Genomic DNA, 121,244 nt, shown 5'->3' on the forward strand with positions numbered 1-121,244 from the left:
AGTATATATATATATATATATATATATATATATATATATATATGTTTTCTGAGGTTCTCATGGGTATTTATATGTAGATCTTTGGTTGTTCGGGTTTTCTCCCACGTAAGATTTGAAGTATCTAGGCAACGTTTCGATGAAGTCTCATTCATCATCTTCAGGCTTCTGTCTCCAGCTCTGTGCTTCTCAGAGTAATGGAGATTGCAGCTGCTTCCTCCTTTTAACTGCCAGTGGGGGTGGAACTTGATTGGGTGGGGGCTTGGCTGTGTTCTGATTGGGTGGGGGGGTGTTCTCATTGGTAGGGGGTTTGGCTGTGTTCTGATTGGTTGGGGGGTTAGCCGTGTTCTGATTGGTTGGAGGCGTGTTCTGTTCAGGAGGGCTTGGTTGTGCTCAGGTTAGTTTTAGTTGCTGGGGGATTTGAGCTGGAGAGTTGTGATCTTGCTGTTTGGCTTCTAGTTCGTGGTCCTGCTGCATCTTCATAGTGGGTGCCGAAACCGAACACTTCAACAGCAAAACCGAACACTTCAACAGCAGAATAATCAGAGAAGCCATAGAGATAGAAAAACGCCCACACAGCATGAACAAACGAGATGACACCTCCCGCCTTCCAGCCATTTGGAAACCCGCCCTCATGAACAGACGAGTACCTAACATGAAGAAGGACACTGGACCCACACCCATGAGAGCCACACAAGATGCCACCACCACACTTCCATGTAGAAAACAGACTCCCACCCATTCAGAAAATGAGAAACGACCATGGACCAAAAGCTGCACTGCAGCTGCATCACTACCCACTTCAAACCCCTCTGAGCCATACATGAAGCAAACCAACACCCACTATGAAGATGCAGCAGGACCACGAACTAGAAGCCAAACAGCAAGATCACAACTCTCCAGCTCAAATCCCCCAGCAACTAAAACTAACCTGAGCACAACCAAGCCCCCTCCTGAACAGAACATGCCTCCAACCAATCAGAACACGGCTAACCCCCCAACCAATCAGAACACAGCCAAACCCCCTACCAATGAGAACACCCCCCCACCCAATCAGAACACAGCCAAGCCCCCACCCAATCAAGTTCCACCCCACTGGCAGTTAAAAGGAGGAAGCAGCTGCAATCTCCATTACTCTGAGAAGCACAGAGCTGGAGACAGAAGCCTGAAGATGATGAATGAGACTTCATCGAAACGTTGCCTAGATACTTCAAATCTTACGCGGGAGAAAACCGAACAACCAAAGATCTATATATATATATATATATATATATATATATATATATATATATATATATATACTTGCTATAGTTTTTGTGTGCCGTCCCCTCATTCCTGTGTGTGTGTGTGTATATATATATATATATATATATATATATATATATATATATATATATATAAAAATGACATGCCCCCACCCATCAGAAAGAAAATGACAAGCACTTGCTTTGCTAGCATGGCTGCACTACATACAGAAGCAGAATTCAAATCAATTCAGTTTGAGGCTGTGATATAGGCTGTGATATAGGTCTCCCAGGCAAAAATTCAAGCAGATGAAGGGGTTGAAATATGGAAATGGATTTAAACCAGCTTCATTTCCAAGCAATTTATGCACAGAAGCTTGGCAGCTTAAATTTGCAATACAGGAAAATAATAATAGAACAGAACAGAACAGAATAGAATAGAATAGAATAGAATAGAATAGAATAGAATAGAATAGAATAGAATAGAATAGAATAGAATAGAATAGAATAGAATAGCTTTATTGGCCAAGTGTGATTGAACACACAAGGAATTTGTCTTGATGCCAATACTCTCAGTATACATAAAATAAAAGATACAAAAATCCAGAGACATCCCAAAGGTGTTTTATTTCAAAAGACAAAGGGAATATCTTGTTTTGCTTGAAGACGTTTCGCTTCTCATCCATGAAGCTTCTTCAGATATGACTGAATGGTAGACAATGGAAGGTTTTATATTCCTGTCAGTCATGTGGCCGTTAGCCTTCTTTCTGACAGTCATTGAGGCCACTTGGAGGCTTATCTGAACCCTCAGGGTCACCTGAATCCTATAGTCTGCTTTTTTTTCCTGGAAATCCATTCAGACTCCCATATGTAGAGCAGAAGTTTGGTTCTCCAAAACACAGTAATATAGGAGGTCATCAATAGTCTAGGTCAGTGGTTGCCAACCAGTGGGCCGTGGCCCACTGGTGGTCCATGAGAAAATTTTCACAGAAGGTCCGCAGAGAAATGTCACCACCAGCGTACACCCCCCCAAAGCAATTAATCCAGGCTGTTCAGGGACACAAGGCAACACCACCCACAGGCCCCCAGAAACCCTCCCCATCCACTCACTCCTTATCTGGCAAACTTGCCTGCTAAATTGCTATTTTTCCTCCCCGCCCCAACCATCATCTGTTCTGCTGCGCCGGGATATTTAGATTAGCTAGGAAGCAGGAAATGGTTGGATTTCTTGCTTTCTAGCTAATTTTTAGATCTTCGGCTCTGCTTTTAAGCAGAGCCGAACCTTCCTTAGGACTGAAGCTTCTATTATTCAGTGCAGACTCAGGTAGCCAATGGCAGATATACGAATCTGTCTGATGGCAGATAGATGAATCTGAGTGAATCTGTGATTCTGTGAGCAACTCAATCTGCCTGCCTGCTTTGCCTGATTTTGGGTAAAAATTGCTCTTTTTTAAATAAAAAATTCAATATTTACATAAATATTTATAATATTTACATAGAAGCCATGCCCAGCCAGTCACATGACCACCAAGCCATATCCAATTAGGCCACGCCCACATAATCAGTTGTTAAGAAATTTGAATCCCACCTCTACCTCTGTGTGTGCATGTGTGTATGTGAGAGGGGGGCGGGAGAGTAAGCCACCATCAGCAAGCCACCATCAATCAAAATTCATATTAGTGGTCCCTGGGATTTAAAATTATGAGTTTGGTGGTCCCTTAGTTCCAAAAGGTTGGCGACCTCTGTTCTAGGTCATAGGACAACCATGACGTGGACAACTAAGAATCTCCATACACAAAACCCAGAGAGTTTTTACATTTATGGTTAGTGCTTTCTCTAGGCCAGAGTTTTCCAACCGTAGCAACTTTAAGACACATGGACTTCAACTCCCAGAATTCCCCAGGCCCAGCTATGCTGGAAGTTGAAGTCCTCATGTCTTAAAGTCACCAAAGTTGGGAAACCCTGCTCTAGGCAGAATATCATAGTAGGCCTTTTGACATTACCACGGATAAGACTATGAGGCGAATTAAATTTGATTTTAATTTACCTGTGCATCTAACTAGAATTAAGCAGACTTAATATATTCTCCAGTTAAACATTTAATGATTTTCTCCCCCTGCTTTTTCTTCCCAATTGAGTAATTACTTTTCAGAGTCTATATTGGCAGCCACTAAGGCTTTCAAGGGCCACAAACAGCTAGGGATTTCAAGTTGTACATCTTGTGTTAAGAAGCTCCCATCTTTGCCCCCATCTTTTTTAGTGCCTGAGGTCTGGAAAAGGAGGCTGCTGTGTGTAAAGGTGGTGAAAGCTGTCCTGGTTGATGATAACACCCAGGTGAGAAACTATATCTTGGCAGTTCTAAAATCTGATGTGTGTCAATAGCAATTTTCTGGTGAAAAACTTCGTAATTACTAGTAGCCTTGTGGAATTCTCAAGTTTCTTCTTTTTGTTATGTATTCAGAATGACAGTGTTTCATATATATAATGAGATGAAATTAAATAGAATTGAAATCAGAATAACAGAGTTGGAAGGGACCTTGTAGGTCATCTAGTCCAACCCCCCGCCCAAGCAGGAGACCCTATATGCATGAATGCACAGTGGTGCTCTTCCGGGTGACCTCATGCATGCTGGGGAAAATGGCCCTGCATGCCACTTCCGGCACGCATGGCATAGGCTCGCCAACACGGCCCTATACCCTCTGAAAAATGTTTTTGTGGAGATATAATGTTTGAAAATAATCTGCCAGTTGGCCTGGGGACATAGGGGGGTGGCTGCTGGATTGATGGCGGGCTCTACCTCCCCACCCGCCACCCCATTGCTCTCTGCTCTCCATCTGCCCATCTTTTTGTTAGCCTAGTGATGTACTCCCGTAATTTTCCTTGTCACTGTTTGTTGTATTGTTCCATTATTTTACTTCTGTTTTGTTTATCCTCTTTTCAGTTCTTTCTTTTTATTTTTTTTCTAAGCTATCTAGAATAGCCCCATGGTGATATAGGTGGCAAATAAATTTAACAAATAAATGAATAAATAAATAAAATAATGTTGTCAGTTTAAAAATAATATAATTAGGCATCACAATGTGCCTAGAGAATGTTATAATGATTAAAGGATGGCATAAAATCACTGATTAAACAATACAGAAAGAGAAAAGCTATTGAACAGGCTGCCCATTATGATTTTTGAATATTTATTTAAAATATTAATAAATATTCAATATTTATTAATATTATGCATATTGATGTGTCTTACGTTACAATTCATTTTCATAGATTTTTTCTCTTTTTAAACATAGAACATGTGCATTAAACATCTCTAGCACACTTTAATGCCTTTAAATATAGGTATAAGAGTGAGGACAGGGCTGCATGTTTTCTACCCTGACAAGGTAGCATTTTTCTTCTTCTCAATGCCATCTCCTATCCCCAACTCTCTGGCTGTTAGGTCTGTCTTGCAACGCTCCAGACTATTAGAAAACTGCTGTCTGTCAGTTATTTGGAGAAAATTGAAGGATGGCCTCTGAATTATATTACCCTGCAGCTGTCCAAGTGTGCCCATCAGCTGGTAAGATTAATCTGAAATTTCAACAGTGGAGCCAGTGCATGTTGAGGGTGGGAGTACAATGGATGAGCCCAGTGACTCCCCACTTATTTTGTGGGCAGGATGTTCTCTCTCTCTCTTAACAGGAGCAGATATTATTTTTCAGGTTGCTGTTTTTCAAAACAAGAGAAAACTCTCAGCCCTGAAGAATATGCAGCAGCAATAAGATTGGGGTGGGTGGGTGTTGGACCAAGAAAAGAATAAGACATGAACTTGCACTCGTGTACATAGATGTTTATTTTATTTATTTCAATTTATTTCTTCTGTGGCTTCTGGATGTGCATCATATGGGTTTCTTTTCCTTCAATCTTTCCTTACCCAAACTTAGAATTTGAAACAGAGATTTACAAACAGGATTGCTGCCGCCACATAACATGCTATGACCTGTCACAAACTCACTTGTATGACAGCTTGACGTAACATCCATGTTCAGATGTTAAGGCAAAGGCTACCTTCCTACAACCTTTGTCCTTTCTAACCAATTCCATTTAGCTTAATCTAACACGGAAGACCCTAAACTTCTCAGCTCATTGACCCCCTTCACGAAGTTTCAGATTGTTCATCAATCCCCAAATATTGATTATATAAAAAGTAATGAATACTGCTTTAACTAATAATACTATGAATAATAATAAGCAAAGCTAGTGCCAATAGTAGTAGGTGCCTTGGGCTCAGTCCCAAAACTACTGGAGCACCACAAGAATACCATTGTCATTGACAAAATTACCATCAGTCAATTGCAAAAGGCAGCTTTACTCAGAACAACTTACAACCTGTGACAGTACCTCTAATACCATCAAGTATCTGCCTATCCCAGATCCTTGGGAAGGATTCCATGCTTGGATAAAAATGCCAAATCCATGTTAAACATCTGGCTGAATGTACAACATACCATAATAATAGAAGTAACTCCAGGCTGTTCCGGCTGGCAGCTGACCGTTCAAACCTGTGTAGCACTGTCTCATCATTAGCCACACTTTTTTCAGGACTACAGACTGACATGGAGCTCTACAGAAACCCCCAAAGATTAGTTGACCCAAATCAGCCATCTACTGATCCCCAGACATTTATTAACCCCCTGGGTTAGTCCTTTTGACCTTTGGGGGTTGATACTGACCACTTTGGGGAACCCTGACCTAGCAGGAGGTATAAACCCTGGGTATGGCTGGGTATCCCATTTTTTCTTTTTCTTTCAGGCACATCCAACTTGGAATCTCCCTTTGGGAGGCTTAAAGGAAAAGGCCATGGAGAGAGTCAGTTTGGATCTTCTTCATTTCGCTGTAACTTCTGGAAGAGGTGCAAGTCAGGTCAGAAGCCCATTAATTTAATTTCTTTGCAATCATTTGTTTTAGCTTTTGCTTCATTCATGTCATGATGGTGGTGTGTACATAAATTCATAAATTCATTCATATAAATTCATATAAATGGTCTTTATTTGCCTTGATATTTTGTTCCTTCCTTTTGTATTACCATATAAATTGAGACATCTTGTGGAGGAACCTGAAACATTTTTTTTTAACTACTGGTTCTGTGAGCGTGGCTTGGTGGGCACGGCAGGGGAAGAATACTGTAAAATCTCCAGTCAGAGGTGGGATTTGCTGGTTCTCTGAACTACTCAAAGTTTCCGCTACCGGTTCTCCAGAACTAGTCAGAACCTGTTGAACACCACCTCTGCAGGGTGGGGTGGGGGGAATTGGCACAGTGGGAAAGATCAAATGGGATGCAATGATAAACTTCACGTAAAAATCTGGATTTAATGCTCTTAGTACAAGGAGAAGGAAATCTTCTGAGAGTAATATGTGCAGATTAACTTCAGAAAACTTAAGCCAGCCATGCTTCCTTCAGATCAGATTTTTCTCAATCTTGACAACTTTAAGATCAGTGGACTTCAACTCCTAGAATTCCCCAGCCAACCAAAGTCTGACCTGATGGCATCACTGCTAAATGGCTTTAAGCCTTAAGAGGAAAGTCAGGAAGGAAGAGACGTATTGAGTGATTCTTTTAACCTAATACAGCATATTTTATTTTAGCAGGTTAAACATTTTATTTATTAGGAAAAAAGCATCTTTACAGTAGGTAAAATAAATATCTGCGAGCATGTTTGAGGTGCATTTATCTTTTTATTGAATAAGTCATTTATATGCTATGAGAATGGATGGACGGTCAGACAGAGATACTATACATATATAGAGATTTGATAGTGCTAGAGAAGAAGCAGATTGTAAGTGTTTAACTATTTTTTCCCTTTTGGTAGGAATTATGGAAAAAGTTGCTCAACTATCTAATGCAGCCACATTACGCCAGTTTAGCTATACCTCTGTGCCAAGCCTTGCGGCTCCTAGCTGAACACCGACTGAAGTGGGTTGTTCCAACACAGGCTACATTGGAGCCAGGTGGGTACCAGCAGGTCTAACACTCAGCTGGGCTCCTTCATTCCTCATAGGGGGAGATGGTAGAAACAACCAAGCTCAGGCATCTGCAGTTTTCTAAGAGATTCAGGAAAGTCTTGCAGATCTCCCTGGCTGTGAAGCAATTAGCCACCTATAAATGTCTCAGACTAATCATATTATGATCTGATGCTGTCCATTGGCCTGTCCAATTGTCAGTTGATGTCTAAATAAAAGTAGATAAATTCCCACAGGTCTAATGACCTAGGAAATAAGTTTCTATCACTTTATGATTTACTGAAGTTGTGTACTTATTTACTGAAGTTGTGTACTTTACTGAAGTTGTGTACTTCTCTGCCTCGTTCACATTTCTCCCTCTTTTTTTCTCTCCACCTCCCAGTTGATTCACCAACTCCCCAAGGACTGATGGCTCGCCTTATAGTAAGTGATGTAACTGCAGGGCCCAGGTTTACCTCTCCTGCAACTTCACATGCCTTGTTGTAGGAATTTTGTCTCCGTTGATGCAACATCAATCAGTTCCCCAGGTCTCTGTTCTTCCTAAAATAGTCCAATGACAGATAAGATCTACTCAGAGGATGAATTTTCATAACACATTTAACCAACAATGGCCACAAAGGCCAGGCCTAGACTATACTGACAAAAGCCATTTCTATTTATTTTCCAATATATAATCTATATAGATATTTGAAGGTGCATGGAGGATGAACCTTCAAAAGCTGGCAATCTGCTGGACTCCAGCTGGTCCAGCAAGTTGGCCAAACCATCCAATTACTGGATTCTTCTCTATAGTCACGTTAGCTGTGACTGTGAGAGAGACCAGACATCTACCTTCTTCAACCTGTTTCTTTTCTTTTCTTTTTTGTGGGGGCAGAGGGGTTGTGGACATGGGATTATTAACCCCATGGAAAACCAATGTGTCTTCCAAGAGATTGATGTTCCTATCGGTAAGTGAAAATACAACCTAAATGCATTTGTCCCTTACAAGTTTCTTAACCATTAGACCAAACTGGCTTTCATTTGCTGTCCTGAAAGTACTTGCATTATAATATGTGAAGAAAGCAATATTATCAGTTTCTTTGTTGAAGTGTCGCTGTGGGGCAGTGTTTTTAACATCCACATTTATGTCCACGTACTTTCCAACTTCTCAAGGACAGAAAGACAATACATTCCCGTGGCTATAGAAGAGCCTATTGGTAGTTGGGTAAGTCCCATACTAGATGGATGGTAATGAACTCAGCAAGGAGGTTGGGAGACAGAATCTGTGAGGGAAATCCCTCAATTATACCTAGTTTGAAAGCAGAAGATAGTGGGTTACATTTTGACTTAGTTGAAAGCTCCAATTGCTTTTCAAAGTATGAAAGTATGCTTTTCAAATATGATTAGAGCAGCATTGGGAAAGGTTTTGAAAAATTGGATATAAATTCTTGTTCCCTTTGTTGTCCTAATTTGCAGGCTCTTGCAGTTTGCCCTTTAGAAGGAGGTGGCCAAGGAACTGCAGCACTCCTCCTGCTAGGTGCTTTGCGCCCAGAACTCTACAAGGGTGTGGGTGCACACTGGTGGGTCGAAGTGCCCCTCCTGGCCCATTACCTGGAAGGTGAGATGAATGAAACTAAAGAGATCTTGTCATCTGCAGTTTTCTGTATCCTTCTAACATACAGTATTTAATTAATGTGTGGAGAATTTTAACCAGACAATGGGACTGCATACCATGTTCTAAATCTAAGCCATACCCTTCCTAACTTGCAAATATTCAGTTGGGAAATTTGAAGGAGAAATTTATTTAGTTTGCTTTGAACATGTGCATAGCTGCCCATATGATCCAGGACCCTACAAAAACAGAGTCCTAGATTGTATAAAAAACATTCATGCAAACATTAGTACTGTATACAGTTCTCTATCCAGTTGAAAATCATTCCTGTATTTAGGCAAATATTGCACCTGACCAAAGTATATACAGGTAGTCCTCGATTCACGACCACAATTGAGCCAAAATTTATTATTCTAAGCGAGACATTTGTTAAGTGAATTTTGGCCCATTTCATTACCTTTCTTGCTGTGAGGTGGGGGCTATGAAAAGACCACCACAAAGTTCGATGATCCATAGAAAACAAGATTTATTACGCGTTTGCAAAGGCGGGTTCCCTCAGGCGTTGAAGGAACCCCAGGCAGAATTCAAACTGTCCTTTTATACCCTACCTGTCCTCCCCCTCATAAGAGGGCTTGGCTCACATTCTAACCTATCACAAAACAACACAAAACAGAAGCATAATCCCTTATATGGCAATCCAGCAATTATGCAGCATCTGGCACGTATACACCCCAACTATCTAGGCGCCCCTTGTCTGGTAAAGGCAGCTACCCGACTTCTAACACGTACACATTCTTGCCAATACACATTCTTGTCAATACCCCCCTTTGTTCTTCCCACATCCTGTTTATCTCTCTTGTGCTCAAACTGGGCATTTCCTTATCTGGTAGAATTTCTGAGTTTGAGACATTTTGTTACATGACTCCTCATGTCTTTTGTACTGCTCACATTGCCATAGTTGGTAAGTTAATCCCTGCAGTTGTTAAGTTGGTTAAATGAATCTGGCTTCCCCATTGATTTTGCTTGCCAGGAGGTTGCAAAAGCTGATCACATGATCCCAGGACATTGCAACTGTCATAAATATGAACCAGTTGTCAAGTATCCAAATTTTGATCATGTGACCATGGGGATGCAACAATGATCATAACTGTGAAAAATGGTCATAAGTTGCTTTTTCCAGTACCGTTGTAACTTTGAACTGTCACTAAATGAAATATAGTAATATGAGCACTGCTTCTCCACATGTTCATAAAAATTCCATTTAAATCAAACATAGTTTGCACAGTACAACATAGTAATCTCAGAATATATGTCCTGGCTTCTTATATCGCAAATGTGGCAGTAAGAAGAATTGTATAAGAAAGTTTTAGTCATGATGTGTAGCTTTGTTAAGGCGGAATGGGTTGTCTAAGTCTGAATTTCCAACTACCACAAATAAAACAATTGACAATTAACCTTGGTTCTAAATTTTAATATAGTAGGTACTAAATAAGTGCTTCTCAACCTTAGCCGTTTTAAGATGTGTGGACTTTGAGTTCTAGAATATCCCAGCCAACAAAGTCACATATTAAAATGTCTAAGGTTGAAAAACACTGTGCTAAACAAGAATGGCGATTACTTCAGGTTCAGATAATTCAATTAGCCACAGTTAACCCTAACTGGCTAAAGCAATATATGGGTTGGAAAGTAAGATTCCAACACTTGTTCTGTGCCATCAATTATAAACACTGGATGTCAGACATAATCATAGGTACTGGTATTTATGGCAGCTGTAAATCTTTCCACAATGCAGGAATATGACAGCTCAAGACAAAAAAGTTTATTTCTGAAGCCAAGGTTCCATGCCAACAAGCCCAATATTGAGAAATCAAAATGATTTTGTTCTTTTACCTGCCCAAATATCCTTAGAGATGTCAGGGGGGAAAAACCAGTGTTAGGCTCATCCAACCACCAAATCAAGGATTTACCTAACACCAACATGTTTGGAATTCATGGAAGTGATGGCTTTTTAATGTGTAGTTGATATGGTTCATTTCAGTAGTTTAGATAGGTATCCATCTGGTACCCATCTTTTTATGGACATTTTTCTCATTTCCAAAGGGCTTTAAAAAGAACCATATGTCCTCCTGGTTCTCTGGTTAATGTTGGTCTCCTGTGCTCTCCCCAAAGGTCACAGCAAGTACACATTGTCACCAGCAGCCTGGGAGCAGAAGCTACTGGAGGTAACCCCAGTGATGTGAGCATGAACGTTTGCCATGGCACTGATGACCCTCTCTAAGGACCTTCATTCTCCTGATGCCTCCACAGTTCCTGAATAAATCCTTACAGAGAAACCAGGAAGAAGGCTGGAACCTAATCTTGGGGCAGGAACTCATGAAGCAGATGGGCGCCTATCACAACTCCGCTAAAGAAAAAGTCAGTGTGATAAAGAATATTGGTGATGTCCTTCATAAAAAGGCTAACCAGTTCCACCCTGTTACTCATACACTAATATTATGTCAACCTTCCCCAGCCCAGAAACCCTTCAAACGTGTAGATTTCACCTATGGTAAATCTTCCACTATTGTGACCATTGTTGAGAATTCTGAAAATGAAAGCCTACACATGGGATATTGGTTCTGGATGGGTCTGGGTTTCTTTAGACCATGTTCAAAGATCCTCCAGCTGTTTCATTTCTTTCCTCCAGGTTTTCCTCTACAAGACTTTGGGAATTGCTCTTTCTGCTACAGGGGATGTAGGTGCGGTGACCCAGCAGCTCCTGTACCTGCTCTTGCATACAGATTATACTGAGGAAGCCGAGCGAAAGGCAAGAACCACAGTCTACTCCAAATTAATGAGAATTCTAGATTTCCTCTGTTATGATGTTGTCTGCCTTGCTCATGCAGTACATGACGATGTTACTGTATTTGGTATTCCTTCCTAATCCTCTTTCTGACTCTGTATTCTGATGTTCTGGGAATAACTTTTGTGTTTTTTAAGCATGTCTTTACTGGAATTAAATAGCATTCTGCTCTCTATATTCCATTTGATATAACTGGGAGAATATACCTGTTCAAAAGAGGTTATTGTTGTAAATCACACAGCGTTCTCTTTTGCTCTGTTCTGGGTTTTATTTTGCCACTGGGTTCTGCTTTAGTAGAAGACTTGTTGTCTCATGCTGGAGAGAAGAAGAGGACACACTTTCAAATATTATCAAGTCAGAGAAAAGCAGCAGAGTAAAACACAGGTCACATTTACTGTTAATTTTAAAAACGCTTTTGATTTCTTCCATGATGGCAGGGCCTATAACAGAATGATCTACTTAGCTCAATTTCTCTAGGAGTGAGAAAATGGGCTTAAAAAGATCCTAAGTGGGGAAACTGGATTTGATAGAGAAGCTCTTCTGTTTTCTGGCTACCCCTTCTCTGTCCTCAGGGTGTTCGCTGGTGTCTGGCATACTGTGCAGAGGGGCAGCTCGTGGCGGTGCTAGAAGCTCTACGTTGCTTTGAGAAAGAGATTTCTGAGGGAAAAGATTTGGCTTGCTTTCAGATTGGCCAGGTTTGGAGATTTACCACTTCATGCTATGTTCTTGGTCTACTTGACTAGCAATTGGGAAGCTGGCCATATGAGAACATGGCACCCTGTTAAAAGAAGATGCTTAAAGCATGTTTCAGTCAGGCCTAGATAGTCCATATGATGCAACACATGTAATCATACAGGCTTAGCTCCCCTCCACAGGTACCTTCTCTATGTGTTGGCACTGCAATTCCCAGAAGTCCAAGCTCACATGACCTTTGGCCTTTGTGTCTGTCTCTTTGGTTTGCCAGCCTAAAAAGAGAGGTGCAGAAGACCTAACCTCCAGCTTCGATTTTAATTTCTTTGAGCAGGATTTTACAATTCTCAGTTTTTTTCTGAGTCAGACTCAATAAATTTTCTTAGCTAGATGATGATGATGATGGTGATGATGATGATGATGATGATGATTAATTTTCCCTGAAATAAATTTGGGACCCCAGCAGAATATGGCTCTGCTATTAGAGTTGGTCTTCTTCTTCATCTATAGGCCTTGCCTCAGCCAGAAAAAGAACATGTGATGAATACCCTCCTTCTATTATATGGTAGTGTGACATTGCGTGTTCCTCAGGAGCTGCTAATGCCTCATCTGGCCAAAGACATTGTGCCAAGGATCCTACATCATTATATGACACTAAACAATCCACAGGTGAGCCTTACTGTGCTACCAGGGTAGCAGGAGTCTGCTTCATTTAATTGGTGGCATTGGATTTTGAGAGCATGCTTTTCGGGATGAAGATGGAGAAATGAGTTCTGGAATCAAAAAGCGTGTAAGTTACAGGAGGAGATCTGTGTTTACATGCCACCCAGCCCAAAACTTTAATGGATGTTTGCAATAAGATATCTACTTGCTGGCTACCTTATTGCATTAGGTCATTATGTAAGACAAAAAAGGTAGTTCCTAAAAGGTATAACATAATTTCATCTATGAAAAAATCTTGGTTGATTGATAGAATATATTCTATGGTCCTATCTTTTGGAAGTGCTGATGTTCCTCTGTGGTGTTGTTCAGAGGGCCTTCAGGACTCCCCCACAGGACTGATAAGGGTGATTGAAGCTCTACAGATTAAATCACTATTTATTCAAGATTCAAACCTTTATTGTCAGAGTACAACATCTGTACAATGAGATTGGCTGAGCCTCTCTTTATAAGCAAGACTGTCAGTTGTCTCTTACTCAGGAAGGGTGGTCCTTTGGTTGTTCAGTGCTTCTTTCCTGTTCTTTAATCCAAGTTCCATCACTGGAGGCTTTCTAGAAGAGACTGGGCTGCCACTTGTCAGAAATGGTGTAGGATCCCCCGCTTGGGTGGGGGGTTGGTCTAGATGTCCTATAAGATCCCTTCCAACTTTGATTATCTGTTATCTGTTATTTCCTCTTGGAGTCAGCCTCCATCTCCCTTTCCCACTTCCATTCAGAGGGCCAATGATGCTGAGCTGTTTCTGAGTTTTGCCCAGTGTGTGTCAGAAATCAGCCTTTCCATGCAGAGCAAAAGGGATTCCATTGCCTTCCAGCTGCCTCAAAAAAGAGTGTTGCTTGACCTTTTCATGGTGAGTACAGTTTGCTTATTTTATTTAAAATACTTGACGATGCTTGCAAAAGGTCACTTAAAGGGATTTCTTATACCTAGTCTTAGGGAAATTACTGTAAAGAGATGGAAAGATCACATAAATCTACCATGTGATTTTTGTTCTGGCTGTGGTTCTTGCTGAAAGCGACATTATAATTTTTGCGTATTGGCTTCTCCTTCCCTGTAGAGCAGGGGTGTCAAACGCAACATCTCCAGGCCAGATATGGCCCATGGGGTGCTTAGTTCTGGCCCACAGGGTCACCTTGGAAATAGCGAAGGACCAGCCCACAGTTGTTGAGGTAATTCCCTGTTAGGAGAATGAGCACACACAGGGAGACGTAGTGAAAGTGGTGAAGAATAACACACAACCAGCACACAGATACACTGTATAGTAAAAATGTAAGTTTTTACTTCCAATCAAAACGGTTAAGCAAAGTCCAACAAAACAGTCCAAGTCATTCACGGTTAAATCAGTCAGTTTTCAGTCCAGGGATAATCCAAATAACAAAGTCCAGTATCAAAAACAGTTCAGTAACAGACTTACATCAAATCCAAGAATAACGATGATCAGTAACAGTCAATAGGGAAATGCAGGAAAGCAACACTCTCAGCAACAACAGAACAGAACAACCCAGGTTTCTGGCTCCATCTTATGGCTGTTTGGGGAACCACACCCAATTATAATTTTAGCATTCCCTTAAAGAAACACTATTAAAATGTCTATCCTGGTTTATATATTTTCCAACCCAACTGTTAGGTGACTTAAATTCCTAACAACGGTGCCTCTGGCCACACCCACCCAGCCCCCTGAGATCAAATACAACCCTCAATGAAATCGAGTTTGACACTCCCGCTGTAGAGGGTGGCTACTTTGAAGGTTTTGTCTTCCAAACTTTTGAACTCGTGATAGGGATGGTCCTGAAAGCTTGGAAGATAAAACCTCTGGATCCTGGTAAGCAACCCAGATTGGATCCTGCAAAGTTACCTTTGCCTCAAACAAATTCTTCCATGCCAAGGACCACACTTGCCAAATGACTGGCAAGTGAACTGATCTGATGTGGTTGATTTATAGATGCAAAGTTTATTATTTATTATTAATTATTCCCAATTATATCAGGGCTTAACTTTCATTTTAATGTTCTTTTCTCTAATCATATCAAGGTTTTATTCTTACACTCCATCCTGAGTTCCTTCTGGTTAGACAGGTGGATGGATGGATGGATGGATGGATGGGTGGGTGGATGGAAGGAAGGAAGGAAGGAAAAAAGGACAAAATTTATGTTTGAATTCATAAATTTACATGTCATTAAAATTAAATATAGTCAATCTCATACAATCATCACTGACCCTTCCCAAGTATTCTTAAAATGACTATGTGATGACATCTTTGGAAAGTTTCTGGGGTTGTATTATTGCCTAAAATCCCAATTGCTTATTCTAGAATGTTCCTTACTGAGAAACGTTGTTTGGGAACTCAGCAAAAGGATTCCAATCTAAATCATGCCCAATTTATTTCCCTCCTATGTTTTTTGCTCCAGAATATTGTTAAAACAGAGTCCCTGGAGGTGCTTGTAACTCCTGTCTGTCAGCAGGTGATGGTTACTCTTCGGCACTTGAGGCAAGTACCCATTGCTATGCCTTTCTTTTTAGATCAGTCTTACATGGACCAATCAAAGCCCCAATAAAGATTGAGGAACCAGGTGTCATAGTCTACCTTTAGTTCTGGCACACAAAAATGCCTTAAAACATGCACAGATGCCAGATCCTCACCTCCAGTTAATGAGAAGCCCTCATTGGTTGGGTTTGGACAAACAGGTGAAACTAAATAATTGAATTAACACAATACATTGAATCTTTGAAATCATGATCCAGGTTTTTGATATTTTGTGATTCAGCTAGTAGATCTTTAACTGCATTATAAAAGAAATTGTTAGGTGAATCCAGAGGATGGGACATTACCTCCCTCTGCCACTTACCAAGTCAGAAATTAATCTCTGGAACTTGGCATTTCTTTGATTTCTGTCCATTTGATGGCTGGTACATATGTAAATAGGGAGGTGCTACCAAGAAACCCTTTGCTTTTTGGATATCATATACCGAAGGTGTCCTAAATGTGGGCATTCACAACTAGGAGGCGCCTACTGACCATAATTGGCATCAGTTGGGGAATGTGGACATTTGAACCAGCAAATAAGAGTTTTTGATTGTTCTGACTTTGGAACCTCTGGTGAGAGGTTGATACAGTAAAAGAAAGGAAAGGAAAGTGACTGGGTCATATAATGTGCCCCAGTGAGGTTCTGCTTTATTTGCTTCAGGAACTGGAAAGGTCAAGGAACTGCTTTTTAAACAGAGTATTATTGTTTCCTCAGCAAGGTACCAGAAATGCTGAGCCCTGAGGAGAACTGGAAGCTGGCAGAGGCCTGTCTGAACCATGTCTTTGCTCTTCCTCCTTTGGAGGTTGCAGAAGGTGCCAGTCAGGTAAGTAGTCGTGGTTTGAGGGGTCTTTGTAATCCCCTTCTTTATTTTTGTACTAATAAGTACTACTGTCTTCTGCATTTCAGACTCTATATACTGGTACTTTAGCTTCCTTGTCAGAGTTGATGGAGACCTTACTGGAGCCAGGATCAGGAGAGGATGACTTTTCAGATTGGTTCCAGCAGATCTTCCAGGTGAGTTGGAAAAGAAGAACTTCATGTTTATTTAAATAACAGTGTCTATGATTATGTAGTGTCATCAAGAACAGCAGTAATTTAGGCCTCCATTAATTTATCTAGTTTGTTTTAAAAACTATTTAAAGCTATATGACAGCAAATTCTACACATTATCTAAGGAAACATCACTTTTTATTGGTGCAAACTCTCACTGCATTTAATTTCGGTGAATAACCCTAGATTCTAATGGTGGACGATAATGTAGCCTTCCATCTTCTCCACAGCTCTTGAGCTACTGGCTGGTGTCGGAGCATGAATGGGAGCGGGCTCGGGCTATGCAGCTTGCTGTCCATCTACTGAAAGCTCATTGCCCGAGGACTAACACTTCTGTGAGTATGGCCCAGCATCTGCCAAGCTAAGCCTGGCCCAGCACACTATTCCCAGGGGGGTATGTATTCTTGTATGTTGGGAGAAATATTTCCATGAAGATTGGTCCAAGTTTCGCAAAAGTAGCTTTTTGAAATGGTTACTTCCAGTAAACTGGCTTATTCTGTAAGATTAATCGAAGTTTAGCAACCCATTGCCTTTTAAAAAAATAATCTTTCACAGATCTCTCAGAACCAGTTCAGCCACTTGATGGCACTGTTGGGCCCTTTCACTTATGACACACTGGGCACCATTCGTCATAGTGCTGGTAATTGCATTCGACTCCTGCTAAACATCCAAGGTGAGTTTAACAATGGAAGAGCTCTGCATGCAGGGGTGGGATTCTGCCAGTTCGCACCTATTCGCTAGAACTGGTTGTTAACATTCTAAGCAGTTTGGAGAACTGGTTGTTAGAATAAATTACTGGCCTAATCCTGTAAGGAAGGCAGGAAGGAAACATTCTGGTGTTGCTTACAGAAACTGCCTCTCCATTAACCCTTATTACATTCTTGACAGGACTAGACTTCCTGTCTCAGGAACTTCTCTGGAGTTTGTTTCCCTCCTTTGCTGGTACTTTGCTTGTGTGGAGTGACCATTCAAAGTTACAATGGCACTGAAAAAAGTGACTTATGACCATTTTTCACACTTACAACTGTTGCAGCATCCCCACAGTCATGAGAGGCCAGGCAAGGAGATGCATGCCTCGATGTGAGGATATTGAGTTGGTCACACCCACCCAATAACAAGACCACCAAGCCACGCCCACCAACTAAGCCACGCCCACAGAAACAGTTGTTAAAAAATTTGAATCCCACCCCTGTCTGCATGTGTAAACTTACATAGGATTGCAGCCTCAATGAATGAACCATTCAGTCATCTCAAGCCACTAGAATTCGGTGTAGGGCCCATGTTCAAAACAGATTGTCCTTGGGCTACATCCCAATGGTTCAGCAACCGTTCAAAGTTATAAAGTTGTTGAAAAATTGAACTTATGACTGGTTCTCACACTTAACATCATAACATCTCCATGGTAACATGATGAATATTTGGGTGCCTGAGTGACCAGCTCACATTTGCTATAATCGTAGTGGCAACACTAAAACATACATAGAAAGCTTGGTAGCTTCCAGTCCTTCATTTCCAATTCTTCTGCCAAAAGGATTTCTAAACTCCTGCAGGGTGGTGGATGGTGGCAGAATGCATTGGCCTTTTCATCTCAGCCCTGCTGTTCAGCGTGGCCAAAAGAGCAGAGGTAGCAATAGCAATAGCACTTAGACCTATATACTACTTCATAGTGCCTTAAAACCCTCTCTAAGCGAGTTACATATTGCCGTCAATGATCTGGATCCTCATTTTATCTACCTCAGAAGGATGGAAGCCTGAGTCAACCTTGAGCCGGTGAGGATCGAACTCCTGGCATTGGGCAGAGTTAGCCTGCAATGCTGCATTCTAACCATTGCATCCCCATGGCTCTCAGAGATGGAGGTGAACGAGGTAGATAGGGAAGAGGGGGAAATTGAAGCAGAGGCAATTTCTGGAGGGCAGGAGAAGCATGCGGTTGTTACGTAATGACCGCAACTGAGACTGCTGGGGCTGCCATTGCTAAGTGATGCGGTCATGCGATGTTTTGCTTGACATCTGCTTCACTTAGCGATGGGAATGCTAGTTCATTGCTTCATTGTCCTTCCCTTGATTGTAGGGAGATACGTTTTCAAATTGTGATACACCGTTGCTATACTACTAAAACTTATGAAAAAAATTTTTTATAGCTACAACATGGAATAATAGAGCATAATATTTGGCCAACTCCTTCCTTGTTCTTTCAGGAGCCACAAAGTTGCATGAGCCCAAAGTGCGTGTCAACCAACAGCGATTGTATTGCATTCAAAGGGACCTTCAAAGTGAGAGTACTGAGACGATGCACACTGCTTCTCTCCAGTTAGCCAAAGTACTAAAAACTGAACAATTTCTTGTGTGTGACTGCATATCTGTGTGCATGAATACCTGCAGATGTTTGGACAAAACTGCCAGTGGATTCTAATGAGGATTCTGGGGACTGACTTTCACACACTGGGATATTGTAGAGCATGGGTTCCCAACCCCAGGGCTGCAGCCTGTTTGAAATGGAGCCATAGAGAAATAGGCAAGTGAGCGGGCATGAAGCTCCACTTGCATGAGTGGAGGTTGCTTGCGTTCATGCGTGAAGCTCCACTTGTGCAGATAGAGGGTGCTTGCACTTATGCACGAAGCTCCACTCGTGAGAGCGGAAGGTGCTCACATGAGTGGAGCTTTGCACATGAGCACAAGCACCATCCACTTGTGTCCTCTGTTCGCACAAGTGGAGCTTCGTGGACAAGTGCAAGCACCCTCCACTTGTGTGAAGCTCCATTTGTATGAGTGGGGGGAGCATGCACAAGCACCGTTCACACAAATGGAGATGTGTGTGTATACACCTGCCACTGTCAGACACACAGACACACATGTGCCAGGCCAGGCCACCAAGCTGGAAAGGTTGGGGACTGTTGTAGTAGAAAACAATTCATGGTATCTTTCTCTGAGTCTTAAAGAGAGTTGTCAGTTTATAGCAAGGGACCTGATATAGCATACAGTATGTGTTACTGCTGATAGAGTTAGTATAGATTAAGAAACTGAAGATACCAGCTTTTCATCAAAGTTTCTTAGGTAGTCTTCCCCAACTGGAGCACCTTCCAAATGTGTTGATCACCTCCCAGAATTTTCACCTGATGCCATGTTGGCTCCAAATTCTAGGAGCTGAGGTCCATATAACTGTGGGTACCCAAGTTGGAGAAGGTTGCTCTCAGTACTTCAACAAAACATAAGAACAAAAATGTAGGTACAAGTCAGAATAAAATGAAATTTTTATCCTGGTCCACATAGATAATATGATCTTGCCTGTTTTGTTGTCCCACCTAGTGTTGAATTATTGCCAAAATCTTGTTCAAAAATAGGCATCTGACTTGGAGAAAATAAACCCAGAAAATCAGTAGGTTTTTTTTTTTATAAGAGTCAGATCACTTATAGCCTAGTTGGATACACAGTGTAAAATGACAATTTCCCACTACAGTGATATGGGAGAATGACCTTGGGAGACAGGAGGAAAAGCCACAAACCAGACAACCATCATGTAAAAGATATCTCAGTACCCAGGAGACGGGTAAAGGAAGCACTTCATAAGGGACCCTCCCTAATTTTCCAAAGAGTTAAAAAAAGAAGAGGGGGAAATACTTTCAGTCTTGCAAAATTCTGTTACTATAACCTTACAATAAAGATAGAGTTTGTAGTTATAATTGGGTTGGGTTTATCTGGGGTACCTGGAAGAGTTAACAGATCCAAACTAAATCATGTGAGGTAGAAGAGATCCTTTGCGATCCTCAAAAGCTGTTGATGTATTAGAGCAGGGGTGTCAAAATCAATATCATTGAGGGCTGCATCAGGGTTGTTTGACCTTTGGGGGGCTAGGGAGGTGGTGCCCAGGTTGGGTATGGCCAGCTTGATGTCACTTGTGTCAGGGGCGTCTGTTGTGGCCCGAGCACTCTGGCAGTGAAAACGGGCTCCCAAACTCCGTTTTCGGCTGGAATGGCCTCCTGCAACCCTCTGCCAGAGAAAATGGTGGCCCTCCCAAGCTCCGTTTTTGCTGGCAGAGGCACTGCGGGCCAGTCCTTTGCTGTTTTCAGGGCAGCCCCGCAGTCCAGATCTAAACATCCCGTGGGCTGCATCCAGTCCATGGGCTTTGAGTTTGACAACCCTATATTAGAGGGGGAAATGTTCTGCCCATGCTCGGTGTGAGTTCACAGAGTATGCTCAAGAAAGGATGAAGAGACGTTGCTCTGGCTTAAGATGAAACTCCTTTGAGCCCTCTCTCCTTATTTCCTGTTACAGATTGTCAGCTGTGTCCTGCCTCTCCAAGGAATCCTAACCTTCTTGCACACTTTGCTGGAGCAACTGAGGACTGTGAACTGTGCCTGTGACAAGGCTGCCCTCCTGTGGTTTGAGGTGGCTGTGAAGGAACGGCGGCCAGATCTAAAAGACAAGGTAAAGCCTAAATCTGAAGAAACTAGGCCAAGAGCGATGAGCCTGGATCTCGTTCAAATGCAATATTCAGCAGTTTGGCTGATAGGGAGGGATGCTGGGAGTTGCTATTCAACAACAATGCATGGCCACAGGTTGGAACTTAGGATTTAGAATAGCTTTATTGTTATTCTAAATCTACATTAATTGGTGTATATTGACATGAAATTTCATTGCATAGGGCTCACCCACTCCAATATACACTACATAAACATGCCTAAATAAATAAATGAATACATACATACATACATACATAATTATGCATATACCCACATACCCACATATATTGCATGACACAGAGAAACAACAGAGTCTAGTTCAGATGTATACATGTACATAGCAAAAAAAAAAAATCTATCCATCCCTTGATTACAGGATGACTGGCAACAGTTGGCTGGCAAGGAAATTTTTATTCCTGCCCTGCTATTTATTTCTGAAGGCTGATAAAAACAAGAACATTCTTATCTCATTCAAATTTTAAAAGTATGGCTAAAATAAGAACTTGACACCTTTTACGAAAGTGGGAAAATAGGATCTGAGTGTATTTCCAAGGGGCACATTGCACAGCTTGTGGACAACATAGATAGACCCTTGCCCGAGTGACTGAGAAGCAGAACTGGAAATGTGAGGTCCTTTAAAAGAGCTTCTCCTGCTAACCTTGTAGGTGCAGATAGGTTCCAATTGAGGCAGGTACTCCTTCAAGTGGTCGGGCTCTGATTTCTGGTACACCTAAAGGGTAAGGGTAGCCCAATGGAAGGTATATTTTTGTTGTCAATTCATGATGTGCCTGAAGCATATGTGACTGCTGCCAAACCCAATTGGCTTAGATATCTGTGGAGATTCTCAGTCATCCAGCTCATGGTTGTCAAAAAGGTGCTTTTTCAAAAGGCAACTGGACTTTGCTTTTCCTTGAAGACATTTCTCATCTAAGAAGCTTCTTCAGTTCTTCAGAACTAAAGAAGCTTCTTGGATGAGAAGCAAAACATCTTCAAGGAAAAACAAACAATGTCCAGTTGCCTTTTAAAAAAGCACCTTTGGGACGATTGGCTTAGATGTGGTCATGGGATGTCTATGAGATGAACTTTTCAGTGCTTCTTAACCTGATTGCCATCTGGGACTCCAGAAGCATCTGTCTGTCAAATTCACACCCACACCCAGACTACCAGGTCAAAATCTTTGCAGGTTAACTCCTGAAGGATTATGATCTTAGCATCTTTCTTAAACTCAGAGTTGCTGGTGAATTTGGAGTATTTTATAGAGATTTCTTAAAAGAATAAAACTTACATACTTTGCTTTAGGCTCACATTTGTCAAAAATACATTCTAGTCATGAAGAAAAGCTACAGATATAATTTCCTTGGTGATTATGGCTTCTCCTTTTTCAGGTTTACAATATCGTAGACATCATTTGTTCCTTTTGGCAATATTCTGAAGACCCAGCTCAGCGCCACTTCCTGGCCCAGGCCATCTGCATTTTGGCTGAGCATCATCGCAAAGCAGTTTGCTTCTCTCTCTTGGAGCAACCCCTGCTTCAAGACAAGTGAGTGGTAGGCATAGGACTGGCCTTAATCATTATGAGCTGCGATGGCACAGTGCTTAGAGTGCAGTACTGCAGGCTACTTCTGCTGACTGCCAGCTGAGTGCAATTTGGCAGTTCGAATTTCACCAGGCTCAAGGTTGACTCAGCCTTCCATCCTTCTGAGGTGGGTAAAAATGAGTTCCATGGTCAAATTAAGGTTCCCAGTTCCAGTCTGACACCACCACACCACTCAACATAACCCTGTAAAAATAGTATGTAGACGTCATCTTTGTTCTCCTTATTCAGCTCATTGAAGAACCAACAAAGAGGAAGGAAGAGTAAAGTGGAAGAGCAGCGGAAAGATTTTGAGCTCCTGAGATGTCTTTGAGAGATAGGAGGAGGAGGAGGAGACAAGGCAACAGTCAGATAAAAGGCATAGAATAGAATAGAATAGAATAGAATAGAATAGAATAGAATAGAATAGAATAGAATAGAACTTTGATCATGTGACCAGGGGGATGCCTCAATGGTTGTAAGTGTGAAAAAGTATTATAACTCACTTTTTTCAGTGTCATTGTAACTTTGAATGGTCACTAAATGTGGACTACCTGTATTTCTAAGTCAAGGACTATCTATATTGCTAAGAACCTACTACAAGACTTCCAGTTGTCCTTCTCTTGGGACATGGGTCTTGGGAATCTCCATGAATGATAATTCTTGGTACTGGATTGGTAGACTACCATTGCTTTCAATTGTCAACTTTTTTTTCATCTCTAGAGTAAAGAGGGAACTCTGGGCATCACTTGCAACCTATAAAAATAGTGGTCCTTCTATCCTGAAGTGTTTGCTCAGCTGGATGAGAATGGAAAGAAATGACACCAGCAGCTGCCTTTGGGTGAGAGCCCTGGATTCAAGACTGAGGGACAATCAGCATATCTAAGATGGGGAGGCTGATTTTCTGTGGATGGCTGGGAAATAGGTAAAGTGAGTGGACAACTCATTTAGTAACAAGTTGGGAGAATTGCATAGTCAGAGAGCTGTTGCTAGTCAAGGTCAACAAGAGTGGGCTAAGTGGACCAACAATAGAGCCAAGAGAAATTCACTTCAATGTTCCATTCTGTTCTTTTCAGGGTCTTGAGGCTCTCCATGAGGTAGTCTTGGCTTTGGATGATTGTGCCACCTTGTTTCCATTACTGACAGAGCTGTGCTACATTCTTCTGCAGCAGCTCAGCAAACATCAGGATGATAAGATGCCAACATTCTCCTTTTCTCCTCTAGAAAGCAATGGGAGCCTTGAGACAGAGTTCATGGCACCTCATGGGTAACATTGTGCCTTTCCTAAGTGTGGTCATTTCCTTCTAAACCTCTCTCTTTCATGTTTCTGGCACTTCTTTCCCTTAATGCTTATTTGCCAGGAATGTTTCACTGCCTGCAATCTGATTGTTGCACAGATGTTGAAGATTTGTGCGGCATTGTCCAGCAGCCATCAATTGGCTAGCAATGTGTTGCCTGGGGAAGAGGCCTCTTGACATTCCTCTGGGAGAAATAGTTTCATGGTTTTCTTCTAGCAATAATTCAACTGCTTGATTGGGTTTCTAGTTAATTATTAATTTATCACTGTATTTATCAGTGTTGCTGCACTGATAGTGCCAGGGGTCTTTGGGTTGGGGGATAAGGCGTAATCCTGCCATCTCTTTAAAAAGCAAGGATCTGTAGGAAGTACCAGGATCTCAACAGTCGACTGTCTAGTGGAAAAGGCATGAAAATACCAGCCCTGTCCTCTCCCCTGATCTGCCATAAGGCAGCGGTTGGTGGGTCTTTTCATTGAGCCATTGTAGCTTTAAGCATTTGCTATTCATTCAAGTTGGATGAATGTTCCTTTTTTAAAATTTCTGCCTAACTGCTGCCGTTTTCAATATAATTTGTAAAGCTGGAACATAAAAGGCAGGCTTGGAAGGGCACTTCCAAACGGGGTTCCAATCTGTTAAAGAACTGTAGTAAGCCTGCTCTGATTAAATGATGTTGCAGCCAGTGCCTTGTAGATGATATCTGTTCCTTTTACTCATGTATTAAAGGAAGGGGGGGGGAGAGGGGGAATGATTCCCCTAACACTTGTTTGCAGTTCCTGTTTCTAATGGGAAATCTATGCTTTGGGGTGGAGAATGTAGCTTGCCTGTAAGCATGATGGCATACAAAAGAGCCCAATTCAGTTCAGCTGGGAACCAGAGGGAAGGGGTAAGACTGTCTGAAAGCAGAGCTGTGGTTGGCAGATGGAATCTTGTCAATGGAGATTCTCAGTCATCCAGGTCATGGTTGTCCCAAAGGTGCTTTTTCAAGAGGCAACTGGACTTCCTGGTTTTTCTTAGAAGATGTTTTGTTTCTCTTCAACCCAGTACTGCCTTTTGCTGCAATCTGTAGATCTGCTTTCCCTGCCTTGAAACTTGCCAGATGTCTTGGAACTATGTTCCTAGTCAAATGGAAAGAAAATTTGAGTGTTATAATACCAGCCTTTACAGAGGTTAATAAAATGGGGAAGATTACTGTAAATCGATAAGACTTTCCCTTTCATTCTGCAAATGAGTTTTTCGTCTGCTCCTAGCCTGTGTGACTGCCCTTCAGGCTACAGGATAGTTAACTCAACATTGAGTTGAGTTTGACTTCTGATGGCTGAGTAGATATTTGCCATCTTGATTTATTCAGATCACTGTGAATAAAATTTGCAAACTTTCTGTCTCTGCTGTGCCTTTTGCATTCCAGGCTAGCTGTTGCAGTACTGCAGGCTGTGTTCAGCAGAGCTCTGCCAGAGATTGCAAGGGAACTGAACTCCGGAAAGACCTGGGACTTCTTGATGGACCCTAGTAGCAGCCTCAAGGGTGTGGCCCTGTTGGCCAGGTAAGGGGCATATCCTTCACATTGAAAGTATCCATTTTTTATTCAGCCCAGGAAAAGTCATACTCTAGATCTTTAAATCTAAGATCTGAGATAGTTGTTTTTAAATAAAAAAAGTCTGCCCTCAAGGGCTGAGATTTGAGTTCAGTATTTTTTTATCTGAAGTTCTGTGGAAAAGCAATGCAATTCCACAGTGTTTTTTGCTTTGAACTAGCAAGTTCACCAATGGGACTTGGAATTTGAGATACGATGGAAATGAAATTACACAGAGTAATGGCAAAGTTGACATATTTGAACTTTGAAAGGGTGGGAGGGAGTTCAGGGTTATAATAGAAAGCTTTTTGGAAAATTTTGGGAATCCAGTTTTGGGATAATCTTGAGAAGAAACAGATCCTTTGCTACCAAGTTAGTCGGCACTTGATTGCTTCCTTCATCAGGGCCTTGATGCATACAAAGAACCCCTTTTTAGATGGGCTACTTCTTCATCTCCATTCTTCTCTGCAGTCCTCCAGAGCAACATCTAGAAATCTTAGCCTGATCTTCTGCATAGAGGTGAGATATTATTTCAGGCAGTGCAAAGTAAAAGAACTAGGAGAAAATGGCAATAAAGAGCTGGGCTATGATAGCCTTAATCTTATGGAGGAGGGAAACAATAAATAAGTCGTGCCATGTGTAGAAATAATTAAGAAACAAACTGCATATATATTTTACTACTATTTTTCAGTGGGGAAAAATAACAAACTATTAAATCATCCATTTCAAATGGCCAGTTTAGAAATTCAATAACTGTAGTTTTGATATTCCAGCTTGTAGGTCATCCTCTCTTGAAGAAACAAGAAACACTGAACCTTCTTTTCAATTTATTACTGACTCAAATTCAAAATGGAAATTATCTTATGCGCATCTTGTCAATGCGAGGGCTGGGGAACATGGCTAAGGGTGCTCCAGAAGAGGTAAGCCAGAAAGTGCAAAACTGAGACATCGTGTTGTAAACAAGAAGGTGAGGGAGAGGGACAATCATATTCTAAAGGAACAGGGAAGTTGTGGGTTGCTTTAATACATGTAGATTTGTTGGCAGTGATTGGCTGAGCTGCTCTTCTCAAAGAGAGGTTGATTGAACTGTTATTAAGGGGGACCAAATAATGAACAAAGAAGAAGGAATAGCTCAAGGAGAACATGATTCCAAAAAGGTGTTTCTCTAAGATGAAATAAAGAGGACACTATAGGGAAGGAAGATGTACAGTAGCATACTGGATCTATTAATTGGAGGAGAGCTTCTGCTTACCATATTGACCTGAAATAGTCATTCCACAATCTGTTAGTTACTTTTATATACCTTTTGCTAGTAATAGAGATTAGAAGCAGATTGTAGGGGATAAAAGTAGTCCAGGCATTGAGAAATACAAGAATTGTTTCACAGGCAAAGAAGCACCAGAAAGCTTTGCTGAAGCCTCTTCTCCAAGCTCTGCAGGACAACTCCAGCCCAGAATTAGCCACTGAAAGTCTACATGCCTTATGCAAGTTATGCAGATGTCTTGGGAAATGGCCTGCAGATTGTACTTTCCAGATCGTGGTCAGCCAAGCCTGTGCACATCTCCGGCATGTAAGTAAAGCCACAGACGGTTCATTCTCCTGTTATTACTTTAGTAGAAAAATGTTGGACCAGATCCTCCTAAGTTAGCATTGTATTTCCAACTCTCTCCAGGGAATTTATAACTGGAATTAGAAAGGAGGAGACTTCCAATTTGATTGCTGTCCTACAGTTAGCATTTGCTTCTGAATCTGGAAATCCAAATGTTATTTTATTTATTTTTATATGTTTATACTTATACCTATAATTTGTCAATTGCTTACAAAATTATAGATATAAATATAAACATGAGTAAGAATACAGAAAATAGATACAATTAAATGGGGACAATAGGACAGGGACGGGAGGCATGATGGTGCACTTATGCATGCCCCTTACAGACCTCTTAGGAATGGGGTGAGTCAATAGAGGCTAGTTTGAGGTCAAAGGAGTGGGGTCTTGAGGATGTAACTACAGAGTCAGGTAGTGCATTCCAGGCATTGACCACTCTGTTGCTGAAGTCGTGCTTTCTGCAATCAAGTTTGGAGCAGTTAATATTGAGTTTGTATCTGTTGTGTGCTCTTGTATTGTTGCGGTTGAAGCTGAAGTAGTCATTGACTGCTAGGACATTGTAGCAGATAATTTTGTGTACTATGCTTAAGTCCAATCGTAGGCGGCATAGTTCAAGATTGTCCAAGCCCAAAATCTCAAGGGTATTCTGTTGCAAGCAGAGGCGTGTAGTACTCTTCTCATGAAATACTTCTGGACTCGGTCAATTGTATTAATGTCTGATATACAGTGCGGATTCCAGACAGATGAGCTGTATTCGAGTATTGGACTAGCAAAGGTTTTGTATGCTCTAGTTAGCAATTCAATATTTCCAGAGGAGAAGCTTCGTAAGATTAGATTTACAACTCTTAATGCCTTATTGGCAATGCTGTTACAGTGAGCTCTGATGCTTAGGTCATTAGATATGAGTACTCCTAGGTCCTTGACAGAGTGAGGTCATCAATGAGGTCATATCCGCCTAGTTTGTATTTGGTGTACTGATTTTTTTTACCAATGTGTAGGATGTAGAATGTGTTAGAGCCAACTGAAAAACCATCTTTTTCCCCCTCCTTCTCTGCATTTCACCTGAATACACTTAAACCAGCCATTATTATTACAACTTATGACAACAAATTGTCTTAAATTTGCAATTAGTTAAAGATTATAGGAATATTTCTACCGGTACGCAGTTATGAGACTGGAATTCTAGCTTTCTTGTGGGGAAGGTTGGGGGCTACATTTAGGCACAGTGAAATATTTTGGGTGTTATATGGAAGAAGCAGGTGGAGTATGAAGGGGAAATGGAAGCAATCAAACTATAAAATGATAAAGATGAAGTGTTAAGGGAGGCAATCCAACTATAAAGCAATACGTATAAAGTGAAAAACTGTAAGTGTTCAGCATAAATGTTGGGACTGTCTGGATCTTTAGCAAATTCTCCGTCTTTCATAATAAACAGATATTTCCTCTCTTTCAACTCACTGTTGCCCATGTTTTATATAAAATAAAAGGAGAAAGAGTTTGACAGATATGAAGAAAAATGACATTGTGAAAACAATATCATACTTTTCAGCAGCAATCGTGAATCCCACTGAAATGTCCCCGATAACAGGAAAGTAGCAAGCAGTTTGCATGAGTAGACTTGGGCGGGGACACATGTATTCAGTGGGTCACAGGTTGTGCATCTCTGACCTTCTATCCATAGAGGAATTGCCTGGTTCTACCCCAACCCATGTTGGGAACAGATGTTGAGTTTCCTGCTGTCAATGGAAACCTTGTTTCCTGAAGATGGGCTTAATTTTCCCTCTCTTTTACAGGCAGATGATGCTGTCCGTGCTGCAGCCTTTGAGCTACTTGGTGAACTGGCCAAGACAGTTCCACCGAGGCTTTCCAAGTTTTTTACCAAGAAGGTGGGAGGTGCTTTGGCTGCCCTCCTCTTGCACTTCCATGATCCTTGCCCACGTGTGGCCCAGGTTTGCTTGAGAACAATTCAACCTTTCCTCTTTGAGCAGAGTACCCTGTCCCTCCACAACAGGGTTTCTGTTGAGATTCCAGATTTCAATTGCGCTAGAATTGTCTGCAATGTAATACAGTTCTGGGCTGGCCGAGTGCCATTCCTGGGCCAGGAGTCTTGGGTCTAAGTAGCAGAAGGGATATGGTATAGTAAATTTGCCTATCTTTTCTGCTTAGGCCTGCCAAACAGCCTTTATCGCATGTGCCCCATTCATGGGTCTGTGTGGATTCTTAACAAGTACAAATTCAGATTTACTGCTGATGGATCATATACAACACTCCCACCTCATGGACAGAGCTTGTCAACAGCTGGTAAGCAGACAAATTTGAGCCAGGCAATCTTTTTTGGCAGGTAGCTTAAACGTAAGCCTAGTTTCCTTATGGCAACCATGTATGATGATTCCTTTTTTTAACTCTCCCAGATGTTTTATTTATTTATTTATTTGATACATAAAATACAAAGAAAAATAGAAATAGGAAATTAAGGGAAGGAAAAGGAGAGGGGAAAGAAGGTGTGGGGGGAGTGGGGAGAAAAAAAAGTGTTGACTTCCGACTCTTTTTAGCACAGTACAAGATAAAAATACTCCAGCCTCAACTTTTTGCTTTTATACATTAATATACAACTAGCCATTTTCATAATGACAAATCTATTTGATCAACAAAGTCAAAGTTTCATTTTTTTCATCACAAGCACAAAATCCAGAAGTGATATCCAAGTGAAAAACATACTCAAATATATTCTCCTCTTTGAATAAAATGATCAATTTAATCATTTCTGTTTTATGTTCTTTGCTATGGAATTAGTATGTATTTCTATTTGCACCTAATAATCTGTGTGAACTGTCACCATTTTTATTATAAAAGTTCTCTATATTCTTTCAAATTCTTTGATCTTACCAGAAAAAACAAAACAAAACAAAAAAAATGATACTATCCCTATGTCTTTGCAAATCTTCTCTTACTGGATATTATTACCTCACATGCTGAACTTACCTCACATACCTCACATACTGAAGTAGTTCACATTTCACATTTGAATTCTAAACTGAATTCTAAACCAATCAGCTGAGCAAGTTTCACACAATTTGCTAAGCTTAAGAAAATCTAACCAAGATTAATGCTAATCAAGGTTAGCATCTTCTGTTAATGTCTCTGCCATATATTTACCTCAGCTGGGTAAGCATGTTTCTAAACAAAGCCTTTGGGTCAATTGAGAGATCTGTTCATAAGAAAAACAATGAGTGAAAACTACTACAATCCCGAGAAAGAAGCAAACTCTTGGCTTCCATTTTCTATAAATGTTTATCAACCTCTTTTCAAAGTGTTTGGACTTTGAACTAATGGTCATGAGTCTCCCAAGGTTAACTAAGAGTTGCATGGGTTGACTGTTTTTATATATATTACAGTTTTATTGCTGTCTATTCACCCATTGCTGCCTATTACAAAATAGAAGGTTTTTTTTCTTTCAACACTTTGTGGATTGTTTTAAAACTCCCTCCCTCCCTTTAAACATTTTTCCAAGTAGGTGGCAATTCCTTCTTTATGGCATTTCTTTCTTTCCTGCATTCGCTTTCTCATTTGTTCCTTAGGCTCAGAAAAACCCATTGCTGCTGGAAGCTGTTATGTCAGAAGTGGCTCAGTATATATGTTGTAACTGGGAAGAAATCAGGCTTGTGGCTTGCAAGCTGGCAGGTAGGCCACTTGACTAGATTTCCATAATACTGTAAGTAAACCCTACACCCAAGTTAACAAAACTAAATAAACCATTACATGGTGCCTTGGTTCACACTATATGTGAAGACTGTCATCAGGCTTGCTAGAATGCACCAAACAACCCAATTCTATATGAGCTAATGGTGGGGTTCACGCATGTTGACCCTCAACCTAATCAATTCTACTTCAGTTAAACATTGTGAAATCCACACCTGCATATTGAACACTTACGTATTGTGAGAAAGGAACCTCTTTTATGTCTACTAGGAATTCTTGTAGAGAAGGTGGAAACCCAGCATCTTGGACAGTTTGATGTAGAACATCTCTTACAAGGTGAGTATTGTATTGTATGCAAAATTCTTTGACTACAGCAGAGGAGCAGAACTATATTCCAGACACAGGTTATAGTGGTTCTTTGAAGGTCCTGTTAGGGGCAGCATTACCAAAGATATACATATGATTTAAATATTAACAGTATTTAAATGATCCCAAGAAGGGAGAGCAAACAAAATGTCACAAAGTAATTAAGAAAAAATAAATAAAAGAAACAATAGGACAGGGACAGTAGGCACGTTGGTGCGCTTATGTACGCCCCCTACAGACCTCTTAGGAAAGGGGTGAGGTCAATAGTAGACAGTCTAAGGTTAAAGTTTTTGGGGTTTGGGGAAGAAACCACAGAGTCAGGTAGAGTATTCCAAACATTGACCACTCTGTTGCTGAAGTCGTATTTTCTGCAGTCAAGTTTGGTGCGGTTAACCTTGAGTTTGTATCTATTGTGTGCTCTTGTGTTGTTATGGTTGAAGCTGAAGTATTCATTGACAGGTAGGACATTGCAATGTATGATTTTATATACCATACTTAGATCGGACCGAAGACAGCATAATTCAAGGTTTTCTAGGTCTAGTATTTCAAGTCTGGTGGCATAAAGTATTCTACAACGAGTAGAGGAGTGGAGAACTCTTCTTGTGAAATATTTCTGGACTTTCTCAACTGTGCTAATATCAGATAACTAATGTGGGTTTCAGACCGATGAGCTGTATTCGAGTATTGGTCTAGCAAATGTTTTGTATCCTCTAGTTAGTAGTGTGATATTATCAGAGAAAAAGCTATGCAGGATTAGATTAACAACTCTTAATGCCTTTTTGGCTATGTAGTTACAGTGGGCTCTAGCACTTAGATCATTAGAGATGAGTATTCCAAGGTCCTTTACAGAGCTTGGATCATCAAAAAGATCTTGACTATTCAGCTTGTATTTTATTTTCTGATTTTTTTTTGCCAATATTTAAGACAGAGCATTTATTTGTTGAGACTTGAAATTGCCATTTGTTTGACCATTCTGATACATAGTCATGATCTTTTTGAAAGTAGCAGTATTGTCTGTGGTATTGAACAGCTTTACATCATCAGCAAAAAGAACGCAATTGCTCTTAATATGATCACAGAAGTCATTTATGTAGAGTATGAAGAGAGTTGGTCCTAGAACACTGCCTTGGGGGACACCACTGTTGACAGGTACAGAATTTGAAAGGACACTCCCAATTTTGACCATTTGTCTGCTTGACAGGAATGCTTCTATCCAGTTATGCAGTTGTCCAGAGATACCATAAGATTTTAGTTTTAGGAGTAGTTTGTCGTGTACCACTGAATCAAAGGCTTTACAGAAGTCTATGTAGATTGCATCTATTGCTTTGCCCTGATCGAGTTATGTAGTCCATATGTTTTTGCAATGTAAGAGTTGCAGATTACAGGATATTTTTTTCCTGAAACCAAATTGTTTATTGGAGAATAGGTTGTTTGTCTCTAAGTGGAGGATAATGGATTGGTTAATAATTGATTCCATGACTTTACAGGTGATGCAGCGTAAGGAGATTGGTCTGTAATTTTCAACTAGGCTGGGGTCTCCCCTTTTGAAGATGGGGATGACCATGGCTTGTGACCATAGGTTAGGCAAGGAGCCGGTCTTGAAAGATTTTTCCAAGATTATGCTTAGAGGTTGGCTATGGCAGTGGATAGCTTTTTTAAGAAGTAGGCACATATTCCATCCGGTCCAATAGATAGAGATGGTTTTAGATTGCGTAGTGCTTTTTCAACATTGTCTTCTATAAAATCAATATGTATTAGATCATTGTAGTTGTCTGTGGTTCGGCTAGGAAATACTGGGCATGATCCATTGCTGTTTACAAATACTGAGCCAAAGAATGTGTTAAAGATGTTGGCTTTAATGGTGTCGTCGTTGCAGTCTTTACCATTAGGTCCTATCAGGGGCGGGATGCACTTTGAGTCTTTTAGTTTGTTGTTTACAAAATTGTAAAAAGCGCGGGTGGAATTGGTGCATAGAAGGTTTTCCTCTTGTTTAATGTGATAATTGGTGCATTCAGTCATTATCTGGTGGCATAAATTTTTGTATTGGCTTTTGAAATTGGCAATGTGACCAGATTTGTTTTTCTGCCAGAGTGATCTCTTTTTGGATTGAAGTTTCCTTATGGGTAATCTGTTTTTTTTGTTGTTTTGGGAGTTGTTGTTGGTACATATAGTTTGATGACTCTTTTGACTTCAAGTAAAAATATGTTGTAATGGTCTTCAACAGTATTGCATCCAGTGAATAGAGATTGCCAATCAAGGGATGAGAGATCGTTGTCTATAAGATCATAGTTGCCTTTTTTGAAGTTATAATTGGGGATTACGTCATTGTGATGATTTTTGTGTGGGCATATCTTGAGACAAAAGTCAATCGTATTGTGGTCACTGCTGGAAAAGGGTTCTTTAGTTTGTATTCCGTAAATTAAATTCAAACTATTGCAGAAGATGAGATCGAGGCAGTTGTTTAGTCTAGTGTTGTTGGTTACTTGTTGTTCCAGTCCCAGATTTGTAACAGCATTGTAGAAGGTTGCGTGTATGGGTTCAGTTGTACATTCATTTAGGGTCCAGGCAATATGAGATAGATTTAAGTCACCAAGAAAGATAAAAGCATGTGGGCAGGATGCTGCCCGTGTTAGTAGTGTATTTAGCTTGTTTACATGTTCAATGTCATAATCAGGTGCTGTGTAACATAGTAAGAATCGAAATGTGATATTTGAGGATAGTTCGCAGATGATGGTCTCAGGGAGAGCAAGCTCCTGGGTAACTTGGATTTTTTTTAGATGTAAGGACTTTTTATAGAAGATAGCAACACCACCCCCTCTACGAATTTCACGATCTGATCGGTAAACATGATAGTCTCTTACTGTGGTAATGGAGTCAGGGAGAGATGCGTTGAGCTATTTTTCACAGACAAATATGATGTCGAATTTAGCCACATTTAGTAAGAGGAGAAATTCAGGTATTTTATTTGCAAGGCTTCTTGCATTGAGTAGTTTGCATTTAGGGCTAGCAGTAGTTGGAATTGAGGTAGTTAGGGGCGTGCGTGCCTAGTCTTGGGTGATGGTGGATTGGTTGAGGTAGGGTTGTCGTTGAAGGTTAAAGTTGAGTTGCAGGTTGTGTGACTTACTTTTGATACAGTCAGCATGGTAGTCAATGTACAGGTCCTTCTCTCCATTGTCTAGATCAGTGGTTCCCAACCTTTTTTTCGCCCCGCACCCCTAAAGAAATTTCACTCGAACCTTGCACTCCCTGAAATTTAGACTTTAGGAACTACTGAACGCATTAAATATATGGTAGGATTGAATCTTTTCAGCTATGTATGTGACGGCCACTAAATAACGATACTTAACTCTAAAATGAAAACAAAGTTAATCCATTGCATAATAAATAAAAATGCCAACATATAGCCAATATCCTATTATTTACCTGGACTTTTCTCGCACCCCCTGGAATATCGTCTCGCACCCCCAGGGGGTGCAAGCACCCCAGGTTGGGAACCCCTGGTCTAGATGTTTTTTGAGTTCAGTGCGGAGTACATGGGAGCGACCACGTTGCTGTATGGTTAGGTCAGGGCAACAACGGAGGTTCTTATGGTTGGTGTTGGTTTTGGTGAGTGAATTTATAGTGTAAATGAATTTACATTTGCTTGATTCATTTTTGCAAATGACCCTGCAGAAGAGTGGGGCCACAGAGCCATCTCTGTTTTTGAGCTCTCGGCAAATGTGGGAAATGTCAAGTGTTTCATCAGGAGAGATGGTTGATGCTTGATAATCACTGATTATGTTTCGTACAGTTGTGATGTCATCATTATTATTGATGTCCTCTAGACCCAATAAGATGGCGTTTGGATGTTTCCGTTCACGCTCAACAGCTTCTCTGATGAGGATTGGGATATCATTATTTATCTGGCTTGTTTTTTTGTGGATTGCGTTGTGGATTGGATTGTGGTTGTTGGGTAGAGATGTGGTTTGTAGCTATTGGATGTTCAGCTATTGGATGTTAAATCCATGGTCATGTGATATACTTCCACTGGGATTGAGATTGTTGCCCTGGTTTCCACCAAAAATCCTGGGCCTTGTCTCTTGAAATCTCTATTCTTCTCCACCAACACCAAACAACAACAACACCAAACAAAGAAAATATTCCAATCCACTATTAGCAAGGAATAACTACGTTACACCTATGCTAACAAAGTACTATAATTGTGCTTGTATAACACACTATTTTGTTTTTGAATTAATGTTTGGGGGGAATATGCATAGTGCAGTGAAACATAACCTGTCCTAACATGTTGGGCTCACACAATAAAAGTCCTTCACCTGAATTAATAAATTGCCATGTTCATATAATATGCTGAAACTAGGATTGTTGCTGCAAAATGGCTTAACGCAATGGTTTGTTTCATACAATCCGCAAAGATATGGCTTGATTTGCACAATCTATTACCAATAAATTATCCAGTTGATTTTTAATCTAGACTTTAGTCTAGTGTGTGATACAAAACCCAAGCCATTGAATGAACTTACACATAATTGTATCAAGGCCTGATCAGAGGTTGTATTCAGCAGGTTCTGACCAGTTCTGGAGAACCAGTAGTGGAAATTTTGAGTAGTTTGGAGAACCGGCAAATATCACCTCTGACTGGAGATTTTACAGTATCCTTCCCCTGCCATGCCCACCAAGCCACACCCACAGAACTGGTAGTAAAAAGATTTGAATCCCACCACTGAAGGGATGTATAAATAGCTTATGCACAAAAAGGCTTTTGTCAAGATAGAATGAACAGAAACATGGTAGCCTATTGACAATGGAGATTCTCAGTCATCCAGGTCATGCTTGTCCCAAAGGTGCTTTTTTCAAGAGGCAACTGGACTTTCTGTTTTTTCTTTGAAGACGTTTCGCTTCTCATCCAAGAAGCTTCTTCAGCCAATTAGTTTTGGGTTAATCTTTCTGTCTCAGTGCTCCTCATCTCGCCCTTTGCAGCTCTACACTCCGTGAGTCATGGTCCCAGTGCCACTGTGATCAGCACAGCCTTAGAAGCTATTCACACCATCCAGCAGAAATGGCAGGAGAGCCAGACAAGGTTGGCCTCTGGACACCAAAGGAGAGCTGTGCTTTTGGGATGGTTCTTCAGGAGGGAGCCCAAAAAAACACTCGGAGCCGCAAAGCCTAGGCCAGCTTAAAGACAAGAACCATCAGAAAAGAACTGGAAATATAGCCTCTTTCATAATTGATGAGAGTGGTGGTATGTGTTTTCCAAAGAAACAACCTTTTGTCTCTTGGTTACTTATCCTTCAAACCTGAAAAGTACCAATCAAGGAAATGAATGGGGTTTGCGGAAAGGATTCGCTGAGATCTCTGTGCCCTTTTCTGGTTGTCTTTTTTGGTGGGGGAGATGGAGAGAGGAGCTGGTGTCTCTTTCAGATCACTGATCTAGAAAGTTTGAACCATTCTTGTGGGAGCGGGGAGGAATTAGCTGAGCTGCTGAAGAGAAGCATCAAATAGAAAAATAGCTTGCAGCAAATGTGCTGTCCCAGCCAGTCTATGGGAATTGGATAGTTACTTAGGAATTATGAGCTGTCCCCTTAAGGGAATGCATCATGGTAAATGTAGTTAAAGGTATCCTGGGAAATGTAGTTCATGTCACGTGGCCACATCTGTATTCCTGATTGGCCACTAAATTGACCCTCAAGGGGTTGGGGGAGTTTTCTTCATTCTTGCCTGAACTCACGAACTCATGGCATCTTCTTTCTATCGCTATGAGATGGGTTAGGAGATAACCATCTTTTACTACAAGGCAGATATACAAAGGATTGGTCATTAAAGAAGAACTTCATCACAAACATGAGTTATGAGGATACCTGATGAAACAATAAATGTAATTTGTTATGGGCGTCTTGTTGAGTTATCTATCTGCAACTGTACAACTTCAAATCCACCTCTGTGCAGAAGGCAGAAAAAGCAAGTTCCTGTCATATGTTAAAGTAATCACTCAATTTCACAATATTTGAGTATTTCCATATAGCTTATACTAATATCCAAGCCTTCCTAAAATAATGTAAAACACATTTCAGTAGGTAGAAAATATTGACATATTAGTTGACTAATGTCCTTGCTGCCTTGCAAGATGCTTAGAGAGTGTCATTGTTGAGCAACCTTGAATTCTTCCTCCGTTGCATCTGAGAATATGTAGACATTAGAGCTGACAACTGCTGAAGGCTATTACAGAATGTAGCAGATAAGAGTATCTTGAAATTCTTTTACATGATAAACTCTCTTGGAAAACAGTTGAGTATGAAACAGATAAGATTTTCACTTATGAATCCTACTTGTGTAGTGGTCAGAATACAGTATTGCAGCCTAACACTGCCCACAGCAAGGAGTTTGAGCCTGATGGGGCTTGAGATTGACTCAGCCTTCTATCCTTTCAAGATCAGTAAAATGAGGACCAATATGTTGTTGGGGGCAATATGCGGACATTGTCAATCACTCAAAGAATGTTGTAAAAGCGCTGTGGAGTGGTATATAACTCTAAGTACTATTGCTATATGTACAGAGTTTCTCAGATGACAATAAAGAAGCTGAAATAGGTCAAGTAGTTAGTAGGAAGGGAGTTGCTGTCTGAAATGTGTGCAGATCAAGTGGTACAGTATTTGGGTGTTTTCAGACTGCTGACAATATGTAAGTCCTGAGGTAAAACTAAGACCATTGAAGATAATTTCTGGGTGAAGTTCACTGAATATACTGTTCAAGTTCACTGAATATACTGCAGAATATAGTGAGATATTGCGACATAGAATCACATCCATTAGCTGAGGAAAACAGAATTGAAAGACATTATCAATTTTTACTTGATATGAGTGATTGCCAATAAAGTTGTTGCCGAAACTCTTGATTAACTCTAAGGAGAATTTGGAATAAACACATACTCTGATGAAGTTTTATTATTTCAAGTAGGGAAATAATTGAACTCAGAATGGTAGAGAACTTAGGCAATCAGATCGATCTTTATCATGAGGAATTTTATCTTCTGTGCTGCAGAGCTATATCTATTGTAGGAAGCTATGGTACAATTAAAGAATGCTGCTCACATGCTATTTTTTGACTCAATTCCGAAACCCTATACACCAATCTTCCATGCCCTAGGTAACAGCCCACCGTGAGTACACATATAGACTGGGTAAAACCAGGTTCAATAGCAGTAATTGTGAGAGGGATATTGGAGTCTTAGTGGACAACCAGCTAAATATGAGCCAGCAGTGTGCAGCAGCAGCCAAAAAAGCTAATGCAATCCTAAATTGCATTAATAGAGGGATACAATCGAGATCAAGTGAGATACTAATACCACTCTATAAAGCCTTAGTAAGCCCACACCTAAAGTACTGAATCCTGTTTTGGTCACCACATTATAAAGAAGATGTTGAGGCTCTAGAAAAAGTGCAGAGAAGAGCAATCAGGATGATAAGACTAAGACTAGACTAAGACTAAGGCATATGAAGAACGGTTGCAGGAACTGGGCTTGGCTAGTCTAGTGAAGAGAAGGACCAGGGGAGACATGATAGCGGTCTTCCAATATTTGAGGGGCTGCCACAGAGAGGAAGGGGTCAAGCTGTTTTCTAAAGTGCTTGTAGGCCAGACAAGGAATATAATGGATGGAAACTGAACAAGGAGAGATTTAACCTGGAAATAAGGAGAAACTTTCTGATTTTGAGAACAATCAACTAGTGGAACAGCTTGCCCTCAGAAGTTGTGGGAGCACCATCAGTTGAGACCTTCAAGAAGAGATTGGACTGCCATTTGTCAGAAATGGTGTAGGGTCTCCCGCTTGGGCAGGGAGTTGGACTAGATGACCTATAAGGTACCTTCCAATTCTGATTGTCTGTTATCTGAATGAAGACATGTTCCTGGATAATGTTGCAGAATCCAAACTGAGTTGGTCACCAGGACCAGAGGTTTGTTCTTCCAAGATTTTGGACTTGTGCTGGAGCCCATCCTCAGGGAATTTCTCAATCTCCAAAATGTGTTGGAGATTGAGAAGTTCCCTGAGGATGGGCTCCAGCACAACTCCAAAAGCTTGGAAGAACAAACCACTGCTCCCAGTGATCAACTCAGATTGGATCCTGCAAAATCTACTGTGCTCAATGGAAATAATTTAATAGTACAGTAGCTTACAAGGTGAATTCCTGCCACATGGTGGTATTAGCTGGTTTGCTCTAGTTTGAACAAACCAAATATTTTTTTGAAATGTTTTTCTGTTTGGAGATGGTGCACACATTGATTCTACTGCATTGCCGAGCACTTCAGGGTTTCTTCATGCTAGCGGAGAAGAAATGGTAAGACATGGCACACCTAAGATATATGTATAATCCCTACTGTTGCAGCAGCCAACCTAGCTTCTTTCTGCAGATCTTGTCAATAGTTGCAGTTGGAAAACCTAGTGTTGCATCTTGGATTTGGGCAGCCTGCCATGCCTGGAGGCTGCTTCTGCCATCACATTTCGGTTCTTACTATGTTACAGAGCCCCTGATTATGACATCGAACATGTAAACAAGCTAAATACACTACTAACATGGGCAGCATCCTGTCCACATGCTTTTATCTTTCTTGGTGACTTCAATCTACCTCATATTAACTGGACCTTAAACGAATGTGCAACTGAACCCTTACATGCAACCTTCTAACAAATCTGGGACTGTAACAACTCGTAACCAACAATACTAGGCTTAACAACTGCCTCGATCTCATCTTCTGCAACAGTTTGAATTCAATTTATGGAATACAAATTAAAGAATCCTTTTCCAACAGTAACCACAACATGATTGACTTTTGTCTCAACTATATGTACCAATAACAACTCCCAAAACCAGGAAAAACAGATTATCCATAACAATAAGGAAGCTTCAATCCAAAAAGAGATCACTTTGGCAAAAAAACAAATCTGGTCACGTTGCCAACTTCAAAAGCCGATACAAAAATCTATGCCACCAGATAAAAACTGAATGCACTAATTATCACATTAAACAAGAGGAAAACCTTCTATGCACAAATTCCACCCGTGCTTTCTATAATTTTGTAAACAACAAACTAAAAGATTCAAGGTCCATCCCACCCCTAAAAGAACCTAATGGCAAAGACTACAAGGACGACACCATCAAAGCAAACCTCTTTAACACATTCTTTGGCTCAATATTTGTAAACAGTGATGGATCAAGCCCAGTACTTCCTAGTCAAACCACAGACAACTACAATGATCTAATACATATTGATTTTACAGAAGACATTGTTGAAAAAGCACTGCGCAATCTAAAACCATCCCTATCTATTGGACTGGACGGAATATGTGCCTACTTCTTAAAAAAGCTATCCACTGCCATAGCCAAACCTCTAAACATAATCTTTGAAAAATCTTTCAGGACCAGCTCCTTGCCAAAACTATGGTCACAAGGCACAGTCATCCCCATCTTCAAAAAGGGAGACACCCAGCCTAGTTGAAAATTACAGACCAATCTCTTTATGCTGTAAAGTCATGGAATCAATTATTAACCAATCCATTATCCTCCACTTAGAGACAAACAACCTACTCTCTAATACAGTGGCCCCCAACCTTTTTTGTGCCATGGCCCGGTACCGGCATTACAAAATGATCCGCGGCCCAGTACTGGCATCAGCACGCATGACAACGCAAGGCGAGCTGAGCGACCGGCCAGCCAGCCGTCCCCCGCTTCTCCCCGCCACCTTTAACTCCTCCTTTGTACCTTTGTCGATGGGCTTCGCTTTGGGATGGCTTCAGGACGGTCGCTCGGCTCGCCTTGCCTTGGGTGCTGAAAGAATCCTCGCGCCTTAGTTTCATTCGAAGCCACCACCCCCTTCGATGAAACTAAGGTGTGAGGATTCCTTCAGGACCCAAACGCTGCTTTCCAACCGGAAAAGCTCACGCGGAAGCACTTTCTCATCAAACAAGATGGCGGCGCCCAGCAAACTGGCAGCCCGGTAGGAAATGTTCCACGGCCCAGTACCGGTCCACGGCCCGGTGGTTGGGGACCCCTGCTCTAATAAACAATTTGGTTTCAGAAAAAAACTGTCCTGTAATCTGCAACTCTTACACTGCAAAAACATATGGACTAAACAACTCGTTCAGGGCAAAGCAATAGACACAATCTACGTAGACTTCTGTAAAGCCTTTGATTCAGTGGTACACGACCAACTACTACTAAAACTAAAATCTTATGGTATATCTGGACATAACTGGATAGAAGCATTCCTGTTAAACAGACAACAAATGGTCAAAATTGGGAGTGTCCTTTCAAATTCTGTACCTGTCAACAGTGGTGTCCCCCAAGGCAGTGTTTTAGGACCAACTCTCTTCATACTCTACATAAATGACCTCTGTGATCATATTAAGAGCAACTGCGTTCTCTTCACTGATGATGTAAAGCTATTCAACACCATAGACAATACTACTACCCTCCAAAAAGATCTTGACTATGTATCAGAATGGTCAAAAAAATGGCAATTTCAAGTCTCAACAAATAAATGCTCTGTCTTACATATTGGCAGAAAAAATCAGAAAATAAAATACAAACTAAATAGTCAAGACCTTGTTGAGGATCCAAACTTTGTCAAGGACCTTGGAGTACTCATCTCTACTGATCTAAGTGCTAGAGCCCGCTGTAACTACATAGCCAAAAAGGTATTAAGAGTTGTTAATCTAATCCTACGTAGCTTCTTCTCTGGTAATAACACACTACTAACTAGAGCATACAAAACATTTGCTAGACCTATACTTGAATACAGCTCATCAGTCTGGAACCCATATCATATATCTGATATTAACACAATTGAAAAAGTCCAGAAATATTTCACAAGAAGAGTTCTCCACTCCTCTACTCATTGCAGAATACCTTATGCCACCAGACTTGAAACTCTAGACCTAGAAAACCTAGAACTACGCCACCTCCGGACCGATCTAAATATAGTATATAAAATCATACATTGCAATATCCTACCTGCAAATGAATACTTCAGCTTTAATCATAACAATACAAAAGCACACAATAGATAGAAACTCAAGGTTAACCGTACCAAACTTGATTGCAGGAAATACGACTTCAGCAACAGAGTGGTCAATGTCTGGAATACTCTACCTGACTCTGTGGTTTCTTCCCCAAACCCCAAAAACTTTTACCTTAGACTGTCTACTATTGATCTCACCCCCTTCCTAAGAGGCCTGTAGGTGGCATGCATCAGCGCACCAATCGTGCCTACTGTCCCTGTCCTATTGTTTTTTTATTTTTCTTATAAGTATCTATCTCATGTATTCAAAACTATATTTATTCTTATACCTGTATCTTTGAAAATCAAATAAATACTAAAATACTGTCACTCTCGTTCAATGAAACCACCACAGCCACTGCACTGCTTTCTTTTGATCAGCTCATCCACTTTGAGTGTGAAGAGCAGGAATTGATCTGGTTTGTTGCACAATTTACATAAAAAGTCTTGTGTGCACCCTTTTTATTTAAGAAAGAAGGATAATACAAATGCATCTTTGCATTAATAAACTTCTTGGGCATATTGATGTACTGCCCTTCAGGAAGAAAGGGACATGAAATTTCCAATGATAATGAATATTGGATTGAAGACTTTCTGTGGTGTGGAAAAATATTGGAAGATGTGCAAATAGTGGACTACATAGTTGGTGACAGGATCCAGAATAGACACCAGATTTTGCTACGTAGGTTATTCTACAAATACAATAAGAGGACTGCCTGAAGGACCTCTTCCTTTATAAGCATAGAGCAAAGGTCCCTGTTTCTGATGAAAATATTTATTCTTTCAACTATATAAAGAATTTTTTTTATTAGGGGTCCTAATCCCCTGGGGGTTTCTCTTGAACTGTTTCAGATTGGGTCAGGTTACTGGCTGTCGTTCGAGAGAAAACTTTTGAAAGAGCAGTGGAGACTTTCTCAAACACAGAAGATCGTTGGCGGTGTGGTACACTTCCCTCAGGGCTAGTAGTTGCAGTGGCTTTTCCATCATTGTCTTCTGTGAAATGAAACAGAGCTCTTGTCATGGGTTTGCATGCCTTAATATATCACTGGGGCATATCAGACTAGGAAAGTGTAGCAGCAATGTGAAAAACCATTGTTATGCCAAGGAGGTTAGTGTTCCTTCAGATTAAGAAAAGTCAAGGGGTTTAGAGTTCATTTCAAGCAAACCTGCTTGGTTTTTACTCAGACTCTCAGTTCTTATCCCATCAGGTGTCAGATAGTCAAGGTCAGGTCCTCCAGTCTTCCTGACCATTGCAAGGCCACGAGTTGTGGCGCAGTGGTCAGAATGCAATATTGCAGGCTGACTCTGCCCACTGCCAGAAGTTCAATCCTAACCAGCTCAAGGTTGACTCAGCCTTCTATTCTTCTGAGGTTGGTAAAATGAGGACCCAGATTGTTGGGGGCAAGAGGCTGTTAATTGCTTAGAGAGTGCTGTAAAGCACAATGAAGCGGTATATAAGTCTAAGTACTATTGCTATTGCTCTGAAGTCATAATGACAGGTTTTTGATTTAAAAAACCTTGGGATTGTGTTGTTTTTAGAGAGCTTCTGCACAGAATTTAGCATTAGGTATTATGTAAACTGGCTGCCCATGGGTTAGAGTTAGGGTGGCCATTATTAAGGAGCTCCTGATAGCTTGAAAGAAATTTGGGTATTATCTTGCTTGGTACATATGCTTTTTGTTATGCTTTTAAAAATGTTTGCCTGAGCTAATAATAAAGCTGAAAATCCTTCTATTTACTGGTGTGCTTATTATTAAAAAGAACTAGTTGCCTGGGCACTTGTTCACTGTCCTGACACTTGACAAAGCAGAAGAGCAATTCTCTGACCAGTCTCTTTGTCCTGTGATAATCTCATTTCAGCAGACTACCAAACTCTTCAGTAGTCCCTGAAATCTCACTTTCATTTTTGTTATTTTTTAAAATCTCCCATAATTACAGATGCTCCAAGCTGCCATAAGGTACTAAAAATGGCGTGCATGCATGCATACACATCTACTCATCTCAGCATTTGTTCTGGGAATATGCAAAGCAGAAAAAATTAAGTTGAAAAAAATTAAAAGGCAAGAGGCAAGAAAATATGGTTGCAGCAGAGGGGGAAACAATGTGTTTTATAAATGCTTGTTAGCAAAGCATTATAAGACCATCAATAATGAGCAGAAGTTGTGCAGTGTCAAAAATCAGTCAGAGAGTCTTCCTGTTTATGGAACTATTTACTTAAAGCAGCTTTTCTTAAAAGTCAAGAATTCTCCAAGGCTCAACTTCCTCCAGCCCAATGCTACCCATATGGGTTGGGATTGTATCTCCTTCACTGTAGATCCAATCTCATCTGGGTGGTACCAGAGTAGGGAAGGCTGTTGCAGTATCTCTCAACTCTAACAACTTTAAAAGGTGTGGACTTCAACTCCCAGAATTTCCCAACCAGTTTACTGGGAATTTTGGTCTAAATGAGTGCATTTTAAAATTACTGTTGTATTTGAGAATGATTGCTAAACAAGGTAGCTGCGAAATGAGGAGTAAGTGTAATTCAGCTGAATTAGCAGTGACACAAAGTGCATCTCAGAAGCATAAAACGATCCTTTCCAATACTGAGTAGCCTTTCTCTTTCCAGCTATTTGAAATCCAGAATCTAATGTTTTTTAAACAATCTTGAAATATACCATAAAACATACTAAAGTAAGGAGGACACCTGGTAGTTCCCAGCTCAGAGACTCTCTACTCCTCTCTGATTTTGACTAGAGTTAGAAAAGCTAAGGTTACTGGAAGCACAGCACATACCTGCCTGACTGTGTGAAGCAGAGTCTGGGGCTCTGACACTTTTGTCCTGATAGACAGAGGTAATCTGCAGAAGCAGAAAAATATCATGAGAAAATAACACGTCATGTCTATTTTAAATGTATTCAGATTCTTGGTCCAGGAACTACCGGTAAATGTATCAGAATTGGGCTGCATAACTTTGAATTACCATTAAAAGTAAAGGTTTCCCTTGCACATACGTGCTAGTTGTTTCCGGCTCTAGGGGGCAGTGCTCATCTCCGTTACAAAGCCAAAGATCAAGCACTGTCCGAAGATGTCTCCATGGTCATGTGGCCGGCATGACTAAATGCCAAAGGCGCACAGAACGCTGTTACCTTCCCACCAAAGTGGTCCCTATTTTTCTATTTGCATTTTACATGCTTTTGAACTGCTAGGTTGGCAGAAGCTGGGACAAGTAACGAGAGCTCACTCTGTTACACAGTGCTAGGGATTCGAACTGCCAAACTGCCAACCTTCCTGATTCACAAGTTCAGCGTCTTAGCCACTGAGCCACCGCATTCCTTGAATTACCGTTAGATGGCAGCAAAAAAAATAAATTTACTACTGCCATTTATATTGGTCATTTCGATTTTTGCGGTCCACATCAGATAGTCCTAAATCAAATACTGTCTGCTCAAATGGGCAGTAATTCTATAGAATCCATGTTCACCAACTGATTAAAATATGGATGGCTAGTTGTTGCCTAGGTTGTTCCAAGAATCCTAGTGGTGTAGGTAGTTTATCAGTCACAAACTCATGAACTCAATTCAACAACCATGGCTACACTTATATGTAAAACACATTGATGAATTGACCCATTTTGAAGGCTTTACTCAAAACTTAATAAAAATTTTACTACATACCAACCTTTAGAACAAAAGAGGAGGGTTATTTACCTTCTCTGGCTTTGAGAGTTGTGGTAGGGACTGCATTAACAAAAATTTACTTAATTTAAATATTAGTTAAATGACTCATCCCCCATGCATTTAACTATTAACCTCAACACAGGCTGGGGTTGCATAATACTGAGTCCACAGGCAAAAAGTCTCCACTAGACCTATTAAGCAGATTATGTGAATCCAGCTCATGAGTCAGTATGTTTGGTGACTACAAGGAAAGATATTTTATCAGTCCTCACCATACTGGCAGGATTAATGAGAGATAGTATTTGAGAGAATAGCCAATCAAGAGCCAGTGTAGAATGATTATTTAAGTGCTGGCATAGGGGCACCCAGGTTCTGGTGGTCTTTCCTTAGACACAGAAGCCAATGGGGTGACCTTGTCCTGGTCATTCCCTCTCAGCCCAAATCATCATCAGGCACAGTGACCAGGCAGCTGACAAAGAAAACTTCTGGTCACATGATCCATGTGACTAAGGCAAGCTGTGCATAACAAGCAGATCTTCTGCAACCAAGCAAGCAAACACCAAGAAGCAGAAGATGCTGAACAGCTAACAAAACAGATACCAGAGATCCAAATCCCTAGGATGCTTTGGCTTTAGCAAAAACAAGTAGAGGATACGGCGTGAGCATTGGAAAAACCCCTACATTCTCTGATGTAATGGAGCCCACAAACTGATAAGACTCATTAATGAAAAACCAATCGCACCAAGAAGCATGTGGCTACTATCATCTATCTATTTATCGCTATCATCTCTCTCTCTTCTCCCCACCCCTCTCTCTCTATAATCCAATCTATATCCCACCTTTATTATTTTTTATAAATAACTCAAGGTGGTGAACACACACAATACTCTTTTCTTCCTATTTTCCCTAGAACAACAACCCTGTGAGGAAGGTTGGGCTGAGAGAGTGAGTGACAGGTCCCAGGTGGCTTTCATATGTAAGGTAAGGACTAAAACTCAAGTCTCCTGGTTTCTAGCCTGGTGCCTTAACCACTAGGCCCAAACTGGCTCTTGAATGCCCAGGATTTTCCACTCACAACCTTTCTAGAACAGCCATATTTAGTCAGATAGGACTTTTTCTTTTCTTAAAAGTCGTAAGTGGGTAGCTCATGAAAGCTTATCACATCGCACTCAAGGCGCTTCCGGTTGAAAAAATTAGCTGGTGACATTACTGTTGCCTGAGGGACACCCAATTGGGGTTTTCTTTCATGTACCCAGCTGGAGCTGGAGTGAAGGGCAAGAGCTCACCCCACCCGTCAGATCTGCCATCTTCAGCTTTGCGCTTTGCTGGCATGCGGTCATAAATGGATGGGAAGGGGGAGAAGGGGAAGCAAGCAATTGGCATGTGGAAACTAGAGATGAGTGGGAGGAGACGGGACAGGTGACAAGCTTGATGGAAGCTGGAGGTGTGACAGCTGGTCTTCAAGGCTGCAGAGCCTGGGAAAGAATGTGAACTGCACCAGATGGCACCAGACATCCAAGCAGTTCCCAAAACACCTGTGTAACATGCCATTGACGACAACACACCAGGCAAGGGAGGAGGGCCAGAGAGAAGGGAAAATTTTGTAAAGCTTTGTGCAAGAATTTTAGTTCTAGCTCTGCTTTTGCCACAACCAGTAATCTTTAAAGAATCTATCCCTTCAATCAAATGGAGTCAAGGGTTTTTCTTTCCTGGGGGCTTAGCTGGGAAAAGCCTGACACTGCCCTACAGCAGCACTCGGGTCTTGAACATGGGCTTGCTAACCTCCAAACCGTCATCCTAACCACAAGTCACCATGCTCCTTATAAAAGCTATGACTTTTAATCCAAGTTTTAGTCAGAAAAAGTGGTCTTGAACTTCTGGTTTTTACTCAGTACCAGAGGTAGAGCTAGAAGCACATGTCCCTTCAAATGCTTTTACTAAGCTTCATTTTTACGAAGTTCTAAAATCAGAGGATTTTTTTTTTTCCTAAGAGAAAGGCAAAAAAGGCTCCTTTTCCCTACAAACATTAAGAACATTTTACCTCAATGGTAGCTGTCTCTTCTGTATCCCGGGAAAGATGCATGCCAACAACAGCTGGAAGAAAATTGCAAGGAGGCCCCTGTTAGTATTTAAGTCCACAGTTTTTAAGTAGTAATAGTCTGCCCTATTGTTTTCGGAGGTGTTTTAGGATGCTTCCATGTCCCTCCACTCACAGAGCATGGATCCTATAGTCTTCCCTTGCCTGAACGCTTATTATTTAGTATGGAAGTGTTCATATGGACTTTGCAAATGAAGCAAAGATGAGCAAATTTTTGGTGGCTGGGATAGACATGCTTAGCATTTTGGAGGTGACTGGATGAGTGGTTGATAATAGAAATAAGAGCAGGGCTATGAAATAGCTGAGGATGTTGGGAGTGGAAATCTCCAATTGTTTTATGTTTCTCTTAATATTTATATGACAATTTCTGAGCACTTCTCATCTCAGAACATGGGGAAAATATGCCATCAAGTTTGAGCAATTGTATTGCTAAAATTTGATGCACAAGCACAGCTGGAAGAGTCTATAACACTACAAAAATTATGTAACTTTGAAGACAACACATTGCCCACCCCAATTTAAAGATGACAAAAAATAGCACACAGTATTCAGATAGCAATTAACCATTTCAAATCAGTTATGATAGTTACCTTTTTCAATTGATGTATCTTTTTCATCACTGGAAAACAAGCAAAATAATATGAAATAATGTCACTATTTCTCTTTCTAGCCAGGCTATATTTTCAATTGCCTGGAGGCACTCCTTCTAAATCAAGGCCTCCCGCATATTGAACATTGCATGTATACGTGCATGCCTGTGAACATTTCAGAATGGTGGCTGCCACTCAAAGAAACCTGTCTTCCTTTTCACTGCCTGTCTTATCTAGCCTAGAACTCAGGACTTCCTCTAAAGACTGTGTTAGGAAAGTAGACAAGAAAAACTGAAAGGACACATATAGACTGGGTGAAACCAGGCTTAATAGCAGTAACTGTGAAAGGGATCTTGGAGTCTTAGTGGACAACCAGTTAAATATGAGCCAGCGGTGTGTGGCAGGAGCCGAAAAAGCCAACACAATCCTAAATTGCATTAATAGAGGGATACAATCAGGATCAAGTGAGGTACTAATACCACTCTGTAAAGCCTTAGTAAGGCCACACCTAGAGTACTACATCCAGTTTTGGTCACCACACTGTAAAAAGATGTTGAGACAGTGCAGAGAAGAGTAACCAGGATGATTAGGGGACTGGAGACTAAAACATGAAGATCAATTACAAGAACTGGGCATGGCTAGTCTGGTGAAGAGGACGACCAGGGGAGACAGGCAGTCTTCCAATATTTGAGGGGCTGCCACAGAGAGGAAGGGGTCAAGCTATTTTCTAAAGCACCTGAAGGCCAGACAAGGGATAATAGATGGAAACTGAACAAGAAGAGATTCAACCTGGAAATAAGGAGAAATTTTGTGAAACAGTGAGAGCAATCAACCAATGGAACAGCTTGCCCTTGGAAGCTTCATCACTGGAAGATTTCAGGAAGAGACTGGACTGCCATCTGTCAGAAATGGTGTAGAGCCTCCTGCTTGGGCAGGGGATTGTATTAGATGACCTCCAAGGTCCCTTCCAACTCTGATAATCTGAATCACATTGTAGGCCTAACCAGCCCCCAGACACTTACCTCTTGGTTGCCTCTGCCAATTGCACACTAGGCTGCAAGGACTTAAAAGGGGTGCTCTGGCCTGTTTCAGTAACAGGGGAACCAGCGGAAGAGGCGACAGCCTACAGGGAGAAAAAGAACAATGCAGTTAGGACCTCAGGGTTCCCAAAACTCTAACCTGTTGGTAAGCAGAAACATCTTTTTTTTAAAAAAACCTTCAAACGTAAGACGCCATTTCTCCCAAAACTACTTTCAATAGGTTAGTTTATTAGTTCTGTGCCATGGTTTGGCTTGACTCATGGAGACAATATGGACAAATGTTCACCCTCATAGCCTATCTCCAAGCAACAACTTCGAGCTCCTCTTTTTTGTCTCCTTCCAGTTTTCATTTTGGTGGTGTTGTTTTTCTCCGAACCAGCTTCTCTCATCTTTGCATAACCACCCTGCCCCTCATCTCTGTGGCAGACCTCTCTTAGCTTCCCTCTGCCCTTATGACTGTGCCTATAAAGGTGACCCTATTAGGGGCTCACATTCCCATTAGGGTCATTTTTAAGATCACAATGCCTAGGAAGCCTGCCACCATATCAACATCAGAATGGCCTGGGAAGGGGATGCCCATGGAACGGTGCTTTAAAAAGAAGGGAAATTGAATGGGACATATCAAAATACAGAACAGAACAACAGAATAAACAGAGTTGGAAAAGACCTCTCTGCTCAAGCAGGAAACCCTACAGCAGTGATGCCCAAAACTTTGGTCATCGTGTGCCGAAAGTGCCTGCACCCATAATGCAATGCACACGCTCCCCCCTGCGCTCCCCCGCCCCCTTGTACATGCACGTGAGACCCCCCCCGCACCCCCTGCCCCCTGTGCATGCACACGCGCCTCCCGCATGCGCCCCGCCCCCTCCACGCATGCAAGGCATTTACCCCCAAATCAGCTGGCTGGAGGAGGTGTGCACGCATGCACAACAGAACTGAGCTGGGGCGACAGCTCGCGTGCTGGCAGAGATGGCTCTGCATGCCGCTTCTGTGAGGGCGAACCTACGTCATCACGACCCTACACTATTTCAGACCAACGGTTGTCCAATCTCCTCTTCAAAACCTCCAGTGTTGGAGAGAATTCACAACTTCTGGAGGCAAATTGTTCCACTGGTTAATTGTTCTAGCTGTCAGGAAATTCTTAATTCTAGGTTGCTTCTCTCTTGATTAGTTTCCAACTAATCTTTTTTTTTTTTTTTTTGCTTCCAACTAAGCAAGCAAAAGATGAAACACAACCAGTTTTTCTTCAAAAAAAATGGAGGGAGAATCTGAGTCCTAAATAAAGGAGAGAAGGCCTTCTTTCACCTTACCTCATATAAACGGTTTGTCATAGACGGGGATGGAAGAAGAGACTCGTCTTTCTGAATTCTGGGGGGCCAACCTCCTTCGATGCTGGATCCAGCTGACAAGGATTCACCGGAGGAACCTTTCTTTTTCCACATGGATGGCTTTGTTTCTAGGGAGTCACGTAGAGTGGTCTGCATCAGAAGGAGAAGAGAGGGGGGTCTCAAAACCACTGGGCCCACTTTGACCACAAATTACCACTTCCATGGAAAACGGAGAACGGTGAATTTTTATTTTTTATTTTTTAAAAAGAAATTCCTCCCTAACCCTATGTGTGTATGGCTGGATGGCTGCACACTTTATATCTACTGTAAAATATTCCTTCGGACTGAGAATAGTATATTATTGTACCAAAAGGTCTGTAGGAGCTCATGATCCAATAAATGTGCTATGTTCTGTAAGGGTCTCAGAGTTTTCTTGTAACTGCTATATTAAAAATTCTGATCCCTCAATAAGGTCTTTCTAGGTCGGGCATGTGATATTCACAGCAATATACAGGTAATCCTCATTTAACAAGTATTTGCTTAATAGCTGTTCAGAGTTACAACAGGCTCAAAACCTGTTATTTACAACCCGTTTTCAAAGTTATAACTGCTGCACACCCCAAACCGTTGCATTTTGAGCCCTTTGGCATCCCTTTCGCATGTACCACCAGTTATAGCATTCCCTGGTCATACTACCACAATTTGCAATCATGTCAATTTAAGTATTTTACGACAGTTTACAAGGGTCATAAAAACCGTTTTGAAACTGAATCAGGTCACACATATTGACCTGCTTAACAACGGCAACAACTGACAACCAAAATTCCGGGCCCAACTGTGGTCGATAAGTAAGGAATACCTGTGTAACAATTTCAAAATATTGGTAATCTTGCCTGAGATTTGAGATTTCAGGCAATTTTTAGAGGTCAGGAGAGAAGTCAGATGCTTCGCAACTGACTCATATTTATGATGGTTACATTGTCCTGGGGAGTCGTGTGATCCCTTTTTGCGATCTTCTGACAAGCAAATTCAATGGGGAAGCCCAATTCACTTAACGACCAGGTCTCTAACTTAACGACAACAATGAATCACTTAAAACTGTGGTGAGAAAGATCACAAAATGGGGCAAAATGAGGTGAAACTCAGAAGTGTCTCACTTAGTGACAGAATTTTTGGGTTCAACTGTGGCTGTAAGCCGAGGACTACCTGTATAGCACACATTCTCTCAGTGCCTTGTTAAAGCCCCAGTTGTGAATTATCTACATGTAGAGTTTCCCACAGAAATTATCCTGTGAGGCCTCCTTTTACTGAACTATCTGCTTACTGAAATCACTGTACTTTCATGTGGTGGATGAAACGGTGGAATGGCAAAATAAAAAGATGTGTGCTCCTTCAGTACTTGTTCCTCCTCATCACTCTCACTCATCTGTTCTTCCTGAACCTGGCGTGGAGTGGGGACCCGTGTTTCAATGTCATGGGCTACCAGGCGAATGATGAGGTCTTGCTTGCTCTCCACATCCTTCAGCAGTTCCACTTTTGTGATGTCTGGCTTCATCAGGCTTTGGAAAGAGTTTCTGCAAACAGGCTAAAATCGAAAGGGAATCCAATCAGCAGCTGCCAAAAAAGCCAACACAGTTCTAGGTTGCATAGACAGAGGGATAGAATCAAGATCACCTGAAGTGTTAATACCACTTTATAATGCCTTGGTAAGGCCACACTTAGAATACTGCATCCAGTTTTGGTCGCCACAATGTAAAACAGATGTTGAGACTCTAGAAAGAGTGCAGAGAAGAGCAATGAAGATGATTAGGGGACTGGAGGCTAAATATATATAAAGAACAGTTGCTGGAATTGGGTTATGTCTAGTTTAATGAAACAAGGGGTGTATTCCAACAGCTCAGGGTTGCCACAAAGAAGAGGGAGTCAAGCTATTCTCCAAAGCATCTGAGGGCAGGACAAGAAGCAGGACAAGCGGAAACTAATCAAGGAGAGAAGCAACCTAGAACTAAGGAGACAATTAACTAGTGGAACAATTTGCCTCCAGAAATTGCGAATGCTCCAACACTGGAAGTTTTTAAAAAGATGTTGGATAGCCATTTGTCTGAAGTGGTATAGGGTTTCCTGCCTAGGCAGGGGTTGGACTAGAACCTCTAAGGTTCCTTCCTACTCTGTTATTCCATTCCATTCTATTCCATTCTATTCCATTCTATTCTATTCTATTCCATTCCATTCCATTCTATTCTATTCTATTCTAATTCTATCCTATCCGATCCGATCCTATTCTATATCACATGGGTATACTTCATTCATTTTAAAATCAGTTAGTATTTAGGACAGTGAACCCATTAAATTAGAATATTTAAACAGAATTAAAATATTCTTTATTGGGCAAGTCACTTATTTGAAATGGTACAGGTACTCCTGCTTCAACAGGAGGCTGGACTAAAAGTCCTCCAAGGTTCCTTCCAGCTCTATCCAGCTCTATTCCAAGTGTGATTGGATACACAAGGAATTTGTCTCCAGTGCATAAGCTCTCAGTGTACATGCAAGCAACGAAGTGATAAATCTTAAATCATAAGATACAAACGACAAAGTGATAAATCATATGATACCAATAGGAGAAGTTAATAGGAAAAATGAGAAGGATGAGAATAATGGAGCCCTACTACAAGAGTAAATATCCTTAGACATAAGACAATTGCTGTGGGAATGAGGTTAGCAGAATGATAGCGGGGGGGGGGGGCTGCCTCTGCCTCTAGTTATTTTGGCATGCAATACCCGATAGCGGTTTCCTGAGGGGAGGAGTTGAAACGATTTATGTCCAGGATATGAAGGAAATATCTGTAGATATTTTCTCAGCCTTCTTTCTGGCTCATGCAGTATGGAAGGCAGGCTGGTTGCAATTGTTTTTTTCTGCAGTTCTAGCTGAAGTCTGTATCTGTCCTGTTTGGTTGCTAGACTCAATAATTTCTCTGTAGAATTGTATCAGCAGCTCCTTGGGCACACTGAGCTTTCTGAGTTGACATAGGAAAAAACATTCTTTGTTGTGGTTCTAATGTTAGGTGTCCATTTCAAATCCTGGGAGATTACAGAACCCAGAAACGTGAAGGTCTCTACTGTCAATACAGTGATGTCTAATTTTGCAACAGATGGTACAATTGGTAGAACACACGTTTGCTTAATGGCCACCTCAAAACAGATTGTAAAAATGGGTATGGTCCCAAGGTGAGCCATTTTACAACTGTCCCGACTTAGTGCCATTTTTTATGGTTTTAACATTTTAATTGGTATAGTTTTAATATTTGAATTATTTTTCTATTTGATTGTTTTTATAATCTGTAGGCCACCCAGGGTCACCTTATAGGGAAGATGGGCGGCATAAAAAATTAATAAATAGAAATAGATTTATAGCACTTAGATTTATATACTGCTTCACACTGCTTTATAGCCCACTCTGGGCTGAGGTAACGTACTGAAAAGGACAAAGATAAAAACCATTCAACAGAAACCGCTTCAGTTCATGCAAGCAGTCTCACCTACCTCTTTTGGTTTCACTGCAAGGCGCCCAGTCATATCCAAAGATGGGCGCCTTTCCTTTTTTTTATTGGCTTCTGGAACACTTGCAGCCCCCAGGCTATGGGAGAGACTTTTGCCCGATGCAGAGGCTCTTCTTAATTCGGCTAAACTCAAACCCATCTTTGATAAACATGTCTTTTTCAGTTTCTCCAGAGGTTCTGTTTTTATGGACAGCACCGCTAAGTGGTCTCCAACTATGTCTGGGTCAACTTTCAGGGGCTTTTTACCAATATAAGGGACGATCTTCACTGACATGTCATCTGCCTGCGATTCGTTAGCTGGTGTGGATTGATGGCGACATTCTGACAGGCCAGGGAGCTCTATTAGAGACGTATCTTCCTCCAGTTCCATATGGGAGTTAACTTTAGCAAGGACTTTGTCTACAATGCGGTCCAATTCCATGGCACTGTAGGTTTCGTTTTCTGAATTATCACCCAAAGGCTTTTGTGGGCGGTTGCTGGAGATCTCATTGATAATGATACTGGCTACTTGCTCTGGGAATATCACCTGCTTGGTTGTCATGTCGTTATATAGTTCTTTCTGAGACCCCGATTTCTCCAGGACATTGCTCATGACAGAATGGACGACTTGGTTAACTGCCTTTTCATACTGTAGATCCAGTACTGGCTTATGATCTGAAGCGACAAGATTGATCTTGTTCTTTGATATCTCCTTTTCCACAGATGTTTTTAGCTGGGCAGCAATTCCATTTACATCTGTTTTAGATAAGCTTTTTTTCTTATGAATTCCCAAATCATATTGTGCCAGTAGGATTCTTATCAGGAAGCGGCTTACAATTTCTTCCAGGAAAACAACAGACACCACAGGAGTTTCAATATCTGAGGATTTATTCAATTTTTTTCCTGCTTCTATGTCAGAAATAATTTTTTTAAGAATTTTTTCAGATTCCAGCTTTATCAAACTGGCGCTGGGTATCTCTTTCTCTGAGTCAATGACCAGCTGAAAGTCATGCTTAGAAATCTCACTCACCATGAAGCAGGCAACTCTGTTAGCAAAGTCTTCATTGCTATTAGTTAAGTCTTCATACAGAGAAGTTTCAGAGTTGGAGTGTTTTAGGATATCTGTGTAAACAGAGTCAACCACTTCTCCAACGGTTCGGCTATCTTCCGAAGCTAAGTCTTCTGAGTCGTCATGCTGCCACACTTTAAGTTCACCATTGGAGAGGAGATTCTGCAAGGAATTAATAATCTTTCTTGCCACTTCCTTCATCGATGCAACATTGCTTGTATCCACTTCATCCAGAGGAAGAGAACTGAATATTTTTGTGAGAAGTTTAACAGCTATCTCCTCTAAGATTAGAGAGGATAAACCTTTCAGGTGGGATCGCAACTGTGTCTGGCCCTCTGACGGCTCTGAACTAGTTCCATATTGATCCTCAAGAGCCTTCTCAGCTTCAATGGCTTCTTGCTGACGATTTAACTCTTCCGTAAAGTACATCTGCATTTGATTCCCAGAAATCTCTTTGATCACAATGTCCACAATCCTCTCCAGAAGAATTGTACAGCCAGTTCTGATGCACTTTTGAACGTCGGAAGTACTTCCAAATTCTGGCAAAAGATTGTTATAGATTGAGTTGGCTACAGTTTGACTGACAACACGGTTGGGCTGCACACGGTCAAGATACTTAACCTCTGCATTTTTGTTTTTTGAGATTTCAGCCATCACTTTGCTCAGAAGTTTCATGTGAATGAAATCGAACTCTGCACATCGCTCTTCTGTATCAGTAGAGAATGTTGTAGGAAGAGGGAGGATTTTAGATAAGAGGAAAGCAAGGACATCATAGATAAATCTCTGAGAGACTAGAAATGGACATGGTGTATCTATCTGGGATGGAGTACTGATTTTCTTCACCTCTGTGAACACTTTGTTAGCCATTTCTCCAAATTCAAAAGGTTTAGAGGCTGGATCTTGGAATGTCCTTGATTGTACTTCCTGAATCTGGTAGCCTAAAATTTCTTTCTTTATTGCACTAGCCAATTTTTCTGCAAGCGTCTGACCATTTTCCTTGTCCATGCAGATTGGGACTCCAGATTTCTGATCTTGCAAAATGCTACATAAAGAAGCATGGATAATTTTAGCAACCTCTGCTTTTTCCACATCTGGGAAAGTTTGCCCACCTTCAGGTATTTGTAGCACTTTTACTGGGGACTTTGCAAACTCCTTTAATATAGATTCAATTAAATATTTAAGTGAAGGTTCAGTCCCTTGTTTCCCCACCATACACACGCTGGCTGTAGACGTGAGCAATTTGCTAATTAACCCACTAAAGATGTCCTTCAAGAAGGATGCTGAATAAGTATCACCTCCATTATCAAACTGCATAAACTGGGGTGTTGTATGATAACCTTGTTTTGTTTTACTGAGGAACCCTGTTTCCATTGGCCCTTCAGCTGTGCTTTCCTGTTTTCTGTTCGGAGATCCAGGCTTTACACAGACTGTTTTACAAATGTTTTGTACTATGTCTTCAATAGTTTTGCTGGCGTCAGAACTTGGTTCTTCCTTCAAATGGCCTATAGTGGGATTTCTCTTCCCTTCTTCATTCACTGTTAGATCAGGAGAAGCTGATCTACTATCAGGGAGCCAAGAAGGAAATATTCGATGTAATATCTTAACAAATATATCTCCAAATACAGAACCAGAGGATGGCGGTTCTGGGAGGAGAGTTTCCACTCTGTCAACAATGGTTTCAGCTTCCACAAATGAAAACAAATATGGAGAAGTGTCACCAGTAAACAAAGGCATCAAATGGAAACCAGAAATATCTCTTAATATGACGGAAGCCAATTTTTCTGCTAACAGGCAGCTGTTTGTTTGAAAAGCTTTAAAAATCTCAAACTCTGACCCAAATTGTCGCAGTAATTTTTCATAAATAGAATTACTTATTTGAATCACTTTTTCAGCACCTATCTGTGGAAGGCAGATATTCTCCTCTGTGCTCTGCATGACCTTAACTTCTGACATTTTAAATTCAATTACCAAACCATTTACAAGTTCAATCACTAGACTTCTCATCTCATTCTCTGATAAATTAGTGTCCTTAGAATATGCCAAAATATTAGGGGAAGACAAGAATTTGCAAAAGAAAGCAACAACCACGTCCTCTAAAAACTGGGCAGAATAGGTGCGACTGGAAACTTGTTGCCTTTCCTTTTGCCACTTGGAGCACTCAGAAGAATCATTGCTACTTAAAAATGGGTGGAAGTGGAAGTTCAAAATTTCTCTTATGAGTAATCTGGCAATTTCATGCACAGTGCCATTCCCCTGAGCCATGAGAGTATTTTGAAGTTCACCCTGAGAGCAACACTTTTGCAACATCTGATTATACACTGAATTAGCAATGTCTTCTTCAGTCTCTTGATCCATGTCTGGGATTCGCTCCGAGACATTTTGCAGCTTGACTTCATGTGCTGAAATCTCTGTAACAACACAGCCTTTCAAGTTTGCAGCCATCTCAGTGAAATCGGTTTCAGAAAAGTCATCGTATTTGCCAGCACAATCAGCAATGTTCTCTGGATTGGGGAATAATTTCTCCAAGAGCTGGTTAAGCATATTTTCTAAGACCATGCAAGGAAATACAGTTATTCCAGAGTCTGGAATGTTCCTAGTATCATTTAAGTAAGATGGTGCATATTCTGCTGTTAAAGACTGAAGATGATACTTAAACATTTCATTAATAATGAAACAAGCTATCTGCGTGACATACAAATTATTTAAGCTTTCTCTGTCTTCTGAGAAAGGCTGCTGCAGCAGGACCTCATGTAGAACATCACAATACACGGAATCCACCATGTTCTCTATTGCTTTTTCTGAAATACCAGTTTCATTTTCACTGCCGTAAGTGCTGGTCCAGATGGCCTGTTTCAAAATTATTGCCATGATGTCCATCTTAATTTGGGAGAGTCTGCCTTGCAATTCAGATCCATATAGACCTTCTCCTTTATTGGAAGTTGCAGTAGTATTAGAAGCCAATGGGAAAATATAGGCAAATAACCTATTGATGATAGCTTCTAATACTGGATAAGAGAGCACAGTGATATAGGGTGAAACTGAAGGCTGCTCCCGAGGACCACATTGTTCTTCCATCAGATTTTCCTGGGTGAGGCACTTTGCTTCTAATACATTTGATGGGCATGCTGAATGAAGCAGGTGATCTACAGCTTCTTCAATTTTTATAGTGGTTGTTTGACAAGGTGAAGCATCCCCTACCTCTTCTGTATCTTCTTTAGACAGAAAGCTTTCTATAGAAGAACCCTTATAAAATGGATTCTGGTCTGCTACATTTGCATCTGGCGGAGCGGATCCAAGAGGCTCGTCTGGACCCTCCTGAATGTTGATGTGAGCTTTTGCAAGCTCTTTTGTAACCGTTTTTGCCAACCTCATAGCCACATCTCCCATATCTTCCCCAGAGGCACTAAGAGGGATGTCTGATAATGTATCAGAGATTTTTGAAAGCAATTCAGAAATAACATTTCCCAGCAAAGAAGTAGGCGAACTTTTACTTTTTCTCTCAATCGCTTCCCTGAGGTCCAAGGGCTTGATTGCAGTTCTATAAACTTCTAAACCTTCCATAGAGTCTCCTGCAGCAGCTCTATCCCAACCAGAAGTCTCCTCGCTGGATACAAAAGCTTCAACGTGCTGTTGGAGGAGGTCTCCAACAAGAAAGCCAGCTAGCTGATCAATGAGGGCATTGCTCTTATTCTTCACATCTCTCTGGACAGCTTCAAGGGAGCCAGATTTCTGTATGATCTTGCTGCACAAAGAATCTGTCAGGTTCTGAATATCCTCCTCGGAATATTGATACTGTTCAGGGTGTGTATCCTTTATAACTCTGATTTCATGTTTTAAAAGTTTCAGCCGAACATCATTGAGCAATTGAGTGGAGAGCTTGCTTAAGTCAGATTCTGACATGGCTGTTTTATTCCAAGTGGATGAAGCATCTCCAGCTGGCGTGCAAGGGAAAATCCTTGCAAGTAAACCAGTGATGAGATCTTTTAGGAACCCTGATGATAACAAGGTGCTAAATGGTGGCCAACTCTCATCCTCGTGGAATTCCTTGACTCTAACATCATCGCTAACTTCTAGTGCAGGTAAACCAGAAACTCTAGACAAATCTCCAGAAAACAAAGGGTGCAAAAGATAATCAGAGATGCCTTTTTCAATCAATCTTTTAACGTTGTCATAAATGGCATTCTTTCTTATGCGGCTGACATCACCTCCTACAATCATCTGTTTTTCTCTCATTATGTTGTTGTATACAGAATCTACCACATCATCCATGACAGCAGACAACGGAGCTCCAAGAGTCTGTTCTTCTCCTTTCTGCACCCCACTAACTGAAGCTCTGCCAAACTGCAAGTTGATTGAACTGGCTATCCTTTTAACCACTTTACCAAGCTCAATTTCAGGCTGTCCTTTAGACATTTTCTTTTCATCTAAAGAAGCAGAAAATATTTTAGACAAAACTCTGGAAACAATTTCTTCTAAAAACTTAGCTGGGAAAACCTCAGTAGAAGACACTGAAGATTCACTGATGCTGTCCAAAACTGTCCTGACTATATTCTCAGACAAGGCTTCAGGCTCAGGATTTTCCAAAAAGTCTTCATCTTTTGAAAGAAAAGTCTGAAGATGATGATTAGTGATTTCCCGAATTATGAAGCTGGTCATGCAATCAATAAAAGCAGTATTCCTGCATTCCACATCCTTTTGTATAGAGAGTTGTGAGCCAGACTTTTTTAACATATTTCTGTAGACTGAATCAACCATGTTCTCAATCTCTTTCTCTGAATGTAATCGGCATCGATCATCCTTTTTTGCTACCCAGATTTTGTGTTTTGAAATGGACTTCATTACATGTTCGATTATATAGGAACAGAGTTCATTAAAGTCAACGTCTGACATATCTCTTTTGTCTTGGCTGCAGGGAGTATCCTCTGAGGGTGGGAAAAGCTGAGTTAGGAGTCGACTTACTACTCTTTCTAAATATTTCTCAGACAATATAGTAACGTATGCTGGAGGAGGTGGCTTACTCATTTTTACTTTAGGAAAGCAGACACAGCGCTCAATGTTTTGGATGATGGGCCCAGGTTTAACATTTCTGAAAGCACTCTGAGGTAGTCTTCTAAACACTGCTGGTGGCAACTGGTAATCCAAAATTTCCGTCAGGATAATTTCAGCTGCCCTCTCAGCCAGACTCTCTATGTCCTTTCCCGTGTCTCCGTCTGCAGCTAACTGGAATCCAAACTCTCTTAAAATGGAGTCAGCTATTCTGCTGACAGTTCGACTATCCACAAGTGAGAAGTATGATTTCTCCTCAGGTCTCTGCAAGACTCCCACACCAGCTTTCTTAAATTCTTCCATCAGTGCATGCACAAACAATATGTTCATCTCATGAAGGTCGATACAAGAATCTCGATCGTATTTGTTCTGCAGTGAAGAAAAGATCTTGATTAAGAGCTGAGAAACAATGTCCTCCAGAAACAGTGAAGAATAAATAGCAGAAAAAACTGGCTGGAGTTGATGATCTCCATGTTCTGTCACTGTCACCACTTCTTTTCTATAGTACTTCTTTTTGCAGCTTGCAAACCAAGGTTTCTTTGCAGGTAATGTGCAGATGGGTACAACTGGTCTACGCTGCACTGCTGCATCCAAAACGGACCGGTGTCTTTCTCTTTTTCTCATTTGACGCCTTCCTGGACTAGTTGCCCTAGATTCTGATTTTCTACTTCGTGATGAGGAACACATTTCATTTTTACCATAGCGGGCATGCTTTTTATTAAATGCTTGACCGTGTCCTTTTCTAGGGCCTGGCTTTGTGAATTCAACCATCTTTTTTGAAGAAGTTCTCATTTGTCTGGGATGCTCAATGCTGAAGGAAAGCTCTGTCATTACAGGTTTTACCAGAGTGTGAGCTAAAACATCCAGGGCTGATTCACAGGAAGACACTCCTGACTGAGCCTCCACCCATGGCTCCTCTATGTATCTAACGTCATATGTGAAAACGGAGGTGCTGGAATCAGACTCATGGACTTTAAACTCTTTATATGAATAGGGCAAGACTTCATCATCACCATACTTCCTCGCATCACGAAGTTGTTCATTTTCTGGAAACTCATCAAAAGCAAAAGAGCCCGTAAAATTATCTGTCAAGAGGCATTTGTCCAAAAGTGCCCGGATGAGCTTTTCACTCACAACATCCAAGAGGACAACAGACTTGGGAGACAGACCCAAGTTGCTGTTAAATAGGTCATTACTAAGTTTGCAAGCATGTGGACACATCGAGGAATAAAGTAGCTGTTTTTTAGTTGATCTATTCATATTTTGATAAGGCATGATATTTTGAGAGCGGGCATCTGGGTAGGACCTGCCAAAATCATTCTGTGACTGATCAGGCCATAACGAATCTAAAATGATGTGCAAAACTTTGTTGACAATATTTTTTGACTCACTGGTTTTGAGGCTTCGGATGAAACTGTCCAAATTAGAAGCAACATTGTTTAGCCTCTTGTTTTTAAGAGCTATTTGATCCATTGTTGAGAGACAGGACGTCCTTTTGACATCACTGGAGCCTCTACAATCACCCCTGGAAGCTCTACTTAAGCGAGGTGAAGAGATCAAATGCTGTTGAGAAAAACTATCTCCAATTCTTTCATATTTGCTTCTCATTTCAATTTCCAATGACAATACATTATTAACCTCTTTCACAAGAGGTTGATAAACATTATCAAAGTCAACCAAACATAGAGGTGGGACAAAAATTCTTCTTGATCTCCTAGCCTGAAAACTTTTTCTGTTGAAACTCTCTTGCAAAATGTTTCGTTCACACAAGCTATTGATGATAACCTCAGAAATGTGGAATGCTAACTCTTCAATGTTCATCGGAGGGTTTTTAGAGCCTCTCAGCCCATGTTCAGGACAGCAAGCATCCACAGAGCAAAACATTGAAAGGGACTTTTCAAAAAACTCATTTCTTTCTGGCATGTTGTGGCGTGCACTGGGACTTGAAATGCTGTACAGCACATTGGAAAGAACTGCTTGAGTCAAAGGTTCCCAAAACACATCATGGCACGAAGACTGCTTTCTACCAGAAGGCAGATATGTATTCCTCCATATTTGCTCCTGAAGCCACTTGGATTCAGACTGGATTTGTTCCTGTTTCCATGCTGGCAAAGAAGTCCTGCAGGACACTTCATCCAAAGCATCTACGGAAGTAAACATGAACAGGTTACTATTTCACATCTGGGGTACAATAGTTGAAGATGTAATTTGAGAGATGAAACATTAGGTTGCATAGTTTTCCTGCCACTGGTACATTTTGAGCTAAATGAATGGATTTATCAAAATAAATTTATGGCAAATACTACTTCTCACAGTAACATAAATTCATATACTGGATACACACAAAGGAATTATTGTACAACACTGGAAAGATAGATCAATGTCTAACATATAACAATGAGTTGTTGATATGTGTGAACTGGTTCTTTTTTCATAGGGGGGCAAGGAAGAGGATTTTCAAGCAATTTAGTTAAAATCTTTTAGAGACAGAAATGTTTCTGATCTAAGGAAATGTGAGCTATAAAGCTTATTGAACATTATCTGCTACAAAGCTCTCAGACTAACCTCTAGCTTGGAAGGTAATCAGTTCTTTGATGACACTCAAAACAATGTGGTTGGCTAGCAGAAGAGTCTCACAGGGATCTGGAACATGAGCACAGGCCAGAAGTTCTAGTTCTTTATATTTCTCTGGACTCTTGCATTTGAAGATATGCTGCTTGCTCTCCCATTTTGAGAGAAGGCTGCCACTGTCCAGCATGAGGCAGCTTTCTTCTGTCAGTGTCTTGTCACTGGAATCACTCAACCTGATTTCCCAGCGATTGAGTAAGCTTTGCTTCTTGTGCTTTGGTTCTACAAATTTGGAGGAGCCTGGAGATCTCAGGTGAGATTTTTCCTTCAATGGAGAAAGATGTCTGGATTTCTCACTGTAGCTACTTTGCACCATAGGCTCATCTTCCACTCCAAACTCACATAGGAGAGTGTTGACAATGGTTTCAGCTGTATGGCCAAGTTTCAGAGGACAGTAGGCAGAATAGCAGGTGCTTTCTGGACCTGCAAAAGGGTATTTCCCTGCAAAGGATTCATTGCAAGGAAGGGGGTTGGCCTTCTTCTGATGTCCCATTCCAGCTTGCTTAGGAGTAGCTTCACAGTCTGCTGTTTTCTTAAATAGCTTTTCCAAAATGCTTCCCTCAGGAATAGAGCTTTGTCGGGGAAGCCAATCTTCCTCAAGGCAATCTAGTTTGACTTGACCTTTAGCCTGTCTTCGTCGTCTGGGGTGCCTCGATCTACCTTTCTCTCTCGCTGATGCAGCATGAGCATCCCACTCCGAACACTTAAAGACAGAAGGAAATTTAGCTGGGGCTTCTTCTTGTACTTCATTCTCCTCCTCTGAGTAGATTACCATGCCGGGAACATTGATTGGTGGGAAACTATCCCTCGTATCTACCTTTCTGTAAGTTTTAGAAGTTGTTTTCACCCCTGGTGTTTTAAAATGATTCTGGGCAAGAGCCCTGTCCTTGGCAAATGCTCGGCCTGACATTTCTAGCTGGAGGTTCTCCACCATTAATTCAGAGGTGATCTCAGTAAGGCTTTCGTTGCAACGATCCAACATGACACTTATAGTCTCGCTTGCCACCAAGCTTTCAGAAGAGCTGCTAAATAGATTGGCCTCCTTATGGAGTAGTTCTCTGTCCAAAGTGCGCTTAATAATTTCAAGAATGCTGCTGACAGCATTGTTGGCATACACACTCAATTCAGAGTGGAGCATTTGCACCTGCTGGAAAGCAGTTTCAATGCACTCCCTGGTGACAGCACCACCCAACTTGCTGAAGTCCAGAAAGTTATGGGTAGATCCTAAAGTAGGCAATGTTCCTTTCCCAGGGTCTCCCTGCAGTTTGTTTCGTAATGCTTCTACCGTTGTTTCTGCTATGTTTCCTACATGACCTGAAAGAGAATCTAACGATCGTGTCAGTTGTGCAAAACAAAGGCTTTCTAATGGAAATTTCACTATTTCCAAAAAATTACATTTAAAGTCCCGTTTAAAATGTTGAACCACAAAAGTCTCCAGTGTGATGACAATACATTCAACTGTTTCTTTGGCTATTTTGTCAATTGTGTCCATAGCACTTTTCAGTGAAACATTATAAAAAGGAAATTCAGGTTGAGTGAATCGATGCTTTGGATTTTTTGCACATCCTTTGGGTCCTGCCTGGTTTTTTCGTCCCAAAAAGCTATATTTATCTTGAGAAGTAGGAACACTGCATAATAAACATCTGTGAACATTTTCAAACACGCTTGCTACAATATCTCTGGCAACACAGCCAATCTCTGCCTGAGAATCGCTGTGAAAAAGCCCAGGGCCATCAACCTTTTTAAAACTGCAACAGAATAGTCGCTCGTTGAGCTCACCTGGAATCTTCTTCAAAATGCAAATAGAAGGTTCTAGATCTCGAGTTCTCATGTAAACCTCACTTACAATATTCTCAGCCACCTGCTGCATTTTTAGGGTTTCATTTATGTTTGCATCTGTAAATAGCTGCTGTTCAAAAATTTCTCTTAATATGCCTTCCTTCGGAAGGATATGATTGAGGTAACATGCATAATCTTCATAAAAGAGGCCTTTAGGCTTTCCCTGGATGTCTTTAGTTGTCATTTCAAACTGGAAGAGCATCTGGGTATAAGGAAGTCCATCATTTGGGGACCGGTTCAGAGAAGCCGGTTTATGCATATGAGAAATCTGCACATCATCCGTGTGTAGATCATGCACAACAGAATTAATGAGCTCGCTTGCTTTGGAGATTTGCTCTGATGACAAGGTATTGACTTGAAATATAGTTCTGTGATAATTTTCTGTTTTGAATTCATCAATAATATTTCCCAAAACTTTGCTTACTACGTCTTTGGCATATACTGTCAAGTCAGATTTTGACAAAGTCCCTCTCAGGAACGAGCTTTCCGAATCATCTGACATTGCTCTTGGCCTACTTATTGTGTTCCTGCCAGCTTGCATGTCACATTGAAAAGATGACTGCCCTTTCCATCTCTGTTGCACAGAGGGAAGGACCTCTTCCAAATGAGATGCAGCAAAACAGGCAATTTTATTCAAAACGCTTTGAACGAGTTCTTCACTCAAGGACTGTGGAGAAGGTTGGAGTTGAGATACTGCCAGAGTAATCTTTTGGATGTCTGACGAACCTTTATTGATGACTGAATTATCTGTTTCTAACTTTACTTCACTGGAGCTAAACAGTGTGTCCACAACTGCTGAATACATCTTATTAAGTATCCCATCCACAATCTCACCAGCTACATTACAAGCATTTGCCTGAGATGCAGTGTCCATCATTCCGCTATAGTGCGAAGACTTGGGCTCAGAATTAAAAAATACAGAATCATTATTAAAAGAGGACAAAAGTCCCAGATCTCCCATTATTCGTTGGGTAACTTGGTTAAGAACATCTTCCACACTTGCCAACAGTGGAAAACCTCCATGCTGTCCAGGTTGTTGTTTCTTAAAAATCCTTTTCAGAACTCTTTTTTGAATCTCATTTTCAGTCAAGGCTATCTGAACAGTTATGATCTTGAGGAGGTCGTTCATAATTTCATTGGCAGAAGCATTTTCTTCATGGGGGAGGAGATTTTGACAAGAAAGCATCTCCCGTTCCAGGTCCTTCTGAATTACTTTAACAATAGTGCAAGTCAGTTTTTCAGCACAGAGCCTTAAATTATATTGAGAGTCCTGAACTGCTAATTTTGCTGTATCACAGTGGTTGCCTGTTTTGAATTCTGTATTTTTTTGTGTACTTGATATTGAATATCCACTTTCAAGACGAGATGGCTTTACTTGTTTAGCAGCCATTCCCAGTTCAGATTCTAGTTTACTTTCAACAAACATTTCCAGTCTGAGGAAGACATTATCAACTAAATATTTTGCTATGCCTTCAGGAGAAAAGTCTTTTATTTCTGGAAGTTGCTTAGAGTTAAATTCCGCCAGTTTTCTGCCACATGTTTTTTCAGCTTTTGATACACCAGGGAGTTGATGCTTACTTCTTTTGACATCTGGAAAACGACTCTTGTGTCCAGCCTTGGATCCACGTTCTTTCAACTGTGCCAGAGGTTCTACGGTCTTCTGCACAAAATCATAGAGAAGGGACTGGAGTTGAGGTGAAAGTGCCCCCTTCATATTCAGAGCAGCTGCAAGACCAGAACTCAGATCTTCAAACACAATATCCACCAAGTCATTGGAAACCAGCGAAGCATCAGATTTCACCCCAGCTGGGGTAGACAATGATTTTTTTGTGCTGCAATTTGCAGCCTTGGGAAACTGTAATTCCCCTGTTCCAGAATTGTCCATATCTAACATTATCGTCTGAAAGATTTCATTTAAAAGAGTTTCCACTGTGTTTTGGATTTGGGTCTGAAGATCTCTTTTATAAGTAGGGTTTTTCTTGAAAACTTTTTCCAATACACTTTCGTTCCGTGGTAAAGAGGTCTTTGCTTCAGAAAGATGTTCTTGGGGGGCAAAAATAGTCAAAACCATGCTGACAATTTGGGTAGCAGCTATGCTTTCAGAGAATATAACAGGAGGACTTAAAATTTTATCTACTTCCTTATCCAGCTCGTGCTTTACATTTTTCAAAATCAACCGAGCCACATCACTGGCATATGATTTTAAATCTGAGAAAGACAACGATACTGCCTGTTCTGATTTTTCTTTTGCAGCTAAAATAGAATTATTGTAGGAGTTAAAAATATCCTCTAAACAATTGGGAAAATTACCGTGTTGGTTGGCTAGAATTCTTTTGAATTCTTCTTGTAAGGCCGAGGAAAAGTCTGAACTAATTGACATTTTTAAGTTTTGCACATCTAAGCATAACTGAGATTCCACTTTGGATATGACAAAGGATTCCAGTTTCGCTATAAAAATTTGCACTAAATCATTAACCAGATCTGACTTAGATGGATGTTCAGGCTGTCTAATGTGCATTGGTTCACACGTGGCTTTTCTGCTACTCTGCACTTCTTCTTGTGGAAATTCTGACTCAAAGGACTTCTCGGGGTCTCTGAAATGCACTGTTGGTACACTTTTGCTAGCTTCTGTGGGCACACTCAGAGGAAGAATATCAGTGAAAACGAGGCTAGATTGCCCATTCCTGATGTCCTGCATGTCAGATTGAGCAATGCGGGAAAGAATTTGGAACACAGTTTTTACCAGATCGTTTGTAAAAGCCTGTACCTCTGTGTCAGAGATTAGAATCTGACCAATGATTTCATTTTGTCCTTTGCAGGTAGGTTGCTCCTCTGCCTGCTGACGGCTCATGTTCACTTGGCTAAGAGATGAAGGACGAGCACTGGGGGGGCAGACTGTTTGCTCTGCCCAAACATGCTGGAACGTTTCCTTTAAGAGATTTTGCACCATTTCAATGATTGGCAATTGTTCTTCCCCTTTAAAGTTGTCTTCCATTTGTTTCAAGGCCTGCTCTAAAGTGCATTCAGGAGCTGTTGTCCCTTGTCTTGCCTTCGACCCTGAGTCAGCGAGAAGTGTAGCAGTTTCCGGACTTTTCATAGAACAAAAAATGGCATTTTGCACAAGAGTATCCAAAGTACTTTCTGTCTTCTCTAGATATTTTGACTGAATCGTCGTATCATTGTCCAGAAATTCCCCATCATCCTGCAAAGCAGATTTGGAGTGAGACCGGCTTCTTTGTCGTGGTTCAAGACCAAAACCATTGTATGCAAGCTTTTGGACCTTGCTGGTATTTAATTTCCCATCCTGAAGTCGCTTATCTTTTTCTTCCTGTTCAGCTTCAGAGTAAATGACCATGCCAGGAACATTAACAGGAGGAAATGGTTTTCTTGTGTTTTTCTCATCTGTAAAGAGTGCTGTCGTGGTTTCAGAAGCTTTGTGGCTGGAAGGTTGTCTTTGTATGTTGGGGCAAGAGCTGGATTTTGCTGACGGAGAGAGAATCTTCAGTTTCTCAGTACTTAGATTGTTGAATACATCGTTAATGATCTGGATGATAACTGAGCTCTCTCTGGATGGAATCATTCCTTCTTGGCTCACCTGCCGCTGGATGTAGCCTAGGATGTTGCCAATCATCTCTTCCACATATTGAAGGATGTTTGTCTCTGAAGAGGTAACTGTCTTGGAAACTATCTTGCGAATGGTGTCTTTCACAATGGCGTTTGTGGCTTCGGATTCTGCTGTGTGTGGCGGGACTGCTGCATAGAGTTGTTCTAGCGGTATGCCAATTGCTTTGATTTTAGAAAAGAGTTCAAACTGGGACACTTTCGTTTGGCTTGACAAAGCAAAGACCTTCAGTTTGTCGATAATAATCTGAACAATCTCCTCAGCGAGGCCCAGCATGGACTCAAAGGGCAGGGGCATCTGAGCCCTCCAAAAGGTTGGATCCGAGTCAGTAAATTTCTCAGAGGCTGCAAGGCACATTGCTTTCCATTCTGTGGAGAAGTCATCTCTGGAAATGGTTTCATAATATTTCTTCTGAGCAGTGCGGTGGAGTTTACTGAGCACATTTTCAACAATATCACTGGCGACAAAACTGGCCACCCTTGAAACTGAACCAGCAACTGGGGGCTCGGCAGAATGGCTGCCTAGCAAGCTGTCGGATATGGATTCAAGAAGGACTTCCATTGAAATAGAGACAGTACAAGCTGTACATCCCAGGTCACCTAATATTTTTTTGAAGATGTCATCCAGAATCACTGCAGTAACTTTGGCAAGAGGCAACTTCAGCTCACTGAAAATAATCTTAAGGTCCTTCACATCGATGGTCTCCCTTTGGCGAGTAGAGCAATTAGGTGGCTTCTGGTCCCTTCCAGCAGATGGCAATTCTTCTGAATCAGTGGTCATGGTCGTTTCAGTTTTACAATGGAGCCCTTTTGGCATTGTGTGCTTTTGTTTGCTGGGGTATGCAGTACTAACGTTGTCCAGATCATCTGTAGAACTTTTCTGCATTTGGGAGAGGTGGCTGTCTGATTTGGAACTCTTCATGCTTGGTGTGGTAGACAGAAGAACATTGTCTTTCGAGGGAGAGAAAAAAATGGCTGCTTTCCCTCTCTTAAATTTCCCCTTAAGGATTTCACTATCTAGAGACAGGTGGGTGCTCTTGGTAAAAGAGGTGAAGGAAGACTTCGAGGAGAACAGAGAGGTTGACACTGGTTTCCCACTAGTAGAACAGAATTCACTTGGAGAGCTGGTGGTAGGTTTCATACTTGTGTTAGTAAAGCTGACTTTCCTACTGGCAAAGGATGGGAGGCCTCCATAACTTTCACAAAGGTCTTCATTGCAACTGGTACAGCTGCTGGAGTTCTCTGAAGATACTACAGACTCCTCAGAGATTGTGTACACCCGTGTCCTGACCCTCTCTTCAAATTTGGTGAGAGCTGGATAGAGGATACTTGTGACTGCTGACACTACCCACGTCATGATATTCTGGATGATGTTATTCAGGTCCGAAGAAGAGACCTAATAAGAAACAAAGACATGTTATATAACAGGCAAAAGACCTGCTGCGCATCACTCCAAATAAGGACTTTGGGGGAAGGACGAAAATCTATACCATCTCCTGAACGCATTTCTGCTGAACCAATAGTTCTGTATGCATGTTCGACCTTGATCTATATCAAGGACATATAGTAGTCCTTGACTTATGACTGGTTCCAAGGTATGAGGGAGCCCTGAAAATTACAACCCAATTTTGAAGTTATGATGGCTGCATCTGCCCCATGGACATGTGATTGCATTTTGGATGCTTGGAAACCAGCTCACCTGGTTCAACAAAAGAGATAATTTTCATTTGCTCCCAGAGCTCCATTAAGGAGGCAGCCATTCTCCATTCAGGAATAAAGGTTAAAAAGGGTTGAGGCAGCTATGAAGAAAACCTGCTTGTGTGCTGATGAACAGGATTTAAAGAGGAAAGCCTCTTAATTTTCTTTTTGTCTCCAAATCTGGATTAGCACACAGCCCTACATACATAATGTTAGAAATCAGACAATTTAGTTAACACACTGTGCAAAGCCAAAATTGAGTAACTCAGTTAAATATGTTGTGTAAATGCAATCTCATTATACCTGCATGTTTCCTCATGTGCAGAAATTTCATGGGGGATAAACTGGCAAACAGAGCTCCAATGTCTAATTACAATTTTATTAACATTTAGGTTCTCTATGAATCAGATGGTTTTGGATAGCAATAGCACGTAGACTTATTTATCACTTCAGAGTGCTTTACAGCAGTCTCGAAGCCAGGAGTGTCAAACTTGTGGTTCGTGGGCTGGATGCATCATGCGCTGGCCATGCCCACCCCCGGTTTAACGAAGGGGGGAAAGTTGTGATACGGCACGTAATGACAACGTGACGCCATAAGTTTGACACCCCTGCTCTGGGCCCTCATTTTACCGATCTCAGTAGGATGGAAGGCTGAGTCAACCTTGAGATGGTGAGCATCGAGCTACTGGCAATCGGCAGAATTGGCCTGCAATGTTGCATTCTAACCACTGTGCCACCACGGCCCTTACAAGTACACAGTCACCTCAAATGTAAGAATGATTAATAGAGTGACCTACTTTTCCTTTGAGGCTCTCTCGAAGTGCTGATTGGTCTCTGAAAGCAAAAAGTGATGGAGAGGGTCAATGAAAGATTGTGGAGCAAACTATTATACCCATACACACAGAGAGACAGAGATACAGATATACAGGTACACATACACACAGGTATATAATACCCTCCAGTGAACAACCTGGCAACGTTTTTCTCATCAGAATGACAAAGAAGACTTATTGCGAATTCTGGAGATTGTGGTTCAGCAATACAAGTGTTAGAAGTGGATGTTTTAGGATGTCTGAGACTTACGAAGTAGAAAGCAAGCGCTGAAGATAAGCTGAACAAGATGACTCACATTCCTCATTGTCCTGAAATTTTGTAGTCATGTGCTCTGGAAGAAGGGGAATACCAGCATTAACATGTTGTACAGCAATCTAATTAATGAAGGGAGCCTTGAAATACCAACGTTCCTCTCACTTTAATCCACAAAACTCTAACGCAGCTGAATGTCAGATAAGGGAAATCCACTAAGTCAGACATAACTGTTGGAACTGAAACACTGGAAAGACATCAAGGATGCCTTGTTCTCTTCTGCTCACTGTCCCAAATGGGATTATTACTATTTGATGAAATATATCTCTAGGTGGTCAGCCATTCTGTCAACAAAATGTTTTCATTTCAAATGTTTTCATTTCAGAATGGAAATTACAACTGAATCATTTTCACTATTTTACCTATCAGGATGCCACAGGCACTTCTGTACAAGTCTGCTTCTGCACTTCTGCTTTTGATAGTTTATCAACAACATGGCTAATAAGTGATATTTAATCCAGGGCTCTCCAACCTTGGCAACTTTAAGATTTGTGGACTTCAACTCCCAAAATTCCTCAGCCAGCAAAGTTGGCTGAGGAATTCTGGTAGTTGAAGTCCACAAGTCTTAAAGTTGCTAAGGTTGGAGACCCCTGTATCAATCAATGCTAACCTGCTGGCTAGAAACTGTCTCAGCCTTTCATTTTAGTTACCCACAAAAGTCAGTATTTCTTCCCCCAAAAGTAGGGAAAGCAAAACTCATCTACCCACCATATTGACCTATCTCCTGGCCTCACAATCCTCCATTTTGACTCTTTGATCCAGTTTTATCATTTGCTACTATGCTGAAAAATGAGGAGTTGGCCACCAGGCAATCCCTCCAATGGTCTCACAGATTGTCAAAATATAACATGCAGCTACTTTGGCAACATTGCTGATGGAAATGGAACGTCCCGCTAAAAGCCCACCAAAAGGGACACTAAAAACCAAAAGCAAGATAGAAAGGACGAATCGATGGCATTGACTGGTGACTAATTTATACTATATCTAGTACAGGTAGACCTCGAGTTACAACAATTCATTTAGTGCCTGTTCTAAGTTACAACAGCGCTGAAAAAAGTCACATATGATTATTTTTCATACTTACGACCTGTGCAACTATAGGACCCATGGTCACATGATCAAAATTCAGATATTTGGCAACTGACTCTTACTTATGACGGTTGCAATGTCCTGAGGTCATGTATGTGATCCCCTTTTGCAACTTTCTGATAAGCGAAGTCTGTGGGGAAGCCAGATTAGCTGAACAACCCTGTTGCTAACTTAATAACAGTAGTGATTCCCTTAACAACCGGGGCAAGAAAGATCGTATAAAATGGAGCAAAATTCGTTTAAAAACTGTCTCAGCAATGGAAGTAGACTTGACTGTGGCAGTACAGGAGTACCTGTAATGCCCTTCGTGACACAGGAAAGATATTCAGAGCATACATTTGCATTTGTTATCACAGAAGAATCCTTTCAGAGAAAGGCTCGTAAGAGTGAGTGCTTTTCTTTTGTAAAAAAAGGAGATTATTTGGATGTGGAAAGCCTGATATTAAATGTCCAGTTGCTGCAGCCCAGAGGTTCTGACCAGTTCTGGAGAACCAGTAGCGGACATTTTGACTAGTTTGGAGAACCGGCAAATCCCACCTCTGACTGGCCCCGCCCTCATCTATTTTCTGCCTCCCATTGAGTCCCAGCTGATTGGCTGGGTCTTCTTTTGTTGCCCTGCACAGGAGAACGGAGCTGGAAAGCAGTTTAGTGGGGTGGGGAGGGAATGGGGGTTTTGCAGTAACCTTCCCCTGGAGTGGGGAGGGAATGGAGATTTTGCAGTATCTTTCCCCTGCCATGCCCACCAAGCCATGCCCACCAAGCCAAGCCAACTCCACCAAACCATGCTCACAGAACAAGCAGTAAAAAAATTTGAATCCCACCACTGCTGCAGCAGGCCTGAAAAAGTGTGAACTAGTTACACCCAGTGGGGAGACAGTTGGGCCCTTACCTGTTTTCCCCTTATTAAGTCGTCTCTTCTTCTCGGAGTGCCTTTCACGTGGTTGACTTCCTTCATTCTAGCAAAATTAAAAAAGATTGTTTTAAAAAAATGTTATCAATGTTTTGAATGTGGTGGTCAGTCAGCCCAGAGTTTAAACTACTCCTTGCTTATCTCAGGCCCTCCCTCAGCCCAAAAATAGTCCCCTCAGCTTTTTCAAGCAGTGTTGTACCATTAAAGTTGCTTTCTTCTTGTGCTTCGCTTTACAAGAGCCTTCATTATGATGAGCATGATGAGGGGCTGCTGAATACATGGACGCTTTGCCTGATGGCTTCGATGCAGTTCGGTGAGATGGATTTGCTCCTAGCATGAAAAACAGTAGCAATAACTTGCATTAGCAAATGCCCAGAACTCAAATTTCATTATCACTCAATTATATTACTCCAATGCAACAAATCATAGGATGGCACAGGCTAAGCGCTTTGGGCCTTTTAAACCAATGAGGATACTGCAGCATTAGCGATACCAGTAGCACAATAAGAACAAGGTTTGCATATTTAGATTTGTGTCCATTATCAAAGCTCATTAGTGTTTCATAAGAAGAAGAAATCTCTTGTCATGCCCCTGACAGAGTCTGATTCTGAGGGGGAGGCCAAGCAGCTGACAGGGAGTGGGATTGTGGCTCCATTGGCTGTGAAGGAGGCTGGGGAAGGGCAAAGTCTGGCTGGGCAGAGCAGGGGAGAGGTAGAGCAAGGCAGAGGGAATTCAGAGGAAGATCCAGGCCCATGCCCTTTTCACCCTAGGGCATGCAAGGAGGAACAGAGAAGGGAGCAACATGAGTTGCAGGGCTTATGGGGAGGAAAGGGCCCTGATTCCCTTCATTAGCTTCAGCTGGGAAAACAGTGTATAAAAAGGGAAGCGACGCACAGCAAAGTTGTTGGAAGCAAATCGTGAGTTATCTGTTATTGTCAAGGCTTATCTGGGTTCCTGGAGTCTTCCCAACTATGTGTGTTTTGTTGGCCTTTCAAGCCTGCAATTCCTTATCCTGCCCTGTCAAGTTAATTGCTGCAGCATGATTTGTGTGGATTTTTATTTACAGTTTGTATATACTTTGTTTTCGGACTGAATTTCCTCTACTTAAAGACTTTTCTTGGGGGAATTTTTTCTCCAGCCGAAGGTAACCTGGACATTGGGGGAAAATTTGGCAGTATTAAAGGGACTCTTCTTACTTATGTGACTGTGTTGCCTTTGTGCCATGCCCTGGGTCATCATACCTCTCTACACATTACAAAACACTGAAAGGAAACACTGAAAGCACAGGAATGCAACCATTTTTATATGATGGGATTGGAATTTGCTGTTTAAAAAAAATGAAGAAAATGATGTGTTTCCAGAACCAAGGGCTAGAAATGGAAACAAACGTCTCATAGGTAGTCCTTGACTTATGAATGGTCCCTTAACGACTGTTTGAAGTTATGATCTACCTGAAAAAGTGATTAATGATCCGGATCTGAAATTCCCATGGTTGCCACTCTCCCACAATCGTGTGGCTGCACTTTGAGCACTCGGCAACACAGTCACATTTGGGGCCTGTTGCAGTATTCCGCTGTCACATGACCCTGTTTGACAACAGTTTTGTCAAAAACTAGCTTTTATTTCCAGCTTTTACAAAACCACACTCACAGTGAACCATGGGAACCCACTGATGACCGCTGCATTTGCTTAATTACTGCAAAAAAAAAATATTGTCAAATCAGATTGGTCACGTGACAGACCCATTTTATGACCATTAATGACTTGCAATTTCTATTAGAGTCGCAACTCAAGGACTACTTGTATTCAGCTTTTCTATCCTCCATTAGCTAGGACCTGAAACTGCATCGTGAGGTAAGACTTACCACCTGAGCATGAGAAAATGTGCTTGTTGTTGCTATTGCTTATTCCGTGTTTGCTGCTGCCACTTGAATCATAACCACCGCCTGCTTTTCCACTGCTGCTCCCACAACCAGCTGATCCACAGCAACCGGTCTTGCCACTGTTACTGGAATATCCTCCTGGCCCACAACCGGAACCACAACAGGAAGTCTTGCTCCCACATCCAATGGATCCGCAACAGGAAGTCTTGCTTCCACATCCAGTTGACCCACAACAGGAAGTCTTGCTTCCACAACCGGTGGATCCACAGCAGGAAGTTTTGCTCCCACATCTGGCCAATACACAGGAGGTCTTGCTTCCACATCTGGTTGATCTGCAAGTTTTGCTTCCACATCCAGTTGATCCACAGCAGGAAGTCTTGCTTCCACAACCAGCTGATCCAGAACAGGAAATCTTGCTTCCGCAACCAGCTGATCCACAACAGGAAGTTTTGCTTCCGCAACCGGCTGATCCACAACAGGAAGTTTTGCTCCCGCAACCGGCTGATCCAGAACAGGCAGTTTTGCTCCCGCAACCGGCTGATCCAGAACAGGCAGTTTTGCTCCCGCAACCACCTGATCCAGAACAGGCAGTTTTGCTCCCGCAACCACCTGATCCACAGACTGATGCTCCACCATCATTGCTGGCACACGCGGCTGAAGCAGAGGTTGGAAATTTATCTTTGCTCATTCCTGTCATGCCAGACCCAGGATTGGCTGATGGATTGTTACTAACCGCACTGCTGATTGTTGACACAGCATCCTTGGCTGAAGAGAAGGAAACTTTGCTGCTGCCAGGTTGAGGAACAAGTTTGCCTACAGCAAAGGACAAGAAGTGATATCTAAGAAATGATATATATGAAAAGAAGAAGAAACCTATTTATTACTCTGCCAGATTCACTGCTCGTGGCTGGCACTGCTCAATGAATGAGAATAAAATTTTTAAAACTGAAATGCACAAACTAAGGCCCTGAAAATCTTGAACATGCCATCAAATACGTCTAAAAGGTGTTATTAAATTCAAATTTTAAATATGAAAGAAAAGAAAATGACCAAGTACAAATGGGAAAGTCATCATACTAATTGTACTTTGTGTTAATTAAGCCTTTCAATTTAAATAAAATTAATCCAAATTTTGTTTTGTTCCAGCTCCACCAATCAGAGGCCATGCATGGGCCTAATCTGAAATGTAAAGGAAAAAAAAATACAAATCTTGCTTACTGTAACAAACTAGGAGGCATAGTTACCCATGTTTCTTCTAAAATAAGACTGGGTCCTATATTAATTTTTGTTCCAAAAGTCACATTTGGGTTATTTTGAAGCAAATAGTATTAAATGTGCCTGTCTGGCTGATTATCTTAATTGGGACTTATTTTGGGATAGGGCTTATATTACAAACATCTTGGGGAAAAATATGCTAGGGCTTATTTTCTGGTTGGGTCTTATTTTCAGGAAAACGTGGTAGCATTGCCATATACATATAGAAATGGTGGAAGACTTTAGTAGAAACCCTCCTATACTACCACCTCTTGAAATACTAGGCAACACAGTATCAACAGTAGAGACCTTCAAATTTCTAGGTTCTATCACAGTGATTGCGAACCTTTGTGTTGTGGTGTGCCAAGGCAATGGCCCTGCCACATCCTGCACATGGGCGCACAACCCCCCCTTACCTGCACTGCGTATGTGTGTGCCTCCCAGCTGATTTTTGGACCTTTAGAGGCTATTTTCACCCTCCTGGGACTCAAGGAAAGCCTCTGCAGCCTTTGGAGGTAGAAAAACGGGCCCGTTTAGGCACTTCCAGTTTCGGCACTTCTGGTATTTCTGTAAGGCCCATTTTTCAGCCTCCAAAGGCTGCAGAGGCTTCCCTCGAGCCCCCAGGAGGGCAAAAAGACCTCAAACAAAAAATCAGCTGGGAGGCACGTGCATCTGCATGCAGGTAAGTTTGGCTGGCGCTTAGGTGCCCATACAAATGGCTCTGCGTGCCACCTGTGGCACGCGTACCATAGGTTTGCCATCACGGTTCTATCATATCACAAGACCTAAAATGGACACATAATATTAAAAACAACATCAAAAAAGCACAACAAAGAATGTTCCTTCTGTGCCAACTCAGAAAGCTCAAACTGCCCAAGGAGCGGCTGATCCAGTTCTACAGAGGAATTATTGAGTCTGTCATCTGCACCTCTATACCTGTCTGGTTTGGTTCTGCAACCCAACAGGACAGACACAGACTTCAGAGGATAATTAGGACTGCAGAAAAAGCAATTACTACCAACCTGCCTTCCATCGAGGACCTGTATACTGCAGGAATCGAAAAGAGGGCTGTGAAATATTTACAGACCCCTCACATCCTGGAGATAAACTGTTTCAACTCCTATCCTCAAAATGACGCTATAGAGCACTGCACACCAGAACATGATTCTTTTCTTTTATGTGTACACTGAGAGCATTTGCACCAAGACAAATTCTTTGTGTGTCCAATTACACTTGGCCAATAAAGAATTCTATTCTATTCTATTCTATTCTATTCTATTCTATTCTATTCTATTCTATTCATAATTCAAACTTATGGGACTCAATTGAACCCTCCATTGTTTTTTCTTCTTTTTCTCTTTCCTCTACTACTTTCCTCTACATTTGTCTAAAATCATCAATAAAAGTTCTTGTTTTATGTTCTTTTTTGTTTTTGCATCTAACCTTCCCCAACCAACAGCAGGTTTCCAAATCCTACATGCCCCCCCCCCTCCATGCAGACATTGGATGCATTTAAAGGTGTGTGAACTTCAATTTTGAAAATTTCCCAGTCAGCATGTTGGGTAGTTCTGGAAGTTGAAATTGACACATCTTAAGAATTGTTAAGGTTGAGAAATACTGCTCTAAATCACAGAGTCAAACTCGTGGTGTCATGTTGCTGTCACGTGATGTCTTGTGATAGTTTTCTGATTCGCGGATCTGGGGTGGGTGTGGCCTGTGCTTGACGCATCCAGCCCACAGGCCACCAGTTTGCCCCCCCTACTCTAGATGATCCCATGTGAATCTTTGGATCCTGAGGCCTTTTCAGAAATCAAGTGGATGGGTATAATTGTAGTTTCATAGACTTTTATGAACAATAAACAGTATAAAAAGAGAGTTTTTGCTTAGTGAGCAAGAGGGGTATATGTGTGTGTGCACATGCACATCTCTGTGTATGCACATACATAAGTTAATGCAATCCTACCTGACTATTTCCAACTTTCAAGGATTTTAGTCATGGTAAAAGTTAAAAATGAGAATATAGAAAAATAAAATGTTATATCAACATATAAGGTGTTTTTTTTAATGAGCAGGTTCAGGGCAAATGGCCATCCTGACTTTTCCTTTTCACTTATTTCGGGTGAGCAATATTGGCATAAAGAGGAAATGGGGGGGTGGGGGGAAGAGCAGGCTAAGAAAACCAAGACAGAAAAGAGCCGGGTTAGAGGAATGGAGAGTGTGGAGGGACATAAGAGTCCCCCAGGTTTTACTTCTATCCCCAATATTTCTCTCCTTTTTTTGTTTCTTCACTCTCCATTCACATTGATGTTTTGCTCTCTCACAGTTGAATTCATGAACATTCTTTACTGCCCAGAATCATTGGGCATATCAAATTAATTAATTAAATCAGTTACCAATTTAGCAATTGCATTCACTGCAACATGTCAAAATGGTTATTGTGGCTTTAGCATAATAAATGATTTCAGGCCATTTAGTTAGCCTATGGTACAATGTGTTGTACAATGTGTTGCCTAGACAAAGGTTTAGGTCAGGTACCAAATTAAGCATATAGTGTGAACACGGCTACCATGTTTTCCCCAAAATAAGACCCAACTGAAAAATAAGCCCTAGCATGATTTTCAGTATGCTCATAATATAAGCCCTACCCCCACCCCAAATAAGCCCCAGCTAAGATCATCAGGCAGATGGACACATTTAGTACTGTATTTGCCCCAAACTAAGACCTAATTGGAAAATAAGCCCTAATGGGTCCTTTGGAGCAAAAATTAATATAAGAACCACTTGTATTTTTTGGGAAACAAGGTAATAGTAAAACAATTAAAAGGGTGAATATGGGAAAAGAAAGAAAGAAAGAAAGAAAGAAAGAAAGAAAGAAAGAAAGAAAGAAAGAAAGAAAGAGGGAGGGAAGGAAGGAAGGAAGGAAGGAAGGAAGGAAGGAAGGAAGGAAGGAAGGAAGGAAGGAAGGAAGGAAAGTTTTGATACAAATTCCCTAAGAAGCTTCAGAGATAAATAAATGGAACCACCTGGAAGAAAACAAAGCAGGTTAAGAAATTTATTCATGACTTTATTCATATTTGAAAAATCAGAAGAGAATATAAAAAAGATCAACCAAGTGTCATGAAGATATAACCTTTCAGTATTTGCTAGGAGAGGATAAAGCTTTTAAAACTGTCAGGATCATCTCAATAGAATGAAAACAAAAGGCAAAAGACAGATTGGGAAGGATCTGGAATAGGACTGTTAGTAAAGTAATTCACTAGTAACAAGGTGAGGGAAGATAGACCATGCTGAAATTACATCCTGTTAAGTCAAATGTTACCCTGGACAACAGAAAATCAAGGTTTTAAAGGATGAGGCTGTCCTAGATGAAAGACTACTATACTGCAAACTCATTCAGACTTTTCCAAAACAGACTGAATCTCACTGCCAAATACCCAATAGGTTTAAATAGATGGAACAGAATAAACAGTTGTGACTGAATGATGATCTAAAAGATGTACACACTTGAGGATAGAATGCGACCTTCAAAAGTTCTGAATGTAGCCCTCTGAAATCTTGCAAAAGTTGCCACCATGTTTTAATTTATAAGTGATGAGAAAAATTATTAAATATCTAGAGCATAATAATGTCTATATTACATTATTTTTAATATTACTTAAATAACATGTAGTTATTGTTCTGCCTACATCCATTTTATTGGCCATGGTCATTTCTTTGTTCTGGCCCAACTTACTTTGGGAAGCACCAATCCCGTCACATGAGGCAAAAGTCAGATTTGCCCAAGTTAGTTGTGTATCCCTGAGCTAAATGCTGGATATAGAAAATCCAACTTCTCATTTCTACTCTCTTTCCACATAGTAGCCTATGTCAGAGAATGAAGTTGTGGTTTTCAAAGTGTTCTGAACATCCTGAAGAGACAGCAGGTGGTAAACTTGAGGCAAATAAGAGGACCTTCAGATTTGTAAAAACAAAAACAAAAAATTCCCTGATGTGGGAATGAAATACCAGTCCTTTTTCTTGCTAAAGGCTGAATTAAAATGGGATGAATGGAACAACTATAATAATGTAAAGGCAAAATGACCCCAAATACGCCTTTAGAGTCATGAAAAGATTGTCTACTACAAACTTGCATTCAAGAGCGAGTCAACAGCAAGATTATTACCAGTGTCATTCAAGCTGAAAATTGTGTTCTGTGGGACATGGGATGGCCTCAGCTACAGTATTATGAATACTGTTTATTTGGTGGTGAAGTGTGGCTAGGCCCCAACCCAGTTGGTTTGGGGGACAAGTGAGAATTACAGTGGGAAAATATGTCATTCAGAATGGTAAGAACAGAGTTCCCCTGCATTAAGTACTCCTTAAGGCTCAATAGCTACATGTTTTATGTGCTTCCTGAGTCACAATGCAGGTATCGGACTGCAGAATTTTGGCAATTGTGATCAAGCCACTGAAATTCAGAGATGTGGTTGGAGGGGATTCTGGAGGTTATAAAAAGCAATTATATGTTGCCTGTAATAAAAATGTAGGCTGCCCTCTGGGATACCGTTGTGTGTGATGACATTATGTACAGCACTGAGGTGGTATATAAACACTGCAATAAAATCATTGGTATATTTTAGAAATAATTGTATAATGATTGCTTTTTGGTCAGGGCCTCCAGAATTAGTTGGGTGGCAAACCCTCTCTGGGCTCTATGTCTGGCTCAGAGGCGTTGTTGCAAATACAAGTGATATTTTGCTTTGCAGTATGCTGGCTTTCTAATCATTTTTTGTAAATAAAAAGAAATAAAATTAGCTCAGGCCAGAAGTCTAGTAGATGCTAAGGTCAGCAGCACAGGCATGCAGGATTTTGAGCCAACTATATGTCCCCGTATTAATTCCCACGGACCATTCCTAATAATGAATACATACCTAATATTGCTGAAGACTCAAGGTTGTGTTAAAGAATGAATTAAAGGAATAAAAGAATAAAGGAAATGTATTGATTAAAGCAAAGACCGTAATTAGGCTGTTGACAGTTGCTAACCTCTTGGGGAGGCAACAGATTTCCACATTTTAACACACAAAGAGAATCGCAGCCCTTAGGCCCTTATCAATCCAGGGAATTATGTCTATAGGGTTTCTATCTTCTACATTTTATTTCTTCTTTCTAAGCAGAGAAACCACAGATACCCTTCTTTTAGCATATATGTGTCTTATTCAGGCAATGAAGTGGACAACAATTTATGCCATAATAGTTTTTAGTTTTCAAGGTGCCACAAGATTCAGACTGTTATCTAACTTACCTCATGAAGTTCGGCCTCAATCAACTAATCCATGCACAGATTTTAGCATCTATGAAGAACTGAAGCCTCCCCCGCTTAACAGTATGCTATTATTGCAACAAAAGACGCAGAAAACTCCGCAATCGGTGCCATCTTATTTATTTTAAGCCTTGGGGAAGGAGACTGCTCACTGATTACCTGGCTCCAGGTCAAGACTTCCCTTTTTGTGCAGGTCTTGCTCGACAAGGGTTTCTTGCTATAAAATTAAAATAATATATATATTTAAAAAGTAGGCATGAGAGCATTTAATTGAATATTTCAACTTCAGAGTAGACTTTTAACAGCCCCAATCTTATCTAAGCTTAAAAGCTTAGAAAGAAATACTGAATTTACTATGACTCCACTCTTATGTATTACAGCAATATTTCTCAGCCTTGGCAACTTTTAAGCCAGTATGTAGGCAAAATATGTCTGTATTACAATGTTGTCTGATCCAAATTTTCATCTTGCCCCATCATTAGTATGAGCCATGCATTATTACTGTATATGAGAATACATATTTCCGCTACACACTCCCAGCTTTTTCAAATCATACCCTAAATCACATCCCACTGCTAGTTTTCATTGAATCATCTTGAGTCCTTCTGGGTAGCTAGTCTATCACATTTCATTCCAGTCTAGTAACATGAATTGTGATGGCACAATTAGTGATTGTTAGTAGTTACAATGGCACTGGAAAAGTGACATATGGTTGTCAGGGTTCCAACGATTGCCCTAATTAAATCATGAGCCTCGAGCCAAGCTTCAAAAGTATCCAAAGGATTTATTAGGAGCAACATGTTGTATGAAGCCAACTCTGAGACACATAATTTACTATCACCTAGGACCCTATTTCCCTCAAATCCCCTAGGTGTGTCATAAATCAGATTCTCCAATGAAACACGTTCACCGGCTGGGTGTCACCAATCACACTCTCCAACAAAGGATTTTCATGGGCAGAAGATCCAGTAGCCTAGGCTTCAATCTCCACAAAATAAGCGTGGAATGTGCTCCTGGTCTTCATCTGCCACACTGCTCCCTCAGGCCTTTCCCCTCCTCAGATAACAGATAATCAGAGTTGGAAGGGACCTTATAGGTCATCTAGTCCAACCCCACCCCTGCCCAAGTGGGAGACCCTACACCATTTCTGACAGATGGCAGTCCAATCTCTTCTTGAAAGCTTCCAGTGATGAAGCTCCCACAACTTCCGAAGGCAACTTCTGTTCCATTGGTTGATTGTTCTCACTGTCAGAAAGTTTCTCCTTATTTCCAGGTTGAATCTCTCCTTGTTCAGTTTCCATCCATTATTCCTTGTCTGGCCTACAGGCGCTTTGGAAAATAGCTTGACCCCTTCCTCCCTGTGGCAGCCTCTCCAATATTGGAAGACTGCTATCATGTCTCCCCTGGTCCTTCTCTTTACTAGACTAGCCAAGCTCGGTTCCTGCAACCGTTCGTGTATGTTTTAGCCTCCAGTCCCCTAATCATCCTGGTTGCTTTTCTTTGTACTTTTTCTAGAGTCTCAACATCTTTTTTATAATGTGGTGACCAAAATTGGATGGATGCAGTATTCCAGGTGTGGTCTTACTACGGCTTTATAGAGTGGCATTAGTACCTCACTTGATCCTCCTTCTTATGTCAACTCGGAAACAGGCATAGGAATGATTTACGAGTTGACAATGGTCATTTTTCACACTTATGACCATTGCAGCATACCCATGATCATGTGATCAAAATTTGGTCGCTCGGCAATTAGGATGGATTTATGACAGTTGCACTGTCCTGGGGTCACGTGATCACCATTTGTAACCTTCTCAGCTGGCTTCCAATAAGCAAAGTCAATGGGGGAAATTGTTTAACAGATTCATTTAATGACTGCATGATTCATTTAACAACTGCAGTTGATTCGATTGACAACTGTGGCAATAAAGATTTAAAAATGAGGCAAAACTCACTTTACAACTGCCTTGTTTATCAATAGAAATTTTGGGGTCAATTATGGTCGCACATCGAGGACTACCTGTACTCCTTTATAAGTTATTCAAGGCGGTAAACATACCTAACATCCTTCCTCCTCCTAGTTTCCCCACAACAACTCTGTGAGGAGAGTTGGGCTGAGAGAATGACTAGTCCAAAGTCTCCCATCCAGTTTTTGTGCCTAAGGCAGGACTGGAAGTCACAGTCTCCTGATTTCTAGACCAGCACCTTAACCATTGCATTGGTTCTTTTGTAGATCAACTTTGCTGGTGCTGAGCTTCTGTGACTGGTCTTTGCTTATTATTTCTACTTTCAGCTCATTAAATAATGTTCTTTTCAAAACAGGAGGGCTTCAAGTAACAAGACACTTTTGGGAGCAGAAAATATATAGGCAGTCCATGATTTATGTCCACAATTGAGCCCAAACATATTGTTGTATGTACAGTGAGAGCTTATGGGCCGGAGACAAATCCCTTGTCTGTCTAATCATACGTGGCCAATAAAGAATTCTAATTCTAATTCTAAACTTTTTGTTGCTAAGTGAGACATTTGTTTCCCCCATTTTACGGCCTTTCTTGCCACTGCCATTGTTAAGTTAGGACCCCAGGTTGTTAAATGAATCCAGCTTCCCTATTGACTTTGTCGGAAGCTTGCAAAAGATGATCAGGTGGCCTTGGGATACTGCAACCATCAGATATGAATAGCTTGCCAAGCATCTGAATTTTGATCACGGAACCATGGGGATGCTCCAGTGGTCATTAAGTGTAAAAAAGCCATAAATCACTTTTTTCAGGGCCATTGTGACTTTGAACAGTCACTAAATGAAGTGTTGTAAGTTGAGGACTCTATAGGCAAAGATTAGCCCAATTGACACTGGATATTCTTCTGAGGTCAAGGCAAGATAGAAGCAGCCCTTTAGGGGCTTCGCAGTGCAGACTCTTCCTTTCCGTCAGACCCATCTTACCTCTGTAGCACTGGCAAATTTTCTTGGGATCAGTTCAGAGCTGGGTATATGAGTAGATTTTGTATCACTTCTTTCTCTAGAAAGTGATACCTGGCTCCCAGGCATAGTCTCGTCTCCTGGGATGTGGGGAGGAAGAGATAGAACTGAGCAATCAAATTTGGGAGTTATGAAACCCATCCTTAGCTCTGGTGCTTCTAATCCAGGGGTGACAAACTCAAGAGCTACAGGCTGGATCTGGCCCATGATGGTCCTTGGATCTGGCCCACAGGGCTGCTCTGGAATCAAGCAAAGGACTGGCCCGCCGTGCCTCTGCCAGCGAAAACGGAGCTCAGGGGAAGGAGTGCGTGTAGGCTCCCAAGCTCTGTTTTTGCTGGCAAAGGGCTAGCAAAACGAACTAAAAGTAAAACAAAACAAAAGGAGAAATGTTTCCCCTTTTGCATTTCAGCATGCAAGAAGGGACAGGAAAGGAGGAAGGGAAAGTGGAAAGATAAAAAGAAGGAACAAGGAAGGAAGGAAAAAGAAGGAAAGAGGAGAAGGAAGAAAGGAGAAGGAAGAGAGAAGGAAAAAGAGGGGGGAGGGAGGGAGGGAAAGAGGGAGGGGAGGAAGGAAGGAAGATAAGAGTGAGGGAGGGTCTGAGGGAAGTCCTGCCTTAGCACTCGGCCAGCACAGGTGCCCCCGACAAGAGTGACGTCAAGCTGACCACTCCCACCTTGGCCATGCCCCCCTGTCTCCCCCGTGGTTAAACACAACCCTGATGCAACCTTCAATGAAATTGAGTTTGGCTCCCCTGTTCTAACCAAAGGAGAGATTTGCTAGATATTCTAGAAAACTAGTAATATTACCGCTATAACCAGAATCTTTTCCCAGCACATTCTCTACCTTTGTGCTCTAGGCTAAGTGAAGGATGAGAATAGGAACAGAAATCCCTTTGCTTCCTCAAGGGCTTGCATGGTGTCTGTGCTGAATGAGGTGGAGAGGGGTTTCTTTTTCTCCCTACCTGAATAGAAGCTGAGTGAGTATTCAGTAGAGAAAAATAGATTGCTTCGGATAGATTTGGGTGGACAAATGGGAATGCCAAATGTATATGACTGTGTTTCATATCATATGAAGTGGGGAAAAAAAGTGACTTTGGCTTTGCACGTTTTTATGAAAACAATCATTTTGTTGGTATGTCATGGTTTATGGATCAATAGCCATGTTCACCTCACATTTAATCCGATTACCAAATCAGTTCCATTTCTGGATTGGCAAAGAACTATACTGCACCACCAACTAACTCAACAATTTGGGTTCATATAAGCTAAGGCACAAACTTTCTAACTTTAGATAGGTGAAGGCAGCCACTGGATTTTCAGCCTCCTCCACTGCTTCTTTGGCCAGCTTAAAAGCCGCCATCCATACTGTTAGTTGATGAACTAGGAAAGTTAATTCATCCTACCCAGGCTCCTTCAGTCAACTCCTTTCTTAAATTTGACTATAGACGAAATTTCTGAAAAACATGGTGGTTGGAGGTATGGATAAGTTTTAGACATAAGATGTGTCGTATCATTTGAATATAAGATGTGCCCATACATGTACATTCTGACCTACAGTGATCCTTTGCTCACCCTTGGTAAAAGATCTGTTATATCTTTAGCTTTGAATTATTTCCCCACACATTTTTCATTTCACTGATTCTCCTGAAAAGTGGTTCTTATTCCAGACCCCAGACCCCAGGCTGACTATTCCAACCCAATCTCTTTTCTTGCATCACAGAACTGAAAAGTACCTTTGAAAAATTGTGTTTCTTTATCAAGGAGACTAATTGATGGATTCTCCAGGTCCATAAGATCACTGATGTCTTCTATACTTTTCTTAAAGGGGGATTCTTAGGAAAAAAGATCAACATTTGAAATAGAAGATACATGCATCAAAGAAGAAAAAAAATCCTGATGGGATTTGCAGTACCAGAGAAGAGGACTCTAGTATAGGATTTCCATATTTACTTGTCTCGCACCACTACTGGTGATGATAACTGGTGAGAATGACCATCATTGTTCTATCAGCAGCATCCATCTGTTGCTTATCAAACATGTCTACAACCAGCTCTTGAACCAGCAGACAACTTTGTTATCTCAACTGGCAATCACTAACATGGCACAATTACAATAGCAGCAAATATTGCTATGCTTATTCGTAGCAGAGAGGGCACATAAAGGGTTTAGTTGATTATCCTGGCTTGGTTGTCTAGGCTTCCATCAAATGTTACCAGCAAGTGGGAAACCGTCCATTATTCACTTTGCTTAATATGGGTTAGGGTTAGTGGAGAGATGGATTTTGACCTCTGGTTCTACTGGTATGCAAGGGTTTTGGATAGGTGTGTCTGACCACTAGCTGATACCCAGGGATAGTAGGTTAATTCTGTTCCTGAAGAGCATTCTACCTATGTTCAAAAAGAGCTTAATACACATTCAGTGCTCTCTTCCACAACAGTGCTATACTCATACATACTCATATGAAAAGGAGCCACTTAATAGTTGATAGACTTATTTTGTACACAGATTTAGAATTATTTCCAAAATGTACTAACTTATTGTTGAAAAACAATTTATAATCATTGGCTAGAGAGGCAGCCAATTCTCTCACTCACTCACTTCAGCACACAAACCCCACCACCATCACAGCTGATCAACTGATCCACATCTTTGAGTTAGGGATCAGTTCAAACATTAAAAGGACAGTGGATTAAGGAGGAGGAGAGCCTATAATTGAACTGACCTACAGGAGAACAGCGTCTGGGTAGTAGAGGGACAATGTGTATTCAGGTCAATCCAAAATGGCTGATAGGAACTGCCTGATCTCACATCTCCTGGGCCCAGGGGTTATCTGACCACACAACCTGGAGAATGGTTGGTGAACCATATTAATGCCAAACTCTGCTGGCTGCCTAAGGAGAAACCACTACTTAAAAAAAAAAAGAACAAAGGTTCCATCTGAGGATCACCCAGATATGGATGGGAAAGAGGGGATGATGGAAATGTTATTAGGATATTATATTAAAAAAGAGTGCCAAAATTCATAGCTGAAACTCTTTTCAATATTGGTGGCAATTTACTGACGGATCAATGGAAGCAAATAAAGGAAAAGGAGATGCAGCCATTCAAATTCACTTACCTTTTTTATCTGACAAGCTCTGGTTTTCAGGGGTGTTCACAGGGAAGATTTTGGAAGAGGGCAATAGGCCCTCCCTTTGGAATCGCTCCTGCAGTTTCATCAGGTGGTGTGCCATTTTCTTCTCTAGCATGACTTGTTTCTAAGTAGACCAAAAGAGGGGACCCAATCAGGGGTGGGATCCGACAGGGTTAACTACCAGTTCGGTGATTTACGATGTGCTTCCCTGCACGCTGCACACACGTGTAAAACTTCATCAGCTTGCTGCCTGGACAGTTGAGCAGTGCTGCGTGCAGGGAAGCACCGTTTGAAAAAGCACTTTTTTCCTGCTTTTTCAACCGAAGCTGTGCCTTGCACAGCAACTGAGGTTGAAAAAGCAGGAAATAAAGGTCAGGTAAGAGCCCGGGCGGGCAGGTGGGCCAAAACAGCAGCAGATATGGAACAGGTTCTATGTCTGCTGCTCTTCAGAGCTACCGGTTCTACAGAGCCGGACAGAACTGGTAGAATCCCACCCCTGGACCCAATATTATTCAAAATCTCTCCCAAGAACTCTAAGAAAAGGCCCAATGGCTAAGGTAAGGGAAATTAGAATAATGGAAATGAACTGGGAGAACCAGAGATCCAATTCAGAAGACAAATCTGATGTGACTGGCATCACCGAGAAAATTCAGGAATAAGAGCATGGAAATCCTCTTGAAAGAACTATATTTCCATAATATAGGATATTTGCCAGGAATCTAACTCTGCTAAGAATCGGAGGACCAACGTTTGACAACCCTGTCCCAGACTAAGCAGAATTTGACTATTAGAAGGCCCCATAGCTATTTCAATTTCATGACACTCTTGTTCCTTGTAGCAACTCACCCGTTTCAGTTTATCTTCCTTGGTTTTCCGTTGCTGTTCTTCAATCCTCGCTTCTCGTTTAACATCATCACCAATTTTTATTAAGAGTGACATTTCTTTTTTTTTCCATTCCTGAAAACCAAAGATTGAGCTTATTGGTTGCTATCTCTCTCTGAGGTTTGAGGTTCTATTTCAAGATAGTTATTGTTATTGATTTTTGGTATGCTTTCAGACAGTTTAGTAATAATCTTATCCACCAATGCCTATCAGATTTATTGGGTTATAAATCCTACATATTTTGGCTAGAAATCTAGGACTTAATGAATAACAAGCAATTTCTAATGTGCATAGGATTACAATTAGGGTATCTATGATCTATTTAAAGCAGTGGTATTGCAAGATTTGAAGATAGCTCCATAATTTTCCTTTTGCTTAAAATTTGCATATTACTCCTTTTGCCTATTTTTTAAGAAAATGTATTGTCCTAAAATTGAGTGCTCTCTTAACTGAAGCCCTGAAGCCAAGGAGGGGCCATCATTAGCCACATTCTGAATTATGGTTTGTTTGTTATTTAAATAAAAATTGTTAGCAGATCCAGAGTGAAAGTGTTGGATAATCTGGCAAGCAACCAATCATGTGGTCCTAATGTTAATCCCCAGCATCACTAGGCTTTTCATAGAGAAAAATCTATGCCCACAAGGAAGAAAAACCTTAGTTCTCTCTCTTCTTCCCAATGCCCAACACCAGTGATGGCAAACCAATGACATACTGTTCCATACTAGCAGGCTTGTAGACCTGCATTCCTATTGGTCCGGAAAAGCCGGGCCGTGATTGGACAATACACGCATTCCTGATTGGTTCGTATGGGGTTTGCCGCGATTGGGTAAAACCAAACGCGGCAAGCTTAAACAACTGTCATAGGCTGCCTGGCCGCGGCCAGCTCTATATAAAGGGCTGCCGCGGCTAGGCTTGTTGTCTCAGAATCTGCCTCCTTAATAAAGAGCTGTTGTTCACTACTCGAGCCTCGTGTCTTAATGGGACCCACCGACCATACTTAACACATACCATGACATTTCATGTGACATGCCAACATTCTTCCAAATTTTTGACATCCCAAGCCCAAAAGGTTCACCATCACTGCCCCACACCAAGGCAATGAGTGGAGCAAGGGAAAGTAAATGAAGATTTACTTACAAGAACACCCATGCTTAAATCATCTGGGGAAAAAGATGAATAGTGGCTCTTTTAAGACTAGCCACTTAAAAACAAAAGCGGCTAGTCTTAAAAGAGCCACTATTCCCTTTTCTCCGATAATTTAAGCATGGGCGTTCTTGTAGATAATGTTTTTGTGCATCAGAGTATACCATAGTACTTTTAAAAACACTGATTAGGGTGCCACAAATCTCTTCAAGGTAATTTTTGTTCCAAAAGAAAACATGGCTCTCTCTTTATATCATTGGTGAATTATTTCCTTGGAATTTGGATACCAAGTGTTATAGTGTTTGGTGTTATAGAAATGGCTAGTTATAAATTAATATGTAAAAGCAAAAAGTTGAGGTTGAAGTGTGTTTATCTTGTACTGTGCTCAGAAGAGTTGGAAGTCAATTCCCACTTTTCTTTCTTTTTCTCTTCCCCTTGTATTTTACACTCCCTTTTCCCGTTTCCTTTCCTTCCCTTAATTTCCTATTTTCTTTTCTTTTTTTTGCATTTTATACAATAAAAATAAAAAATGATTGGAATTTGGATAAGTCAATAAGGATGTCATAAAGAAAGCAGGCTTAAAAATAAATATCAAATGCTTATGCAATCCCATAAAACATCCAACATTCAATACGGCTGGTATATGAGCTTTTCCTATTCCCTTCTGCCCCAGACATATTACCTCTTCCATTTTCTTACGAAGCAGAAGCTGCTTTCTCTTCTCAGCCCCCTGCTTTTTTTTGTCCTCTTGAGCCAAACTGAGGCAGCGGTTCTCTTCAGCAAGCTCTTCAAGTTTTTCCAGTTCTTGGTTAATTAGATCTAAATATCTTTATTTTTAGAAAAGAAATATGAAGAATTAAAAGTTTAGAAATGCCCATCTGAGATTCAAACTACATTCCCTTCTCTTGGATTTTGGAATGTATCCCTGGGATATGGTAGAGCAGGGGTGTCAAACTCGGTTTCATAGAAGGCCGCATCAGCATGGGCCGGGGGGGGGGGGCATGGCCAGGGGGCGTGGCCAGCTCAACATCACTCTTTGAGGGTCTGTTTTTGACTGCAACGGCCTCCTGCAGTCCTCTGCCAGAAAAAAATGGAGCAAACGGCCTCCCCGGGCCTCCATTTTCACTGGCAGAGGGTTGCTGGAGGCTGTTTCGGCCAAAAATGGAACCCAGTTAGGTCATGCACAGGCCCTCCAAGGTCCATTTTCACTGGCAAAGACATTACGGGCTTGTCCTTTGCTGTTTCCAGGGTGGCCCCACAGGCCAGATCTAAGCCCCTGGGCCTTGAGTTTGACATCCCTGTGGTAGGAGAGTAAAGAGGATGGCCTTGAGGGAGGATGCATCAGTTACTATGGCAAGGAATAGATAAACATTCTTTAAACCTGTATGAGGATGGAGGGTTACAAAAACCTCTCAGACAGGCAATCCCTAATTCACATGATATATAACAAAAGGAAAAGGGGAAGCAGATTCATACTTGCCAGATTTTGTTACTATATTCACTCTTAATAAAAGTAATATCAGATCTGCATGGCGTCTGATTCTTGGTCTGGCTCACTTGGTAGGGCTGACAGATACTCTCCAACAGAAGAGAAAATCTGTAGCTAAATAAGACTGTGAGGTCGTCGGTGCTCTTTGAACTTAGTTGTTTTCATATCACTATCAAACTAGGTAACATCATCAGTGCACCAAGGACCCCACAGATATCCACCCTAAGAGAGTAGATTGGAATGTGGACAACCTATTGAGGGCTGTATCACAAAACAGCAGCCCTTTGACTAATCCTCATTGGCAAATGGGAAAGGGGTGGGGATTTTCCCACACAGACCAAAACACATAAGATACAGTTTTCTCTGCCTAAAGTCAGGTGTTGCACAAAAAAAGAAATAATAATAATGCCCCTGGAAAGAGATGCAATGCCAGAATGCTGATTCCCAGCATGAGTTCATCTTAAGCAATTATCCAGGATTGGCTCTACCATTAAGCAAATTGACACAACGACCTTCGGCAACATTTGCTCGGGGAACCCAGCAAAGTGAAAGAAAAGGGAACTGTATGTACATCCTCTCTTTTTCATTCTTCACCTGTTTCTCATTACGTTCTCTTGTTCCTGTATTGTAGGTCTTTCTTCTTTCAACAGCCAGTCTCGGTATTTTGAGGTTTCTGCAGCTTCTGGAAGACCATGAGTCTCTTGCAACTTGGTGACTTGTTTCTCCAGCATTTTCTGGAAATCAAGTAGGAAACAAAAAGTTTGTGATGGAATTAAGAGTTTGTGCTATATACTGCCCCCATCTTGACACTGTGATCATGCCACATAGTAGCCTGGCTTAGGGCCAAAGAATCTTTACGATGCTATGCCTTCAGATTAGAATCAGAAAGTCCCAGGGGTGGGATTCAAAAATCCCAGCAAATAGTCTGCTGCCCAGTTGCTGGGTGGGGGTGGCCATGGTAGGCATGGCCTACCAGAACTTCCAGGAGGGCCATTTTTTGCCTTCACAAGGGTCCAGAGGCTTCCCTCAGGCCTCTGGGAGAGCAAAAACAGCCTCCCCCAGGCTCTGGAGACCCTCTGGAAACCAGAAACAGGCCCATTTCCAGACTTCCGGTACTTCCCAAAGGCCCGTTTTCCCCCCTCCCAGAGCCTCCGCATGGCCCCTGCACTTACCTGCATCAAAAATGGGCCGTGTGGAGACTCCTAAGTGGGGAGGGGAAGGGAGGGGTGGGCGGGGCCAGCATGTCGGTTTAAATACCAGTTTGGCGAACCAGATGCAAATTTAACATCCGATTCACCCGAACCGGTCCGAACTGGTAGAATCCCACCCCTGGAAAGTCCCCATAGGGTTAGAGTTAGGATGAGGTGACACAGATTCTCTAAGCAAGCTAAATATGGGTTTTTTTTGATGGCTTGAGGCCACAAATAACGTTCCAGCATGGAAGGCTGTTCATCTCCTTTATAATCAGGTACAGTACTCAGGTTTGATACAACTGCTGTTTGGAAGGTTCTGTGGAAACTCAATATTAGGAAAGGTGCTGGTCCTGATAATACCCCTGGCGAGTACTTAAGGCAGTGATGGCTAACCTATGACACGCGTGTCACTCGTGACACGCCGAGGCACTTTGACTGACACGCCTGTTGGTGTGGGGAAAACCTGCATTTAGAGGCTGCCTGTGCTCTGCTCCAATCCCTGCTCCCTGCTTGTTGCGTGGAGGCATGGTGTCACCGCTGCCGCAAGATTTTTGCAGCAGAGAACCAGTTTTAACCGCCATAAACTGAGGTTTGTCAGTTTCATTACCTCAGGAACGCTACAGGAGGAAAGGAGATCGATGAGGTTCACAGCCCTGTAAGGTGGCCTTCCGATCCCCACATCCTGCACCTGCAGCCCTGAGACCAGGGAGACGAGTTTCACAGCCCTGTGTGATCACCCCAGCCCAGTCCGTCATAAACCAAATTATTGATATTTCTTGAAGTGACACACGACCCGAGGAAGGCTACACTTTTTCCCGATTTTCAACACACCAAGCTGAAAAGGTTAGCCATCTCTGACTTAAGGAGTGTGCTGACCAGCTGGCTACTGTTCTCATAGACATCTTCAACCTCTTGTTACATCAGACCCTGGTTCTGACATGTTTTAAGACTGCAATCATTGTGCCAGTGTCCAAAAAGACTATCATCACATGCCTTAATGATTACGGTCCAGTTGCACTCACTTCCATTATGATGATGAAGTGTTTTGAGAGATTGGTAAAGAACTAAATGGTTTCATGCCTTCTCTCTACATTTGACTCATTACAATTTCCTACATCAGATAAGGAGAACACATCTTTCTTTTTACAGAGGCACAGTTGAGAGCATTTTAACAAACTGCATCACTGTTTGGTTTGGTGGCAGCTGTGCGTTAGATAGAAAGTCCATACAGAGAGTGGTAAGGACAGGTGAGAAGATTATAGGAAGCTCACTTCCTGTTATTTAGGATACTGCTTATAAGCGCTATGTGCTTAGAGCTCAAAGCATTGTCAGAGACCCCACACACCCATTTTATGGTCTGTTTCTGTTGCTCCCCCGGGGAGGAGGTTTCAAAGTATTTCTAGCAGGACTACCAGATTCTGTAACAGCTTTGTTCCCTATGCCATCCGTCTGGTAAACTCACAGGATTTGTTTTTCTCACCATGTTCATGTTTACATCTGAACTAGACTGTGCTGTTTCCTGTGTCATATAATATATGTGGGTATAAGCATAATTTTGTATGTATTTATTTTATTGTGGTTATACAGTGTATATTGGAGGTAGCGACCCTTTGAAAGCTGTATGCAATGAAATTTCATTTTAATGTATGCCGATTAGTGTACATTCAAAATGACAATAAAGTTATTCTAAATTCTAATGCACTGTTTAACTGTGGAAATCACTGCCAGCATGAGTGATGAAAACAGCCAATTTGGGTGATTTTAAAATAAACATTCCTCAGACCTCCAAAGCCTACTGGTAGCTGTTTATTAAGTTTTTAATTATGGGCGGCATGCTTTAATATGTTACTTTCTAGATAACAACTGCAGAAGTCAAAAAGGAGTATTGCCATTTAATCCAAGATGATGAGGTTCCCAATGCATCTAGAAAGTGGGATCAGATGGGCTCTGGGCCTTATCAAGCAGTGCTTCCTGAGCAACATACCAGCTAGATTTTCTGAATAGTACATATTCAGTGGATACTAAAACAAGAAATTATCTTTACAGCATTCTTGTTAGCATAGGAAGAAATTTCAAGGGATTCCAAGACTTACTTGTTCTTTTAGGTAATGCTTTTCAAACTCCAGCTTGCGGGAGGTCAAATACTGTCTGTATTCATTAAATTCCTTCAGGGTACACACAACCTAAATAACAAAAGGTGAGAAAATTGCAGTTTGTATTGAGAAGCTTACCAAACTAGTTACCAATTTGGGAGTCCCTTGAGAATTTTCAAAGAGTTAGAAGATAAAGAAAATGTGGAACCTCTTAAAAATTTACCCCTAAGAATAAAAGAGGTCTTTGAGTCTTGACAGGGAAAGTCTATCCGCCCCCCCCCCCCAAATATGTAGACATTGAAGGCACCCACTGATAGCAGTGCCAAGTTCCAAAGTTTGTATTTAATACAGTGTCATAAATAGACTTTGGAATAAGACTGATTAACTGTGATGTTTACTGTTTAGTTCAGGGTCTAATTTTTCTTCTACCATGTTATTGTTTGTTGCTTTAATAACTTTAACAGAAGACAGAATTGACCCAAACTTACTTTGTTTTTGTCAGTGATCAGGCCAGACTTTTTCAGTCTTCGCAGATTGTCTTTACGCTTGTAGTAAGCACGCAAGTGGGGGTCATGAAGACTTTTGTATTTGGGGGCCATGATCTTACAGTATGGGTCACTCAGATCAAAAGTAGCTGAGGGCTGATAAAGCTGAAAGAAACACAAAAGATTGATGAGAATAAAGAAAGATGGCATCTCTCAGAATCTATTGGGAACCACACATAATCCCGGGGGGCGGGGAGGACGACCCACCATGCCTGATCTATCAATGACTTCAGAGGTCTTATACAAAGAAATATTAGGAAATATTTCACTAGGAAAGAGCCTGTGAAAAAGAGTATGTATAAAAGAGACCTCTTTGAGGGAGATGCGTGGTTTAGAAATATGCTAGATGATACATAGCAATAGCATTTAGACTTATATACCACTTCACAGTGCTTTATAAACCTCTCTAAGCAGTTTTACAGAGTCAGCATAATGCCCCCAAGAATCTGTGTTAATTTAATAGAAGCTACTGTGTTAATTAGATAGATAGATAGAGACAGACAGATGATAGCTAGCTAGATAGATAACATAGCTATCCTGTTTCCCTGAAAATAAGACCTACTCCAAAAATAAGACCTAACCTGATTTCTAGTGTGCTCCTAATATAAACCCTACCCCAAAACTAAATCCTCATCAATAAGGTGAGCATGGTCAGCACTGGAGGTGGCGAGGATTTGTGGGCTGACAGTGTCCAGAAGCAGCTACAGCCTGCACTGCACAGGTGAGTTGACTACCTGTGCAAGCAGTAGACGGAGACAGAAATGGGGGAAGAGGCATGCGATCCAGACACGCTGCATGGGATGCAAGAAAGCTGAGAGTTGGTGGGCCAAAGCAGGCAGGCAGCCATGGGAGGCTCATCTTCACGCAGCAGCAGACAGAGACAGAAATGCAGAGAAGAAGACAGGTGATCCCGCTGCACCACACGGGCAAGCCAAGAGACATGAAAATGAGCCTCCCACAGCCACCCACTTACTCAATCCCACTGTCTCTTGGCTTTCCTGCGCCATTGTGGCCACGAGCAAGCAGAAGTGGCCAGCAGCCACGCAGGTTCCTGCTGGATGGGGTTGCTGAAGCTGCCGCTGTCAGCCCCCCCCCCATCCATTTTGAATTGGATTTGGGGGCTGCCACAAGGTTCATGTGGTTCACAGTGAGGAGACAGAGGCATGGGGGGAAGGCAGGTGTCAGGGCATGGATGGCCTGGCTGCAGGGATCTCAGGTAAGATGGTGCGGGGCATGTGGGGCAGCTCCACCCTCTGCCTCATGGGGGCAGCATAGGCACATTGTGCAGCCTCCTGCCCTATTGCGGGAAACTTGAAGAGAAAGAGAGAGGGAGGGAGAGGGAGAGGGAGAGAGAATGAATCCCCACACTAGTTTTTACCAAGAAATGTAGCTTCAAGAGAGAGGAAAGTGCCAGGAATCAGAAGAATTAAGGATTCTTTCCCACATTTACTTCTGAATTTCTTTCTCAGGATACTTTTTTTTTTTTTAACAACACTTGGGCACTTCTACAAGTTTTTATGCGACACACCCCATAAAAATTTATTTTTGTTCATGCTTTTGTATTTTGTGTGCATATTTTATGGAAAGCAGAACTGAGATAGTCTCTCTTCACCTTTTCACCCAAGTGTGTTCTGTAAAACATGGTATTGGAGCCAGGCAGAAATGGGATCTTGGTGAAAAGTGGCATGTCCAGAATTTGGTTGGGTCCCACAACTGGCATCTGTTTTCCAGGACCCAGCTAGAAAATAAAAAAAGCATAGAGGAATCATGTCACTCATTATCTGTTTTACATAACTCAGCAGTAATTTGCTTCAGTATTTTAAGATCTCCAAGAATATAACACAAGCTTTGGACTTGGTTTGGTCTCCCCTTCCAAGCCAGGGTTAGTTTGTGTAAGTTTGTTTATCGAATTTATTTGCCACCATCAGGTGACTCTGAGCAGCTTACATCAAAATAAAACCCACAAGCATTCAACAATTATATGACAGGTAGTTTGTGTAACAATAGTGTTACATGTATCATACTTCAAAACTGTCTGTACCAATGCATTCTGGATCAATTGTACCTTCCAAATATACTCTTCAGTAGAATGCATTGCAATAATCCAAGTATGAGATGTCCAGGGCTAAGAGCAGAGCCTCGCAATCCAGAAAAGAGTGCAATTGGCGCACCACAAAGTTGTGTGAAGAGTCTTCTATCCATGACTGTCATGAGTCTAGGACAGGACTGTCAAACTTGTGGCCCATGGGCCAGATGTGTCATGCACTGGCCACACCGTCGCCCGGTTTAGCGAAGGGGGAAAAAGTCCCGATATGTCATGTGATACCATGACGATGTGAGAATGCACAAGTTACACACTGAGTCTATCTGGGGTAGTGCCATCCCTTCCAGAACTAAAGGTGATAAGCCTCTGGATCCTGAAGCTCTGCATACCCACAGCCGCTCCATCTCAGCAGAGTTCAGTTGAAGCCTGTTGTCCCCCATCCAGGCCTCCACAGCCTCCAGGCTCCGCAAATTTTAAGAATATAATTCTATATTTACTGCATTTGTTTTTTCATTTCATTCATCTTTTCTCCAACAAGGTCAGAGAGAATCCAATTTTTCCTTGTCGTATATTAACTTGGCTATTGAGATTTTATAAATTTTGATTACTTTTTTTTACACATTTCTGAACAGGCCCTATTTGTCTGGAGGGGGGGGGAAATCTTTAATTCCTAGTCCCAAGTAAATTCCACTATATTTATGTCTTTTACATGAATAAATATTTCAGGGGAATTTACGGACACCTTGCTTGGCTTCTGCCAGACACCAAGGTTCAACTATTTTGTTTAAATTTTCAGTTGTTTTGATTAAAGAAATAAATATAAAATCTAATATGCATCAATACAACACCTTTCAATATTAGAAACGAAGTATACAAGGTCAGTATCATTGTACAGAAGTAGACTGCATTAAACCAGAAGATGGAATAATAGTCTATCTGACTAGATTTAATGTATTATAGCAGGGGTGTCAAACTCCTGGCCCTCTGGCCAGATGTGTCACACGCTGGCCACGCCCATGCCCGTTTAGCGAAGGGGGAAAAAGTCGTGACACATCACATGACGACGCCATGATGATGCGAGTTTGACACCTCTGTATTAAAGGATTGAGCTTGTTCTATACTGGTATTTTATTTATTTATTCAATTTCTACAGCTTCGGATATTTTATTATTTATCTTTAGTTTATTCAAACATCACTTATTTATTTACCGCTTTGTATATTTTTATCATATTAGCAATGCTATATTTTAATTGTACTTCATCATAATTGTTATAATCTACCAATAAAATGTAAAAAACCAGATCACCTCTCCTTCCTCACACAGGCTTCATTAATATTCCTATAAACTAGAAGTTGTATATGGTCACATCGCTGACTTATCTTTAAGTGAATGGTCACTTTTACTTAAAGATAAGCCAGTGATGTGGCAGGCATTTTGTGACAGCACCCATTACACACACACACACACACATACACACACACTCAAAAGGGGTCATCAACCCTAAAGTGTTGGAGATTTCTTTGAGTCCTCTTTAGCAGAACCCGCCAAAAGATGTTCCTATTAAACTCATGTTAAAATTTAATTTTTCTTCTTAGTGCAGAGTTTCTCAATCTTGGCGATTTTAAGACATTTGGCTCAACTTCCTCATTTCCTTGGCTGTATGCTGGCGGGGGAATTCTGTGTGTTGAATACATCTTATAAGTTTCTGAAGTTAAAAAATACTGGTCTGAGCTATTTACCAAAAGGAGAACCAAGCTAGTAAATGGAATAAGCCCTACGTAAGTTTATACACAGAGCCAATTTGGTGTAGTGGTTAAGGCATCAGGCTAAAAATCAGAAGTTCATGAGCTCTAATCCCATTTTAGGCATGAAATCAATTGGGTGACTTTGGTCCTGTCACAGACTCAGCCCTAAGAAGCATCCACATATCATAAAAGTTGCCAAGGTTGAGAAACACCGTCCCACTGCAATAATGAGAGTTAGTGCAACTGCATTTTTCCTTGCCCACTCACTTCTATTACATCCTCTTCAGGTTCCATGGCTTCAAGTGCTGTCCGGGCACTTTCTGTTAAGTAATGTCCCATGGCTGCCTTTAGGACCCCTGGGATGGGGTACGTCATCTTGATGGTTCACAGTGAGCTGCTGCCCTTGGAGGACATAGCTTCCAACTGCCACCTCTTAGCAACCCTTCTAGAACATTCCTAGACGTTGTTAGCAACAAAGGTTCTGCTAATTTGGTCCTAGTTGCTACCTTCACATTCTCTATGGAGCTTTCAACATCTCACAGGAAGGAATCTGATGCTGGAATCCCATTCTGTCAGGTGATCCAGATGTTTCCTTACTTATACTGCATAACATGGAAGCAAAACTGTTGTGTGCGTACAGTAATTATTACACAGTGCAGCTACTAAATGATACAAGATTTATAGATCAGGAGGAGTCGGGTATTTCTTGAGTTTATTGCTATGTCAGTAATGAGCCCTTTTGTTGTCTTGGACTGTCTTGTGATGCCAAATGTAGGGACAAATTACCCGGAATAAAATCTCCAATCTTGCCTTGATTCCTTTCTGCCAGTGGTAATTATTTGTATCCTGATTTCAAGCACCCATGGCATTTAAATAGCTTCTCCTATGTCCTGCATAAGGAAGGATCCTGAATGAAATAAAAAGCTCACGTGTATTATTCAAACACTATGCTCTATACATCTCCCTGTATGCGCTCATTCTCCTAACGGGGAATTACCTCAACAAGCTTCTCTAGAAGCTTGTTTCTAAATTCTCTAAACCCAGGAGACTGCTCTTCCTGAGACCATCATCTGTGAACTATCCTTAAATATCACATTTCGATTCTTATTATGTTACAGAGCACCTGATTATGACATCGAACATGTAAACAAGCTAAATACACTACTAACATGGGCAGCATCCTGCCCACACACTTTTATCTTTCTTGGTGACTTCAATCTACCTCATATTGACTGGCCCCTAAATGAATGTACAACTGAAACGATACACGCAACCTTCTACAATGCTGTTACAAATCTGGGACTGGAACAACAAGTAACCAACAACACTAGACTAAACAACAGCCTCGATCTCATCTTCTGCAATAGTTTGAATTTAATGTACGGAATACAAACTAAAGAACCCTTTTCTAGCAGTGACCACAATATGATTGACTTTTGTCTCAACATATGCCCACACAAAAATCATCACAATGACGTAATCCCCAATTATAACTTCAAAAAAGGCAACTATGATCTTATAGACCAACAACAATTCCCAAAACAAAACAAAAAACAGATTACCTATAACAATAAGGAAACTTCAATCCAAAAAGAGATCACTCTGGCGGAAAAACAAATCTGGTCACATTGCCAATTTCAAAAGCCAATACAAAAATTTATGCCACCAGATAAAGACAGAATGCACCAATTATCACATTAAACAAGAGGAAAACCTTCTATGCACAAATTCCACCCGCGCTTTTTACAATTTTGTAAACAACAAACTAAAAGACTCAAAGTGCATCCCACCCCTGATAGGACCTAATGGTAAAGACTGCAACGACGACACCATTAAAGCCAACCTCTTTAACACATTCTTTGGCTCAGTATTTGTAAACAGCAATGGATCATGCCCAGTATTTCCCAGCCGAACCACAGACAATTACAATGATCTAATACATATTGATTTTACAGAAGACAATGTTGAAAAAGCACTACGCAATCTAAAACCATCTCTATCTATTGGACCAGATGGAATATGTGCCTACTTCTTAAAAAAGCTATCCACTGCCACAACCAACCTCTAAGCGTAATCTTGGAAAAATCTTTCAGGACCTATGGTTACAAGCCACGGTCATCCCCATCTTCAAAAAGGGAGACCCCACCCTAGTTGAAAATTACAGACCAATCTCCTTATGCTGCGCCACCTGTAAAGTCATGGAATCAATTATTAACCAATCTATTATCCTCCACTTAGAGACAAACAACCTACTCTCCAATAAACAATTTGATTTCAGGAAAAAGCTATCCTGTAATCTGCAACTCTTACACTGCAAAAACATATGGACTACACAACTCGATCAGGACAAAGCAATAGACGCAATCTACATAGACTTCTGTAAAGCCTTTGATTCAGTGGTACACGACAAACTACTCCTAAAGCTAAAATCTTATGGTATCTCTGGTCAACTGCATAACTGGATAGAAGCATTCCTGTCAAACAGACAATAAATGGTCAAAATTGGGAGTGTCCTATCAAATTCTGTACCTGTCAACAGTGGTGTCCCCCAAGGCAGTGTTCTAGGACCAACTCTCTTCATACTCTACATAAATGACCTCTGTGATCATATTAAGAGCAACAGCGTTCTTTTTGCTGATGATGTAAAGCTGTTCAATACCACAGACAATACTGCTACCCTTCAAAAAGGTCTTGACTATGTATCAGAATGGTCAAACAAATGGCAATTTCAAGTCTCAACAAATAAATGCTCTGTCTTAAATATTGGCAAAAAAAAATCAGAAAATAAAATACAAGCTGAATAGTCAAGATCTTGTTGATGATCCAAGCTCTGTAAAGGACCTTGGAATACTCACCTCTAATGATCAAAGTGCTAGAGCCCACTGTAACTACATAGCCAAAAAGGCATTAAGAGTTGTTAACCTAATCCTATGTAGCTTTTTCTCTGATAAAATCACACTACTAACTAGAGCATACAAAACATTTGCTAGACCAATACTCGAATACAGCTCATCGGTCTGGAACCCACATTAGTTATCTGATATTAGCACAGTTGAGAAAGTCCAGAAATATTTCACAAGAAGAGTTTTCCACTCCTGTACTTGTTGTAGAATACCTTATGCCACCAGACTTGAAATACTAGACCTAGAAAACCTTGAATTACGCTGTCTTCGGTCTGATCTAAGTATGGTATATAAAATCATACATTGATTGCAATGTCCTGTCAATGAATACTTCAGCTTCAACCATAACAACACAAGAGCACACAATAGATACAAACTCAAGGTTAACTGCACCAAACTTGATTGCAGGAAATACGACTTCAGCAACCTAGTGGTCAATGTCTGGAATACTCTACCTGACTCTGTGATTTCTTCCCCAAACCCCCAAAAGTTTAACCTTAGACTGTCTACTATTGACCTCACCCCTTTCCTAAGTGGTCTGTAGGGTTCATGCATAAGCGCACCAATGTGCCTACCGTCCCTGTTCTATTGTTTCTTTTATTTTACTTATATGTACCCATTTCATGTATTCATAACTATGTATATACTTATACCTATTATCTTGTAAGCAATTGACAAATCAAATAAATAAATAAATAAAATAGTTCATTTCCAGAAGGGCTATCCAAGTGTCAAGAATAACGGTATCTCCCACTTATATTCTCCAGAAACTGGTACTGAGTATATTGCCTCTGGATATATCCATCATGATTAGTAGTCTTCGATAGCCTTATCCTGTATCAGGGGTGTCAAACTCGATTTCATTGAGGGCCATATCAGGACTGTGTTTGACCTCGAGGGGGGGAGTAGGTGTGGCTGGCTTGGGCTTAGCCAGCTTGATGTCCTGCAATCCAAGCATGGCCCTCCTGGGCTCCGTTTTTGGCTGCGACAGCAGGGGTGGGATTCTACCAGTTCGCACCTATTCGCTAGAATCGGTTGTCAACATTCTAAGAAGTTCAGAGAACTGGTTGTTGGAAGAAATTACTGGCCTAATCCTGTAAGGAAGGCAGGAAGGAAACATTCTGGTATTGCTTACAGAAACTGCCTCTCAGTTAACCCTTATTACATTCTTGGCAGGACTAGACTTCCTGTCTCAGGGACATCTCTGGAGTTATTTTTCCACTCCTTTGCTGGTGAGGAGTGACCATTCAAAGTTACAATGGCACTGAAAAAAGTGACTTAGACCATTTTTAACACTTACAACTGTTCCAGCACCCCCAAAGTCATGAGGCCAGGCAAGGAGATGCATGCCTCGATGTGAGTGATATTGAGTTGGCCACGCCCAGCCAATAACATGACCACCAAGCCATGTCCACCAACTTAGCCACACTCACAGAACTGGTTGTTAAAAAAATTTGATCCCACCCATGTGCGACAGTTTCCTGCAGCCTTCTGCCAGTGAAAACAGAGCTCCGTTTTCACTGGCAGAGGGCTGCAGGAGGCCATCACAGCTGAAAACAGAACTCAGGAGGGCCACATGAAGCCCTCCCAAGCTGTTTTTGCTGGCAGAGGCACCGTAGGCTGGTCCTTCTGGCCCACAGGCCTTGAGTTTGACACCTCTGTCCTACATGAAGTTCTAGTACTTTTTTGAAATCACCAAAACTGATTAAAAAATTATCACTGCATCTTGTGGTAGTAATTTACACGTAGTCAGAATTTTATATTCTGGCTGAGCTTTTGGTTTCCTGAATTGATAATAACAGCTCATGAAACCCTCCAAACCACATATACTCTCCATGTGACTCTCATATTTTTATAATCTGGGCTGGAGTTCTAGGCACCATAAGCCAAGACATGTGTGGGGGTCCTAGTTTGGAAAACAAAACTTCGCTCACCACGGAAGTATTTCTAGCCCCATTTATCTTGGTTCACTGTTTTAATTCCTTTTCAGTTCTACAACATCCTCCTTCCTCACTACAGTTATAGGAAGAATCTTGTGTCCAACTTTGTGATGAACTCGTATTCAAAACTGAATTTTTATTTCAACCTTTCAAAACTTGCAATGTATTATAGTTTGCCTATGTTTTCACTGATTTATCAGCCATGAACTAACATGTATTTCCTGTTTGGCCAGCATGTTCAATGTAACCTGCTATCTATAATAAAGCTGGGGTCTCTTTCCCGGTGCAATCACTTTATTCACACTTGTTTGAAACAACTCTTATTTGCTCATTCAGTCCACTTGGGTTCATATTTTAGGAGACTGTTACAATCCAAGTAGATTTCTTCACCATCAAGAATAATTTGCTGTTGTATGAGGACTTTTGGTTTGAAACTACACATAGTAGCAGCTTTATGTTAAAGCATGGGACAGGATGTGTGCATACATCTACGATGAAATGGAGTTCACAGTCAGACACCTTGGGAGGAGATGGGAAGCTGTGATGAATCTTTAGCTATGGTAATTCAGTCATGTCAAGTTTACATATCTTCACGGACAAGGTTAACAACTTTTGATTTTTTAAATTTTATTTTGGGTGACAGCTGTAAATCCAGATGCATAAGAGACCTAGAAAAAATGTGTGTTATTAGAAGGACCAAAAGTAGTCAGGAAAACTCTATATACATAGAAATAGAAATAGAAATATTATGTATGCTCACTGACACAGACACGTGCCCAATTGTTACAATAAAAATATTTATTTTTATAAATATTTATTTTACAATTTTTTAAAAAATTTATTTGTTCAATCTCTATGGCCTCCCATTTCAGTCAATGACTCTGGGCAGCTTATAATTCATAAAATATATTACAATTATAAATTAAAAAACTTTTTAAAGCAAGAAAGCAATTAAAACAGTAAAAGAAATAGTAAAAACATTCAATTCAACATACATAAAAGCAAGATACTTGGCTGGTTTGCAATATATCTAGGAAACAGAGCCCTTAGCACATTCAGCATCTCTGGCTTGGGAACACAACCAGGTTTTTAGGGCCTTACCAAAAGCTGACAGTGTTGGGGCCACTCTGATCTCCAACGGGAGAATGTTCCCTAGAGCAGGTGCCATGGAATGGGACAACTCCGCGCTGCTAGCTCCTCGCCACTACCAAGTCCCTCTGCCAACTCACAGCTGCCATGTTGTTGCAGGACATCTCAATATAGGAAATTCGCTGCAGGAGCCAGATGGCTTTGGGTCCACCTGCCCAGCTCTCCATATGGTGCTACCCCACCCACTGCTCCTGCCCTCTGAAAGTCTGCTTGCCCGCCTGCCCTTCTCTCCATCCGGTGCCCACAGGAATTATAGAATCTGGGAAGCCCACAAAGAGATCAAGGCAGTCTGCCTCTCCTATTGTTGCTTCTGTCAACTTAGTATGCAGAAGCAGACTGCCTATGCCACTATGCCTGCAGGCAGGACCCAATCGTTAAGGCCACTGATCAACTTGCCCACTAGGAACCTGTCTAGCCCTCTTCCAAAGTCATCCAAACTAGTGGTATCACCACAGCATATGCCACCTGTTGAAATTACAGATTGATTATCCCTTGGGTGAAGAAATGTTTCCTCCCTATTGGCTTTAAATCTTCTACTGGTCAGTTTCATTGGGTGACTTCTAGTTCTAGTATGGGATATGATGTCATTCTTACCTTATTCATGTTTACATTTTCTTTACTTTGCTTAATCTCAATCTCAATGAACCTCACTCTTTCTTTACAAACAACTTTTCTCTAAGCTAAACAGTTTCAACTGTTCCATGTTGTCATTGTAAAGAAATTGTTCAAGCTTTGCTCGTCTTGTTTGTCTACTTCTACAAACTCTCCAGCTCCACTGTATCCTTGAGAAGTGGTAACAAGAACTATACACAATATTCTACGGATGGCCACACCATGGACAACTGAAGGGCCTATTAAAGAATTTCTCTAATACTTGAAAGAGGGTCAGCACCCACTCTAAAGGCCATCATCTCTGTTGTCCCAGAATGCAAGATATAGATTCATGAATTTACAGGAAAGGACCTTGTAGTTGACTGTTAAACAAACATCTTATTTATTAAGAAGAGCTGTTCTACTATGGAATCATTTATCAAGAGAAGTAATGCTATCTTTTTCACTATTCAGGCAGAGACTGGACAATTTAGACCAGGGGTGTCAAACTGGATTTCTTCTAGGGCCAGATCAGTATTGTAGATCTTGTCTGCGGGCTGGCAAGGGGATGACACGGCAGGGGGACATGGGGCATTTTTGGCCCCTTTTTGGGCCATTATCGGCCTGTTTTTCAGCCTGTTTTAGGCCTGATTTTCAGCCCATTTTTTGGCTGTTTTGGCCTGTTTTTCAGTCCACTTTGGGCCTGTTTGGGGCCATTTGGGGCCTGTTTTTTATCCTGTTTTGGGCCCGTTTTTCAGCTGGCAGAGTACTGGAGGAGGCCATGGAAGGTGAAAATGAGACATGGAGGGCGCATGCAGCCTGCTTTAGCCACCAAAGGCACCAAAGCCCAGTCCTTTCATATTTCCAGACCGGCCCCGTGGGCCAGATTTAAGCACCCCACAGGCGACATCCGGCCTGCTGGCCTTGGGTTTGACACCCCTGATTTAGATTCTTGCATTGAGTAGGAAGTTGGACTTAGTGGCTCTTCCAATCTTTAGAGTTTCTACTAATCTTACCATATCTATTCAGAGTAGCAAGTTGGGATAACAATCAATTAAATAAATTAGACTTAACCACCTTTTTTAACATGGCACCTTGCTGCCATAAGGCTGTCACTTCTGACTTAGAATGCAATAGAATCTTGTATTCCATCATGACCAACCAGAAAATACAGAAGTTATAATTCCATATATAACTTGTCATAAATTATATAATAGCAAAAAGGAAAAAAGATAGAGAGGAGGAAAAGGATATGAATTTAAAATTTACCTTTAGGTTATAATAGAATATGAGCAATACTGCCCAGCCACTAAGTAAACTGCTTTCGAATATGAGGGCCTCAGTTTTGGCTAAGCCCCCTTTAAACTGACATCTTGATATGTTTGCATAAAAAGTGAATTAATTTCTGCAACATCTTTACCTTCCCACTAATCAAGTTGGAAAAAGAAGTGAGGTAGTTAGTTCAGCTTTTACAAAAACAATTTTCCCGCATCTTATACTCACCTTAATCATGTAGGGAGGGTGATGTGCTGGCAGGGAAGCAAGCTTCATGCTGGAGAATAGTTGAAGTAGTAATAGCCTCCATATGCCACGATTCCAAACCACAGCATTGCTCCAAAAAATTGCATCACTGATTTGTTCAACCGCACTAAATTGGCTTTAAGGGAAGAGAAAAATTGTTTATTCTTGATCGTATCAAATGACATACAAGAGGCCACATTTCTGCTCTCTAGTAAAACTTATTCCAAAGGAAACAACAGAGAATGAAGAAGGTGACAGAGCCAGATGAGGAAAGAAGAAAAGAAGACACATTTATTTCATATATATTGGTAAGATGGGTGATCAATAAATTGGATAATAAAATAAAGATGGGCAAGATTTGGGTTGAAATTGACAGTTCTCAACTTATGACCACAATTGGGACAGGAATGTCAGTTGTAAGCTAGTGTGGTCTTAAGTTGAGTCATCATGTGACTGGACCCAATTTTATAACCATTTGTGTGGCAGTCATTAGGTGAATTGAGCTGCCCCAATGGATGTTTTTTTAAAAGCTTGCTTAAAAGTTTATTTGTTAAATATGAGTTACTTGTCCAGCCACAGAATTCTGATCATGTGACTGTGGGATAATGCAATAGTTGCAAGAACAGGTTATAAAGCACTTTTTCTGAGGCTGTTGTAACTTTGAACTGTTGATAAACAAGCATAAATTGAGCACTTGTATCCAGTAATGTCTCAATTCACATTGCCAGCCTTTCCCAATTAACTGGGTGTGTCTGGACTACAATTTTCAGATTTCCACATCAGGAAGGAATTCCAGGAGTTGCTCTGATCAGTACTGTTTGCCAGACTAGGAAAATCTGCTGCATATAGTAAGTGATTTTGAAGGATAATTTTTACGACAGGTCGATGAGGAGAAAAGTGTTTCCAAATTCTCTGTGAATTTGGCATCATTTTGTCAAAAAGCTCCAAACTCTGTGCATCTGCACAATACTCAGTTGCCAGGATCTACTTCTGGAAATATAGATTTGGCTTAGGGGGAAATGTTGGAAGGAAGACCACCAGGTCACAAATATCAAGATGTGGACTACGTCTTCGTGATAAAAGCTCTTCCCTTTTATAATGGGGTCATGCCCACGCAAAAAGGGGGGCTTCCATCCCATTGTTGTGTTTGCTCTGTCGGCTATTTGCTTGGCTAGTAAATGCTCTAGAAAACAGTGAATCTGGTGAATTGGTGAATCTTCTTTCAGTGATAGACTGACCTGACATTGCAAAGGGTAGCACAAGGAGCCCAAACTTGTTTAACAAGGGAACCAGGTAAGGATACTGGCCCCATTGCATAATTAAAATAATCACTGATTATTTTCCTTTCCTCCCTAACACACAGCCACCCTCGTGTGGCAGAGTGACAAAACATGGGACTAAGACTGAGGAAACCTTCAATGGGTGCCTTTGATTGAACTGGTTATTATTGTTATGTGAAGGCACCTGGATTATCTGGTAGCAGTAGCTTCCTGCAAGGGTTGATGTAAACCCTACAAAGTCCCTGGTGAATGGAATATGATCAGCACGAAGAAGGCCTCTGGATCTATGCAGAAGGCCCGAAGATGCTTTTTCAAAAGGCAACTGGACTTTCTGATTTTTCTTTGAAGAAGTTTCGCTTCTTAACCAAGAAGCTTCTTCAGCTGTGACTGGATGGTGGGGAATGGAAGGATTGGAGGGGAATTCAGTCAGAGCTGAAGAAGCTTCTTGGATGAGAAGCCGAACTTCTTCAAAGAAAAACCAGAAAGTCCAGGTGCCTCTTGAAAAAGCACATTTCGGACAACCATGACCTGGATGACAGAGAATCTCCACAGACAAATGCATAATGCCCTTTCCTCAGTAGTAGGTAACCCGACAACCTTCTCTTTGCCTAACCATCTTTGCACAACCCCTCACCCAATGCCCCGTCCTTGACGCGCTTGAGCTCCAGGGCACCGTCGGGTCGCCCCGGTGCGAAGACGGCCGTGTGCACCTCCATGGATCCGGCACCTTCGGGCTGGAAGATCTCACGGAGCAATTTCTCGAGTTGCAAGAGAGCCGGCTTTTCTTCGTCGGGCCGCGGCTGCACGACCACCCCCACCAGGGCAGCCGGGGAGTTCCGGCTTTGATCCCGCACGCCCTGCAACACTTCCCGCAACCGATCGGGCCGCTCCCGCAAGGACGACGGCCGGCAAAGGAAGAAGATCAGCTGGCCCGACGGCGTGGACGGCAGGGAACTGGGCGCGGGGAACGGCCGCGTAGCAACTGGGGCGCAGGGTTCAGCGGAGCCGACCGGGCCGCCAGCGGAGACGGCGGCGCTCGTCGGGGGCAGCACGTGGTGTGCGAAGGAGCTGAGCACGGTTTGGCCACCGTCGGAGCCCCACGACTCGCCGGCTAGCAGCACCACCTGCGTACGCTGCACCACCGTCCCGTCCTCGCACGGCCCGGGTTCGCTCCCGCCAGCCACGCCGCCACCGCCACTGCCACCGCCGGTCCGCCGCCCGCCACCCGAGCTCCCGCCCCGCTGCTCTTTGCGCTCCATCCCGCCCGGGTCCGTCCAGCCGCTCGCCGTGGCGGCGGCGCTCCCCGCGCGCCTCTCCTGCGTCTTGCGCGGGTGTCACAATCGTCCTCCGGCCCCTTCTGGGCGTAAGGAGCAGCGTGGAGTCCCGGCCTGTGACCCCGCGGCTTTCCTGTGAGGGGAAAAGCCGCCTGACCGAGCTGCCTTTCGTGCCCAGAGCTGCCCCGACGCGAGCGCGCCTCCCTACTGGGCGCTTTGTTGGAAGGAAGGTCGGCCTTCCGCTTCGTTCTCCGGTTCCACCACCCGCAAGGCGTGCGCTAGATGCAGCCTCTGGCCGCCATCCTATACCTTGTTTTTCACCGTTAAGGGCGGGAAAGGACTCCATGGAGAATATGGATAGAAGAAACAAGAGGGGCTTCGTTGGGTCTATAGAACTCAGTTTGATCGAGGCGCTTTGCGTGCATTTCTTGACAAATTCAACCAATTTCCTTTTCCCTGTCTCTTGTAGCATACTAACCTATTTAGTTGGTTCAAAGCCCTGCTATATTCGGTGGGATTTTTCCTCAATATAGTACACCCTCTCAATCCACAATTTTATGGATCAGAGATGTCCAGATTCTACTGACTGTGCATAATATCAAATACAATCTTAAATGCATTGCTGTCATCCATAGCAAACCACTGCTTTGCTTTACTGCCATAGCGTTCATTTAATGACTGCCACAAAAGGTCATAAAATCAGGTCAGTCATGTGAGTGTCACGATTTACGACCATCACAGGATACGATTATGATGGCAGGCTCCTTTTCTGCACAACTGGAGGACTAGCCACAAAGCACACAGGTAGTTAATTTGGAATCCAAGGCGAAATCATTTTTCTGTAGAACTGAAAAGTACCCCTGTAGATTGCTAGTGAACATTTGTATACATGTCCCCATATGGGGGTGAAAGTTTTCTATAGAAAACAAGTCCATTAAGGAGAAAACTAATATGAACTATCCCTTTTCCTTCACATGCTGATTTTCTTTCTAGGTGGTGATGGTTTTAGATGGTGATGGTGATGGTGATCACAGCATGTCAAGTGTTGCCATTCGCTTTGGATTTTGGTGATTGAGTCTTCAAAATTCAGAAAGAAACTGCAAGATGACTCTCACCAGAATTCATCAGCAAGTTCGATTCTGTTTCGTTAAAGAGAGCAAAAGTAGAATTTAAATCTTGATATGAGTAAAAAAAATAATTGGATGTATGGACTTCTCTCCCATTCTAGGTCTTATCCTTTACAGCTTTCTTATACTGACTAGACAGTCAGTATATATATTTTTTAATTCCTCATGTGTTCATCTTTACATAGAACTATCCAAGGTTTGGGCCTCTTGCTTTTTCCGATCACTTGCTTTTACATTTTCTTTTACTCCTTCTGGAGATCAATTTAGGCAATATCTAAAAGTTCACCCCTCTGACCAAGTGGTTCCTGACTGCAGAATTTTGTTGCAAGGCTTTCGGGTCTTCTGTGCTTGGATGACTTGGCTGCAGCCTATCTCAGACTCGATAGTATAGCTAGTTCTAACTGTGTTGCTCTATCCAGAAAGAATCCTTTTGGGGTCCAACTAACGATTTGTCTTCCATCCCATGCTAAATAATTAACTTCGCCATCGGTGGTCTTTGGGACAGGCTGGTCCAGGTTTACAAGCTGAGCTTGGGCATTGTGACATCATGTGGGGGGAGGGGGTTTGCCTTGAGGTCTTTAGAGGTTAGCCAAGGGCAGCTGGACAGAGACTCCATGAAAACAGGACATGACCAAGGAGGGGCAGGGCTCGGAGCAGCTGCCTGCACCAATATGCCTCCCAGGCCCCGGGGAAAAGATCTTACAGGATTTTCAGATCCTGGTGCAGAAGGTGGGGGGGAGGCCTGAGGTTCTCCTCATTGGGGAGACCATTGAAGGCAGGGACATTCATAAGATGATGGCCTCTTTTGTTAAGGACCTATTTTCTTCCTCCTGCCACTCAGTCCACCCTGCTGATGCTTTGAAAGAGCCTTGTGTAACCTGTCCTTTTGGTGGCAAGCAATGCCAGCTCATCTTCTTTCTGTGCCGTGCCTCCTGCATCAAGGGCAAGGAGACCGAACTGCGGAAAGTTTTGCAGCAGGTGAAGAAGTACGTCCAGAAATCCCCCTGCGCCTTGGTGGGAATCATTATGGAACCCAAGAAAGGGGAGGCTGAGGAAGCCCGTCTCCACCTGCTCCGACTGTTGCGGGGCATCTTCCCAAAGGCTTCGCCACAGAAACGGGGCAAGCAGCCGGTTGCCAAAGGAAGTCAGGATCAGGCAGGGCCATTGGAATTGGAAGAAGTGGAGGTAGAAGCAGAGGTCTACGTTCCGGGTTATCCGCGGGGTAACTTGGCCATCATGAAGGCAGCCTGTCGTGCTTCGGAAGCCCTGAGCAGAGGTGGGAGACTGGACTAGACTAAGAATGCGTTCCTTGTTTTCTCAGTGGGTGGGGTATAGCCGTGCTTTTATTTTTGGTTTCCTAAGGCAGCAGTCCCCAACCGAACCGGCACCGGTCCATAGCATGCCAGAAACAAGGCCGTGCAAACTAGGGAAGCCCCATCCATGGGATGCAGGCAGCACACAAAACTATGTCCCCTCTGCTCCATAGAAAAACCTCTCTCCACAGAAGCGGTCCTTGGTGTCCAAAAGGTTGGGGGCCACTTTCCTAGTGCTTCAAGAGATAGGACAGTAAAACCATGATGATGTCCCTAGAAGAGGCAGAGGAGCTTGCATTTTTGTCTTCTCGCTTTTAAATTAAGATTGCCTATCAGCAACTTAATTTATGTGATTCTCCTTGTTGCTATTTTTAAAGCATGCATAATTTTCAGTGGTTAGCCACAAAGTATGGATGATGTGGTCTGGGATGGTCCCAGGCAACCACAGTGATCCCCGACCATAGCATAGGCCAGGGGTCTCCAACCTTGGCAACTTTAAGCCTGGTGGACTTCAACTCCCGGAACTCCCCAGCCAGCCTTGCTGAGGAAATGGGAGGCAAAATAAACAAACAGTGTAAATAAGGACTCTCACTAATCTGGGAACCCGTTTCCATCAAAGCCAGCTTCATTCCTAGCATGTCAGTTTGCATCTTTTGGCATTCAGCCTACCCCACCTCCCAGCTGGAACTTCGCTCTCCTATATACCCATTTCTGTAAATGTTGTCAAGTTAAAACCATCAGCTCAATTCAGTTAACCAGAGAATTCCTGTGCAGGTTTGCCGGAGGAGGTCACTAAGGGTACCCTACCCGTTGCAGGTTCTTCCTGGACTGTCATCGTCATCAGAGGTATTTTGGGGACTTTGTGCATCGTTGGCATGGCATCTGCTGCAGGATGGTACTTCTACCAACAAGGCATGATCCCACCTGAAATGATCCCTGCAGGTCTGCTTGCTTTCCTTTGAGGTGAGTGTGCATAATTTTTGACCTTGTGGTCAAGAAAAACATGTTCTAAGTGTAGCTTCAGATCATTTATTTGGATTGTCTTTGTTAACCCTTTGGGTATAGTAATCCTGACAAGCAGCATGAAAACTAGTTCTATATTTATTATAATTATTATTATTTATTACATTAACGGAATATTGCAAGTCAAATAATATTTCTTCCCTCTTTTACTAATTTTACTCCCTGGAAAACCAAAGAAGGCTCCTTTTGAAATGCTTCCCACATCCCTTCTTTTTTTCTGGAGGGGTTCAGATACAGATATTATGCAGATACTTTTGCAAAATAGTTGCCTAGTCTGTGGTTCTTTCTGTCTCCCAATATCATTCTCATATATCGTTACAGTAAATTACTGTACCCTTTTCACGCATTATAGTTGAGAATATATTCATCACATTTGTGAGTTTAGTAAGGGGTCTCCTATATGCAGAATATTAACCCAAATGGTTGTTTTTTTAAATGTTTCTGAGACTTAGGACCATGTATATTAAATAAGGATGCAGAAAAGTGATTTGCCTCAAGGTTCCAGTTGTTGATAGGAGAGGAGGGACTTTGAGAGGAAAGGAATATAGCGAGATTTGTTGCCAATAATGTTTTGCATGTTGTTAATATTGAATTAGGAAAAAGATAATCAAGAAAAGCCAATAAAAAGATGAGAGGTTCCTGGCAAGGAAATGTTTCTTGAGAAAAACACTACTTGTAAATCCAGTAATGGTTGTCATTAAACCTTTTGGTCTTTCTGGGCGTACATTTCCACCTTCAGTTCAATTTACCATACACCTGTGTAGATTGCTCCTTTCTGGTGTCATCTTCCTGTTTGGATTTGTTTGTTTGTTTGTCTGCATCCAGATTAGACAACAATCTACTAAAGCTTCCTTGGAATTAGATAGCAAGGAGCAGTTAGAGCTATGGTTCATCGGCATCTGATAACCTCCCATCAACAAGATTCTAATGATTTCCTCCAGGGCTTTTCTTTTATATTAATATAAATAGGTTAAATATTAGATACCACAGGTAGCAAAGGTAGAACTCTGAGGATCATTATAGGTTAATATCCTAGATGTCAAAACAATAGTTCCCCTACAACATCATCTGGATAGAAGGACTGGAGCCACTGCAAAGCAGAGTCTGCAAAGCCCTTTGCCACTACTTATTCGAGGTGTTGGGGAAAAAATAAAGTTGGATTCTAAACAAAAAGCATGCTTGCATTTTTAATCAGTGTTCAAATGGTGCAATATACCAACATTTTGACATATTCCATAAATCTAAAATTAGTATCTATTGTTCAACACAGTCTATTTAAAAAAAAACCAGCTGTCTTAGTTTTAAACGAGGGAGAAATACAGGTACATTGTCAGACTTCTCCTTGAAGTCTTCGTTGAAAACAGTTAAATCAAAGAACAAATATCTAAGAGCTCTTATTTATTTATTACAAAATAATATTTAGATAGGCTACAATGTAAGAATTTCAGAAAGTAATATACCCTACTTTCAGCTGAGACTCCTTTATATAAACTGGATATTTGGGCGAAAAGGGTACCTTTGAGTTGACTAGTCCCTGCAGTTTTCTTGGCAAGGTTTCAGAAGTGGGTTGCCATTGTCTCCTTCCTGGGGCTGAGAGAGTGACTGGCCCAGGGTCATCCAGCTGATTTTTGTGCCTAACGCAGAACTAGGACTCGCAATCTTCCACTTTCTAAACAGGTTCCTTAAAAACAACTACACCAAATATAGACAATTTAGAAAAGTAAAATTCTCTGTTTCTGTTCACACTTTCTATATACGGGGTAGAAGCTTGCCTCTTTTAAAACAAAGTTTGTATCAGTACACTGTTCTGATAATCTCATTCCTCTTAGTGTGAGAAGTAATTATAACAAATGACTTCATTAGAAATATTATTATTTTCAAATCTGCTATTGGCCTATGAAAGGGCTTCAGGTGAACCATGGCTGGTTGGTCCTGTTTGAAGTTTTGGGATAATATGGGACTATTATATTGCAATAACATTACTGGGGTTATTATTGAAAAATGGAAACAAAAATATTTTTACAACATGCCAATTGCATATATTCTCTTAGTGTTTGGAAGAAAACTGAATTTTTGAACCTGGGAAATCTTTTGCAATGTATGATACACACTTTGAAGTCTGACTGAATTGTGAAGTACATCACTGTGGTTTTGGCTACTGCTTTTGTTATATTTCTGAAAACGTGATGCTTTTGTTTGTTTTTCTTCAGATCCTGAATTCATCTGGATTTTAAACTGTCCTGCAAAAATAAAACAACAGCATGTCACACTGTGTGCGTAAATATCACTCTTTAACGGGAAGGTTATCCTATAAGTCCCCAAAGACTCCTAAAAATTGTTATTATATATATTACCGTGTTTCTCACAAAATAAGGCTGGGCCTTATTTATTTTTGAGCCCCGAAAAAACAGCTAGGACGTCTTTTCAGAGGTGAATTTCTCCTCCCACACACACACACACCAGTGCCATCTCCAACAACAGCGTCTGAGTTGCTCCCGCTTTCCCCCCGTCCCCGTAACAACAGGAAAAAAAAGATTTTGAGGTACCTGGGAATGCCGCGCGCTGCGTTTTGGTTTAATCCCAAGTGGCTGGGTGGGCGTGAGAAGAGCTGAGCGAGTGTCTCTGCTGCTGCTACCCTTGGTGCTCCAGCCTCGGGCTCTGCAAGTTTGCAAAAGTCCAGGTGCGCAGCCCGTTCCTGCATTCCAAGCGCCCAGGCCAAGCTGCAGCTGTCCCTCTCTTGCCAGCGCCGTCTCCAATAACAGCGGCAGCAGCAGCGGGAACCGTGGAAGTTACAGAGGTGGCTCCCCACCGAGAAGCGGCTGAAACGCTTCCATGGTTCCCGCCGCTGCTGCCGCTGTTATTGGAGACGGTGCTGGTGAGAGAGGGACAGCTGTAGCTCATCCTGGGCGCTTGGAATGCAGGAACAGGCTGCGCACCGGGACTTTTGCAAACTTGCAGAGCCTGAGGTTGGAGCACCAAGGGTAGCAGCAGCAGAGATGCTTGCTCAGCTCTTCTCACGCCCACCCAGCCACTCGGGATTAAACCAAAACGCAGCGTGCAGTGCTCCCAGGTACCTCAAAATGTTTTTCTTTTCCCTGTTGTTACGGGAATGGGGGAAAAGCGGGAGCGACTCAGACGCTGTTGTTGGAGACAGCCCTGGCGAGAGAGGCGCCAGCACTGGTGGGAACCGTGGAAGCTACGGAGGCCTGAGAAGCGGCTGAAACGCTGCCGGACATCCACGCCGACGCCGCCTACCTGCTGACCCGGGTAAGGGAGGGGTAAGGGAGCCCTCTGTGCTCCATCATGATTGGCTGTTAGGAGTGGCTGATGGTGAGGCGTAGCTGCCTGCGGGGCACTCCTAATGGAAAGTCCCCCCGCCTCCCCCCCCCAATTTTTGCATGTTTCAAACTAGGCCTAAATTTGGGGGGAGGGACTTATTTTCATTTTATGCCTAGAAAACATGCTGGATCTTCCTGTTGGGGGGGCATATTGTTGGAGAAACATGGTAGGATTGCGGACACTTTGAAAATAATTTGGAAGAACTGATTGTGCTTTGAATTTTATGCAGTCAAACACAACACTACTTAAAGCAATCTGATTTTTGTGTATGTATGTGTATTTCCTTCTGATTACCAGTCTACCCCTGAGGGTGCTGAATTAATGTTTGCCCTCTTATCCCAGCACAAGATGTCCCATGACACAATCTGGTGTAGTGCTGAAGGAGCCTTGGAACAACCCTGATCGGTCAATGAACTGTTGGCTTAGTTTTTCTCAGCAGATTTGCTGTGAAACTGCCCCCCTTTTGTCTGATTGGTGGGCTCTGTGAGTATTATGCATTATTATTTTGGGTGCAAAAGAGGATAGAACTCCAGCCTCTGCAGCACTGTATTTTCTTCATTTTAAAGCAGGGGTCCCCAACCTTTGGGCCGTGGCCCATTACTGGGTTGTGGCCTATTGGCCACCGGGCCGCAAGAATGGCTGGCACATGTGCATATACCCCCACTCAGGCCAGCATTGCCGCATGCGCACATAAAGACACCTGCCCCTCCCCCCTTCCAAGTTTTCAACCCAGAAAGGTTGGGGAATTCTATTCTATTCTATTTATTTATTTATTTGATTTGATTTGTCAATCGCTTACAAGATACTAGATATAAGGATAAACATATTTATGAATACAAGAAATGAGTACATATAAGAAAAATAAAAGAAACAATAGGACAGGGATGGTAGGCACTTTGGTGCGCTTATGCACGCTCCCTACAGGCCTCTTAGGAAAGGGGTGAGGTCAATAGTAGACAGTCTAAGGTTAAAGTTTTTGGGGTTTGGGTAAAAAACCACAGAGGCAGATAGAGTATTCCAAACCACTCTGTTGCTGAAGTATTTCCTGCAATCAAGTTTGGTGCAATTAACCTTGAATTTGTATCTATTGTTTGCTCTTGTATTGTTATGGCTGAAGCTGAAGTATTCATTGACCGGTAGGCCAATTCTGTTTTAAAGGGACCAACAGAATGGCAAATACAGCATTTTGAATCAAGATACAACCACAGGCACCAAAAGCCTTTCTTCAACTTTGGCTCTTCAATGACATTAATTGGATGTTCTTTTGCTGGTGTGTATAGATGTGTTTATACACACCAGCGGAAAAAACCCATATCTATACACACCAGTGTTTGAGGAATGTAGTGGTTCAGTGGCTAAGATGCTGAGCTTGTTGATCAGAAAGGTTGGTAGTTCGAATCCCTAACAATGCTTAACAGACTGTGTGGGTGACTTACAATACAATAAAAAGTTTAAAAGTGCTAAAAAACACTTAAAATTTGAAAATTGAATAGCAAAATTAAAAATTAAAAACCAAGATTTTTAGCCCTGGTGGTGGGATGAGGTGAGAATCTTCTCTGGTAATTCAGCCAGCCTCAACAGAGCAGACCCCTGCCTTTTGCTGCCATCTAGTGGTTGGCACATTGGTATTGCTAATTCCTTGCCAAAGAAAGTTAAAAATAATTTTTTTGATGAAGTGCCTGGAATAGGTAGTCCATTCAGTGACCATTCAAAGTTACAACATCATTGAAAAAAGTGACTTATGGCCATTTACAACCGTTGTAGCATCCCCAAGGCCATGTGATTTACAGTTAGATGCTTGACAACTGACTCACATTTATGATGGTTGCTGTCATGCCCTTGGTAGAGTTGGACTCTGAGAGAGAGAAAGAACAGCCAACAGAGAGTGGAGGTGTGGCTCTGGAGGCTGGGGAAGGGTAGAGGCTGGCTGGGCAGTCAGGAAGAACCAGGCCCATCCCCTCTGCATTCTAGGACACGCAGAGAGGAACAGAGAAGGAAACAACTTGGCTTAGGAGAGAGGAAGCGGCCATGATCCCTTTCATTGGTGGCAGCTGGGTGGCAGCAATATATAAGAGAGACGGTTAAAAGACAGTATTGCCAGAAGCAAAGCATGTTTTATTTTGGGCTGAAGTTATCTTGGTTGGCATCTTTCCAACAGACTATGCCTTGTTATCTCCTTGAATTTGATAATTACTTATCTTGGTCTGTTATGGAAATTTCATTGTAATTTGTTTGGTTTTTTATTTCACCTCTATCTGCTCATTAAGTTCGGACTGTATTACTTTCTTTTGAAGACTACTAAAACACAGAGCTCACCACATTGCACAATCTCCTAAGGACATTGCATCACCCTCAGAAACTTCAACCAAACTTCTCAGACAATCTAAAGGGCCAGCTATGACCCCTGCATAGCCAGCCCCATGGGAGTCTGACAACAGCCAATAGAATACATGTTCTTGCACAGGAACAGGAAGCTCAAGTTCAAAGCCCAAGAGAAGGTATAAAATCCCTCAAACAATTCCATGTGGTCAGCTACCCAGCCAGAACCAAGTGCTTGGTGGTTCTGTTTCATCAATAAATGGACCAGTGGTGGGATTCAATTTTTTTTACTACCGGTTCTGCAGGCGTGGCTTGGTGGGCGTGGCAGGGGAAGGATACTGTAAAATCTCCAGTCAGAGGTGGTATTTGCCAGTTCTCCGAACTACTCAAAATTTCTGCTACCAGTTCTCCAGAACTGGTCGGAACCTGCTGAATACCACCTCTGAAATGGACACTCTTTCCAATCAGCCTCCAGCCTCCATTTTGTTCCAGTGCCTTTCTCCCAGCTTGGAACTGAACCAGATGGATATTTCTTCCCACACTTGGCAACTTTTAAGATGTATGGACTTCAACTCCCAGAATTCCCCAGTCAGTATGGTTGATTGGGAATTCTTGGAGTTTAAATATAAAAGTATGGCATAAAAGATAAGACAGGTTTGCTGGTGGATGCCACAAATGTTGGCAAAAGGCACAGCTCCATATTAACATTCATTATTGTACTGTAATGTAGCTATCCATTACTTTGTATTTTTACAAATAACATTAGGCTAAAATGTAGGGAGGAAAAATAAAAGAATACCAGTAACAAAAGTGGAACGGATCTTGGATGCCTTCTAGACCAGTGGTTGGCAACCGGTGGGCCGCAGCCCACTGGTAGGCCATGAGAAAGTTTTGGTGGGCCACAGAGAAATCTCATCCCCAGAGCACCCCCCCAAAGCAATTAATCCAGGCTGTGCAGAAACACAAAAGCTGCACTGCACACATGGCCTGCGGGAACCCTCCCCGTCCACTCACTCCTTACCCAGCAAACTTGCCTGCTAAATTGCTATTTTTCCTTTTTCCGATCATCATCTGTTCTGCTGTGCCGGGAGATTTAGATTAGCTAGGAAGCAGGAAATGGATGGATTTATATCTTCGGCTGTGCAGACTCACGGCAAGCAAATTTGAGAGACTGAGCTAGCCCATGGCAGATAGATCATTGAATGATTCTGTGAGCAACTCAATCTGCCTGCCTGCTTTACCTGATTTTGGGTAAAAGTTGCTCTTTTTTAAAATAACAAATTCATTATTTACATACATAGTGTGTTCTGAGTTAATTTTGTGAGTTTGCTTGCCAGCAAATTTTATGTAACAGACTGAGCTAGCCAATGGCAGAAAGATTTCTGAATGAATCTGTGATTCTATGACTAACTCAATCTGCCTGCCTGCTTTGCCTGATTTTGGGTAAAAGTTGCTCTTTTTATTGGAAAAAATCAATATTTATATAAATATTTATAATATTTACATACATGCCATGCCCAGCCAGTCACATGTCCACCAAGCCACATCCACAAATTAGGACACACCTCCAGAACTGGTTGCTGGATGATGATGTAATGAAAGGGCTTTGGGCAATTCCTATGATAGCTCTACCTGTAGTAGATCTTTGTTATGTAAAATAGACTGACCCAGGCCAGAGTAATAGTCTGTTAGTAAAGGTCAGAGGCTGAGTTTCTGCCTCTGAATTTCTACTTTTCTTTTTAGGGGAAATATTCTGTCTTTTTAGTATATCCAAAAATATTTCATTTTCTTAGGAGAGGGGTGGGTTTTAACTTCCAACACCCCAAAGCCAACAGAACCTCACCATAGCGGTGATGGGGGTGACCGATATAAGCCTATTACGCTGGCCAGCACGACTCTGGCCTGGAAAAAGGGACCTAGTCCAATTGGTGCTGGGAATGATCAGAGGAAAAAGGAGAAGGAGCTGGACGCAATGAAGGATGTTATCGGGATGGCCATGGCGGATCTGAATATGGAGAGTGCTGATCCAGAGTGACAGGGTGGGACACGACTGAATGGCTGACCACGACGAGGTTCTGGGTTCAGATTCTGAAAATGCTGTTTGTTTTAATTAACATTTGGGATCTGGGCTTCAACCAATGAAAACAAGCCGAACTGAGTTTGCACCGAAGAATACACCCCTTCCAGAGTGCGGAAAACAATAC

At 41.7% G+C, this 121,244-nt stretch overlaps 5 protein-coding genes across 5 annotated transcripts; 3 read left to right on the plus strand and 2 right to left on the minus strand.

The window, feature by feature from the left end:
* Positions 1-6,829: 6,829 nt before the first annotated feature.
* LOC148127519 (maestro heat-like repeat-containing protein family member 2A) lies at positions 6,830-23,965 on the plus strand. Its single transcript, XM_087922937.1, has 20 exons — positions 6,830-6,915; positions 7,094-7,232; positions 7,627-7,667; positions 8,700-8,841; positions 11,005-11,057; positions 11,143-11,250; positions 11,522-11,719; positions 12,250-12,372; positions 12,878-13,036; positions 13,773-13,934; positions 15,493-15,576; positions 16,328-16,432; positions 16,516-16,623; positions 16,890-16,994; positions 17,215-17,332; positions 18,858-18,979; positions 20,932-21,084; positions 22,505-22,659; positions 23,416-23,533; positions 23,769-23,965. The coding sequence occupies exons 2-20, from the start codon at positions 7,124-7,126 to the stop codon at positions 23,961-23,963; spliced, it is 2,358 nt and encodes a 785-aa protein (XP_087779063.1). The 5' UTR covers positions 6,830-6,915; positions 7,094-7,123; the 3' UTR covers positions 23,964-23,965.
* Positions 23,966-25,401: 1,436 nt separating this feature from the next.
* LOC148127520 (protein maestro-like) lies at positions 25,402-37,100 on the plus strand. The gene is made up of 9 exons (XM_087928342.1): positions 25,402-25,530; positions 25,965-26,079; positions 26,334-26,480; positions 26,948-27,130; positions 28,963-29,118; positions 29,336-29,470; positions 30,748-30,850; positions 31,139-31,204; positions 36,215-37,100. Exons 1-9 carry the CDS (start codon positions 25,487-25,489, stop codon positions 36,412-36,414), a joined length of 1,149 nt encoding a protein of 382 aa, XP_087784468.1. The 5' UTR covers positions 25,402-25,486; the 3' UTR covers positions 36,415-37,100.
* Positions 37,101-42,605: 5,505 nt separating this feature from the next.
* FSIP2 (fibrous sheath interacting protein 2) lies at positions 42,606-99,636 on the minus strand. Its single transcript, XM_087922938.1, has 24 exons — positions 99,529-99,636; positions 97,083-97,208; positions 95,414-95,575; positions 94,926-95,015; positions 92,234-92,373; positions 90,833-90,977; positions 88,972-89,082; positions 88,111-88,249; positions 75,590-76,104; positions 73,560-73,626; positions 71,519-71,600; positions 71,233-71,269; positions 66,705-70,133; positions 66,470-66,620; positions 63,215-66,421; positions 54,539-62,793; positions 52,323-52,583; positions 51,957-52,014; positions 50,981-51,195; positions 49,653-49,753; positions 48,631-48,659; positions 47,984-48,036; positions 45,059-45,122; positions 42,606-43,276 (listed from the first exon to the last, which is right to left on the minus strand). Exons 1-24 carry the CDS (start codon positions 99,634-99,636, stop codon positions 43,101-43,103), a joined length of 17,721 nt encoding a protein of 5,906 aa, XP_087779064.1. The 3' UTR covers positions 42,606-43,100.
* Positions 99,637-104,291: 4,655 nt separating this feature from the next.
* Positions 104,292-110,086, minus strand: LOC148127522 (uncharacterized). Its single transcript, XM_087928353.1, has 3 exons — positions 109,280-110,086; positions 107,348-107,501; positions 104,292-104,772 (listed from the first exon to the last, which is right to left on the minus strand). The coding sequence occupies exons 1-2, from the start codon at positions 109,902-109,904 to the stop codon at positions 107,392-107,394; spliced, it is 735 nt and encodes a 244-aa protein (XP_087784479.1). The 5' UTR covers positions 109,905-110,086; the 3' UTR covers positions 104,292-104,772; positions 107,348-107,391.
* A 1,408-nt stretch (positions 110,087-111,494) lies between these two features.
* Positions 111,495-115,637, plus strand: LOC113441453 (uncharacterized protein C2orf72 homolog). Its single transcript, XM_026708458.2, has 3 exons — positions 111,495-112,322; positions 113,134-113,322; positions 115,593-115,637. The coding sequence occupies exons 1-2, from the start codon at positions 111,674-111,676 to the stop codon at positions 113,319-113,321; spliced, it is 837 nt and encodes a 278-aa protein (XP_026564243.1). The 5' UTR covers positions 111,495-111,673; the 3' UTR covers position 113,322; positions 115,593-115,637.
* Positions 115,638-121,244: the final 5,607 nt, after the last annotated feature.

This window comes from Pseudonaja textilis, chromosome 1 (genome assembly GCF_049901715.1).
Source record: "Pseudonaja textilis isolate UNSWEBS1 chromosome 1, rPseTex1.2, whole genome shotgun sequence".
In the NCBI taxonomy this organism is placed as follows: Eukaryota; Metazoa; Chordata; class Lepidosauria; order Squamata; family Elapidae; genus Pseudonaja; species Pseudonaja textilis.

Excerpts from the sequence above, each read along its gene's own strand:
- LOC148127519 (XM_087922937.1), top strand. The coding sequence starts at position 7,124 with ATGCAGCCACATTACGCCAGTTTAGCTATACCTCTGTGCCAAGCCTTG. Across the intron at positions 21,085-22,504 it reads GGCCAGATCTAAAAGACAAG|GTTTACAATATCGTAGACAT; the intron begins GTAAAGCCTAAA and ends CTCCTTTTTCAG. Across the intron at positions 23,534-23,768 it reads ACACCAGCAGCTGCCTTTGG|GGTCTTGAGGCTCTCCATGA; the intron begins GTGAGAGCCCTG and ends TGTTCTTTTCAG.
- LOC148127520 (XM_087928342.1), top strand. The coding sequence starts at position 25,487 with ATGGACCCTAGTAGCAGCCTCAAGGGTGTGGCCCTGTTGGCCAG. Across the intron at positions 25,531-25,964 it reads GGTGTGGCCCTGTTGGCCAG|GGCCTTGATGCATACAAAGA; the intron begins GTAAGGGGCATA and ends TTCCTTCATCAG. Across the intron at positions 29,119-29,335 it reads CTTGCCCACGTGTGGCCCAG|GCCTGCCAAACAGCCTTTAT; the intron begins GTTTGCTTGAGA and ends TTTTCTGCTTAG.
- FSIP2 (XM_087922938.1), bottom strand. The coding sequence starts at position 99,636 with ATGACGTACCCCATCCCAGGGGTCCTAAAGGCAGCCATGGGACATTAC. Across the intron at positions 89,083-90,832 it reads TTCGTAAGAAAATGGAAGAG|GAATGGAAAAAAAAAGAAAT; the intron begins GTAATATGTCTG and ends TTTGGTTTTCAG. Across the intron at positions 66,422-66,469 it reads AAAGCCATCTCGTCTTGAAA|GCAACCACTGTGATACAGCA; the intron begins GTGGATATTCAA and ends AATTCAAAACAG.
- LOC148127522 (XM_087928353.1), bottom strand. The coding sequence starts at position 109,904 with ATGGAGCGCAAAGAGCAGCGGGGCGGGAGCTCGGGTGGCGGGCGGCGG. Across the intron at positions 107,502-109,279 it reads CGTCAAGGACGGGGCATTGG|CCAATTTAGTGCGGTTGAAC; the intron begins GTGAGGGGTTGT and ends CTTCCCTTAAAG.
- LOC113441453 (XM_026708458.2), top strand. The coding sequence starts at position 111,674 with ATGACCAAGGAGGGGCAGGGCTCGGAGCAGCTGCCTGCACCAATATGC. Across the intron at positions 112,323-113,133 it reads TTCGGAAGCCCTGAGCAGAG|GTTTGCCGGAGGAGGTCACT; the intron begins GTGGGAGACTGG and ends ATTCCTGTGCAG.